At 41.2% G+C, this 144,179-nt stretch overlaps 2 protein-coding genes across 3 annotated transcripts in view; both read right to left on the reverse strand.

Moving 5' to 3' along the window:
- Nucleotides 1-36,079: 36,079 nt before the first annotated feature.
- Nucleotides 36,080-86,912, reverse strand: SLC30A10 (solute carrier family 30 member 10). 2 transcript variants are annotated; one of them, XM_047840570.1, is made up of 6 exons: nt 60,998-61,592; nt 60,233-60,310; nt 55,769-56,008; nt 51,907-52,440; nt 42,436-42,439; nt 36,080-36,089 (listed from the first exon to the last, which is right to left on the reverse strand). In XM_047840570.1, exons 1-4 carry the CDS (start codon nt 61,590-61,592, stop codon nt 51,941-51,943), a joined length of 1,413 nt encoding a protein of 470 aa, XP_047696526.1. In that variant the 3' UTR covers nt 36,080-36,089; nt 42,436-42,439; nt 51,907-51,940. The 2 variants fall into 2 exon arrangements, with proteins under 2 accessions (XP_047696526.1, XP_047696527.1); XM_047840571.1 differs by lacking the exons at nt 36,080-36,089; nt 42,436-42,439; nt 60,998-61,592 and adding an exon at nt 86,465-86,912 and having other exon boundaries at nt 49,481-52,440.
- An 8,691-nt stretch (nt 86,913-95,603) lies between these two features.
- The window catches only part of EPRS1 (glutamyl-prolyl-tRNA synthetase 1), a 71,611-nt gene continuing 23,035 nt past the window's right edge, over nt 95,604-144,179 (reverse strand). The window contains exons 13-32 of the mRNA XM_047840572.1: nt 138,993-139,103; nt 136,827-136,963; nt 135,884-136,091; nt 135,188-135,300; nt 131,033-131,150; nt 125,437-125,793; nt 117,808-118,041; nt 116,507-116,769; nt 114,383-114,434; nt 113,269-113,478; nt 112,768-112,840; nt 111,182-111,261; nt 110,851-110,952; nt 109,672-109,827; nt 109,003-109,200; nt 108,354-108,527; nt 103,579-103,739; nt 101,125-101,203; nt 96,065-96,129; nt 95,604-95,967 (exon numbers count right to left, since the gene is read on the reverse strand). Coding sequence (XP_047696528.1) covers nt 95,817-95,967; nt 96,065-96,129; nt 101,125-101,203; nt 103,579-103,739; nt 108,354-108,527; nt 109,003-109,200; nt 109,672-109,827; nt 110,851-110,952; nt 111,182-111,261; nt 112,768-112,840; nt 113,269-113,478; nt 114,383-114,434; nt 116,507-116,769; nt 117,808-118,041; nt 125,437-125,793; nt 131,033-131,150; nt 135,188-135,300; nt 135,884-136,091; nt 136,827-136,963; nt 138,993-139,103 — 3,042 coding nt within the window. The 3' untranslated portion in view covers nt 95,604-95,816. The remainder of the gene's footprint in view (nt 95,968-96,064; nt 96,130-101,124; nt 101,204-103,578; nt 103,740-108,353; nt 108,528-109,002; nt 109,201-109,671; nt 109,828-110,850; nt 110,953-111,181; nt 111,262-112,767; nt 112,841-113,268; nt 113,479-114,382; nt 114,435-116,506; nt 116,770-117,807; nt 118,042-125,436; nt 125,794-131,032; nt 131,151-135,187; nt 135,301-135,883; nt 136,092-136,826; nt 136,964-138,992; nt 139,104-144,179) is intronic.

Genomic DNA, 144,179 nt, shown 5'->3' on the forward strand with positions numbered 1-144,179 from the left:
ATTCTCGAGGGCATACTGCTAAGTGAAATACGTCAGAGAGAGAGACAAATACTATACGATCTCACTTACATGTGGAATCTAAAAAAGCAAGACAAAGCTTTCATAGAAAGCTTTCATAGAAAAAGAAATCAGACTTGTGGATACCAGAGGGAAGGGCTGCGGAGGGAGAATTGAAAGGAAGATCATCAAAAGTTACAAACTTTCAGTTAAAAGATAAATAAGCACTCGGGGCGCCTGGGTGGCTCAGTCAGTTGAGCGTCCGACTTCAGCTCAGGTCATGATCTCACACTCCGTGAGTTCGAGCCCCGCGTCGGGCTCTGTGCTGACAGCTCAGAGCCTGGAGCCTGTTTCAGATTCTGTGTCTCCCTCTCTCTGACCCTCCCCCGTTCATGCTCTGTCTTTCTCTGCCTCAAAAATAAATACAAATTTAAAAATAAATAAATAAATAAGCACTAGACACGGAATGTACAGCATGAAGACAAGAGCTAACGCTGCCGTATGGTACCTGGGAAGCTGTGAGGAGAGTAAATCCTAAGAGTTCTCATCACGAGGAGAATAATTATTTTTAATTTTATCTCCTTTCTTCTTTTTTATTATGCCCATATGAGATGATGGATGTTAATCAAACATCAAACCGGCTGCAACAATCATTTCACAATATATATAAATCAAACAATCACGCTGTATGCCTTAAACTTATACAGTGGTACACATCAATTATTTCTCCACAAAACTGAAAAAAAAATTGGGTCCTTAATAATCAGCACTATTAAAATTATATAAACCCCACATTTGTAAAAATCTGCTCAGCCGTTATACCTTATGATACTTTATGACTTGCTAAATACATTCTTCCTGAACTGAAATGCAGCCCTTCTGTAGCACTCTTTCCCTATTCAAATAATTGCACTGACATCCCATTAGCAGATGATGAAGTGCAAATGCTTTAGTGAGTATCAAAGCCCTTCATTTTCAAACAGGGACCCAAGGCACTGAACCCGATGGGCCCTTCCGCTTCCCTAAGCTGGAGTAGATTGTGGTGGACCAAAGCGCAGATCTAAGCAGTCTGCTCTATAATGGTTGGAGCTCAAGGATAGTTCCCTTCTGTCTACTGTTGGCATGTTAGGAATTTTACCATAATAAGAAGTATTGTTTTAAATTATAGTCTCATAGTACACTGTCTCCCAAACTTCATAATTTTGGCCTAATTGTATATGTATAATAATACATATAATATTACATATAGTCTTTTCCTTTATATTGACTTTAAACTGACCCACTGTTTTAACAAAACTTGTGCTAATAATAATATTCATGAAATCCTAGGTTTAATATGCTAGCGATATCATCTTCTAATATACATTAAAATCTAGATGTTGACTATCAAAATAAAAATACCTCTACATATGACATCAACAGTAATCATTCATACTAACAACTGTATACAAATCCTACTTCAGGAAATGCCAATAGGAGAAAACTATTGAACCTTGACCCTTCCTTATTAAGAACATCAAGTTCTTGGGGCACCTGTCTGGCTCTGTTGGTAGAGCATGTGACTCTTGATCTCAGGGTTGTGATTTCAAGCCCCATGTTGGGTGTAGAGATAATTTTAAAATAAAATCTTTAAAAAAAAAAAAAAGAACATCAAGCAGTTCAGTTACATTGAAACGAAAGGGGAGTTGTTGAGGAGAAAAGTAAATACTGCGTTTGTAAAGGCTGACTGGGGCCAAGCTGAGAAAGATCTTGAATGAAACTCCACTTTGGCAATTTCTCGGTTATTCTGTGTTTTTTCATGACCTCAATAGTTTTGAGAAGTACTGGTCAGGTAATTTTCAGAATATACTTCAATATGGGATCACTGGGTGTTTTAATCCTAATTAGACATGGGTTATGGGGTTTGGGGAATCCACAGAGATAAAGTCCCTTTGCCATTACATAGCTGGGTATGTGACAGCAACACGAAATCACCAGGGGTGTTCACCTTGATCATTTTGGTTAAGATTTATTTACTATAAAGTTACTGTTTTTTTCCTTTTCTATATTCTATGGCTTGTAGATGAGTCACTAAGTCCAGCCCACACTTGATTGGGGGTGAAAGGGGGCAGGAGAAATAGGTTCCATCTCCCAAGGGGTAGAATAGCTACATATATTTAGAATTCTTCTGCAAGGAAGGTTTCTCTCTTTTATATTTATTTATTTATTTATTTATTTATTTATCCAATTATTTCTAGCACTACGGGCTCACGCATATTCATTTCATACTTCAGATTACAATTGAGTACTCTATGTATTTTTTTTACTTATTCGAATTGTTCCAGCTCTGGCCATCAGGAGCTCTTTCAGGCCTGTGCTCTTGTCCCTTCGTCATGCCTCTATCCTTTTGTGGGTTTTTTTTTTTTTTTGAGCACTTCTTTGCCTGCCACTACAGGGTTCTCCAGGTAAATCTTGCATTTTCCCTGATCTATCCCTAGAATCAGCCATTTCTCCAAGGAAACCTGGTCCATTTTATTGGAAAACGGTACTTAGAAAACAAGATGGGGATGCTTGGTGTGCTCATGCTCGTGCAGTATCACTGCTTCTAGATCAAGACTCTTCCTTCTAAAATATAAATAAGAAAGAGTGATGGGGGTCGGGGAGGAGGAGATCAGACCAACGGTCTCTGGGTTTTTGTTGTGTTGATCCCAGTAACGAGAGCGGAGCAGTGATTTACATTCTGGCTTCTCTTGGAAAACAAAATAAATCCCCCAGTTTAGTTAGTTGGGAGGGACAATGAAGGTAGGTGACCCAGAGGATGCCAGAATTGGAGTGAAATAGAATATGGGGCAAGGGGGCAAGCCACGGATGACAGTTCACCCTTCACATGGAGGACAGGCCGGCTCTATGCCCATTGTTCCAGTATAATTATTAATAGCACCCTTTTCACTTACAAAAGTGTCCCAATTTGGACAATTACTAATCTGGTCACCCTAGAAACTGCCTTTGTGATGGCTAAATCGCTGACAGAAAATTGAGGGTGTTTTACCAAGTCAAACAACATAACCATTATTTTGTACCTCTTATAGAAATTTCCATGAAGATTTAAACCACTTTTTCAATATTCCTTGGATTTCAAACGTGCTTCTGTTAAACTTTCTGGCACCCAACTGGCCTCCCTGGGCAGTGGCCTCCAAAGAGGTGAAGAGTGACCATCCGAAAAGCCCATTGTTTTTCAAAGCACCTGGGTGGCTCAGTCGGTTAAGCGTCCGACTCTTGATTTCGACTCAGGTCATGATCTCACTATTTGTGAGTGAAAGTCCCACAATGGGCTCTGTGCTGTCAGATCCTCTGTCCCCTTCTCTCTCTGCCCCTTCCCTGCTGGTTCTCTCTCTATCTCAAAAATAATAAATAAATTAAAAAAATGAAAAGTCCATTGTTTTCTGAATTCATTAACCCCAGCAACTTTGCTAGATTTATAATCTCTGAGCTGCTTCCAATCAAAGGCCCATTTGGTGCCCTAAAGAGCAAATATGACAAATGGGAAGGAAACAATGTACTTTCTAATGATCTTTTCTTACTCTCGCTCTCCTTGTCAGCCAGCTGTGTGGATTACACGTTCACCTTCTGGCCACGCCTTCCTCCATGATGTGTCCTTGCCATCCTCCGAGGTGCCATCTTGAAGGACAGATAGAGTGGGGGGTAAGCTGAACTCCATCCTCTACGATTCAGATTTTCAGATTTGGAATTGACGTTTCTATAGCAAAAACTGTTTTCCTCTCACATAAAAAAAAAAAGGCAGAGAAAATCGTACAATGTAATCTGAACACTCTACTTGTCCACCCAACAAGTAAAAACTTCCGGTATTTCCTGGCAACGGCAGAATGCGGGGAAAATGCAACGTGCCAAATTTGGAATCTAGACGAACACTCACTTTTAAATAGGTTTTATAAAGCAATACTAGCTCCAGGAATTGTGGTCCCAGAAAATTTAATCAACTGCAAAAGAGCCATAATCATTTGGGCAAGTTTGAGAATTAAATGGTTTGAAATATTTGGACTAGAAGGGTCTCCTGGTTTCTTTCAAACTAAGTTGCTCCAGCCAGGGTTACCTAAGTGCAAGCTAGCCTAGGTGACATTTTTATATTTCCAGGAAGCTCTTGTGCCAAGATTCAGCCCACAGAGAATGATCAGGTCTTCATTAAAACTCCCAGAAGTAGGATTTGAGACCAGGAAATAAGACATTCTCACTGCACCAACGTGTTTAGCACCAGGGCTCAAATTATAAGAGCTGCTCAGGAACTAGGCCTCCGTCCTGGCAGAGGGTATGTTATAAAACCCGAAGCTCCTACCGCGGCTTCCCTACTTCCTGCAGTAAGAAGAGAGGGTCGGCCTGGAGGTCAGAAGGCAGGTGTGAAACAGCCTTGCTGGAGTGGCTCCCTCGGCCTGGCCTCCTGAGGAACTGAGAATGAATGCAGGCCAGAGCCAAACCTGGGAATATCTGGGGAGCCGACCTGAGGTTCCCAAGTGGTGACCCCTCCACCCCACTCCCACCCCCACCTCTTTCTTCCACCTCAAGGTCAGCCATCGCCCTGGGCTGATCTTGCTCAGGGTGGGTATCAGAATCACCTGCAAAGCCTTTCACACTTCACATGGCCGTGTTCACAACTCAGATCAGTAATTCCAGCAAGAGTTGCATCAGCCACACGCATCACTGATGCCGTCCTCGCTGGGTTTTGAGCAAAGCGAGAGAAGATAGGGTGTCAGTGCTGGGCTGTAGGTCTAGGCTGGCGCTCTTGTTCTGATATAGCTCTTAACCTACCACGTGATTTGAGATACATTGCTTAGCCTCATTGGGATCCAGTTTTCTCAAGTGCAGAATGAGAGTTTAGAGTAGGTAAGTATGGTGTAATGGGAAGTACACAGAACCAGGAGTCACAAGTCCTGATTTTAAAACCAGAGCACATAACTTAACCTCCCTGTGTCTCAGTCTCCTTTCCTTTGAAATGCGGGTGATGGGTGCCAATGTCTTTATCCCAAGGCTATTTTGAGGGTCAGATAAGATGATGGGAGAGGCCTTTAAAAACTATTGGGGCACCTGGGTGGCTCAGTCACTTACGCATCCGACTTCAGCTCAGGTCAAGATCTCGCAGTCTGTGAGTTCGAGCCCCGCATCGGGCTCTGTGCTGACATGTCAGAGCCTGGAGCCTGCTTCAGATTCTGTGTCTCCCTCTCTCTCTGCCTCTCTCCCTCTTTCTCTCTCTCTGTCTCCCTCTCTCAAAATAATAAACATTAAAAAAATTGTAAGTAAAAAATAAAAAAAGCTATTAAGAGATGCATAAACATACAGCTTGACTCCCTTGTCACTGCTATTATCATCTAAGCTCTCTGCGTTCTGAACTCATGATTCCAAAGATTTTCAAAAGGGAACAATAGTTACTGTCCATGACACTTCCATGGCTTGTCCACGGTCTTGTAGCTATTCTTCCTTGAGATGGGATCTTAGAATAAAAGAATGAACCAAAGACTAGTGCCAATAGCCACCCCTGCTTTGCTTTAAAAAAGTCCCACCTGGGCGCCTGGGTGGCGCAGTCATTTAAGCGTCCGACTTCAGCCAGGTCACGATCTCGCGGTCCGTGAGTTCGAGCCCCATGTCAGGCTCTGGGCTGATGGCTCGGAGCCTGGAGCCTGTTTCCGATTCTGTGTCTCCCTCTCTCTCTGCCCCTCCCCCGTTCATGCTCTGTCTCTCTCTGTCCCAAAAATAAATAAAAAACGTTGAAAAAAAAATTAAAAAAAAAAAAGTCCCACCTGTCCACCAGCGGCTGGGTATTTCAAAGCTATTTTTCTCATAGTAAACTTCACGGGATGCAGAGAGGACACAGAAAATACTTATGTACTCTGCATGTGTAAGGAATGGAATTTGGGGTTGGGAATATTCTGCACGTGTTTTTCTTTTAGTTTGGGGGTTTGTTTTTCCTTTGTTGTGTTTGTTTTTAAATATTTATTTGAGAGAGAGAGAGAGATTATGTGTGAGTGAGTCGGAAAGGGGCAGAGAAAGAGGGAAAGAGAGAATCCCAAGCAGGCTCCACACTGTCAGCGCAGAGCCCCACGTGGGGCTCCATCCCACAAGCTGTGAGATCGTGACCTGAGCGGAAATCAAGAGTCGGTCGCTTAATCGACTGAGCCCCCAGGCACCGCCCGCCCCACCCCGTGTTGTTCTTAACCCCACCAAAAGTGTCAGATGTTCCACCCTTGTAGAGCCAGAGGTTCCAAGTTGGTGTTCCTGCTTTTAAACTTTTGGGGATGGGAGATGGTTCGTGCGGCAAAGGTGTCACAGGTGTGGACATTTGTCAAAACCTATCAAATTGTGCATTTTAAATATGTGTTGTTTATTTTGTGCCAGTTTTATCTCAGTAAAGGTATTTTTGAAAGAGGATGTACGGTGTTCGACACAGACAAAACATCGTAAAAGATGCATTCCGACTGTTAACCGTGGCTGTGGGACTAGAGGGTCTGGCTGGGCACAAGGGGAGCAAAAAAGAAAGAAGCTTTGCTTTTCACTTTCAGACGCTTCTGTGTTGATTGATTCTGTTATGTTAATCGTGGATTCCAAATTCTATAAATTAATTTCAAACTTTGCCATTTAAAGTTGAGAACTTTTTTTTTCAAATTGCTTATTTTAACATCTTACTTTCCAACCGTATAGATTTCTAAAAGGGAACGAGGCATAGAGAAAGCCATGTTGCTACAGGGTATGGAACAGACAGGGAAATTGCACTGCAGAGAGCCAGGCGGTGAGGGGCGGGGCCAGGTGGAAGGCTCCAGAAGGAGGCTGTGAACACCCAGGAATAGCCTGAAGCACTGCTTCCGAGCAGCTTCAGGAAGAATGGAGAGGCCACACTTCCACATAGATTCTAAATGCTGATCTGATTCCCAGGTCGGCCCGGGGTAGGGCCCAGGAATCGCCATTATGGCCCTCAAAGTGATTCTGATGTGTGGCTGGGATGGGGAACCACGGCCTACCATGGTATCTAATGATGCTTTAAGTTCCCCAAATCTAGACTGGTGATGCTCAGTTTTATTTAGAGTAAAAATGGTCCAGTAGATGGTGCTGCTGTCTCTGAAACTGAACTCAGAAACCATCCAAAGTGCGTGCATCTTTCCCATACGATGAGAGCTTGGCACAAACACGAAGGCCAGGCTGTGAAGAGATCTGACTAGCAATCAAAGAGGTTTGAGTTCATTGTCTATTCACTGTGTGGTCAGTCCCTGCTGTGAGCAGGAGAAAGGGACAATGAAAAGCATCTATCAGAAAAGTTCATTTGAGGGACACCTGGGTGGCCCGGTTGGTTTCAACTTTGGCTCAGGTCATGATCTCAGGGTTCAAGAGTTTGAGTTCCACTTGGGGCTTGCTGCTGTCAGTGCTCAGCTCACTTCGGATCCTCTCTGCCCCTCCCCCACTCATGCTCGCTCTCTCTCTCTCTCTCTCAAAAATAAATAAAAACATTTAAAAAAAAAAAAAAGAAAAGTTGGAAATGCCAGCTGGTGCAGCCACTCTGAAAAACAGTATGGAGGTTCCCCAAAAAACTAAAAATAGATCTACCCTACAACCCAGCAATTGCACTACTAGGCATTTATCCAAGGGATACACGTGTGCTGTTTTGAAGGGACACATGCACCCCCATGTTTATAGCAGCACCATCAACAATAGCCAAAATATGGAAAGAGCCCAAATGTCCATCGATGGATGAATGGATAAAGAAGATGTGGTATATAAATACCATGAAATATTACTCAGCCATGAAAAAGAATGAAATCTTGCCATTTGCAACTACGTGGATGGAACTGGAGAGTATTATGCTAAGTAAAATTAGTCAGTCAGAGAAAGACAAAAATCGTATGACTTCACTCATATAAGGACTTTAAGAGACAAAACAGGGGCGCCTGGGTGGCGCAGTTGGTTAAGCGTCCGACTTCAGCCAGGTCACGATCTTGCGGTCCATGAGTTCGAGCCCCGCATCAGGCTCTGGGCTGATGGCTCAGAGCCTGGAGCCTGTTTCCGATTCTGTGTCTCCCTCTCTCTCTGCCCCTCCCCCGTTCATGCTCTGTCTCTCTCTGTCCCAAAAATAAATAAACGTTGAAAAAAAAAATTTAAAAAAAAAAAGAGACAAAACAGAGGAACATAAGGGAAGGGAAACAAAAATAATATAAAAACAGGGAGGGGGACAAAATATAAAAGACTCATAAATATGAAGAACAAACTGAGGGTTACGGGAGGGGTTGTGGGAGGGGGGATGGGCTAAATGGGTACGGGGCACTAAGGAATCTACTCCTGAAATCATTGTTGCACTATATGCTAATTTGGATGTAAATTTTAAAAAATAAAAAAGAAAAGAAAAATAAGTTAATTCGATAGAAAACTGAAGGATGGGTTGTAGAGGACAGTGATTTTTCAAGAGTGAAAACTCAGGACCTTTAGCTTGTAGAGTTTACAGACAAGTAATAAAACTAATAAATGTCGTGTCGAGTAACTATCATTGTATATCATCGTAGATAATAATCAGTAAATTATTCATATAATGTAGTATTACTTGTTTATTATTACTATAACTACAAGCACTCTGTGACGGGACTTTTTTCTTTTTTTAAGTAGGTTTCCCACCCAGTGCACAGCACAATGTGGGGCTTGAACTCACAACGCTGAGATCAAGACTTGAGCTGAGATCAAGAGTCCAATGTTTGATGGCTTCACGGACTGAGCCACCCAGGCATCCCCTGTGCCAGGACACTAAAGCACTCTACGTAATGTTAACTGTTTAGTCCCCACAACAAAGCTATGAAGTAGGACTTCTTAGCGTCCCAGTTTTGCAGATGAATAAACAGGTTGAGTAACTTGCCCGGAGTCACCGGCTGACATATACGTGGTGGAGCTGAGGCTCAACCCCACGTGGTCTGGGTCCACAGTGTGCTGTGATCGCCTCCGCCACATGGCTTTATGTTGTCCAGCCTCAGCGGTAAATAACAGCCACGACGACAATAATAATACCATGGCGCAACGAGAAGGAATTCACGTAATGAGTCGGGCCTTCCTTTCGTGGAATTGAAGGAGAGCACAGGGCACATGGCATTTGCACTCCCGAGGTCATGTGGGCCATTCTTATTCAACGCAGGACCCCCTTTTATAACTTTCGTGAATGGTTATTATAAGGTCTAATATGGGCAGTAGGATCACCTTCTCCAAAGATCCCATCTCTTCCTCATAAGCACGTCTTCCTTATTTGTCAGAATTTAAGACAGTGTAAAAGTTTCCTCTCTGTGTCCTCCAAGTAGGAGAAACAGAGTGTTCCTCCATCTCTGCCCTCCCACCTGCCCTCTTTCAACACGGCCACATCCTGACTTCCCACAGAGACAGGGACAAATCGGAGGTAGAGGAGCGTGGTATTTATTCTTTAGATAAGAATGCGTTTGTCATCGTTCATTTGTATTTGCATTTCATTGCGAAGTGTGCAAGTCACTTTTTCCTGAAGGCTAGACTCTCTAGCTGACCATCATTCGGTAAAGTACAAAGGTGTAGTGAATGGCAGAAATTTGACAGTAAGAGAAAAGAGAGAGAGGAACCACGCATGAACGGAACTGTCACTAAGCGGACCAAATAACAAGATACAAACGGGAAGTTTGTGGAACTTCCCAACTCCCAAGGGCTGTTCCTTCAGAACCATCATCAAACAACATGCTGATTAGTGGTAAGCTCCTAAATGAAGATCAAAGGGATCACTAGACTTCCCAATCTATTTAACTTGAGACTTTTCTGTTGAAAAGTTACACACACACACACACACACACACAAAACGCATTGTCATTTCGTTTAAGTCCTTGCTAGCTATACGACCTTGGGCAAGACACTTAAAGTTTCTTTGCCTTAGTTTCCTTATAAAGAGTATTGCCCACCTTGTAGGAGAGTTGACAACAATAAATGAACGAACACATGTAAAGTGGTTAGAACCATGTCTGATACATGATCAATGCTCCATACATCTTAGCTCTTACGTTTATGTTACTTATAACCTCATTTGAGTCACACAACAACCTCACAGGGAGGTGGGTACAGAGCAGTATTTCCACTAACAACTAGATTTCACAAAGGTTATGAGGCTTTCCCAGTCACGCAGCTAGCGATCTGCAAGAGAGGAAGAAAAGCAATCGATGTCTGGTAGACAGTAAGTCCATGTTCACAGCTGCTGTCGCTGTCATGGGACAGTTCTGGGTTCAGTCACAGATTTTCTGACTCGAATCCCAAGTTGTTGTTCCTGCTTTCTTTCCTTTGTGTTTTTTTTTTCCGCAGTCAAGTTTCTATGGTGCATAGGAACATAGTTTAAATCTAGAGTCCTAGCCAGATAGCATACGTGACTCCTTTATTTATAAAGGAATTTAAATGCCCAGATTATCCAAGTATTAATAAGGCAAAGTAAACTTAATGCCTCCAGTTAAAATGAAGGCTTAAAAATTCCGCTCACACCAAATTCATACTCACACCCTTGATCAGCTTCATTTTTAAAATTTTTTATTTAGAGGCAATGCGTTGTTGTCGGGTTTCTTTCTCTACGCTTTCAGAAGCAGACCCAAAATGTTCATACTGATAAATAATGCATTGTTACTTTTTCAATTAGATTCCTTTAGGATGTCCACAGGATGGAAAGAAATAAGATCGAGGGGTGTGGAAGAAAGAAGCAATGGAAACAAAGCCAAGTAAGTGAAAGTTGGGTTCAAGACATCATCACTCCTTTCCATAATTTTCAGAAGACACACTAGTCTCTACATCATGCTACACTCTGGGACTCTCATTTTAAAATTATGTATGTGTTTGAAAGCTGGATTCTCCGGGTTTCGGTAAGAATCAAAGGGGGATATGTATTTATATAAATCTTGATGTTTTAACTTCAAATCATTAGAAGCATAAAGAACTTCCTAAAATAATAATTACAATAAACACTTAAGTCCTCTGGTAGGCTTCTTAAAAATAAATGCAATAGTAAAAGATAAAGAATATCATCTGTATTAGGCGTTCCATGTAACAGGGATAAATATCATAATGTACTAGGTACTCAGGGAATACGATTTGACTCAGATCTCTGAGTTTCTTTGTATGAATACTTCAATGTATTTTTACGTCGGTGAAGAATTTGGTCCTTTAAAAAAAAGTACAAATTGAATTTAGGATGAATACTTTTTCCTCTGGTGACAATTGTTGTAGAAAAATAGATCTACATCCTCCATTTTCTATCATTTTTAAATGCTAGCTTATGCGTTTTAATCTATGCACAAGAATCCAGATGGAGGACAGGTGGGTGCTCTTGGGACAGACGTCCCAAGATCGATGGTATCTGAAGACTAGGATTATGGAGGGTTCAGAGAAATCCATCTTCTTTCGAGGTTGGTGATGAAGGTGGAGGAAATCAAGGCAAACAGCCCAAAGTATATGAGCTGGGAGAGTGGGTCCCAACCCCACCTCTGATGCGACAAAAACCTGACCACTGTGCCGTCTGCCACTTGGCTACAATTCTCCCCCATAAATCAGCCGTGCGTGCTCAACACTGACCTAAATGTCTCCAGATAGGAAAACACGGGCTCATTCCTTTCCCCTTTGTGGAGGGAAGAGGGATGTGTTTGTTTGTTCATTTGTTTGTTTGGAATTTTCACAATTCAGCCAAGAAATGAATCTAAACATGCCACTGTAATGAAGTAGCCACTATTTGTATTCTTGCATTCAGCAAAAATAAACGAGAGTATTCTTTCCCTTGTTTCTAGGTAACCTCGGAAGCCAGCCTTGGGAGCAGAGGAAGCCTCCCGTCCTATGGTGCCCGCATTCCCTTTCGCTGGCCACAGGAGGCCTTCAATCGAGAGCTTTCCTCTGCTGACAAGGGTCTCCAAGGGAAATGGCTGCAGAAACAACGAGTTGTGTGAAATCAACAAAGGCTGTGTGTAGACTGCGTTCCTCCAATTGCAAACAAAGATGAGAGAAAGCTTGGATGCTTAAAATGACCCTCTTCAAATAGGTTCAGCTGTGACACAGGTGTTTGTGTACGAGGCTGTCCGTTCATAGGCTTCTCGTTGAAAATATTTGAGAGTCACCAGACAAAAGGAAAAGCCTGAGAATTGTCCTACTTATCTGTCCCTTCTACCTGAGTATCCCAGGCTTACTCCTCCTTCCCCAGAGAATTGCTTTCAGAGAACACCCTTAAGCTGAGGAAACTGACCACCAGACTCTCTCTCCTGGGGAACTCCAATTCAGCAGCTTTTCTGGGGCTGTTATCACACTGGGGTCTCATACCTAAGGCCACCAAGGTTGTCTGTTATTACCCCAAGTGTTTGCTTTGGCAAACCTTGGTTGTGAGGTTAATTTAGCTACACATAATCACAGTATAAGGGGCCTGTGTGTGTGTGTGTGTGGCAAGCAAAGAGGAATTCACTCTTCACAGTTAAGGATCATAACCACGGTAATGGGGTGCCTGGGTGGCTCGGTCGGTTAAGTGTCCGACTTCGGCTCAGGTCATGATCTCACGGTCCGTGAGTTCGAGCCCCGCGTCGGGCTCTGTGCTGACAGCTCAGAGCCTGGAGCCTGTTTCAGATTCTGTGTCTCCCTCTCTCTCTGCCCCTCCCCTGTTCATGCTCTGTCTCTGTCTCAAAAATAAATAAACGTTAAAAAAAATTTTTAAAGGATCTTAACCACGGTAATATCCCAGAAGACAAGACCCAGGGCTCGTATGTCTTCACAACGCCCACACACCTCACCACCATCTCCAGCGTGCGACGGCATTTTTCACACAGGAGGCGCTCAACCCATATGCAGAGAAGGGTTGAAGAAGTGAGTCTGTTTTTATAATTAAAAGAAAGTACTCATTTTCTATTTCCATTTCATTTGGTTGCTATACAGATAAAACTGCCAAGGAAATCACGTTTTGTGGTGACTCACGCATAATCCTGCCCTACGATTTTTTCGAAACCTGTATCCATAGTTGTAGAGGAGGAGCTGTGGTTGAGTCGCAGTAGCACCAACGAACCAACCACTACCAGGAGGAAGCATGGGAACCAACGTTGAGTGAGGAGGAAGAAGAGCCCAAGATGTGTGGAAGGCAGAGAACACACTGCCTTTGGCATCAAAACAACCGAGAGCTGGATTCCAACTCGAGCTGTTCTTTGGACAGGGTGATCTCACTAAGCCTTAGTTTCGACATGTGTTAAATGGGGAGTCATGATGCCTGGTCTACAGACATGTCGTGAGGATTCAGTGAGCAAACTTGGGAAGGCATGTGACCTATTTCCTGCGAGCAAATCTTCGGAAAGTTTGGATTCCTTCATAGCGGAAAGCTTGTGTGAGGGGCAGAGTGCCACGTGAAAACATGAAGCTTCATTTGCTTTAAAAATAGGTTTCAATTGAATGCAGCACATTTCCCTTTGACCAAAAACATTCAGTTTTTGCTACTTTATGCACCCAGTCCCAGAATTCAAAGGCTCCTCCAATCTGCAGTCTTGGCCATCTCGTAATACACTCCCTTTCCTTTCTTCCAGCAGTAGACCCTCCACCCAGGAGACAAATCTTCTGCGGCCACAACCCATACAGTACCCCGAGGATTAAATTCAGTGTGTTCTGTGCATTTTGGCCCACCCAAAGCCAACCTTCCAGAGTTTTCCATCTACTGCAGCCATGCTCACTGCTCTGGGCGCCCCTTGGAGCCCTGCTAGGCTGTGCCATCCCAGGACTAGCTTCCCCAGCATGCTATGGAAGCCGTGTCTGAGTAACCAAAGCACCTTATGCATCCTCTACTTTTTCTTCCTGGTCCCTTTATTTCCAGCGACGCGGTCTATTGCCCGTCTTAGGTTGATGTGATATCAAAATCCCAAAAGTAACATCACTGGATCCTCACTAGAGCTCATAGAAATGTCGTCCCAGTTTATCGTGGCTCAGGAAACAGAGATGAGTGTCTTGCTATCTTTCTGGTTAGCGGTCCCCAACTTGAACTTTACAGTCTAACAAGAGCTATTGCTTTAGCCGTTCTCAAAATTAGGGGATTCGAGCCAAGTCCACATGTCAGTCCGGCAAGTGGAATCTCTGTTAATCTGGTTGACCGTAACATCAATTTATCCAGAAAGTACTTACTATCATGTATGAAATGGAACTGCCCATTTATCTCATTCTACAGTTTGTGTGAAGGAGATGTCTAAACACACAGGTTTCAGGCTGCCTGGTTTTGAATTCCGGTTCAGCAAGAACTGGGTGACCTCGGGGAAATTTCTTAACCTCTCTGCCTTAATCTCCTAATTTGAATTTAGCCCATGCCTCATGCATAATAAGTGCTCAATAAACATTAGCATCCGTATCATATTCATATCAATATTGCTTTCCTTCGTATTCTCCTTCCCCCGGTTAATGGGAATAATGGTTTGAAAACATCTTTAAATTCTCCCACTCTCCCTCTCTGCCTGTCTCTCTCTCTCCCTCTCTCTCAAAATAAATAAACTTTAAAAAAATCTCCTTTAAGTAAATATTGGTCTCTCTAGGGAAAACTGGCCAGTCACTTAGATTTCTTAGTCTTTCACGCCCTCACCCCCTCTCCTCTCCAAGGCAGCCTCATGAAGAGGTGTGGGTTGCAGAGCCTGTGACAGAAGGGTCCTAAGCCATGGGGTCCTTTACCTCCTCTGGCCTCCCAGGAGATTTGTCTTCCGTGCAGGGGCGAGAAGCCCTTACTGGGCGCATTGCTGCGTGTCCTACAATTTGCAACTGGTAAACTCAGAGTCATTTTGTCTTGGTTCAGAGACAGGCCCCGCTCCCCGGGAGCCAGGACCACCCTTCCTTCCTGACTCTAGCTCCTCTCCATGCCCCCTCACACGACAGACCCCCTCGAGGTCCAGGCGTGACTTCCATCTTCAGCTCCAGCCTGGATCACCTGCCCTGCAGGTGCTGCTACAGACCCACCTTGCGTCCCCCGCTCTCACTCCCTCTAGCCAAACCCCCAGCACGCCTTGGCACCATTTGGTCCTACCCTTGCCCTATATAGACCAAGAGAACCTCAGGAAAGCTAAGGCTAAGGATGTTCCTCTGCCTCTCAACACAGTGATAGTGAGCTGCTACCACATTTCATGTTGACGCCAGGGCAACCTGGAGACTTTCCTATTTCAGACGGTGAGGACAGCCCCCCGCGGTCATTGGTGTTCTCTTCGATTTAGCGAACACATCTCTTCTTTCCAAGGCGAAACCCAGAGAGGGCAAATAAAAACCACCCATCCACCACTGTCCTCACTCTCTCCCCTTCCGTCCCTGCTTAATCCTCTGAACTTTGATGTCGTCATTATGGCAAAGCAAGACCAGTGGCCACGGTGGGTAGTATCTCAGACCTGGCTGTTAATAATTTTTAAAGGGATAACAAAAGAATCTAGGAATCTCACTTGATGGCAGAAGCTGAATATTCTTTCTCCTACAGACAGAAAGAAGCCCCAGGCCAGTGAGGGAGGACAAGAATTCTGAACAACAAGGCAGAAAAATGCCTAAATATATGCCAAGATACGCTTTCATTTTCTGTGTAGGCACAATGTTGGAAGAAGGAGTCCACACGAAGATAGATAAAGAATGTTTCTTGCTAAGATTCTGATCACCAATTACAATTCTGGTCACCAATTTCAGTGCTGGAGTTGGGGGTCGGGGGGGAGCGTTTCCCACCACCAATAAGTAATTCCAGCCATGTCCTACAATTTAACTCAGTTCGGACACTATCTACCTGGAGCTGGCGTCAGATCCCACAGGTTAAGGGCTCAGTCCTACAAGACACCCCCTGCCCCTCCATTTCAGATGCCCCCAGGTTGTCACCTGTGCTTCTGACAGGCTGTAGATTGGAGTTTCCAGTGACTCCTTCCGTGGGTTCAATTTATCTGCTAAAGCAGCTCACAGAACTCAGAAACATTTTACTCACTAGATCACTGGTTTCTTATAAAAGGATATAACTCGGGTGCAGTCAGATGGAAGAGATGTGTGGGGAAATGGTGAAGAGGTTCCATGCTCTCAGAGAATGCCACTCTCCTGCACCCCCGCCAGTTGGCCAACGAGGAAGCTCTCCAACAGGCCCTTTTAGGTTTTGTGGAGGCTCCATCCCAGACACATAATTGATGAAATCGTTGCGCCTGTCTCCTCCCCAGATCAGGGGAATGGGAAAGAAAGTTCCAATCCTCCTCCGGAGCCTGGGTGACTCAGTCATTAAGCATCTGACTTCGGCTCAGGTCATGATCTCACCGTTCATGAGTTCAAGTCCCGCTTCAAGTAAAACATGAGCCCTGGGTGAGCCCCGCTTCTCTCTCTCTCTCTCTCTCTCTCTCTCTCTCAAAAAAAAAAAAAAAGTTCCAATCCTCTAATCTCCTGGTTGGTTTCCCTGGCAACCAGCCCCCCCCTTAGGTGAGAGCCAAAAGTCACCCCATTAACATAACAAAAAACACCTGCATCTCATCTCTCCAGAAATTCCAAGGGTTTTTAAAGCTCTGTGTCAGGACGGAGGAAAAAGACCAAACATCTATTTCTCCTTACAAGTCACAATATCACACTTGCCCTCAAAAGTCTCCCGATAGAGTCAAGTCACCTGGTCGACTCACAGCTGACCTTAGGTGTTTGAGCCCTGCCGAACCCACCTCGGGCAGCAGAACCAGCAGACCCACAGTGCTGGAAGCAAACAGAAATGTTCCTTGAAGTATGCCCTTGGGGTGGGGGATGGGATGGTGGTTTATTGGCAAAAGATCACCGGTTCGGAAAGTGATACCAGAGGGCAGAGCAGCCACGACAGAAACCTAAAATATGTGACATTGGCTTTGGAGCCCGGAGAAGAGCAGGAAGAAAATAGAAAGGCCAGTGGGGAAAGCGCAATGAACAGACCTCGAAAATAGAACCCCGTGCTGCGTGGTGCAAAAAGCAATGGGTAAAACGGTCACTTTTGGCAATTTGGAAAATAGGAAAAACCTCTGCATTTGAGCACGATGATTTCCAGGGCAAAATGCTCAGAGTGACCGCTGGTCACTCCCGGGTGCGTAAAGTATTGAAAGAAAGAGATGAGCCGAAGAAAAACTAGCCTGGTTGCAAGAACAATTAACAGGAACTATAGAGAGGTCAGAACTTGCTGACTTGGAAAGTAAGTTTCTCATCTCTGGCCTCCCCAGCTCGCTAAGACTCTCACAGTAAAGGAAGCCCTGATAACAAAGATCAAAATAAGGCCGAGACTCTAAGCTCCCTTATTAAAACCCACTGTAAGAGTTCAGACAGTGCCTAGGGAACCCTCTCATCCAGACAAAACGAGTTATACAAATCTTAAGACTGTTAGTCCCATAGATGCCGAATCCCTAAATAATAAAGAAGTATTCAGAGGCCCATCTCAAAAATAATAGTGAATATGGCCTTTATTCTATGGAGTGATCTTGAATCATATTCACAAGAAGGCTACACTATTTTTAAGGGAATTGTAACAGGTAAAGTGTCACCAGCCTGAGCTAAAAGTGAATGAATTTGCTCAAAACGCAAAAAGATCTCAGGGACCTCACATTCTTAGGTCGGGGTGAAAAACCTGCTGAAATGGCATTTTTTCCACTGCCCTCTTTAGAGGTGGCAAGTAGGATACAAAAGAAAGTATGTCTCAGAGGGCAGAGCTTAAGGGCCAAGAGACATACAGGACGGTGCTCCCTGCGGAGCCCCCAAAGAGCCCAAGCAGGGCCTATCAAGGCACGCTCCTCACTCTGAGAGGATCTGTAAGCATCTTCCCAAGGAGATTTCAGAACCGCCATGAACCATTGGCTGCCATGTGCCTCCGCTTTTTGAATGAGTGTTTATTGCCATTATCCCGTCCCCTATTTCACTGTTGAATTTGGGGGGGTGGGGCAGAAGGGACAGCGTTATCTTTTCATTCAAAGATCTTCAGATTGGGGCGCCTGGGTGGCTCAGTCGGTTGGGCGTCCGACTTCAGGTCAGGCCACCATCTCGCGGTCCGCGAGTTCAAGCCCCGCGTCGGGCTCTGGGCTGATGGCTCGGAGCCTGGAGCCTGCTTCCGATTCTGTGTCTCCCTCTCTCTCTGCCCCTCCCCCGTTCATGCTGTGTCTCTCTCTGTCTCAAAAATAAATAAATGTTAAAAAAAAAAATCAAAGATCTTCAGATCAAAAGGAGATACACCTAAGAAAACAATAAATAGCTATGATATAGACAATAAATGGCCCAAGTCCATTTCACAGTGGGTCCAGGGAAACCATGGCCTTACAGCTGGTAGAACCTTCACACTGGTTCCCCGATTTATGGAGCAAGGGCATTGTGGTGGGAAGAACAAAGCGAAAGCTTCTGGCAGTGAAGGACAATAAATCAGTAGAAATTCCTCAGGGCATCAGAGATTATCGCCACCATCAAAAACCTGAAGGGCACCTGGGCAGCTCAGTTGAGCATCCAACTCTTGATGTTGGCTCAGGTCATGATCCCAGGGTTGTGGGATCAAGCCCCACATCAGGCTCCGCACTGAGTGTGGATCCTGTGCGGGATTCTCTCTCTCTCTCCCTCTGCTCCTCTCCCCTGCTCACTCACGCTCTCTCTCTCTAAAAACAAAACAAACAAACCGACAACCTGAAGGATACGGGAGCATAGAGCCTCATCATATCCTCCACCAATTTGCCTGTCTGACCCCTGTAAAAATGAGATAGACAGTGGCAGATAATGATGAACTACCACACACTTACTGGATGATAGCCCAAACCACAGCTTCTAGGTTAATACTGTGTCTGAACAGGAGCAATCAGCAGCCTTCATCACTCAGTACGTGCCTAGTACTTTGGTGAATGCTTCTTATCTTTTTTTTTTAATTTTTTTTAATGTTTATTTATTTCTGAAAGAGAGAGACACAGAGTGTGAGCGGGAGAGGATCAGAGACAGAGGGAGACACAGAATCTGAAGCAGGCTCCGGGCTCTGAACGATCAGCACAGAGCCCGAGGCAGGGCTCGAACTCACGAACCGTGAGATCAGACCCGAGCCGAAGTCGGATGCTTAACCGACTGAGCCACCCAGGCACCCCAGTGAATGCTTCTTATCAACAGTAATCTGTAGCAAGAATCGAAAGCAGTTTGCCCTTACATAGAGCAAACACACTGTCTTGCATCAAGGTACAGATAATTCTCGTACTCTTCATCATGGCACGTTCTGTAGGAATCCCAATCATCTTGACATTTTACGGAACTTCATTCTACTCCAGTACATGTATAAAACCCTGGTAGGAAGTGTCTACCACACTAGATGCTTTCGTACGGATCCAACATTTCTGATGTCAGAGCTCTCTTTACACTCTTAAAAACAACTGTAGATGCCAAAGAGTTTATGTAGGTTATATCTTTCAACAGTCCCCATATTAGATATTAAAATTTAAGATATGTTTACAGTATTTATTAATTCCTTGAGAGATAATAAACTCAATACATATTAACATAAAAAACACATTTTTAAAATGTTTTTATTTATTTATTTTGAGAGAGAGAGAGAGAGCATGAGCAGGGGGAAGGGCAGAGAGAGAAGGAGAGAGAGAGACTCAAGCAGGCTCCGCTCTCTCAGCAAGGAACCCAACATGGGGCTCGATCTCACGATTTGTGACCTGAGCCGAAATCAAGAGTCAGATGCTCAGCTGACTGAGCCCCACCCAGGCGTCCCTAGAAGCCATATTTTTATTAACAATAACCGTGTTCTCCAAATAACAACAAAAAAGGGAGAAGAGGGGCATTTACAGTTTTGCAAATGTCTGGCTTGATAGAAAACAGCTGCTTCTTCATTCAATACATTGTTTGGGTTGAAGTCTAAAGTCTATGAAGAACTGTAGTTGGAAAAAGGAGTACTTTGATAGACATTTCAAATTATCATGTATATTCTTCTTTTTAAATTTTTTTTAAGTAATCCCTACACCCAATGTGAGGCTCGAACTCACGACTCCAAGATAAAGTATTGCATGCTACCAATGAAGCCAGTCAGGCACCCTGGATATTCATTCTTCTTTGATACTATACCAAAACACAAGAAATGACCATTTCTTTAAAGTTAGTTGCATTGAAGAATATGAAACCATATCAATGAGCTTTTACTCTGTAACATTAAAACTCATTGGTCTGTCTCACATTTTATTTTTTTTTTAATTTTTTTAACGTTTATTTATTTTTGAGACAGAGAGAGACAGAGCATGAATGGGGGAGGCTCAGAGAGAGGGAGACACAGAATCCGAAACAGGCTTCAGGCTCTGAGCTGGCAGCACAGAGCCCGACGTGGGGCTCGAACTCACGGACCGCGAGATCATGACCTGAGCCGAAGTCGGCCGCTTAACCGACTGAGCCACCCAGGCGCCCCATGTCTCACATCTTAAATTAGTCTTTTACTTACTGTGATTTTATGGTATCATTGATCATTTGGAAAATATTAATTCTTTGAGTTATTCAGGTATTCAAATATTGAATATTGTATTTTATTATACAATATCAACAAACTGAATTCATTAACATTACCACCACTCTAATCAGGAAAATATCGAAGTATTGGGAAACTTTCACCCCTGGGTAAAGTGGTCTTAAACTGAGCTCATTTTGATATCATGGGGCCCATGATTCTCTATAAGGCTAAATCACAAGAATCCTCTCATTTGAACATAAGCCAAAGGCTGTGGGCAGAGCCGGTAGCTGGGGCCGGGAATATGTAATAAAAAGAATAAAACATTGTTATTATGATACCAGCATTTAACTATACTGAGGAAGATAAATTCAATTCATAAATATTACCTATTCATCTTAAGTGTCAGTGTTGATTAATGGAAAGTTTTATTCCAGAAAAATAAGACAAATGGGGGGCTTTTGTAGAAATACTTTTGTTACCTTCTAGACACTTGCAATTACATTATTATTATGCACGTTAACTCTAAGAGTTTCACTTTGCTTTTCCTAGGTGGAGGTGTTGTCTAATGGAGATGTTTAAATGACACATTTTAATGATACATTCTGATCATTACTTATGGTTATTATGAGCCTGTTTGTGTGGCAGGCAGCTAAGACTCTTTAAACCAAACTGTTCTCTCAATTTTAAAACACTAATTCAGGGGCGCCTGGTGGCTTGGTCGGTTAAGCGTCTGACCTCAGCTCAGGGTTCAAGCCTCGCATCGGGTTCTGTGCTGACAGCTCAGAGCCTGGAGCCTGCTTTGGATTCTGGGTCTCCCTCTCTCTCTGCCCCTCCCCCGCTCATTCTCTCTCTCTTTCTCTCTCTCTCTCTCTCTCTCTCTCAAAAATAAATAAACATTAAAAAAAATCTAAACACTAATTCAAAAGTCTTGTTAAATAAAGTACAGAGATTTTTAGCCAAGTTCCTATCCAATTACAATATAGATGATTCAAGCTTAGAAAGATGAAATTAATTAAACCCGTATTTAAACCGTATGTATCCAAAAAGAACCCTTTAAAACACACAAATGTTTCCTGTGAAAAGGGTATAAAGAAGAGCAATATCTATTACAGGCTAGCCTCTCATATATGATAATGCTTTTTATAAAAATGACAGGAAGTTATTTCCTAATATAATGCTAAATTATTTTTTTTTCCTCTGGCTCCTGTGGAAGTAGAAAATAAGGAACATGCCTGAACTGCCAACGCTGGTGTTAATTAAGCCTGTGTCAACTATGAGACTGGTTGGGAAAAAAAAAAAAAAAAAAAAAAAGAACTATGACTGGTTTATTATTTATAGCCAGATCTCTTCCACCATGAGTTCAAGGCAGCTTTTAAATAAATTTATTAGGCCCTGACCCTCAAGATTTTAACTCCTGGTAAACACAGTGATGAAGATGTCCCAGTCATGTTGAAATGAACATCTATATTAGGTGGAGATCTATTTTCAGGTATAAACACAAAGACCTAGGTGAATTTAAAACTCTCGGTTTTTATCAAGATCATCCTCTCTCTAGCCCTGTCGTCTTGCCCAGCTGCAATTAAAAGCTTTCTGGATTCCTTATTTTGTTCACACCAGGAAAATTTGATCTGTGTAAAAAAAACAAACTCCACCAAAACGTATTATGTGTTCAACTCAAGAAAAGACCACCTCTGGATCCTAAGGGCTGCTGAACGCGGCTCAACCGTTCTTCCCTGTCATCAGCCTCCAAAGTGCTCAGAGTACATTTCAAAAGTTTCAGACGCTGACCTTGGAAGGCTGTGCTGAGCCTTGGCAACCACGGGAAGCCCTCCTTTGCGCTCTTGAGGAAGTTAATATTAAACCTTACGGTTTTAGGAGATGCCTTTGCTAATCTGGTTACATCTATTTAATCCTACGAGAAAATGCCAGGCATTTGAAATGTTAAGAATATGACTACTGAAAACTTGGCCACACAAAGCGAAAGATCGTTCCAGGACCTTAGATAACACCGTAATACGGCAGGTTCTTTGTTTTTTTATTAGAGTAGCACAAATGTCATATGACTTTATTATTTTATGATCCTTTGAACTCAAGGACCTGCTCCTCCCTTCTTGCATGAACCCATTAAACCCTTCTGATATCACTGGATTGGTGGCAAGGTTTTGATTCAATTTCCTTACACTGTACTTGTGATAGACACAGCGAATCTGCTCATTCACTGTGGTCAAGTTCAACGGGAAGGTGGAGTGCCTGGCAGGCCCCATAGATCACTCCCTACTGAGTGGTTCAGAACCAGGGTGAGGCAAATAAAGCACTGGGGTGGCGGGGAGCAGAACTGATGTAAAAAAACCTTAGTAGTCAAGATAAATTATATTTCTTGTGAAATATTTTTGAAAACAAAAATTGATGCAAAAAATCCATGAAGAGCAAACTGCCAAAATTTTAAATAAAGACAGAATTGGACACGTCCTTGCCTAATTTGGCCTCATTCACCTCATCCCAGTTCAGTCCCTTCTGTACCTTCTGGCCCTTTGATTCACTCAGTGATCCCCCAAATTCCACACTTCAGAACCCCCCTTTTTGTAATATTGTTTGCACTTAAAATGTAAATCTCCCAGAGGGAGCAACATATTAAATCTCAGCAAATTATGTCCTAGTGTCAATCAGTGTACCAAATGCCTTCCAAAAAACAGATTTGGGGAAGGCTGGAAAGAAAACAAGAGATTATTCGATCTGGGTATTTGGGGACAGCAAGTAGGACCCAGCAAGTTAAAACCATTTTTGCTGCTGCTAAGTCAAAAGATTGAAGCATCATTTGTTGTATATTCTAGATCCTGGACATAAGGGGGCGCTACCAGGCCATTGGTGAAGTTCTGCCTATAACTTCCAAAACTCACTAGAATCTGTTGTAACCCTGGGAAGAAAAAGCACAGAATTTTTCTCAGCAGTTACGCTCAGCACTTACCGGCTTTTTGCAGCTGCTGTGAATATATCTAACTACAGAGGCTTTGTAAAAACTCATACAATTCAAGAGGACCTATAGGAACTTTCTTTGGGCCACAGGGTGAATAATATGCAAAGCCAGTATAAAAATGCATAATAATAACAATAACAATAAGGCTACCAGTTTTCTTCCTTCATAGTCATCAGTTGCAAACAAGGTCATTTTTAAGATTGGTTGCAGTATTTTACATGAGTCTGAACTCCCTTAAAATTTCAAAGATGTTTATTTTTATTTATTTTTTAATGTTTTATTTATTTTTGAGACAGAGAGAGACAGAACATGAACAGGGGAGGGGCAGAGAGAGGGAGACACAGAATTGGAAGCAGGCTCCAGGCTCTGAGCCATCAGCCCAGAGCCCAACGCGGGGCTCAAACCCACGGACCCGTGAGATCATGACCTGAGCTGAAGTCGGACGCTCAACCGGCTGAGCCACCCAGACGCCCCTGAAGCTGTTTATTTTTAGTTAGGTGTTCAATAGGTTACTTTCTCAAGCAATGATAGACAGTATTTCAGACCACTGATGCTAAAAAAATATGCAACAAATAAGAATTTACTCAAAACATCCCTGTAGCTTCAGTAGGATTCCCCCTCTATCTGTAGGTACATATTCTCTGTCCTCCAAACAAAAAGTGATTGTTTCTTTTGCTTTTAACTAAATGCAGCAAGTACATCAAATTTACATGAAAAAAGTGCTTTTTTTTACCAAAAAAACAAATAGTCTCTTCATTGCATTTGTGGTGATTCTTCCCCTTTTCAAAGTGTCTGGTGATGGATGACCATGGTATTCATTCCTCAACCTTTCCTGTTTTCATTGTTCCTGGTCCTACCAAAAAAAAAAAAAAAATGCAAATGTACACAGAACACATAAAATACAGACTTTCTGAAATGAAAAGCTAATTTTCAGGGTCCCTTTCCTGGAAGACAGAAAAATGGTTAAATCAATGCCAGAAAACTCATAGACTATCTCCAAAGTAAGTGAAATAGGCAAACTCAGGTAGGGCCAATAGGAATACAACCACCAATGGCCATAAATCAAGGAAGCAGAGAACTCGGCAGATCAATCATCATCTTACAAAACTAAACTTTTAGAGACAATGTGATTGGTGTACAACATTAAGTTTCATAGCAGAAAGTTGCAAATAATAATATAATTCTCTCACTCTCCTGGAGTGAGAGAAATGAACTTAAATGTCTATATTTTATCTTTAGTCTTAAGGAAACTAGAGATAAAATATGAGCATAATATACATGTTTCTTACAATGTGAATTGGGTGAAATTCACAGGATGTTTCAAGTTGATGAAGATGAAAATAGGTATTTAACAGATATCAATAAGTGTAATATACAAAGAAGTAAACTTAAAACAATAGGTTAGCAAACCTCCAGAAAAATGATTTCTTAGAAAATAATTTAGTGGAGGTGGGGGAAGTCTTATTCAATTTAAAATCTGAGAAGATTTTGGGCAGTTTTTAATATTGATTTTCAAATCACCTCTGGTGTCTTCTCTTTATTCTAGAAACTTAGCTCGTTGTAAACTGCTGCATACTAAATTTATCCATATCAAAAAATTATTAAGCTAATTGCTAATTAGTTATTTTTCCAAATTTTCTCTTTCTTTGTTTTTACACGTAGGCATTGATAAACATGAATGGCTGTTTGGACAAATTAGAGCTCTATTTAGACATGCATTAAACACAGCCTATTCCTTTGAAAGGCGACTTTGGAAATCCTGATTTTGCTTGGGTAAAAGCATCTTGACACACCTGTAAAGGAGAAAGCAGGACCTTAGCTCACACACAGGACCTAATCCTAGGCTGGGTTTAATTAAAGAATAAGCTCTTCAAAATTGTCTGCTCAGCCAATTTGGGGGGTGGGGGGGGATTTTTCTTTGTAGCTCAAGGAATTACAAGTTTCTAAATATTTAGAATATTTAAAATACAGAAATATTTTATTTACTAAAGGCTAACATTTGAAAAGTTAGCATTTGATAATAAAGAGTCTTTTTTTCTTGACAATTTGAAAAGCATTAACTCTTCATTGGGTGGATAAATTAATATACTCAAGTATCATGTTACAAATATGTTTTCATTAAAGGTTACAAACAAAACTATAATCATATCAGAAAGATTATTTTTTTGTCAAATTACTAAATAGCTTTTCAGATGCGCTTTTTTCCAAGATCAAAAAATAGTCAAGAAATAAGAATATTTCATTGCACTCTAACCACCTAGGTAAGCTGGTGAGAGATGTTCACAGTTCAAAATGTTGAGCTGTTCAGCCATAACTGGAAGGTCATTTAATTTTGACTAAGCCATTTTCAGAATAAAAGCAAGTACAGCCCCATTACACAACTCAAAAACATTAAATGAAAAAAGTCAGAATGTGCTAAAAAAAATTTTAAAGGGTCCCATTCAAGTTTGTAGGGTATATAAATTTAATACCTCAGGAATAAATAAATAGAGAATTACCCTGAAGGAGAAATGGAGAGGTGTTGATACCTTTGTTTCACCAAGCTTATTACAACTGATCATTCCTGAATTAAGGGAGAGGTGATTTGAAGGATTAAATATTTTTAGCCTTTAAGATCATGCTAACTTCTTCTGGATGACATGAGATTCCTAACGGGAGGTAATAGATTCCCAAGAAAATAAACAGGATTTTAGAAGGTTTAGGAAAAAGACACTGAATTTTATATTCTTCAACTTGTTTCTATTCCATTTTATACATATAGGAAAAAGTACTGAACTCCTAAAGTTTATGTCATCTAAATGCTAGTTTGATGTAAAGTTATCGTGGTGCAGATATAATAATTGATATTGAGAAAATAAATAAACGCGCACAAGTTAAATAATATTTAACCTGTAATCTTATTGTGACCAAATGTGTTCTTGATTCTACAACAGAAAATTAAGTCACTAAGTACATTGTAAGTTTGGCAATCAAATGAATGTTTCATTTTAAAAACATTTCAGGTTGCACACTCATTAGTGAGTGTCATATTTATAACTACATATTGAAAACTGTCTTCTTAAAATCCTTAGCTTCCAGGCAACCCCTTATACACTAAAGGTTTTAAGAAATGTAACAAGATTATTGTCAGCAGTAAATTTGGAAGTAAAAAGTTCATCTGTTAAATGTAATTCTCCCACAAGCCGTTACTACTATCAGGGATTTCTTTTCCCTTAGCCGCTGTATCAAAATGTTTGGTTGATGTTCTTGGCCATTTTGCAAATCAAAAGTAAATATCTAGGGGCGCCTGGGGTGCCTCAGTCGGTTGAACATCCGGCCTTTGATTTCAGCTCAGATCATGATCTCACGGTTCATAGGACTGCGCCCCGTATGGGGTTCCGTGCTGAGTGTACAACCTGCTTGGGATTCTCTTTCCCTCTCTCTGTCTCTCTGTCTCTCTCTCAAAATAAACATTTTTTTTAAGTAAATATCTAAATAACATTGCATTGGTATCAGTTATCTTACTGTGTAACCAGTTACCATATACAATATATTCATTTTCTCTAATATTCTAAAATAATGAAATGTCTGCCTTATTTATAATATTTGTTATTTTGGGGTAACTTTTTAATGGCATCTGCATCCTTACTATTTTATGAGTGAATTAAATTATGTGATATAAAAAAAAATTAAATGTGTCCAGGAACTAGTTAAAGCTAAATGGAAATTGTCTGTATTCTGAAACATTAGGTAATCTAATAACCAAGACTTCCGTCTATCACTTGAAGCCTTTTTGTAGTCTTTTTGGAATAAAACTAACATTAAATTATTTGTATTGCATCTGATAATTCTTCATAGCCGTTACTCTAGCTGATCTTCGACAGAAAAAAAAAAAAATCAAACAGCATAGCCTAATTAATAATGTAGCAAAAAGTGCATGCCCATGAACTTTGTGCCCTTTGTGTGGGTTTTTTTGGTGGCAGAAGGGGTTTGGTTCTCTCTGTGTCTGATGCCGGTTTTTTATGGGACTTTTTACACGCCCCTTTCTGTGTGTATTTACAGTATAGACCAGCTGCTAAAACTCATCCATAATAATGGTCTCTCTGTGTTTAAACTATAACAAGCTAAAAGTATTTTACTGGCATTATCTCCTGAATCCTCTCTGCCTCTAGAAATAAGGATAATAAGAAAGACTCTTTCAGCAATGACAACAGTGTTGTAATTTTTTTTTTCAAAGCATGACTGTGAAAGCTGGGCTTCATTTGATATTTGAGGATAAACAGCATTTGATATCCTTGCTTGCCATCTCTGGAGAGGCACTGTAGCATCACGGTCAAGAGCAGGGGCCACCAATTGTTCTCATCTGTCAAACGAGAATGAATACGTGCTCATATTTTTTACATGATTACATGCTTTTCATGAATTTGCCTTTAATCTCATCGAAGTGGTAGTTTTATTCTCCCAATTTTGTTGATGCTGGGTATCCCAGCTCTCCTTCTGTGGTCATTTATCTTCAATACCTTATTGTGGCAGAAGGCAACAACTTGGAACTCCAACTTTTATTTCAAATCTCTCTTTTTTCCCTTTGCAACTGATTTGCCTGTTTAAGTCTTATCATGGCAAGCTGTCAAGTACTAACTCATCTGTATTTGTGTTTTCTATGTGACCAGCCACTGCAATGGAGATAGGATGACTCTTCACTTGTGATCAAAAATAAAGATGCCTGGTTCTAGCATCTTATTAACAAATTGTGCTTGTTGTTAAAGAATGTAAATTTTTCGTGTTATCTTATTCACCTGTTACGGGGAAAAAATCCAAATTAGGGTTTTTCAAGGCATGAGGTATCTGCCAATAAATGGTCAAAATGGAAAAGTATATTCCCCTGTCAAATAACAGGCTGAAATAATGTTTATTTGAAAAGTATCACATGAGAATAGAAGGTCGTTCATTAATTTATTTAAAAAATATGTAGTGATTATCTCTTATTTGCTGGAATAAACTAGAATTCAAAGCAGGTCCTATAATAGTGGTGAAAATTTATTATAGTATCCAGGAGCAATTTTATGAACCCAGATTAAGCCTTTTCTTCCTCACCAAGGAGTCATTCTAAAAGTCTATGAAAGTGACATTCAGTTTTTGTGCAACCCTTATAGAGTTGTCGTAGGGTCATAATAACAGCTAACTCCCTGCACCAAAAAGTCGGGGCCACACCCTTGCTAAGTAAACCAAGAATAGGAATGGATACATTAGGAGGCAATAAAAAGATCCCTGGCCAACTTCATGCAGTCTGTATCATTTGGTTGCCCTTGTTTTTAATGTCTCCTGCCATCTCGAGTGAAACAGATCACTGTGTCTACTCATCTTTTTTCCTCTAAGGAAATACACGTGGCAAAGAGACGGGTATCTTGTAAATCTGTAATCATGAATCGAAACTGCACCAAGTTTCTTTAAGAATCACAGTGCATTCCCGCTCTTCCTGAACTAAAAAAAGCCTGCCCTGGGAAGTGATTGAAAACGGAGATTCTGCTCCTGCATTTCTCAGTTACCCAGGCAGCTGGAGCTTTTTCAGCCAAGTCTCTGAGAGTCCCTCCAATGAAGTCTTTTTAGCCAGGGTGAGAATAATTCTTTTGAGTCATACTATTAACTGCTCTATACAAGCAGAAGACTGGTTAATGCTCAAGGGACTGAGGAGAGAGACAAAGATCCTCTTTCTTCCGGTAAAGAAAAAGAGGTTAAAAAAAAAAAAAAACTACACCCATATGTTTTATATTCGAGTAATAGATAATGAGAATATCTCAAGAGGAATTTTTGAAGACGAGAGGAAAAAGAAAAGGAAAAAAAGATTGTCTTCAAAAGAGTAGAACAACAGCTGATATTTCAACAGAAACAGCAAAAGACAAACGACAAAGGAATAATATATTGAAATCCTAAAAGAAACTGACTGCTGACCTAGAATTCTGTAGCTGATACAAAGACTTATTATAAAGCTATAGCAATTAAGACAGTGTGGCACCACTACACGGATAAAAGGAGAGACCAATATAAAAGGACAGAGTAATGAAACAGACCTACGTGTACATGAACACTTGATCTATGACAAAGGTGACCAGTGCAAGAGCACTGGGGTATCTGATGTCCAATAAATGGTACAGAGTCAATTGATTAGCCATGTTGGAAAATGAATAACACTTAACCCCAGACTCACCACATATACCTATACTAATTCCAGGAGAACTGCATACCTAAATGTGAATTGTAAAGCAGTCTTTTGAAAATACCATAAGAGAGTCTTTGAGATCTTGAGGTGGGAAAAGGCTACTTGAATAGCAACTGTATAAAAGAGGGAAAACTGACAAATTGAATAACATTGAAATTAAGAACATCTTTTTAGCAAAAGACCTCATTCAGAGAGTGAAAAGGTAAGCCCCAAGTGGGAAAAGAGGCTCTTAGCACATACAATTAGAATAGCTATTGTTTGTTGATTAGGGAACGGCCACATTTCTTTACCCCCTTCCTCTGTTCCACTGCATCGACATGCCAGCCAGCCAGAAGGAAGGGGGAAGGATTTGCACACCCTACTTCGATATACATTACATTTTCCAGACCCGTCACAAGGCCACGCCGAGTTGCGAAGAAGAATAGGAATGTAGACTTTATTCTGAGTATCTGTGTGGCCAGGTACCCCTCTGGGTTCTAGTAGTGAGGAGAGAGAGGAGAATGGATACTGAGAGGTAACTGGAAATCTCTGCCATGTTCTTGATTGGACAGATACTTTCTGGTGAAATTTAACAGTCTCAAATTCCAGGCAACTGACTTGAATTTCCTAAGACTTTGAAAACCTTAAATTCGTGTTTCCTTTCCTATTTTTTTACATGTTCCTTTACCAAATACAAGAGCTTTATGAACAATCTTAGGAAAAATCTATTTTCACAGCTGATAATTGGATCATCGATGTGGAAGATTATAAACCAATTGTTAGATAGTACCGAGTCGGACAAATTTTGATTTCTAGTTTGGGAAATGCCCCTAAAAGAAGGAAATTGGTGCTTAGATCATAATCTGCTTCAGCAGGCAGATTAGATTCTTGAATTGATTTATTTCATCTTTAGGTGCTAATTTCAAGAGCAAGGGAATGGAGCTGAATGTTGGATGTCCTGAGAACCTTCTGGGACTTTAGAAAAATCAGATATATGATATAAAAGATAAGCTGTGGAGTCTGCAGCAACACCACACGAGAAGAACTTTAGTCTCTGGGTATGTAGCCAAAACAAAACCTTTAGCCCCAAACACAAAATTCACAGAAATTTTTCTCAAAACAAATACAAGGCTTCCATTCAGGAGATTATAAGACCGGAGTTAAGACAAGTTCAAACATCTGATAAAATGCACAAAACCATGATTTGGCTGACTTAATCCCTGCTAAATTTCACCACGCAATTAAAATGACAAGAAATTGGGGCGCCTGGGTGGCTCAGTCGGTTGGGCGTCCGACTTTGGCTCAGGTCATGATCTCGCAGTCCGTGAGTTCAAGCCCCGCATCGGGCTCTGTGCTGACAGCTCAGAGCCTGGAGCCTATTTCAGATTCTGTGTCTCCGTCTCTCTCTGACTCTCCCCCCTTCATGCTCTATCTCTCTCTGTCTCAAAAATAAATTTAAAAAACGTAAAAAAAAATTTTTTTTAATAAAATGACAAGAAATTAAGGCCATCTAAATACCCACAAAGCAAGCAGAAAACATCCATTTTAAGAATGACATTGTTTTGATTTAGAAATATACATAATTTGTGTATATCTGTTATGTACCCGTTAATCCAGGTTATATACTTATGAGTAGGCTTTGGTGCCTGAATGCCTGGGTCTATTTCCTGCTCTGCCATTTAACACTTGTTTGGGGCAAATTACTTATGTCACTGGTTTTTAGTTTTCACAACTAAAGGTAAGAGTAAAGGGGATACGTAATAAGAATACCAGCTTCATGTGATCATTTGGAGGACTCAATGACAGTACTATTCTTGTAAATTGCTTGGAACAATAACCCTCGAGAAGTATTATGATTATTGTTATACATACAGAGAGCATACCCAGGCCCCACTGAAGACCAAAAAATACGAATCTTTAAGGATGAGGCCCAGACATAAAAGCTCCCCAAACGACTCCAATTGGTAGCCAGGCATTGAGGTGATATGACCGTGAACGGATCGTATTATAATGTAAGCCTTCAATTGGAAGCTCGCATATTAATATGTGAGCAGTCTTATCTCTCTAAATGCTATAATGACTAAGGATTTTTATTTCTTTTTTGTGTGTCTGTGTGAGAAGATGTGCTTTTCGGTGGTTTCCAAGTTTTCTACAATGAACACATTCATAAAAATGTTATTTGACAAATAAAGTATACACAGCTATCATATTGCCCAACGCCAACAAATGGCCTTGCACTCAAAAATGGTGCGCCATTGAGATCAGTTGCACGAAGCAGACATTGTAAAACAAGACACATGTCACAGAGGCCAGAGGGAGTTTGAAATAAGGCACTACAGGAGTCCAGGGAGAAATAGCACCTCCAGCTGGGGGATCCGTGTGTCAGCTTCGTACAGCATCTGGCGGAAAGGGAAGCCAAGTCATTCCAGTCGAGAGACAACGGGAGCAGATAAGTGCACAGAGGCAAGAAAGAGATGTAGACCATGGAAACAACGTGACGGGTGCTGAGGCAGAGAATGGCACGATCAGGTGTGTTCTTTGTAGAGACACCTCTGGATGCTTTGTGTGGGACAAACATCTGGGAGAATAGAGGTAGAACAGGCAGCAGAGCATCCTCATGCTTCAGTAATGCCACCTTTTCATCATCTCCCAGTCTCTGCCCTCACTGTTGTTTTTTTTTTAACTTTGCCACCTGTTCACCTTCTAATCTTGCCATCATCCCGGTAAATTCCACTATACAAGCGGATTACCCATCCGACAGGCTGTGCTCCAATTCTTTGACCCCAAAGACTTTCACCTGTGTTCCACAACAGCCATCCACTCTTGGGACCACTTTTCACCAGGAACTGTCCCACTTCTGCAATCGTAAACTTCCATTTCCCACTCCTAGACATTCATCCCTCATTCCCTGTGCACACTGGTCCTCCTCTTTGACCTCTTTGAGTCTTCCCTCTGGGATCACTCCCAGCCGTTTCGTCCTTCAGAGCAGCTGTGTAAATGTTCGCTACCTTCGTCTGGCCCCACCTTGAAGCTACACCTTCTCAAAAGCATCCCACTTCTGAGTGAAAGAGACCACTTTCAATGTACTTTCCCTCTGCTACCAATTCACCTGCTCTTTACTGCTTTCTGACCTCAAGATGTTTTTCCTCCTAAGCAAATGGATATTCTTATTCCCATTTTACACACCAGGAAAACTGAGATAAAGTCACCTTCCCAAGGTCCCCACAATTAATCGGTTGAGGAGCTGTTATTGGGAGCCAGGCCTGTTTGACACCAATCGTCAACTAGGAATGCAGAAAAGGAGGAGCAGTGAAATCAAACACCCTACTTTGCAGGTTCGGCTAAGATTATGGAAACAACATAAGTGAAGCAACCTGAAGTTCTCATGACATGGGACCTTGTGTTATTGTGGTGCCTAGGTGAGTTGGGGGTGGTGACGTTATCAACAGAGTTACGGAGATCGGGAAGAAGAGATGATTTGGCACAAGGGATAATGAGTTTGTTTTTAACATGTTGAGTTTGAGGTGCTGATAGGGTCTCCACATGGGAATGTTCAGCAGGCAGCTAAGAGCAGATCTCTTGAGCTTGGGAAAAGAGTGAAGTGTGTGGAGATAAGACTTGGAGCCATTCATGGAGTGAAAACCACTGCACAACCAAGTGAAAGCATAAACTGAAAAACAAGAAGTGGGTGTCTAGCTGGCTCAGTCGGAAAAGCATGTGACGCTTGGTCTTGGGGTCATGAGTTTGAGCCTCACAACCAGTGTAGAGACTGAGGAAAGAGTCTAACTCATCAATGACCTGCAGTCAGGTCATTGAATTTCTCTGTAACTTTTTGCATATCTACAAAAAGGTGAAGAGTGATTTCTGACCCTCTACTATAGGTCATACTTTGTCTTGTATACATGATAGCTTATGCCAATAATTTATACTTTGTTCAAGAGTATTTTGCACACTATAATGTTCTATTCAGATTTACTATTATCATCAAATTGTTAACCCCACAATGTGGTCTTTTTTTGAGTTTCTTTATTTTGAGAGAGAGAGAGAGAGAGTGGGTGAAGACGGGCAGAGAGAAAGGGAGAGAAAGAGGAAGAGAAAAAATCCCAAGCAGTCTCTGCACTGACAACACAGAGGGACAGCACAGCCCCTACTCAGGATTCAAACCCATGAACTCTGAGATCATGACCTGAGCCGAAATCAAGAGTCCGATGCTTAACCGACTGAGCCACCCAGGCCTCCCAAAATTGTCTTAAAAGATTTTGGTAATGGCTCAATGTCTTGCATAGATAATTCTCTAAATGGGAATATTTTCATTATGTTAATGTCTTTTTTTAAGAGAAAGGGGAAAAATCCATCACTGATTAATTAATACCAATTTAGAATGTATAATCATTTGACTTGGGCTAAGCTGGTGACCACCTCTGCATTAGCTTTGGAGAGTTCGTTTCACACACACTTTAAAAATGATAATACTCTCCAACTTTAGAAAATGAGATTACTCTATTTACCATGCCAGTCCTGCCCTATACTCAACACTTGGCTAAAGTCACCCCTCCAGGGAGACTCCACTCACTATTATAGCCTCAAACTATCCCCTGCCTCTAAAATGGCAGGAACATTTGAGTCACTTATTTGATAACAAGACATTCCCACTCTAGAAGCTGCAGACTCAGTAGACTTAGATTAATTGCCAATTAGACCAGCCAAAAATGAGATTAAATATTTTCAACAGGTGAAGGAAGAAACCAAATTCCCACTGTTTTCGGGAGGTGGGGGTTCTAAGTTTGATTAAGGGATTTCCCCAGTGTCTCCCAAGGACAAAGTTTCACAGGTGGGATTTGAACCCTGCATGGAGGGAGGGCTTCCTGACCTCTTTCCACTGCTCCCTTTGCCTCCTGATTCCCCAGTCAGATAAGTACGTGATGAGTGACAACTTTTAAATTCTATGCATGGAACCATCTACAGAATAGGGACTCAACAAACGTGTTTGCTGAGGCAGAAGTTGAGAACGTGGAATCCATAGAAAAAGACCTTAGTTAAACAGTGAATTGACAGAAAGGAGGAAAAGGGATCACGTGACCAAAGATTCCACTAACGCCATTTTCACATTTACTCCTTTTTTTTTTCCTTCCCCCTAATGATATAAGTTTGATTGTACTTCACATTTTCTTCAGGGAACTTTCAAAATGTATTGAAACTGAAGCCTGATTACTAGATCAAACAGTTAAATTAGGAGTTACGACTATTGTGATGTTCTAAAGCTTTCGCAACTAGTGAAGTACCAGATGTTAGAACTTTTTACTATAATGGTTTGCTATACTTAATACATTAATCTTATCTACCCATATGAGCAGACCCAGCAGAAACTTGTCTTAGCTTAGGGCCTGACGCAGTCATTCTTTTTCTTTTTTCTTTTTTTTAATGTTTATTTATTTATTTTTGAGAGAGAGAGAGCAAGTGAGCAAGGGAGTGGCAGAGAGAGAGGGACACAAAATACCAAGCAGGCTCCTGACTGTCAGCCCAGAGCCCGATGCAGGGCTCGAACCTATGAACCGTGAGATCGTGACCTGAGCCAAAACCAAGAGCCAGATCATGACCTGAGCCGAAACCGAGTCAGATGCTTAACCGACTGAGCCACCCAGGCACTCCTCAGTCATTTCTTTTGAAAAGTCTTTTCTAAGTTCACATAATGATCCACCTGCCATGAATCTTTATTTCAGTCTGACTATCTGCATTGTAGCTGTGTTCTCTGTCTCAGTTCAGAAGACTGATTGATTGAATGATTGATTGATTGATATCACACATCATTTGAAGCCCTAATGAAAGCTTTGGGCACTCACTACAGAAAGTTGACACATGCACACATGTCCAAAGCTTGACATGTGATTCCAAGGACCCTCTGACAACCCATCTGTAGACCTCTGAAGAAGCTGTGAACCCCCAGGTAAGAGTGCCTTTCCTTATGCATTTGGAGCATCACAAACCCAGACGCATGCTGAACTAAAGATCCATCAAAAGCTTCCTTCATATCTCATCCAATATCTAGGTGAGCACACACGGTAGGCACTTAAAATTCTTGCTTTCATGGAGAAACATAATAAAATAGTCTTGGTATTTTTAATTACTCCTTGTTTCCCACCCCCCCCCCTATTTTCACTAGCTTTCCCCCAAATGAATGAGATTTCATTTTGTGTTTGCAAAACAAAACAAAAACGAGCAAACAAATGACTGTTCTTCAGTGGCCATCAAGGCTTCAACTGGACAAGCAGGGTCTCACAGTGTCCCACTTTTGTACTGTTTTGGAGTTAAGCTTTAGGGAGGAGATAGGAAAGGCACGTGGAGCTTGGAAGGGGAAAATGATCCGGGGTCTGATTAGAAGACAGGGGATAATAGAACACCTTGCATTTTATGGCATTTCATAGTTTTCAAAACACTTTCACATCTATTATCCATCTATCGTCTTACACGACAACACCCACCGTAACCCCATAAGGCAAGTGGGGCAGGCATCGTTACCCTCCCCTCACTTTACTGATAAGAAACTCAGGTCCAGACGGTTTCATGAATTACCCAAGGTCTTAAATGAAAGAACAGGGATTTGAATGTAGAGTTTTAGACCCAGACTCTGCTTTTCCCTACAGTACAGAGGAAGGAAAGAAGAATGAGATATTATAATTTTTTTTTAAGTAGGGGCGCCTGGGTGGCTTAGTCGGTCAAGCCGACTTTGGCTCAGGTCATGATTTCATGGTCCGTGAGTTCGAGCCCACGTCAGGCTCTGTGCTGACAACTCAGAGCCTGGAGCCCACTTCGGTTTCTCTGTCTCCCTCTCTCTCTGCCCCTTCCCCGCTCGTGCTCTATCTCTGTCTCTCAAAAATAAATAAACGTTAAAAATTTTTAAATATATACATTCATGAAGGGAGAGGGAGGACTTAAAAAACCCTTTCAACCAAGAGGCATGAAACTTCATTTCCAGTTATGATATCAGGGCATCTATTTTCTAAATGCTTAGCAAATCAATATTTTTCCTTAAAATGCAATTGCCCTTGTATTAGTCACAGAGGTTTAATCATTTGTGAAGAATAAAGTGGCCCTATCTTTACCAAACGCCATTGTAATCACTTGGGTAAACAGTCTGGAGCCATTACAATTCCTTACGGGATAATGGGTTCAAAGTTGTAAAATCTGGAAATATTTTCCCACACAAATGCTGCTGCAGGCATTTCCCATTTTGAACCAAAGTTGACCCTCCCCGCGGCTACATCTTGCAGGTCAAGAACGTCACTTGATGAAACATACTGACTGAGTCACCCAGGTGCCCCAGGAAGACATGTAGATTTTTACAGACACCTACTGTACCTTGATAACCGTTAATTTTTCTAATACTCTCAATATTCCCTGGTCCTGATGTTTTGCAAATGAGAGAGCTGAGAATCACTGAGAGGGGAGAGAATTAATATGTGCTAAAACTTACAGTATGATGGACCTTTTACATTTCTCTATCATTTTGATAAGGGTTTAGTGATGTGTCCAGAAATATGTAAATGATCAATAACGAATCTTGCATTTGAGTTTTGTCTAACTCCAAACCCTTTATGTTTTCCATCACATGACTACCTCCTAAACTTCAGTCATTCAAACGCCATCTTCATGAGTTTTTGCCAAAATCTTATACTATATACTCTATTATTTCTTTAGAGGCAGTACAGTTCAGTGGTTAGGACACAGTCCTGAAGGCAGTGTACCTAAGTTTCAATCCTGGTGCTGCCTCTTACCAGCTTTGTGACTTTAGGTAACTGACATGACCTATGGATGTTTCCTCATATTTAAAATGGGGGGGTGAGTAATAGCACCCACCTCATAGGGCTGTTTTAAGGATTAAATGAACTAATACATGTTAAAGTACGAAAGCCAGTCCTTAATCAAAGTTAGCTAGTATTATTTCAGAATGTCCTTTATTTTTTAAAAAAAGTGTATTTATTTATTTTGAGAGGGAACACACACATGAGCAGGGGAGGGGCAGAGAGAGAGGGAGAGAGAGAATCCCAAGCAGGCTCCACGCTGTCAGTACAGAGCTCAGTCAACGTGGGGCTCAGTCCCACAACCATGAGATCATGACCTGAGCTGAAATCAAGAGTCGGACATTTAACCAACTGAGCCACCTAGGTGCCCCTCAGAATTTTCTTTAAATCGGGCTTTTGCTACCTAGGCAAATGTATTAAAGGAGAGATTTCATAGCACAACTGTGATATTATAAGTTTCATGTGATAGTTATACTTCAATAAACGTTAAAATAAATACATAATAGTCAAAGAAAAGGGGCGCCTGGGTGGCTCAGTCAGTTAAGCGTCCGACTTCAGCTCAGGTCACGATCTCGCGGTCTGTGAGTTCGAGCCCCGCGTCGGGCTCTGGGCTGATGGCTCAGAGCCTGGAGCCTGTTTCCGTTTCTGTGTCTCCCTCTCTCTCTGCCCCTCCCCCGTTCATGCTCTGTCTCTCTCTGTCTCAAAAATAAATAAACGTTAAAAAAAAAAATTAAAAAAAAACAACAACAAAGAAAAGATGTTTGTCCATGTATCACCTAAAATCATTTCCATACCTAGGTCCTACTTTAGGAATATGTTCCCACCCCACACTGTTTCCTATCTATAAAGAAAAGAAAAGAAAAGAAAAGAAGAGAAAAGAAAAAGAAAGAGAGTGAGAGAAGGAATGAGGGAAGAAGGGAGGGAGGGAGAGAAAGAAAGGAAGAAAGAAAGGGAAAGAGACAGAGAGAGAGGAGGAAGAGAGGAATAAGGGAAGGAAGAACATAGAACTATATGATAAAAGATGTGTTAAATAGATTAAATATGTGCATTTCTGTAGACCTACCCATCCACATTTCAAGGTATTTTACAAACCCCAGAAAAATAAGTCTAGAACTTCTAGGTCCTGTTAAGAACTTAAAAGATTAAGGAATGCTTGAGGGATCCTAATACAATGCAAAATTTCTACTATTCCCCAAAGTCTGATGCTGTGAAATTTTATGTAAGAGCTTTTACTATTTCAGTCCGTTTTTCCACCTATAAACTGGATAGAACTCCAGCCTCCCACCTTACATCAGAGTTTTAGGATGAAATGGGGATTTATACTAAGATTGTTTAGCCTCAAGTTTGTTTTGTTTTGTTTTGTTTTGTTTTGCTTTGCTTTGTTTTGTTTTTAACAAGAGAACTGAGATTGAGGGCCAAAGAACAAACAGAATGTAATTTAACATTTCTTCAAAAAATACTGGATGTTTGAGGTCCTTTACCAGATTGGGAAATGATATTTTCCAGAATAAATTCCATCTTCTTTGTATATGCTTTCATAGTCTGACCACCCATGCCACAAACCACTTTTATGACTGAACTACATTAAGTTCGGGGGAAAATGTTTATATTGTAATGTGATTGCGAAGTTATTTTTCTTTTTTCTTTTTTTTCCAAATTTTAATTTAAATCCTAGTTAGTTAACATATAGTGTAATATTGGTTTCAGGAGTAGAAACTTACATACAAGCCATTGCAATATCAATAACCAAGGCTCCATAGTAGTCATTTGTTCTGATCTACTGAGCTACACTCTCTGTCTTACAGCAGATGTTCTTGTTTCCAAAAGCCACTATACCCTTTCCCCAGTTGCCTCTTCGCCTTCCATGTCGTGATATCTCAAGTCTAACGTGCTGAAGAGAATTGAGTCGCTAATGCCGTAATGAGAGGAATTCTTAGTGGAGACGCATGTGGTCAGGTCCTGTTGTATAGACTTGGCCTTTGAGGAGACCATGGCGGCTGGGGTATATCTTTAGAGGAAGTATTGTCTTCCACATTTGTAAGCCAGCAAGTTGTAATTACGCACATATTGTGTGTCCATCCCTGCGCCAAATGCTGCAGTGGATTCTGAAGTAGGAGACAGCTCAAGATAGTGAAAACAGCCAGGCACTGGAGTCAAAGAGACCTTGGTTCGAAACCCACCCCCACCACAACTGAAATAAGTGTATCATTTCAACTCTCTGAGTTTGATTTTCCTCACTACTAAAAGAGTGAACTGACTTTGCAGGAGTTTTATGAAGATTACGTGAGACCATATATGGAAGTCAAGTACCTGGCACATAGAAATGTTGAGTCAATGTTGTTGTTAATAAGATGTAATCCAGAGGCACCTGGGTGGCTCAGTCGGTTGGGCGTCTGACTTCGGCTCAGGTCATGATCTCGAGGTTCCTGAGTTCGAGCCCTGCCTGGGGCTCTGTGCTGACAGCTCAGAGCCTGGAGCCAGCTTGGGATTCTGTGTCTCTGTCCCTCTCTGCCCCTCCCCACTCATGCTCTGTGTGTGTCTCTCTCTCAAACGTAAATAAACACTAAACAAAATTTTTTTTTAACTTTAAAAAAGATGTAATCCATGTACTCAAGGAACATACTATCTATTTGAAGAGATGAGACACGTAATCAAATATCAGATGGTGTAGCATTAACAATAGGTTCCACTGAAATTCAGAACTAAGCAAAATACTTTTGAAACAAATGACTACTTTAAATAACTTTTCTCTGATGTTATATAAGTATCACACACTCATTATAAAAAAAATTATCGGGGGTGAAAAAAGTAGAAACATTGTAGTGACATTAATTCCAAATTCACACACATGTAATACCCATACAGTGGTAGAGTAATGACAATGGAACTTAGGTTAAAGTCCGTATGATTTTCTAAAGGAAGTAAAATTCATCAATAAGAGAGTAGATATTTAAGTTGCTATGGTCTATGGTCATGATAGAATACTATCTAGCTATTAATAAACGTAGAGTGAATCTTGTATGTCTTGACTTGGAAAGACAGCCAGAATATACTGCTAATTTAAAAGAGCAAGTTGAAGAACAAAACATAGGGTGTGAAGACATATTTTATTAAGCATGCTTTCCTTGGAGGTTTGAAATTATCTTGAATACTTTACGTGTATCTGTATTTTTTGTTTGTTTGTTTTAGTACCATTCAGTAATTTTTCACAGTGTTCTAAAGCAAAAGGAATAAAGTCAGTCTTCACAATGGAGAACTCTTGGCCAAAAGTTTGGGGGAGGAGGGGGAAGAAGCTGGTTGTGGTCAAAGTTAACACTAGATGGTGCCCCTCATCAGTGTCTTTTTGAAAAACACCTACTGTGGTCTGATGGGATAGCAACTGTACAAAGTGGCTAAAATATATTTTAGAATCATACATTATGTATCTTGGTTCATTTCAAAATCAACTGATTTTCAAAACCAGTGGTTTTTAATCAGAGCTGGCCGTACAAGAGGAGTATAATGGATGCACGCTGTTTTAAACCGGTTAGCGTGTGTACGTGTTTTTGTCTGATTCAACCCGTTCATCATAAATCTAAATTCATTAGGATTGGTGTACCCGGGCAGAGTAGCTAAATGGTATGTAGATGTGATCTCCGTTGTAAATAGAAAAATCTGATTCCATAAACCCTGTATTACTCTTCAAAACAACACAAAACAAAAAAAGGGAGGCAAGGGATAAGGAGGAACAAGAGACATCAAGAACCTCAAAGTAGCAAAGGACCCTGTCTTATCAAATGAGCAATGGGTCTCAAAACATCTGTTTCAGCTGAAATGACCGGCAGAGGATGTGGGTGTGACAGCCCTACCCCCAGGCACTGGACACAGGAGATAAGAGATCTGCTCCCCCAAACCTGTTGACTCCTGGAAACCACAGATATCTCGCCAGTGCATTCTTTTCACGGAAGACTGGAGGGAGAATTCTAATCTGTACAACGGAGCCTCGTTTGAATGTTTGTGTCAAAGGACAGAAAATACCTGCGTGATAGACCATGAGGTGAAACGACATTTCACCGTTTATTTTCATTCATTCATTCATTCATTCATTCATTCAACAAATATCTATTGACGGTTGACAGACACCCAGGTATTTGGATAATAGTCTGGCCACTCACAAGTCATGTGACCTCACGCACATTAGCCAGACTCTCTCTAGTACTTATTATTTGAGACTGTCGTGGCGGTCATTTGTACCTTCTGACCCCTTTTACCTATTTTGTCCATCCTCAAACCTCTGCCTCTGGTGGCTATAGTGACATGAGAGTATTTCCTGTGAATGCCTACAAAGAAGAAATAAACGTAGGCATCTGCACGTCTCCTAATTATGATATTTAAAGGGTTTTTTTTAAATAGTCCCGTGATGCAAGCAAATAAAATGAAGCAAAATGAGAGAGTGAGTGCATTTGATTCATGTCCTCAGATGGACAGTCACGGAGGCAGACATACACAGAGGGACTCAACAAAAACAGACAATATTCTGAAATCACAAACTCTTTGCCAGGAACGTGCATGATCTCGTGTAATTTTCCCAACACCCCAACAGGAGGTATCATGCCTCCTGTAGAAGATATGAAGGATACTGATGTTCCAAGAGGAGGTAACTGGCTCAGGGTCACACAGCTTCAAAGTAGCCTTTTAATCAGGATTTAAATGCTCACAGCCTGCTTCATTAAAGCACACAAATACATTAAGTATCAAAAAGACAGGAGGCCCCTTGATATCTAGAAAACAGCGCCTAGAATTCAGCCGTGGTGTTGCCAAGGACTGCGTTGGAACTCAACGCAAAGCCAGAATGTTCTTCTGGTGAGCACAGTCTCTCAGAAAACCAGCACCAGATGCACTGGCTTTGCTGCGGTGGGCACCGAATAATGTGCAGACTCTCGAATCACCATGCGGTACCCCCGAAACCTCAGGACACGTATGCCAACTACACTACAGGAATGAAAAAAAATAAAGATGGGAAAACAAACAAACAGAGAAGAGTCCACTCTGTGCTCTTGTCTGAGCACAGATGAGAGGGAAAAAAGCACTCTGCTAAGCACAAAAATACCAGTCTTGGATACTATGAGTGACTGCTGCTTTTTTCGTTGTTGTTGTTGTTGTTGTTTTTTACCAATTAAAGCGTGAGCCTTGCTTTATTCCTGCCACCTTATAGGTAGGATTTATTAAAATACCCAGTCACACAGGGAACAGATCGGTGGTTGCCAGAGGCAGAGGTCTGGGGAGGGGCAAAACAGGTGAAAGGGGTCAGAAGGTACAAATGTCCGGTTGTAAAATACATGAGTCCTGGGGATGTCATGTACTGCAGGGTGACTGGGGTTAATAATGCTATAGTACATATTTGGAGGTTGTTGAGAGAGCAGATCTTAAAAGTTCTCATCGCAAGAGCAAAAGATTTTGTAACGATGTGGGGTGAGCGATGATACCTAGATTTGAGGTGATGGTTTTGCAACACACACAAATATTGAATTGTTACGTTGTACGCCTGAAACTAACATGTAGTTGTAGTACAATTATACTTCAATTAAAAAAAAAAAAAAGGACCCCGTCGCAGAATTATCCCCATTGGGATAATGCTGGCAGCCTCCTATCCCGGATGAAGCCCCATTTCCTTGAATCTTCCTCCAAATCACCTGACACAAGCCTAGATGTGATACTAAGTCCTGGGGGACACCCTCTTGCTGAAATGCTGCACGGTTTCCCCAGGGCATACAGTCCTCTCTGCATCGAGCATGGAGCCCACTGGTCCAACCACAGGTGAGTCCCTGGTGGCCTCGGGCTGGAAGTCAGGGACAGAAACGGACATTCAGCCAGATTCACACGAAGCCCCCACTGCCTCTGCCCAGAACCCTGGACCCAGTAAACCTGTAGCAGTAATATGCTGTTGAAGGTGCCACCCTGCCTGAGAGTTGAGGTCTTTTGGGACTGGACCCTGGTGTTAGGATGAAGTCCTTCAACACTGGGTCTATTTTATTTTCCTGGGAATAAGATGTCCCAGGATTTGGGGTCATGTGATCAGGTCTGTGTTGTTCTCTAGTGACGTCATAAAGTATGGCCTCTGCCCTCCAGGAATTTTTTTTAAGTGTTTTTATTTATTTTGAGAGAGAGAGAGAGAGCATGAGCAGGGGAGAGAGAGAGAAGGAGATTGAGAGAGAGAGAGAGAGAGAATCCCAAGCAGACTCTGCGGGGTCAGTGCAGAGCCCAATGTGGGGCTCGAACTCATGAAACTCTGAGATCGTGAGCTAAGCCAAAATTAAGGGTTGGAAGTTTAACAACAGAACCACCCAGGCAGGCCCTCAGGGAATTTTAAATCTGAGTACTGACACTCAGGTTGGCCTACCCTATACATTCTTGGCATTTCTTTTGTGAGTCGTGAGTTAAAATAAGAGTAAATCAACTTGAAATCTTACCTCTTAAAGTCGGCATTTTAAAGATCTATCATTCTTCCAGTATTTTATGGAGCTAGGCCCTGTGCTGAGCCCCACGTGGGCCACCTCCGTTGCCCTCACAACAATCTCAAGAGGCAGGAACTATCATTTTCTCCACTTCTATAGATGGCAAAACTGAGGCCTAGAGAACTTTTTCTTATTCACGGACAGCATTCTTCCTGAGGTCAAGCAGCTCATCGGTGATAGAGCCAGGGTTTAACAAGCAGGCCACTCCCGAAGCCACCATGCCCAAACGTTAAGCTACACTTCATAGTGTATGTTAATTTATATAATAAAATCTCTCTGTAAAGCACTTTTCTATGACGCAGGCTTAGCGGTACCATGGGCCAAAACATGTCTCCCCCCTTAGGAAGTGCCGTGCGGTCCAAGAGTCAACGGTAGAAAGCAAAAGCTATAAAGCAAGCATTAAGCATCACTCCTTCCAAAAGCGTCATAGTTGTTTTTCTCTGAATACCTTGGGACATCGGAATATGGCCACAAACTCACAGCAGGCAGAGGAAGTCAAGGAAAAGAATTAATCCAACATTTTTAAATGTCATTGAATTTTTCCATGACGTGTTGATTCTGCAGCGCAGAAACTGGAACTTCTTGAGCCCCCTAGTTCTTTTGAACTTGAGTGTTTCAATCTCTTTTGTTAATTGAAAACAAAAAATGCTTGCTTTTTTCCAGGGATGGGGGGGTGGGTGGTATAGATATTTCCTATGTCCTCTGTTGGAAGAGGGTAATAGTGAAATGTCCCAAAGAAGGACACATGAAAAGAAAAGCCCAAAACAACACAAAATTAGGCAAATTCAGTCATGAAGAAAGAAGGAACAGAGGTTCTTAATCTGGGACCCAGGGATGCAGGTCAGAATCCCTGCAGGTGTGGGCAGGGCGTATGCATGTATGCATCTGTGAGAAAAGAATCTGTAGCTTTTATGAGATCCCAAAGGGTCTGTGGCCCAATGAATAAAAATGAAAATCAATGAAATTATGAGACAAACAAAGTCATCTGTTTACACAACAAGTATCTTAAGACACCCATGACTGTCGTTAAGCCCAGTACAGCGGACAGGGTCCAGCTTCCTGGGGCAGATAGGAGACCTGGTTATCATCGTCCCCACTACAAGCCTGTATCAACACGGCCACTCTGAGAATTTGCTCCCCGCCCCCCGTCCCCTCCCTCCCCTGAAACAATGCAGGCAACAATACCACCAGCCAATTTCCTCCTGCATCTCCAAGCCTAAAAGAACCGGTGTGATGTGCCCGATATTTTTTTTTTAAGGTTTTCTTTATTTTTGAGATAGAGACAGAGCATGAGCAGGGGAGGGGCAGAGAGAAAGGAAGACACAGAATCTGAAGCAGGCCCCAGGCTCCGAGCTGTCAGCACAGAGCCCGACGCGGGGCTCAAACTCACTGACTGTGAGATCATGACCTGGGCTGAAGTCAGACGCCTAACCGACTGAGCCACCCAGGCGCCTCAATCAGGTATTTTTACTCTATATTGGAGCTCAGTGTTATGGCACAGCCGTATTTGTGACCATGTGGTTGGAACTATGAGGCGACAGAGAGTCTGTTCTCCTTTTGCTTCACAAAAAGGTGAGAAAATCACGGTTGTGCTTCCAGGCACAGGACACGTCCATTTCCGAGTGTGCTCCTGAATCAGGACCCCAGGCACAGAAGGGTTGTAGTCTGTCATCCACAGGAAATCACCCTGTGCGGCAAAGTGAGACACTAACACAGAAAAGGAAGAAACTGGCAATAAAACACAGAGAGAGAGAGAGAGAGACCAGAAAGGAAGTAACTTAGTGAATGCAAGTTAAAACTCGAAAAAGTAAAATGTCTTTTGAGCACGAAAGGAATAGGTATGATGATATTCACCCCCCGACTCCCACAACCCTCTATTTACTAGTCTACACAGCCACCGTCCTCACACCCTCTGCTCGTCTAACTTCCGTGGGTTTCCTTGTGCCGGAGAAGATAAGGTTTGAGGGCCAGGCGGGTGAAGGAGCTTCAGTGACAGGCTGAGTCTGTCCTTCGTCCCGGAGCAGAGGGAAGCAGGAGGGTTGACAAGAAGTTTGCAAGTGCGGAGGGGCTGGTGGAAAGGCCTCTGTTACAGCACAGACGTGAGGTGATCCAGCCGAACCCGAGAGATGGGGACAGGAACAGAGAAGCGGGGACTGACATCGAGTCCTTGAAGGAAACGTTCACTGAGCACGACGACTAGTTAGACCCAGGATGAGTGAGAGGAAGGCAGCATTAAACACGGCAGCAAGGTCCGAGCAGAAACGCAGCGAGGAAAGCTGAGTGGAGAAGTGGGAGAAACTCCCTGGGAACTGGGAGCATCTGCAGACCCGGAGGACGTGCACAGCTAGTGGAGCTCAGGACTCCCGGCAGGACAGGAGATGAGAAGGCAGAAGCTCCAAACACAGAACAACAAAGCAACACAAAGTTTGGGGGGGGAGGGCGTTTGGATAAAACCGGTCCCCGTGAATATTCTAATCCCGGTGTTCCCCAATCCCCCCCACCACCACCCCCCGCCACGCACACATACAAAAGCTTTGGGACCAACTGCCTAAAGAATGAAATCTAAGCTTTCAGGGCGGATTGTTCTTTCCCTCTTTCTCCACCCATGGCACTACTCCAAGGCCAATTTCAGTGCCAAGTCTCCTGTGAAGCCTTTCCTCTTCACCCTCACCCAGGTTGATTGTACCTAGTTAGCTTTAAGGCTAGTTAGCTTTAACCGGTGGCTCATTGACCAAATGGAATTACAGAGATGGGAGGAGGCAGGAGAAGAACAGGAAGAGTGTGAATGCCCGCTGGAAAGTGTAAGAGAACAAAATCAATTGACGTTTAGCTCGCTCTCCTGTTTCCTAAGGATTCCTACAACAAACCCCCAAGAAGGGGAACACAGACCATCATTTAAACAAAAAACAACCAAGTGCAATGGAGTTAAATGATCTGTCCAAATCCCGTAACTGGTAACACCAAGAGTTGAACCTCTTCGTTCATTCATGTGTGTATTCATTTATTCATTCATTCAATAAATATTTATTGGTGCCAGGTCCTGTGGCACTGTTTCAAGCACGGGATAGGGGCTGAAGAACACAGCTGTGGATCATCCATAGCCTTATTCTAGTGGGACAGACAGGAAATAAAGAAGTAAACGTATAATAGAATGTTACAAAGTGACAGTGCTACGGAGAAACAGGGAACAGCGGGAGACACCGAGGAGGCAGGGTTCCCCACTAGATGGAGTAGTCAGACATTCTGTACTCTGAGCCCTGAGCTCAGCCCTCTGTTCCTCTTCGTGCTGACAGAGTTGATGGTCACGAAATGTACACCTCCGTCTCATTTCAAATGCTGCCCAGGGCTTCGCATGTGCACCCCTGAGCACCAGAACCATTCAGCACAAGATCCGCCCCCACCCACAGCAGGCTGTAAGTAGGTCTCCTTAACCTCCCCCAAAGTTGTACTGCCTTACTTAGCTTCCAGTGTAGACTACACACTCCCTGGAGGCAAGAACCCCTCGCACAGTTTCCAATAAGGGTATGCTGGTTATCAGCTTATCAGATTAAATAAAAAGCAATTGGAAGAACTGGGAGACTGTTCCCCTCACTCAATATTCATAAAGGTGACAGTCAGCTCTTTGGAGAGCTCCCCACATCTATAGGACTTCTCCAAAACAAGCCCAGCCTCTCCACCATTCCCTAACCCCCAGGAGCTCCCCTCCTGCACAAGCCCTATTGGGTAGCCCCGCCCCCAGGAAGCCCCCCTAGAAAACCAGATCAGTCCAGGCTGCAGTAAGTAGGCAGCTGGGTCAGTTTGGGTCATTTTTGCCAACATGGGCCAGGTGACATTGCAGGTGGTGGACAGTGGCAGAGGGGTATGAAGAAACCACAAAATAAGGATGCAGAAGTAGTCCCACTTTACTAAAACCCATCTGAAGTGTTACTGAGTGATAAACCAACTAGACTCAGGGACAAAAACAAATGAGTTCAACCACTCTGAGCTTTCCATCTGATTTCCACAAACATCTCAGTCATGTGTTGTTGTTGTTTATTTATTTACAGCACCATTGAACATCTTTCGCTTTTACAGGTATGTGTATGTGCATACAGGGGGAGTTCACATGCAATTAGTAATGCGCTATTTAAACTTGACATCTTCAAGTCTGAATAGTTCCCACAAATGTGACAATTACACTTTGGCAAAATCGCCTGTGAGGACAGAAGGAAGACTCCAAGCAACAAAACTCCATAATACTGTAACATAACTTCGGACCTCCTGGAAGGGTCACTCTCCCTCGAAAACCATCATCCTTCCTGGATTATCCCCGCTAGACAGCAGGTTCATCGCCTCTGACCTGGCTTTGTACCAAGAGGAGACATCCAGCAATATCGATCCATTCAGCGATATTCAAAAACGTTCCATGTAAACAAAAAGGTCCAGAATAAAACACCTGAGAAGAGACGCTCCTGAACATGACACATAACGCATTAGCTAATCTCCAAATTCATAAGAACATTTAGATTACGGTGAGGATTAGGGTCTGATGCAATTTCCATTTGCGCCACGGTTTCCCGATTCAGTAATTTCATTCCTACCTGCGACGACTCACGTGCAAATACACTCAGAAGCACAAATAAGTAACAAACGATCAGGTGAACAGCAGAGTTATAAAACAGGCATAATCATTATTCAGTCTAAATTCAAAACCCAAATCAGGTCATGTTTCCTCATTATTTTTCTGGCACAGTCTTTTTTTGTAGTCTTTAACTGTAACGGTGTAAAGATACATTTAAAAGCAGGAAATATATTTTGTCCTCCTGGGAAAAAATGCGGTAGGATTTGGCAAAGGATTCAGTTAACCACAAATAATACAGATTTTTTTTTTAACATCTGAACTTGTCCTTAGCACCAAGATGAACTGCTTGTCCTAGAACCAATAAAAGACACATCATCAAGTTTAAAACTGATGGAGAATTAAACACCTTAGCCCCAAGAATCAATCATACCAGTATTTTCTGGTCTCCTTTTGTAGTTCCATCATCAAACTGAAGACATTCATGAGTTGAAGAGGTCATGACAGAATAGTGACAGCAAATGCTTTTTTCTTCATTTCCTTCACTGTTATATTGACTGATCTGTATAATCAGATTTGTAAGGCCTTTTTTCCCCCCAAACTATATCTTTTTAAATGTTCAAAATTCCTATGTAAAGATAACTGTAATTTTGTTTTTTTTTTTTTTTTATTTTTTTTTTCAACGTTTATTTATTTTTGGGACAGAGAGAGACAGAGCATGAACGGGGGAGGGGCAGAGAGAGAGGGAGACACAGAATCGGAAACAGGCTCCAGGCTCCGAGCCATCAGCCCAGAGCCCGACGTGGGGCTTGAACTCACAGACTGCGAGATCATGACCTGGCTGAAGTCGGACACTTAACTGACTGCGCCACCCAGGCGCCCCAAGATAACTGTAATTTTGATGAGCAGTTTGATCTCACCTTTAAAAATATTTTTTTAAGTTTATTTATTTTGAGAGAGAGATAGCATGAACAGGGGAGGGGCAGGGAGAGAGAGAGGGAGAGAGAATCCTAAGCAGGCCCCACACTGTCAGCACAGAGCCCAATGCAGGGCTCGAACTCAAGAACCATGAGATCATGACCTGAGCTGAAATCAAGAGTTGGATGCTTAAACAACTGAGACACCCAGCCTAAAATTCATTTTTTAAAGAATGAATTCTGCAGAACTGATACTATTAAAATGAATACAGGGCTCTCGAAGGACTTTTGTCAGCAATAACTCTCACCTACCCTTAGTTTAAGTCAGTAACTCAGAAATAGAGACAAATTTGCCTCCAGGGGATGTAGCAATGCCCTACATGTAGCAATGTCCTAGAGGACACCCTAGACTTTTAAAAAAATTATTTTCATTTCAAAAAAAAAAAAAAGAAGGAAAGATTTCTGGAATGAACCTAAGCACACAGGAACACTAGAAAGTGAAATGACAGCATCTTTCTAATCCCAGAGGAAAACAGTGTTGGGTAAAGCCACTGTTCAGCAGGCCCTAGAGCCACCAGGAAAACTGACCCAACGAGAAGAAAGTTCCTGCATTTCCTTGGGAGACTTGAAATGCAGGACAACTAAAGAGAGAGTAAAACTCAAGTAAAAATATCGTACTGCAGGCATCACGATGACAGAGGATGTCACGATGACTGCCTGAGATGACAGAGGAAACCACTTAACCCCATACAAAAATATTGCACTGAATGAGCTTGTTTGAACTCATTAAATGTACTCTTAGCTGTCTTAAAAGGGATTATTTCACAATGACTCCACTCCATAATGCGGTATGTGATTAAGTGGTCGTCAAGCTACCTCTGTGGTAAATTTGTTACATTTAAATTTAGTGCCTTTTCCTTGCCTAAAAAATACTTTAGAGAGTAGAGAACATTATCTGGATGTAAACTAGTCTGCATTTCTTTAGCCAGGGGCACAGAAACTAGAAAATTATAATCTTTTCCTTCTAATAAAAAGCCGAATGATGGGAACCAATTGGAAGTGAGGGACAGACTTCCTCTTTGGCTCCAGTCAAGGCATCTCAACCAACATCTGTCTAGATTTTGGTCCACTTATCACTGTGGTGAGTTTCAAAGAGAATCCCCTGGTTTTTTTTTTTTTGTGAGTGCATGCCATACTTTTAAGATTAAAGATAAAAATGTTGTCTTATATTTTACCCCTCTTTTGGCTATACACTATCTATAGACTAGTCCAACAAACTCCTAGGGACAAAAACGTATTCGACTAATTCATGGCCAATTTAAACTCAGATAATAAATTTTCAAGGAATGAAAAAAAATTCTTATCCTACTGATCACAGATGCTTACTTATTTCAGCCTAAGAACGGACACTAAGACATTTGTTTAAACGGCATTAATGCTGAAAAATGTGGGTGCTTTTTGCATCACCAACCCAGGATTTCTGTTTGAGTACCGCACAGATTTACAACAGGACTCTGTGTCTAGAGCCTAAGAGGTGATCGTTGTCAGTCAATTTTGCAACCCATCGGGGTCTCTCTACACATAGACTTTTCCATGAAGTTACTAGTTGGCAACTCTACTAAATACTTTAAAATATGTCTAATGGAAGAAAAGTCAATCCAGCTTATTTTTGGCAGGAAGGAATACTCAGTGTCATATATTATTCTCTCCCAGAAATATCCATTTTCTCCTGATAAATGCTACATATATCCACATGATCATATAAAAGAAGACTCAAAGGAAATTTGGACAAATAAGTCATTAAGCAATAAATGAAAACAATCCCAACTGGACTGATTCTACAAGACAGAATGTAAGTATTGTGTCATACTTCAGGAAGTAGAAATATTCCCACACTTCCAAGTGAAAAAAAAAAAGCATTTGTGTATTAAACATTTGAAGCACCCTATAGTTGTAGTTCAGTTCACAGCAGAAAGTAAACACTAGTTTTCTCTCCACCCTGCAAAATGAAGAGGTAGTCAGGAGGCATTTTCTTCCTGTCTTCCCCCAATAACCTCTCCTTCCTTTGATGTTCTGAGACTATTTTCTACTTTAATAGGTATTCATTTTGCATTTATTTGAAAACAAGTCAAAGAACAAAAATTCTGCAGTGACAGGACTACCCAACCTTCCTCTTTTATGATCTTATGATGGAATGAAAAAAACATTAGCTAACATGGTTCTTTAGTTTTTTCAATGTACTTGGCTATGAGCTCACCTGAGAGTCAGCCACAAAATCGAAATCACTTTAAAACAAAAACTACTTTGAATCCTGTGTCCACAGCCATTGAGTCCCAGCCTTCAATGTCCCTGATACGTATGCTGGCATGGTTTGCTTTTTGAAGTAAATGTTCAAACTAAAACAGTGAGTTTGTTGAAGAGCAGCATGAGATACCCAGGACGACGTAAAGGAGTTCACAGTCACATAAAAATTAACAGACACATGCAATTAACATCCCAAACAACCAGCCCGTTGATGAACACAGAGCGCGCACACCATGAATTGGACCAGTGCCTACAGCCCGCAGAGGTCCTTCCACAAGCCCGAACACCTCGTCTATACTGTCTGTGTACGTCAGGACAAGATTAAAAATGTGTGCTGTTGACATAATGTTGGTCCTCCTGAGTTTTGCTCAGAGCTTGTCCGTGGTCACTCAGACAGCTGTCCAAAGATACTTCAATAGCCACTTCTCTTGTTACTTGTCCACGGAGACCATCACTTGGGTACGTGTCCAGAGGGGGACAGCCATTGTGCTCTGCGCAGCCATTGACGTGGGCCAGAGGCAGGGCCCCGGGCGGGCAGCACAGCTGTTTCTCACAGCCCTTGGAGATGCAGGGTGAACTACAGAGCAACAGCAGATCCTTCTGCTCCATGGTCTCCTTCAAGTCCACGTGCTCAAACTGGATGGTCACATTGTGGATTCCCGCATTGTGGAAGATTTCTCGAATTTTCATACTGGCGTCCTGATAGCCCCTGTCCTTCCGATACTTGATGTGCAGGGTGGCAATGATCTTTCCACTTATAAGTTCCCAGATGTGCACTTCATGTACACTGCTAACCCCGGGCACGGCCGAGAGTTTACTCACTAGAACAGAGGAGAGCAGACAAACACTAAGGTGCGTGCTGTAGTGGAAACATGCATGGCACCCACCACAGGAGGGACGTGTGCCCTGGAAGCATTCTCACCACCCCGATGTATTTCAAAAACACAAAGAAAAATAGCTGGACCTGGACGGGTACGTTTTCTAGTAATCCTCTTTCTCCATTCAAAATCCGTGTACCATCCCTCATCAGCCCATAAGAGGTATTTCAAGAAAGGGTGTTTGAGCACTGGGTGTTATATGGAAACCAATTTGACAATAAATTTCATATATTTAAAAAAAAAAAAAGTAAGTTTAACAACAACCCCCCAAATCCCCAAGGTTGTTGAGTTTACCAGGGAATAGACACCCACATGGGCTGTGTTGGGAGCGTGAAGCAGGATGCCTTTCTGAAAGGGGAGAACTTGGCAATAGGGACCAAAAAACTTCTCCAGCATCCCTAGTGCCAGGAATTTAACCTAAAGGGAAATACCCAAATGTTCACGCACAAAAATGAGTTGACCGATGCTCTTTGCATTAATGAAGAAACGAAAACAAGGGAAGAGTTAAATCGATTATATAAAATATGATACAGCCATTAACAAGTAAGTTGCATATTTAAGGATATGAGAAAAGGCATATAAGCTATCTGTAAGTGAAAAAAACAAATAGTTTTACTGTGCATATGGCATGATATTTCTTCTTTCTTTCTTTCTTTCTTTCTTTCTTTCACAAACATCAGTGTATACACACACACACACACACACACACACACAAACACAATTTTTTTAAACAGGAAGTAAGCTTCACACCTAGCACAGAACCCAGTGCGGGGCTTGAACTAATGACCCAGAGATCAAGACCCAAGCTGAAATCAAGAATCGAAGGCTTAACTGAGCCACCCAGGCGACCCCACACACACAAAAATCTTATGCAGATAAAGGCTTGTTTTATTGAATGATTGATACAAGATATTAAAAGTGGTAATTTCTGGGTAGCAGGATTACAAGAGATTTCTAGTTTCATACTTAGGCTCTTCCATATTTTCCATACTTTCTCAAATGAGCACGTATATAGAGAAATGGTTTTGAAGACGGATTATGAGCAAAGACCCTGTAGCCAGCTAGGGTTTGAATCCCAGTGTAGTCATGACCTTGGGTAATTTACCTAGCCCCCAGTGCCTCAGTGTCCTTATCTATAAGTTAGGAATAATAATGATAGAATTGCATAGGTTTACTTTAAGAATTATAATGGGGGCGCCTGGGTGGCTCAGTCGGTTAAGTGCCCGACTTCGGCTCAGGTCATGATCTCACAGTCCGTGAGTTCGAGCCCCGCGTCCGGCTCTGTGGTGACAGCTCAGAGCCTGGAACCTGCTTCAGATTCTGTGTCTCCCTCTCTCTCTGACCCTTCCCCGTTCATGCTCTGTCTCTCTCTGTCTCAAAAATAAATAAACGTTAAAAAAAAAGAATTAAAATGAGTGAATATAAAGCACTTAGAACATTACTTAGCATGTAATAAGTGCCTTACAAGTGTGTTATTGTTATTACTATATTTTTTAATTTTTTTTTAAATATGTTATTTATTTTTGAGAGAGAGGGCATGAGCAGGGGAAGTGCCAAGAAGGGAAGAGACAGAGATCCGAAGCATGCCCTGTCCTGACAGCAGAGAGCCCAATGCAGGGGTCGAACTCACGAACTGTGAGATCATGACCTGAGCTGAAATCAGACGCTCAATTGACTGAGCCACCCAGGCATCCCATTACTATCTAATTTTTAAAAATGTGTTTAAAAAAAAAAAAATATATATATATATATATATATATCATCATATATCACTATATATCACAAATTGGTTTTGATATGTGTATCTTTTTCTTCAACTGGAAAATAAGCTTCTAGAAAGTAGAGACGATGCTGTGTATCTGTGCCTGGGTATCTCCTTCCCCATCTCCTACCACCTCTGCCTGCGGCATCGGGCAAATAGTAGGTTGCAGGAAATGAAGCCTGACTATTTTAATTCTGCAGTAAAGCAGCCAGAGAGTTGACCGCACCTACCAACTCTGAGACTCTAAACCAACAATGGTGCCAAAGAGGCCCCCAAAGGCAGAAAGAACATCCAGGAGAAAAGACTGCAGGAGAAGCTCCAGCTATTAGCAACGGCGCAACCAACTGGTCCCAACACACACTATTAAACATGGGTTTGGCAGGGCTATGGCCCTCATCAGACAGTCACACTGTAAATCACACCTTCCTTCATAGAGGAAAGCCTAGCCATGGCCATAAAATGTATTAAGACCCATTCAAACCTCATTTCAGGAGCTTCTCATGAAGTAAGGTCTTCTAAGAGGCCTGGGCTCTATCTCAAGTTTATGGGCTCACTGGTGGGGCAGTGAGTGTATAACACAAATATGCATGAAAAATGTTTTTTTACAAAAACATAATCCCGTTTAGAAACACTAGAGATGAAGTTGCAAATTCAGTTTCTCACCAACATCTGGATAGTTCCCATTTAGAAATTCTGCCAAGTCTTTAAAATACATATCCTCAGATACACATAACTAAGAGGAGAGTTTGACCTTCTGTTTGAGCAAAGCAAAGAAACAGATTTCATTACTGAACGAGGTCATGAATTCAGGTTAAAACATGAAATACGGTCCTTTTTACAGTGTTATAAGAGACCGGGTGACTTGCATGCCCATAAAAATCAATTAAATAGAATGCAAGATCTAGAATATAAAGGAATGATTTATGTTTTCAGAATAAGGAGAGTAAAAATCAAGTTCTTGGCAGGGTAGCCTTCTTTGCATTAAATCTTTGACATGAAGGTAAAAGCTGAGGAATAGGGGCGCCTGGGTGGCGCAGTCGGTTAAGCGTCCGACTTCAGCCAGGTCATGATCTCGCGGTCCCTGAGTTCGAGCCCCGCGTCAGGCTCAGGGCTGATGGCTCAGAGCCTGGAGCCTGTTTCGGATTCTGTGTCTCCCTCTCTCTCTGCCCCTCCCCTGTTCATGCTGTCTCTCGCTGTCCCAAAAATAAATAAACGTTGAAAAAAAAAAATTAAAAAAAAAAAAAAAGCTGAGGAATAGTTACTGCCCAAGCACCACATTCTCAAAAACTTGCAGCTGAGTCAGAGCGCCATGAGTCGTAAAGGACCTTTGGTTCTTGGAGCTGTGAGTCATCTTACTAGGCTACAAAACATATGATGGATGTCTCTATTGCTTGGTGATTTGAAGTGTTTCAGGACACATAAATCAAACACTACTCTGAAATAATGCTGGCCCTTTGGCCTGAAGAACATCAAATGGGCATGGTTCTAGATAAGAATCATCTGACTTACTCAGCTCCTCTGTGTTGACTCCTTTGGGGACCATCTGCAGCAGAATGGCAGCAGTCTCCTTGATGAGTGGGAAGGCAGATGACAAAATGATGGCGACCATGATGACGGTCAGGCTGGGGTCTATGTAGCACTGCCAGTTACATGGGTCCTCGCCTTTCAGGGGACGCACGTAGAATATGATGGCCGTGACCACCACAACCACTGACCCCAGGGCGTCGCCCATCACATGCAAAAGGACACCTGCCAGGAAGAAAGAAAGACCAATGAAGCACAGATCCAAATTTGGGGGCCATGTGACACTCAGGGACCTGGGTTCCCAAGTCTATGAATACCAGGTGCTATTTGCTTTCTTTTTGGTTAGAACAGCAGGATGAGTTTGAATGGAAAAAAAAAAGAAAGTAAGGGCAACTACTTCACAGGAAACAAAACCCTAGGCCACCATCCCAGGACCCAGAGAACCTGGAACAGCCTAGGAAGATTCTGAGCCGCACGCACATCTGGGGAGAGGGGGAGAGGGACTGTGCTTGTTCATAGTGCTACATCATGGCCATCTGTCACCCATCAGAAGGCACCGAGCTGGCAAATGGAGACTGTGCAAATGGTTTCTTGTTCTTTCAGACAAGTATCTGTGATTTAAATTGTTTTAAACATTTTTAAGAGGAAAGGGAACAAAGATATATCACGAAAATGGTTCCTTTTATTCCTTGTCTTGCCTCTCCCTTCATCCATTTTCTCCCTTCCCTACATGACTTTGCCTACTGCTCACTTAGCCAGGGTCATTCAAACTGGATCTGGCTCAGGAGATCCTTAGGAAGACCCTCCAGCAAGGGCACCTGGGTGGCTCAGTCGGTTAAGCACCAGACTCTTGGATTCACCTCAGGTCATGATCTCTTAGCTTCATGGGTTCAAGCCCTGCATCGGGCTCTGTGCTGACAGCATGGTTCCTGCTTGGGATTCTCTCCCTCCCTCTCTTTCTGCCCCTTCCCGACGCGTGCTGTCTCTGTCTCTCTCAAAATCAACTTTAAAAACACTTTTTTAAAAAGGGGCACCTAAAAAAATAAAAAATAAATAAAAATTAAAGTAAAAAATAAAAAAGGGGCACCTGGATGACTCAGTCAGTTGCGCATCTGACTTCAGCTCAAGTCAAGTTCTCGTGGTTCGTGGGTTCGAGCCCTAGAGGCATACCATGTACGCATTCAAGAAAACACTATTTTCTGGTTGGTCAGTCATAACTCCCATGACATAGAGTAACTTCTGTCTTTTACTTAATAATAATTGTAATGCTGGCTAACATGTATGCATCAGATGCTATTGTAAGTATATTACACATCTTTACATATTAAGTCCATTTAAGGACCCTCTTAAGTGGTTATTCTCTCCATTTTACAAATGAGGAAACTGAGGCATGGAGGAGCTACATAACTTATCCAAAATCACACAACTAGAAAGTGTTAGAGTGGGGATAGAAGTCTGGGTAGTCTGACGAGAGAACCAGTATGCATCCTGTCTCATATATCTCTCGCATTTCAATTCCGGGTTTTCCTTCTAAGAAATTTCACTATCGGCTCCTAAAAATTATACAAAATAGCGTTCAAACTTGTCTTTCCCATAATCCATGGTCGGATGCTTAACCGACAGCCACCCAGGAGCCCCCTCCTCTACCCCTGAGGTCTTTCTTACTGGAAAAAACAATTAGAAAGAAACATCTCATCAAAGGAGACTTATTTTCAAATGATGTTAGGATTGCTGTTCATCTATTCATATTTACAATGAAACACAAAAGCTAATAATCTTCCTGACAATCTGTTACAATATTTTTTAACGTATCACGTTTGATCCCATTAAATAAAATCAACCACTACAACTGATGAGAATTTTTAAAGGATCGTGCTTTCACTGTGCTTTGCAGAAGCTGGAGCATGATTCTCAGAAGGCATTTGTTTTACTCCATTTAAATAAGAGAAACAGTCATGAAAATCTAGAAATGATTTTTGTTCACAAGAATCCTCATCAGTTGGTGTTCCCCTGCAGATCTGGGGCGGGAGGGGTTTCTAAAGAAGTGGTTTAAAGGTCAAAAATGTGGGGAGCCTGCACGGCTCAGTGGGTTAGGTGTCCAACTTCAGCCCAGGTCATGATCTTGCAGTTTGTGAGTTCGAGCCCTGCGTCAGGCTCTGTGCTGACAGCTCAGAGCCTGGAGCCTGCTTCGGATTCTGTGTCTCCCTCGCTCTCTGCCCCTTCCCTATTCGTGTTCTGTCTCCCTTTTCTCTCTCAAAAATAAATAAGCATTAAAAAATCTTTTTAAATAAATAAATGTGAAAAATGTAACCACTCAGTGGACTGGCTACGGTGGTGAGGCAAGCCACTGGGCGTGGGGGTGTATAGGCAGTGTGGGGCACTTGGAAGGGGCAGAAATGTGAGGTAGGAGCCCAGGAAGCCAGGCTTGCCTCTGCTTCGAGCCTGGGTGACTTGGGAAGTCACCAGACTCTCTGGATCCTGTTTCCTTATCTATAAAGTGCGAGGGTAGAGTCCACTCCTACTGAGGCCTTTCCAGCTGTCACATTCTGTCTGCCTTCTCCGAGTCATGGCTCCAGACAGTTCAGACACAGGCCCGAGGGGAGGCCAGCCTTCCTCATGGCCTGAAGGATGGAAAGTCTCCCGCCAGCCACAGCACGGGCACTGACGGGCACTCACCCTCACCCAAGAGGTGCAGGGGTGAGCCTGGCAACTCCACCCACTGCCTGAACAACAACAGCTCCCACCTGGTGGGATTCTTACAAGTGCCAAGTGACTCCTTCAAGAACGGGGCCTGGCACAAAGCAGGCACTCCACAAACATGGTGGCTGCTGTTCCTCCCGCGTCGTCGCCCAAGCACTTCACAACAGCCTCATGAAGTAGATATTACCATCCTCATTTTAAAGATGAGGGAATTGGAGGCTTCGAGAAGTCCAAACACTTGCCTAATATAGGAGTCAAGACCCCAAACTGAGGCATCTTAAGCCCAAATCCCAATCCTTCAGCCACTGCATCATTCACCCCTGTCAGAGGCTAGAGGCTCACAGTCCTTGTGGACCACAGGGCTCAGCCACGTACAGCAAGGCACGTCACCTCTGACATCTTTGCACCCAGGATCTCCAACAGCTCTAGACCGAAGATCAGCCACATTATACAAGTTTCCCATACATTATGCTTCCCAAATAAGGTCACGATATCTATCAGTCCTGCTCGTAATTCTTCGGCATCTTTCCACCTACCTGTTCTCTTTCTCTGCAACATAAGCATGAATAATTAACACAATGTGCTTTGAAAAGTTAACGTGCTATGAAAAGCCTATGATATATAATATATAGTATATATTTGATGGATATTATGTATGTATGTATGTATATACACATACATATATATATATATATATATATTTTTTTTTAAACCGAACCTAAAGAAAGATAAAAGATAGTGATTTTTCATTACAGATTCTCTCTTTCCAAAAAGACTGACCACCAAGCACTTTAGAAATTCCCCTGTTGCGGTTCAATTTTTTAAAACTGACCCATTTAGAAATGTTTAGGAGCTCATGTGTGGTTGTTACTATTGTTTGGGGGTTTGGGGGCGCTTTTTTTCTGATTTTCCTTATAGATCCATTCTGGGTACCACTTTGTAAAAGAGAAGGGAGCCTCTCAAAAATGAAAGTGTCTCCTGGATGATTACTTTTTCTGTATATTATTTCCAACTAAGTCCCATCACAGGCTTCCCCAAATCATCTGAAAGTAAAGGGTTGCATAATCTTTGTGGAAATACTCAAAGTCAAGATCGGGGCTTCTCGAATCACTCTGGAGCCAATTCTCTGCCCAAGAAGGTGAAAGAAAGAAATGCTGGATACAGTGTTGGTGTCTGGGTGAGAAATGCACCCTTGAACTCCCTGACTAACCTTTGCCCAGCAGTACCTGTGACCTTGAGCACATGGTAGAGGGAAGACTAGTAACGTGCCTTCCACGTGCCTCACCAGAACCTCCACTTTGGGCCTGGAAGTAGGGATTCAACTGAGCCAACAAACCCATCCCAGACACAGATTTCTGGCAGAAATAAATGAGGTCCGAGGGTCACTCGGCAATGCCACCTTGGATGCAAGCCACCCACTCTCCTCTCACCGTTCTCAAAATATATTCAACTGAAATAGGTCGCATTTGACATTAGCAATAGCCGGGGGTGGGCAAAATCAAGCAAAGTAATAGCGTGCCGCTGATCTGCGAGGCTCTGGAGCAGGTGGCATTAGCATGGCTCTAAGTGGAGCAAAGATAAATCATTAGCGACCAGTGTGTCCCTCAGAATCAATGCAGTGATTAGGCAAGAGACGAGGGTCATAGTCTATTCATGCAACTGGCCTACTTTCTAACACACCTTCTTAAAAGGCAAACAGGAAAGAAGGGCACAGCACTGCACACTCCTTTGACCCAAAAGTAATCCTACCTCTGATATTCAGGGCTTCCGACTTTTTCTCCTTTTTCATAGTCTCTTCTGGCTCATTCTGGGTGTTCAGAGAATCACCTGCATTCAAAGAAGAAACCTTGTGTTGTGTATAAGTTCTACAAACAAAAAGAACCAATGGACTCAAAAAACAGTTTTTGTTATTTTAAACTCCCACTAGCTCATCAGACCCCTTACCTCTCCCCCCCCCCCCAAACACACACGCACACATATACCAGAATGGTACATTTTGGCCTTGACATCAGCCTTCATTCACACTCCTATTCAAGTTAAAAAAAAAAAAAAAGAGGCAAGTGGGAGCCCACCCCATCCCCAAACCCGGTAACCCCCAGGGGGACAGAAGGATGGGCAAAAGGGGAGGGAGAAAACAAAGTGCAGACAGCATCTAAGGAAGGGGCAGGGTTTGGGGAGTGTTATCTGTTGCCCAATGATAACGGATTTTCAAGACAATCAATACTCCAAAGCAGATAGGATAAGGGGAAGGGGAAAGAGGCCAAAAAAGAAAAAAAGAAAAAAGAAAAAGAAACTGGACAATACGATAAGTTAGAGGCAGAGAATTAAAGCCGGGCTGCAGAGGAAGGGAATTAAAAAAAAACAAAAAACAAAAAACAAAAAAAAAACAAAACAAAACCATGGAAGCAGCATCCGCAGCCAAGCCAGAAGAAGAGGGCGTGAATGCGGAGGAAGGGACGCGCGGGAGGAGGGAAAGGCAGAGAGAGAGGTGCGGAGGATGCAACCGAAAGGCACCTGCTACATTGGAGAACACCGTCGCCCCCCGCTCCTCCTTCCGGTCCGCCGAGGCCGCGCCGCGCGGGGACTGGCCGGGGCCGGGGGCGCCCCGCGGGGCCCCGATCGCGCGCGGGGTGCGGCCCTCGGCCGGAGGCGGCGGGCGGCGGCGGCGGCGGGGACCCCAGCAGGCGAGCCAGGCGGCGCAGTCCTGGAAGATGAGCAGCCCCAGCACGTTGACGGCCAGCCCCAGCGCGCCCACGATGAGCACCAGCTCGGGGTCGTCGATGCGCTCGGGCCGCGCCAGGCGCAGCACGGCCTCCACGGAGATGGTGAAGCAGAGCGCCGTGAGGAAGACGGCGTTGCTCAGCGCGCCCAGCACCTCGGCGCGCGCGTAGCCGTAGGTGGCCCCCAGGCCCCCGCGGGGTCGCCGCGCCACGTAGCCGGCGCCCAGCCCCACGCACAGCGAGATCAGGTCGGACAGCATGTTGAAGGAGTCGGACAGCAGCGCGATGGAGTTGCCCAGGTAGCCCGAGACCAGCTCGGCCACGAAGAAGGCGACGGTGAGCACCAGCATGAAGAGCAGCCGGCACGTCTTGCCCGAGTAGCGGCCCATGTCGCCGGGCCCGCCGCCGGTGGGGGCGCCCCTGCGCGGCCCAGCCCGGTGCCCGCCTCTGGCCTCGCTGTCCGCCCGGCGCCGGGCTTCTTATAAGGCGGAGGCAGAGCGCCCCCGGTCCCGGCACGTCCAGAGTCTAAGGGAGTGGCCGCGGCGGCAGTCTCTGAGGGCCCTCGGGCCGCCTGCGGGGCCCCTTCCCCCTTCCCGCGTCCCGGCCCCACTTGGCAGGTGGCCACGGGCCAATGTCTGGCCTTCTAGGACAGCGCGGGGCAGAGACGGAGCTGCTGGGGAGAGGGGGCGTGTCTGCAGCGCCCTCCTCCCCGACCCCCTGAGGCCTGGGTGGGATTCACCCACCGACCCCGCTTCCCCAGTCCCTCCCATCCCAGTGCGCCGACTGTTGACTCTGGGCGATAAGGACCTTGAGCTGCGGGGTGTGTGCTCTGCGGTGAACGTGGACACCTTCGCGTAGGTGCCCAGACGGGGCTGGCATTGTAGATTCCACATTAACCCAGGGAGGCCCCGGCCAACCCTGCCCAACCTTCAGGGCGCGTCCTGCTTTGCCTGTCGTAAAGCTGGAGCTGAGCCCTCACGTAGCATCCCCACTCCACTACAGCCCGTGGGCTATTTTATTCTCTCGCCTTGCGCATCGCCTTCGCGCCAAGAGCGGGTTATCGGTGCTGTCACCCCCTCACGGCACAGTGTCATCCCTGTCCCCCACCCACCCCCCCAGCACCTTCACTCACAAGGCCTCCCACCAGGTGAACTGCGGGTGGCCCTGGAAGAGAGCACGGATCATACTTTTGTACGTTTTGTTAAAAAAAAAAAAAAGTCTTGAGGATCCAGGAGAAAACAAAAGAAACTGGAGAATACGTTAAGTTAGAGGCAGAGAATTAAAGCCGGGCTGCAGAGGAAGGGAATTTAAAAAAACAAACAAACAAGCATGGCACCCTACAGCGCTCAGAAATGCGCTTTCCCCGTGGTGGGCACAAGTCCCTTGACCTCCGAAGAAGCAAGGCCAGGCCTCCTCTGTGTACTTGCCTCATTTTCCATTGCAGAGAATATTCTACTCACCCCCATGTGTCCCTCAGAGAATGACCTGGTACTCAAAGTTCAATCGCCTGCCCTCCATGAAGGTTTATTCCAAATAAAGCCTTTCCTGTTGACCACAGGCTCAGTTCCAAGTAAAAGTTATCCAGAAGAGAGCTGTCCCCAGGACTCTGGGAGAGGCCGAGCACCTGAATCCTTGACGAAGGGTGTTTGCTGTTGGGTGTTCAGGGAGGGGTGGTGGGAGAGCCCACGATTTACTTTCTTGGTTTGTTTTTGTTTTATGTTCTTTTCTCATTCCCAAAAGGATCTGAATGTGAAGTCTGGTGATCTCTATTCCCCTTCTCCTGTTCCTAACCCCTGAACTTTAACCATTCCTGAAACACATCTGGTTTGGGCTTGGAAAGAAATGTGTCCATTTAGCAGCACGCTCTGATTCTAGCCCCAGTCATTGCCTTAGCCTTATGAACCATGATCTTGTCTTTTAACATTCTCTAAGGGTCTCTAACAAGCATCCTTGATCCGAGGGTGCCACCTTACACAAGATGAGCACCCAAACTCAAGACGCCCATTAAGCATTCCCTCCCCGCCTCCAGGAAAATATCCCTACGCTGAGAACTTGAGGAAACTGATCATTTAAAGTATCTCTAAAAATTAGTATTAAAATGGTCAATAATTTAAAAGAAGCAAAGAGATACAGATAGGTTGATGAAAGTTTTGAAGCTGTCTGGCCTTGGACAAGATCCTTAATTGTTTGGGCTGGTTTTCACTACTGCAAAAAGGGAATAATAATAGGGTCTTCTCATATGTTTGCGAGGATTAAATGGGTTAATAAGTATAAAGTGATTATAACAGTGCCTGGCACAGAGTAAGCACTCCATAAATTGCTAGCTGCTTATTAAAAAGAAAAAAACAACAGGAAGAAAAAGAAGGTGTGGCATGAGGGGGAGGAGACTGGGCAGGAGGAGGACGGAAGGGCAAAGTGGTTCAGGGGGCCACGTTTCATCCTTAGCATGCTAGTATGGACATTAGCATCACGGCAGACGTGTAGCAGACTGTTGAGCTACAGATGTCTTACTCTGATACGAAGAAAGATATCCCAGTTTCTGGCTTATACTGTCTTCAAACTATGAAGCCTTTGACACCCGTAAGGCGGGACAGCAAGCAAAGCCGTCAGAACAAGACAGAAGCCTTGTGCAAATCCCTTGAGAGTTCTCCCACAGTCCCTGCTGATTGCATTTCTTTGTCATTCACAACTGAAAGAAAAACCCGAGGTCAGCAGAAATATATCACTTGTGCCTGTTACCCAGTCGTTCTCCTAACTGAAGGCAGATAAGAAGAATCATGTCGCTGCCCCAGGAGGTCAGTTGATGGAACTAGAAAGCCAACAGGCAACTGAGGAAGCCTTGGGCTTGGAAAGCTGTGTCTGAGGGCCCCTGCCCAGGGCTGGGCCTTCGAGACAGGCTGAGGGTGGCAATAAAATGCACTTAAGAAAAATGTTTTGACTAGCTAACTATGATTAGATGGATGGATAGGTAGGTAGGTAGGTAGGTAGGTAGATAGATAGATGGGTAGACAGATAGATATAGTTTATATACAGGGAGAATATATATAATCTAAGTCAATTGACAAAAATTTAGGCTGTGTCTTACACTTTCCTGTATATGATGAGGTTTCGAAAGGTTTGTTTAATGGGCTTTGACTGTCCGGCCCTGTGCTGAGCACTTTATAGGCATTACCTCACTTCATCCTCACAACTGACTCATCAAATAAGCACTTATTTTATTGGTGAAGAACCCAGAACCCAGAGATTTTAAGTCACTTGTCCAAGATCACACAATATGTAACTGATAGAATGGAGATCTGATCTAGGCATCACACTCTAGGGCTTACAGTCTTCACCCCCATATTATACTGATTTGATAATTTTCCACACTCCTTTTGTTCTTTTTAAGTTTTACTTTTATTGGCATAGAACTTGATGCACTACAATTTACAAAGTCAGAGATTATAACACTAAACGTTCTTCCTACACTGGTATTGACTCAGAAATTAACAAACTTTTCAGGAAATTGAAAAAGCAGCTGTTTTTGTTTTCATTTTTTTCTTTTTTCTTTGAATTTTTTTAATGTTTATTTATTTTTGACACAGAGAGAGGCAGAATATGAGCAGAGGAGGGGCAGAGAGAGGGAAACACAGAATACGAAGCACACTCCAGGCTCTGAGCTGTCAGCACAGAGCCCGATGTCAGCACAGAGCCCGATGCGGGGCTTAAACTCACAAACCTCGAGTTCACGCCCTGAGCCAAACTTGGACGCTTAACCGACTGAGCCACCCAGGAGCCCGTTTTCATTTTTTTTCTAGTTGACAAGAGATGATGCTAGTTTCGAGGAGGAGAACGGACATCTGGTCCGAGGCACCAAACTCCTACTCTTATAAAAGAGGTAACTCCTTTGTCCCCTAGCTCCTGCCTCCAGATTTTAAATACATCATCAGAAGCTGGATGCTCCTCACCCTTAGCCCAGCTCCAAACCCGCAGAGCATGATATATCATGATGACTTCCCAGAAGAAAATTGCCTCTGTCTCTCAAACAAAACAAAAAGGGGTGGGGAGGCACCTGGGTAGCTCAGTCCGTCGAGTGTCCGACTAGATTTTGATTTCGCCCCAGGTCATGACCCCAGGGTCATGAGATGGAGCCCTGGGCATGGAGCCTGCTTGAGATTCGTTCTCTCTCTCTCTCTCTCTCTCTCTCTCTCTCTCTCTCTCTCTCCCCCCCACTCGCACTCTCTCTCAAAAAAAAAAAAAAAAAAAAAAAAAGGAAATTACTTCTCCAGGCAGCTGAGAGATCTTGTGTACACATCAGCTCCTTGTTGGCAAATTTATATAACATGTATATTTGTAGCACTTCGTGACACAGATACTTTTATACCCCAAAATGCACATTTTGCATAATGCACATTATGTCTCTCGAAGTGTCTTAGAATACAATTCCATTTACGAGATTCTGTACTTGAGGTGACTACATTGTTTTTGATGATAGAGGCATGCGGTGTGAAAGAGGTTAACAAGTAGGTGAGTGGTCAGCTCCACTGTGCCCGGGGCCGTTCGGGGAGGGATTCTCGGCAGCACCGTGAGCTGTGGCCCACTCGGAAAGGGCAGCTCCAACGTGACTCTGGAGCGTGCCTGTCAGCCAGCCGTGGTCTCTCCAAAATGCCGCTTTCTTGCAGCAGAGTGATGTGTCTGCTCCTAGCACTGGGCCCGGAAGTGGTAAGAATGCAAGCGCCATCATAACATCAATGATACAACCTGCTTATTGAACGAACAAATAAGCTCTAGATAATTTTAAGTTTGTATTCACTTTAAGAAACCTTGAAAGAGAGAGTAGCATCGCAGTTACGACTTGACCTTTGGAGTCAGACTTGGAACCAAATCCCAGCTCTGATGCTCACTCGGGTGACCCGGGGCAAGTTCCTGATAACCTCCCCTTTCCTCGTGTGTGAACTAAGGGTAATAATAGTATGCATCTCACGGGGTTGCCATGAGGCTTAAGTGACCAAACATCTCAATCGCTTAGTGCAGTGCCTAGTTCATAAGAAAGGCTCACTCAATAAGTGTTAATAAAAAATAACTACCACTTTGATTTGTAAATCCACGTGTAGGGAGGGAGAAACATTTCCTTTCTCCAAAGGATCCACACAGAGTTACTTTTAGAGAAAAGTGTGTTTAAGGAATGGTTTGCAACTTAATCTAAGGAGCAGTGAAACTTATGCAGATATAAGATAAACTATTGTTGAGTTCCTACAGCTGGAAGGGGAATGCCATGGTCCAAATGTTTGTGCTCCCACCCCAAATTCTTATGTTGAAATCCTAAACCCCATAGATGATGGTATTAGGAGGTGGGGCATTTGAGAAATGATTAGGTTGTAAGGTGGAAACCTCAAGAATGGGATTTGTGCTCTTATAAAGGAGACCCGACAGAGCTTTCTAGTGCCTTCCGCCATATGCAGACACAGCAAAAATGCTCTAGCTATGAACCCAGGAAAGAGTCCACACCTGACAGTACTGGTATCCTAATTCCGGACTTTCATCCTCCACAAAGGTGAGAAATAAATTTCCTTTTGTTGTGAACTACCCAATCTGTGGTATTTTGGTAGCAGCCCAAATGGACTAAGACCTAGTGTAAGAACCCAAGTTACCAACTGTTGAGTGCACAGGTATAAACGAATGACTTTGATTTCTATATCCCAGGGATGATGGGGTTGAGCTGTTTGACACATTTGGCCAGAACAATGCCATGTTGGTTGGGGTCGGCTTGTCTTTGTGGGCACAGCGGCTCTGGTCTGTGTGCTTCCTACCATCTGCAGATCTCAAGGGCTCACCCGGGTACTCGTGGGGACGTGCTGTGCGTGAGGTTTGAAGAGGGAAGGGAAGGGAAGTGAGAACAATCACAAGAAAGGGGATCTGGCTATTGGGACGAAGGGGAAAAGGATCAGAGGCAGAACTGGGGATTCAAGAAACACATCATCCAAAACTCATCACTCACTGACAGTATTTGGGTGTGATTCCTTCTACTTGATGAACAGGAGGAAAAAAAAATTTTTTTCAATTCAAATGGAAGCAAAACCAAAAAAGCCCTCAAAGTTGCAAGAAACAGGGAGAAACTCTCCCTCGATGTTGATTCCAAACCCAGTAATAGTTTTAGCTCTAAGTTACGTCCGCTGTCACTTAATAATTTACGGAAAGCCTTTACATGTGTTATTTAATTCCATCTGAAATATTCTCACACACACAGACTTCTTCACTGCTAGATTCACCTTAACTTTTAGACCATAGTCGTTCCACTTTCTACAGACTTGGTCACCTGCGGTCAGCTGTGCTCTGGGACGTGATCCTCCTGACGTGAAGGTCAATGGCAGCCTGCCACTACGTCTTGATGCCTACGTCATTTACCTGCCTTCATCTCATCACCCAGGCATTTTATCATCTCACATCATCACAAGAAGAGAGAGTACAGTACAGTGAGATATTTTGAGAGAGAAAGAGACCACATTCACATAATTTTTATTACAGTTCATTTCTATAATCTATTTTATTATTAGTTATTATTGTTCATCTCTTACGGTGCCCAATTTATAAGTTAAACTTTACCACAGATACGTATGTAGAGGAAAAAACACAGTTGATATAGGATTCGGGACTATCTGTGGTTTCAGGTATCCACTGGGGGTCTGAGAACCATATCCCACATGACTACTGTACATGAAAATGAGAAAGTCCATTTGCCCGAGAAGTCATAGGAATAATTGTGGGGGGTTAAATAAAACCTATAAATAATACCTTCGTCTTTATCTGCCAAACGGGGTGGTCCAATATTCAGGGTTCTGTAGTGGAGAGGTGTGGGTTTTGGAGCCACTCAAACCTGGGATACAATCTTGGCTCCATCAGTTGTTGGCAACTGGGCAAGTCACCTAACTTTTCTGAGGTCTATGTTCTCCTCTATAATCTGGAGGTAGAGATATCCTCTCACACAGTGTCTGTGAGAATTAAAAGGAGATAGCATAGAGGAGACGCTGCATGATGCTCTCATGGTAGACAGCTGACAAAGAGTGGATCCTTTCCTTACCTTCTGGCTGTCATCATTCCCAGGACTACTGTTGACTTCTGACGGGTGCCAATGTGGAACCCCCTTCCCAGTTATTTATAAGATCGTCTATTTCCCTTTGGTTCCAATAATCCATTTAGCTTACAACTAATTAGCTATTGATTAATAAAAGGTATGATGAATGTAAAATTGATTAAATATGATTAAATATTTTAAGACTATAAACATATTCAAAACAAAATGTTTCATAAACCTAAAATTCCAAACTTCGCAGCTATCATTATTACTACACTTCTTTGTCCATCATGGTTCTATCATCTCTTATCATGTGGCAGAAGGTCAGAGATAATCAGCATGATGGAGAGACATAACTTTATGACTATCAAAAAATCAGAAGCTATGTTAAATATTACAATGAGGTCTGGAGGAGAACTAAGATTCTTGACCTCTGACACTAAATTACCGTACAACTTAGTCAGCCACTAAACTCCTGAGCCTTAGTTTCCTAATCTGCCAAATGCAAATAAGAACCTCATACTACTTAGGGCATGTAGATGTTTTGAACATCAAATAAGACAATGAAGATACAAACATGAAGACAAAGAGTAGGCATAGCTGTTGTTACAATTGTGGAGCCACTATCACCATGAGTTCTAGAAAGCGAGCACTGTTATCTGTAACCACCAGTAATGTACAAGGGTCAGCCAAGGTTTTAGGTTGCTTGACCCCCCCCCCCCCCGCCCCCACCGCTTCCTTCTGGTAAGAAGTTCTGTCCTCTTGGACACAGACATAGGCATATAACCGAGGCTGAGCCAAACATAGTTCCTCATTCCCTGGCCACCATGCGTGATTCAAAGGATGGGCGCTTGATTCAAGGTGGACGGACCACAGTTCTTCTCTTGAGGTTTTCAAAATATATCAGAGACAAAGAGAGAGAGAGAGAGAGAGAGAGAGAGAGAGAGAGAGAGGTTCCTTTTCTTGACTGGTTACTAAGCAGTGAGGAGGTGACTCAGAGCCCCTAATAATCATGTCTCCCCCATGCTGGGCTCTGCGCTGACAGAGCTTGGGATTCTCTCTCCCTCTCCTTCTGCCCCCCCCCCCACTCGTTCTCTCTCTCCTTCTCTCTCTCTCTCTAAGTAAGTAAACATGTTTAAACAAATAAATAAGTGGCAGACTAAATAGGATTTCTCCCCAATGTTAGAAATTATTCCCACTCCATTTTTCTGTTCCCTCCAAAGGAAAAACTCCTGAAAACACTGTCACAGTCTTTTCTTCCTCAAATTCCATTCTCTCTGTCACCCATGCAATGCCACCTCCATCTCCATGACACCACTGGAAAGGCTTTGTGAAAGCCTGACTCACGACTTTCTCATGCCTGAATCCACTGGTTTTCTGTGCTCCTCTCTTGGAATTCTCTGCACCAATTGTTACTGAAGACCTTGCTTTCCTTTTTGAAGACTTTCTCCATTTGATGGCTCAACAATGCAGCCTCCTGGTTTCCCTTCTATCTCATGGGTAGTTCCTCCTCCTCCTCTAAGTCTCTAAATGTTGATGTGTCCCAGGATTCAGTCTTAGGCTCACTAATCCTGTCTGTCTATGCTCATCCCTTTGGTTATCTCGCCCAGTCCATTCTCCAGGACTTGGCTCATGCTATTCCCACCTCCTGGAACAGTCTCTGCCCTTCTCCTCCTCATGCCTTAAGCCTCAAAAGCCACTTCTTCAGGGGGTCTCCCCTGGTATCCACTCCGTCTGTGGCCCACAGGATGACAGGAAATAAAATAAAGAATAGATTAAATAATAAAAGAAAAAGGGAGGGAGGGAGGAAGGAAGAGCACGAATGAAGGAACATGGTTCACACTGGAGCTCACAGCTTCTTGTGTTAAGGAGACTCTCCATTCCCCAAGCTTTGCATCTCCACAGAGGCACCTCTACAGGAGTAACACTCCTGGTCTCCTTCTGTCGCTTACCCAGCTTTTCTTGGAAGCAGGGTAACTACTCCGGATTACTAAGTGTGGGAGAAAGACTGGAGCATGCTTGGCTGACCTTTTCTGGCCTTTCTTTTTCAGATCCGCCTTCCCGCAGAGACCTGCAATCCTGGTCTGCAGGTCCAGGAAGGAAACTGCCTGGGACAGGCTCTGCCCCGTGGAGGGTGGTCTGGGACGGGGTGGGTGAGTTTAGTTCTGGGATGAACTATTAAGCCTTTTGCTGCTATACATCAAAGCCATAGTCAAAGCCAAAGCTATACCTCTAATAAAGTTGGTATTATGCTCAATTGTCACCTATATCTTACGTAACAATGGTCTCCAAACCTAGGAGAATAAGAAAGGGGTATTATTTATTACTCCCTAAAGCCTTAACATACTGGTGAGTGGGCAGGAGCCTGGAGAAGGATTAAGCTAAGAATGTACAGGCCGAAGTAACACAGGGTGACTGAAGCGTCTGGAGGGACAGAGCGGGCGCTGTAAGGTTTTAAGGCTCCAATAAGTGTGAGCCTGGCAGCATTTGACCGTGGCAATCACAGGAGCCTATTGCCAACAGAAAAAAAATGGCTGTTGTTATAGCTGCGGGGCTGTTTTAACAGGTCCTCGTGAGCATGAGTTTTCAAGACTGGTTTTACTCTATGCACAGTGAGTGAGAGGGAGAGCATAGTTTGCTCTCACAAACAATAAGGCTGCACCAGAGGAAGGGAGTTTTCCTGAAGTGAGACAGATGCAAAAAAGAAAGGGAAATGCACACATATATAAATATTCTTAAAGAGGGGATTAGATCAGATCAGACTGGGGTTCTTTAAATATTCTTAAAGAGGGGATTAGATCAGATCAGGTTCTTTGGTTCCCAAAGAAATCCTTCAGTTCAGAAGCAGAAAGGCAAGCTTTCAGACAGCTGACTGGGCTCTGGAATGCTTCCATCACCACCAGAGAGAACCAGATCCAGGGAACTACTCTAAGTCCTCCTCTTAAAGCTGTCAATACCGTCTGAAATAAAAGCAACTGGGGAATATAGGATCTATGTGATGTTCCTCGCCCACCCCCATTGTGTGCTGGGTGTGCGGAGACAGGTCTTTTGTATCTCTAGTTCACAGATTTTCAGATGGACGGGAAGACACTCAAGGAACTTCATCCGAGGAACCCCATTCACTCGGGCCTTGAGTAAGATGGAAGGAGCCAGGGCCTGAAGCTGATGCCCCATGAGATGAGACTTCAGGGGTCCTGGGGAGTGGATTTTGTACATGGGAAGTGATATGAACTGTTGACCTGAGGGCAGTCTGTGCAGGTTGCTCCTTCCAAAGATGGGCACAACCATATCTTCTATTCGACATGTTTTCCCACAGGGTGACCTTGATGCTCCTTCCATCAGAAGTGGGTCCACGGGCTTGACCTCCTTCTATGTTATCACTGGCACGTAACCTATAGAATCTGAGGTTGGACCAGAAAAGGCATTGAAGCGTCTACCTTGTTTGATGGGACACTCGCGTTTGAGACCCTGAGATGCCACATACAATGTCCTGAGGCCACCCCAGCGTGAGGAAGCCAAGACATTGAGACCTTCCAGCCCACGAGGCAGACAGATGATGGTGCCATCACCTGCCACCAAGTCACTACCTCACTTCGTAGTCTTCCCAGCTGAGGCCCCAGACATCATGAGGCAGAAAGGCTGTTCCCACTGGCTCCTTTCCAAGTGCCAGGCCACAGAATCCCAAACATCATAAAATGATTGTTATTGTATGCCACTAAATTTGTGGTGGTTCATTACACAGCAACAAGAACAAGGAACCACTGGGTAAAGATTGGCACAGACTTACAAAGCTTCCACAAAATTCGGAACTATTTGAGAGGAGAAGCCTAGGAAGATTAGAATAGAATATTTAAGGCATTGTTAGATGAGCTTCAAATCAAAACGGTTACTGTGGATGCAAGGGTTTGCTTGCGTCCTGTGGGAACGGGTCAAGAGATAGACAGTTAGGACTCCAGGACAGGCACACGGAGGATGAGACACACTGAAGGGGACTGAAGGAAGATATGATAGTTTGACCCAGGTCTGGGTTACATTTTTTGTTTAAGTGGAAAATGCTTTTCAAATGAGGTGATCCAACTCAGAGAGGTGAGAGTTGACAAGATTTATTTGGACAACAGTTGCTTTTGGCAGACCCAGAAAACAGTGACTTCACTTTCTCACTGTGCTAAGAAGAAAAAAAAAAATCTATGTGGGAAAAACAAATGCCTGACCCCAAAAACAATGGCAAAGTAAAAAGAAAAAAGGTCAACAAAAATGCCAGCCTCACATGTGGTAGAGAAGGAAAGGGAACAATTTTAAGCAATTGATTAAACCATTTCATCACTGACAACTCAACTGAGCCTTTCTGAGGAAAGAACACAAAAAGGAAGCAAAACCCCAGAAGCACCTCCCAAACTTCAGAACAGAAGATTCAGCGGGATGATATGCCACTCAAGGCCTGAAACATCCCACAGCTGTGGAAAGACAGTATCTGCAAGAGCATGAAGTAGGAGCTGGAGCAATGGGTCGATCTTCAAACCTTCAAAATAGCTTCAGCTCAGAGACCCGCTAAGACTGACACTCAGGCTGAATCACATGTGGAATGTGGGAGAAGCTTCCTCAGGGAGCAGGATTCGCAGGTCTAAGTGGTTCTGAAGCTACAGGCAGCGGCAATGGTCCCTGAGGTATGGGATGGGAAAAAGCCCACTCACAGGAGACTGAGTGTAAACAGAGCCAGAAACCGGAGGTCAAGATGGAAATAGAATTCAAAATCTTCTTCCCACCCTTCCTTCTCCCCTTTCTTTCTTTCTTTTTCTTTCTTTCTTTTTCTTTCTTTCTTTCTTTCTTTCTTTCTTTCTTTCTTTCTTTCTTTCTTTCTTTCTCTTTCTTCCTTCCTTCCTTCCTCCCTTCCTCCATTCCTCTCTTCCTCTCTCCCCTCTCTGTCTGTCTCTCTCTCTTACACACACACACACACGCACGCACACACACACACACACACACACACACGGATTAGGAAGAAAAAGTGCCACAAATAAAATATGGAGCCTAGGATGTCATTGCTGCAAATTTCTAAACTCTGTGAGTAGGCAGTAATATTTTAAATGTCACTCTCTGGGAAAGGATGCAGTGTGTTTACCAGATATGGAAATTTTAGTACATAATTAACCTCTTGTTGTGAGGTCTCTATTAGTGGAGTTAAGTATGCAGGTCTGGGCCGTGGCCAGTCTGGCACCATCTCTTTGGCATCGTGGAGGCATAGAAAACAGGAGGGCGCCCTCTGTCTGCCGTCCTTTCATCTGACAGCCTTGAGTCTCTGCTATGGTCCTTACGTGGTAATAAGGGCCTGGTTTATCCTAAGTGTTGAGTTCTGAGAACCTGAATCTATCTATATTAAGGGCTCTAGGTTTGGGTTCTGTAGTTCTGTAGTTCCATTATGCAGTTCTGTCAGACTTCTTTGAACTCTTCAAAAAGTGTGGCAGGAAATTAAGAAAATACTCAGAGGCCAAAAATGTAGTAAAAACCAAAATCCAACCAGAAGAGTTGAAGCCAGAATCTGACTTAAAGATATCTTTCTGATAAGAACAAGTGATTTTAATAGCCATATAGACACAGATGGCATAAGAGACAGAACTTACATCCATGCAAATGGGAGAGTTGGATCAGAGATTCCCCTCAAAGATCAATCACTTGGTGAAAGGTTGAAGTGAAACAAAACCATCAGACAAACAAAAACTCACCCCTTGCAAAGAAGACAACAAAGAAAGGGCATGTTTCAGACTTGGTTATGGGTGAAGAGGAAAAGTGGAAACCACACCGTGGCCTTCATGTGAGAATGCAGTCTGAGTTTACATTACCTATGTTGATAACAATACCTCAAGCAAAGAATTTTTTATGTTCTCTCAAGTTGGTAATACCCTCAGGCACCCGATAGAAACAAATGCATATTTGTGTGGAAGAATGTACATCATCTATTCCTCAAAGAACTCCCTCAGAGAAAGTTCCATTGAACATGAGTGAGTTCACACTAAAAAATAATGAAACACTTAAAACACAAGAAAGGAAGCCACCTTGAGAGAAGCAGCAAAAATAATAAACAGGAAAATGAGACATGTAAAAGTTGCCAATGTTGAAATATCAGATACAGAATATAAACCAAGTATATTTAGTACACAGGAATAAAGGAAGATATGGAAAATGCAAGTAAAGATAAAAGCACTATAAATGAAAAATAGCTAAAATTAAGAACTCAGTAGAAGGTGCCCTTCTCCTCCCAGCCAGAGTGTTATCAGTCAAAGTCTAATGGTGATCCTGGACTCTCACCCCTGCCCAGTGTCAACAGAGGCCAGGTGGGAATGTGGATTTCTATTCCCATCTTATAATGACAAACCCCTTCTTCTACCAGCACAGTGTCAGAGGACTGCTCAAACAGAAATTTTATTTATGTTTTTACTGTTTGCTTTTGAGACAGAGAGAAACAGAGCATGAGCTGAGGAGAGGCAGAGAGAGACACACACAGAATCCGAAGCAGGCTCCAGGCTCTGAGCTGTCAGCACAGAGCCCAACACAGGGCTCAAACTCGTCAACCACAAGATCACAACCTGAGCCGAAGTCAGACAGCTCAACCGACTCAGCCACCCAGGCGCCCCACAAACAGAAATTTTAAATAAGATCCACAGTCTCCTACTACCCCAATGTTCAGGAAGGACTCAACTGAGAATATTTCATTATACCAACACCAGGGAAATTTGTGCTTGAATGAAAAATAATACCAATGCTTGGATAACACAGATGTTAGTATGAGCTGACAAGGATTTTAAAGCAGCCATCATAAAAATACTTCAACAAGCAATTACAAATATACTTGAAATAAATGGGGGGAAAAAAAGGAGTCTCAACAAATAAAGAACTAAAAGGAAATTTTAAAACTGAAAAATACAATAACCAGGGGCGCCTAGGTGGCTCAGTCAGTTAAGCATCCAACTCTTGATTTCAACTCCAGTCATGATCTCATGGCTCAAGCGATTGAGCCCCACGTCAGGATCTGTGCTGACAGCGTGGAGCTTGCTTTGGATCCTCTCTCTCCCTCTCTCTCTGCCTCCCCCCTGCTCATGCACTCTCTCTCTCTCTCTCTCCCTCTCTCTCCCTCTCTCTCTCTCTCTCTCTCTCTCTCTCTCAAAATAAATAAGTAAACATAAAAAAAAGAAAAAGAAAAATACAATAACCAAAAGTAAAAATTCAGTGGATGGGCTTGACAGCAGAGTGGAAAATACAAAGGAAAAACTCAGCAAACTTGAAGATAGAATAACAGCAATTATCCTACAACAGAGAGAAAGTAGGGGGAAACTGAACAGGAGCTTCTGGGTTGGTGAACACATCAAGATGCTAGCAACATGGTGCACCCCAAGAGGGCATGGAGGTTCTGCACACCTTCCCCCATACCTTGCCCTGGGCATTTCTTCTCTTTGGCTGTTCCTACATTGTATCCTTTATAATGAATGGGTAATAGACCAAAAAAACAAAAGACAAATCTCAATGACTCCTGTCTGTTTGCATCTGCTGAAGAGTTTGGCCACCTACTGGATGAAAATGTGGAATCAAAGTGTGATGACAATGGTGTGAATGCCATGGCTAACAAAAATAATGCAAGTCTCAAACAGCTCAGAAGAGAAGCTGAATGTAAATACTGGCCACACAACAGAGATGGGGGGGGGGGCGGGGGAGAAAGACACTTCAAAAAGAGGAGACTGAAAACCACTCAAAAAACTAAAAAGCAAAGAAAATAAGTGTTTTCAAAATAAGTCATGGATTAAAATTCTATTCACTCCTAAAAAAAAAGAGTGAACAAGGTCTCAGGAACTAGAGTAACTATATCAATTATAAATGGGGGGTGATAAAGAGAGGTTAGGTTTGTACACTTCACTCAAACTGGTAAAATGCTGACACCAGTACTGACACACTGTGATTAATTAGGTATGTGTAATGTAATGACGACTATTAGGTATGTATAATGCAACCACATTAGGTATGTGTAATGCAACCACGAAGAAGCTATGCCAAGATGCCCTCAAAAACTCAAAACAATAGGAAAATCAAAATTGAGTTCTAAAAAATGTTTAAGGAAGATAGGAAAAGGAAAACAGAAATGAAAGACAGAAAGAACAAACAGAAAATAAAGATGAAATGGTTAAGCCCTAACCTCTAATAATTGCATTGAACATAAATGGTATAGATATAACAATTATAAGGCATAAAATTGGCAGAATGGCTTAAAAAATATCCAACTACATCCATGCCATGGAATACTACTCAGCAATACAAAGAAACCAACTACTGATATGCACAACTTGGATGATCTTAAGGGCATTATCCTGAAAGAAAAAGGCCATTTTTAAAGGTCACGTATGTATGATTCTATTTACATAACATTTTTGAAATTATAATATTATGAAAATGGAAAACAGATTAGTGGTTTTGAGGGCCTAGATAGGGGCTCAGAGTAGGAATAAAAAATAAAATAAAATAAAATAAAATAAAATAAAATAAAATAAAAGGCAAGAAGGGTATCTTCATGGTGATGTAATCATTCTGTATCTTGACTTTGGCGGTCACACAAATCTACACATGTGGCAAAATGGCAAAGAAGCACACACACATGTTGTACCAGTATCAGTTTCAGAAAAAGTGAAGACAAATCTTAAGAATTACCTAGAATCTAAGAATGCAGCAGAGAACAAGAAGAAGTGGGAAATATGACAAAGCGTATACAAAATAATGGAGGACAGAGTAAGAAGATCTGATATTACGTAATTAGTGTCGCAGAAGGAGAAAATAGAAGGAACAGGGGAGGGACAAAACTAGAAGAGATGGTATCTGAATGTATAAGAGATTAAAATGCTTAGATTTGGGAAGCATAGTGATTCTCAGGTGGGATAAATAAAAAGAAATTCACGTAGGGAAATATTGTAGCAAACCTGAAGAAAACCAACAATGGAGACCTTTAAAAGGCGGAGCACATGGAAGTCTTGGTGCCAAACTTACCCAACTTGGATGTCCTGAAGGAATGACATCCACCCCAGTGGAAAACAATTTAGGCTAAAACTACTGGAGGAGCCCTGTGTCTACCAGGCAGGACTACACTCAAACAGAGACTGAGCTCAAAGTGAAGAAGATTCGGGGTTTTATGGTTTCATTTTTAAAAAAATTTTTTTAATGTTTATTTTTGAGAGAGAGAGAGAGAGAGAGAGAGAGAGAAAGCATGAACGGGGGAGCGGCAGCGAGAGAGGGAGACACAGAATCCGAAGCAGGCTCCAGGCTCTGAGCTGTCAGCACAGAGCCTGACACAGGGCTCAAACCCACGAACCATGTGATCATGACCTGAGCCGAAGTCGGACGCTTAACTGACTGAGCCACCCAAGCGCCCCAATTATGGCTGCATTTTGACTTGCCTTTGGTCTGTCCTTTAAAAAATAATCACAAGCTTTGATTTCTCTGAATAGTAACTCAGAAGGTCAAACATACCTAATATGGAATTTTTATTTTTCTCTCATAATTTGATATTGTGAGGAGAATCATGTTTAAATTGGGGGCATTTTTACATTGTTGACATTGAATTCTTAAAATATCTCAATGCTATAATTTCATGTCACAATGTAATTTCTGAACACCTGTGGAGGCTCAGAGTTGATTTCACTAATATGCTTATTCTTCTAATCCGCTTCAGTCATTGGGGGCGGGTGGGATCAAAATTGCCAAGCCTTTGTCCCAAGAAGAATACCCAAAGAAAACATGGTTGGTATTGGGAGCACACAGCTTAAGAAAGTGGGCCACACAGACCTGTTCATCTAGTCCTTCAAGGAGAGTCATGAGTGAAGAGAACACATAGCAGCTGAGAGTAGGGGGAGACGTCCATTCCTCTTGTCTCATGTTTCCATGAGAGACACTCTCAGGTGGTCTCTGACCCCCTTCATTCCCTCTCCAACTTTCAGGTAAGAAGTCACTCCTGGAGTGGGAAGTTCTTCTCTCAGGGGTAGGTTTAGTTGAAAGAATGGAAGAAGCCTGGCCCAGCCCCTCCTGGGCTTTACCCTTCCAACTGTTTGCCTTCAGAGAATGTACATTCTCTGTGTGTAGGGGCCCACCTCTGCTCCCCAAGTTGTTGAGCTCTGCTTGTAAGAGGAAGGGTATGTTTACTACTGAGACGAGTGCTAGGAAGTCTATTACGATACTGAAAGTACCTTCTCCCATCCGGCTTTTATCAAGAACTGGACGACTCTTTTTATTGCTATCTGACCATCTTTGATTCCTTCATCCTCATCTAGCTCAAGCCTCAAGGTGGAAGTTATTTATTGGCTCTATAAGGCTCTATAATGTCCAATCTCCTCAATTGACTCTAGTCACCAGCTATAGAGCTGGATGTTGGTTCCGTTCTCACTCTGTCCTACAAAATCTCAAGGCAGTTTCTTCAGGTAAAGAACCCTACAGAAAACAAGTGGACCCTCCAGACAGTACTTCCTTCAAACCTGACTTCTCTGCCGCTCCCCCATAAGGAACAAATCTCTAGTTCTCATTGGTCTGAGTTAGGATCATCTTTTTCCTATTGTCTTTTGGGTTGATACATTTTTAGTGTTGTCACTGCAGATAAAGAGCAAGTGCATAGATAGGCTTCATCAAAAATTACTTCCGGGGCGCCTGGGTGGCTCAGTCAGCTAGGCGTCCGACTTCAGCTCAGGTCATGATCCCACGGCTGGTGGGTTCAAGCCCAGCATCGGGCTCTGTGCTGACAGCTCAGAGCCTGGAGCCTGCTTCGGATCCTGTGTCTCCCTCTCTCTCTTTGCCCGTGCCCTGCTCATGCTCTCTCTCTCTCTCATCCTCTCCCTTTGTCTCTCTCTCTCTCTCTCTCTCTCTCAAAAATAAGTATTATTAAAAATTAAAAAAAAATTACTTTCCTCAAAATTCTCTCAAGACACCTTCTCAAAGTTAACAATAAATATCAGGATGTGGACTTTGGAAAACATTCTAAGAAAAAGGAGTCACTAGATTTACGGCCACTTATAAAAAATGATGGCACATCATAGTCATCAGAGACAGTTACACATAATGTTTTCTAAAAACTGTGTTGACTACTGTCTCTGTCAAAAGCCTAAGACAAAGGAGAAAAATAACAAATATGTCCTTTACATCCTGTAAGCATCTGGCAAAAGAAAACCAAAAGAGTAAGTTTACTCTCACCCCACCTTCTTGGAAAATTAGGCCTATGAGCAAGGTGAATGGGTATGTCATTACTCACTAGTCAGAACTGTAGGGAAATGTTTAAAAGGCAAATCACCTTATGGCAGGATAAGGTATGGAAATGCAAAGTCCTGGTTCCAGCATCAACTGTGAGCTAACATTAAAACATTTGGTGCCTCGGCTTCTTCATTTGCAACTTGGAAATATGAACTACACTTGCATTATTTTCATGAATGTGATAGTCTGATGTTAATACCATTACAAAGGTTTAAAATATATAATTTTTTGGAGCACCTGGGTGGCTCAGTCGGTTAAGCATCTGGCTTTGGCTCAGGTCACAAGTTTGTGAGTTCGAGTCCTGCCTTGGGCTCTGTGCTGACAGCTCAGAGCCTGGAGCCCATTTCAGATTCTGTGTCTCCTTCTCTCTCTGTCCCTCCCCAGCTCATGCTTGCTCTCTCCCTCTCTCTCTCTCTCAAAAATAAACATATTAAAAATATATTTAAAAATAATATAATTTTTAACAGTTGAAAAATATAACCAATGTCCTTCTACAAAGTGTCATCTTGAACACTGAAAACGAAGAAAGTAACATTTACAAGAACCCTTTGAAAAATCATGCATCATGAAGGTATTACTTAACAAGAGAAAAGCATATTGATTCTTTAAAATCGGTGTAATGATACATGAGATGAAGCTCAAAATGGTTAAGTATCTTCTCCATTATCAGACCCAGTACATGAGGGAAGAAGTGCTAGAACACGTGTTTTCCAGTGACTGGTCCATGTTCCCTTTGGTTCATCCTAGTAAGGACGCTACTAACTTGTCATCAGTACGACACATGTTTTGTGTGGTTTTCCAGGAGTAGTGATGGGTCTGTATTGGTCAAATGCATAACTAACAGCAAACAGTTATGAGTGTTGGTCCAGGATAAGGTGGGCTCTGTGTCATGGCTGTGAAGTAAAGCAAGGGACTTGTTCCCAGAGGGGTGTTACTAATACTTCATTCATTCTTTGCCCTTCAATCCTTGGATAATCAGTACCATCCACTACCACCAAGCACTATGTTGACAAGTTCACACACACAATATAATTTCATCCTTGCAACATCTTAAAAGATAGACACTACCCACTTTACAGATAGAGAAACTGAGGTTTAGAAAGTTTGAGTATCTTTCTAGAGGTCAGTCAGCTACTGGGATTCGATTTTTAGTGTATTAATTGGCACTTTTTGACATGTTATTTTGTGATTATTGCTGAGCAAATTTTCAGTGTTTTGTTTTGTTTTTGTTTTTGTTTTGTTTTTGTTTTGTTTGTTTGTTTTGGTGAAGCAGAGTAGGTCTTTAATTAAGGGCCTAGGCTCAACCTTGTAATTTCTTTGTGCCCTACCATGAACTACCTGTATGACCATGGACCGGACTCAACCTCTGTTTTCTTGTCTGTAAAATGGAAATAGCAAATATTCTGTCACAATACATACAATTCTGCAAATCAATGCAATACGTTCTAATTATTTCATAAGACATGCAGCTCTCCAAATGTATGCCACACAGTGCCGTGACTATTGTCTGTACACTTCCCGAGTGCCCGACAATCCATGGATGTCAATAAACACTTGGTTTTCATTAACATTTAACTCAGATATCAGAATAGGCTCTGCATGTTAGAAGAAAATGGCTGAGAACAAGGAACTGGTTTATCCTTCTTTTTTTTTTTCCCCTTCAGTTGAATTTGACTTCACAAATGTGTAATAGCACCTATTTTTCAATCTTTTGTTAATCTTTCTTATTCACTCCCTAGAACTGACCCAGAATGCTGTAATTGGGCAAAAAGAGAGAGGAGGGGCTCACCACGCTGTCATGAATACATGGAAAGAGATGTAAGGGAATATAAGGAGCATCTAGCATGGGAGAGACACTGTAATCTACGATAGGGGTGTGTGTGTGTGTGTGTGTGTGTGTGTGTGTGTGTGTGGGTGTACACTTACCACTGAACCCTCACGTGGAAGTTAATTGTTCAAAATCCAACACAGTGCTTGGAAAACAACAGTGTCAGATATGGACAAGTGGCAAAGTAACAGGTTCGGGAATTAAGCATGATTCTTAAAATGATGTAATAATATTGTAAACTCCCAATCATTCCTGTGAACTAGACAGAGAACTCAGGGAAGCTCTGCCCAGAAAACTTTCCCTTTCCAGTTTGAAAAGCTGTGTTCCATGGTGCAGTTTCTGACCTCTTATTCACTCCCCAGTATTTGCTACTGGGAGATAGGAAGCCGATTCCCTCTTGCCTCTCCTAAAACTCTCGGAGCCTTGCTTATTTTGCTGGTTTCTGGATCAAATTTGCTCTACACGGAAAGGAAACCAGATTTGCTTTCAGGGTCTACAGGACTGTCCATGTGAAAGGCTCCCATCAGGCTATGGTATTGAGTCTTAACTAGTACTGAGTCTAAATTAGAAGCTTGTGAGAACAACCAATCAGCAGTGTGTTACAACCTTCCACAACAGCGTGTCTGGTTGATTACTGTGCTGTCACTGCCTCCAGCGATTTGGTTGGAGAAACATAATGCCAGAAAGGTGGCTAAAGGGACAGGGACAGGGAGGGTGGGAGGAGGAGGCTGGGGGGTGGGGGGGAGAGGAGAGAGACAGAGAGAGAGAGAATGAGCACAATTTGGACTCAAAACGAAAACAATTTAAATAAATTCAAAGGAAAGGCATTTTGTAAAAAATAAAATAAAATAAAATAAAAGTAATAAGCAGATATTTCAGATATAAATTGTTCCCCTATAAATTATATAAATGGCAAGGCTAATATATCCCAGACAGATCTACACAAAATTGTCTTTGGTTTAAAATAAGGCCAATGTAGGGGCGCCTGGGTGGCGCAGTCGGTTAAGCGTCCGACTTCAGCCAGGTCACGATCTCGCGGTCCGCGAGTTTGAGCCCCGCGTCGGGCTCTGGGCTGATGGCTCAGAGCCTGGAGCCTGTTTCCGATTCTGTGTCTCCCTCTCTCTCTGCCCCTCCCCCGTTCATGCTCTGTCTCTCTCTGTCCCAAAAATAAAATAAAACGTTGAAAAAAAAAAAATTTTTAAAATAAGGCCAATGTATATAAAGGTATCTGTTCAATATAGGGCGAGTGCATTGAGAGTTACAGTAGTTATATTTTAAAGAAAACTCAATTTTTAAAAACAAAACAAAACATAAAAGACAATGTGAAAGTCAAGGAAAATCAAGGAAACAAGGAGTAGGAAAAACTGTAAGCACAGCAGATTTAGTCCTTAAGTCTAGAGAAAGAAAGCTGGTGTCACATATTTCTTGGGATCTGAACCTACATGTTGTTTTAACCCCTTGCTCTTTCCCCAAACACACACGTAACCATCTACATTTCAGACGTTCCCCCTTGTTTGTTTTTTCTTCCATGCTTGTGATTTTTACTTTTTTCATTTTTGCCTTTTACTTTAGCCAAAAATACCTGCTCCCCTATCACTTTTCATGTCAGGGATGGACTCATGCCAGAGAGGGATTGACCCAGGGTTTCCGGGGTCCTTCAGCTGAATGTTCTACATTCTTTTCTCCCAGGGTTTTTTGTTTTGTTTTGTTTGTTTGTTTTGTTTTATTGTTTAATTTCTGGCTCCATCTGTCTGATTTTCCAAACTTTCTTATTCCTTGAAACTCACGGATTTTTTTTTTTTTAATTTTTTTTTTTCAACGTTTATTTATTTTTGGGACAGAGAGAGACAGAGCATGAACGGGGGAGGGGCAGAGAGAGAGGGAGACACAGAATCAGAAACAGGCTCCAGGCTCTGAGCCATCAGCCCAGAGCCCGACGCGGGGCTCGAACTCAGGGACCGCGAGATCGTGACCTGGCTGAAGTCGGACGCTTAACCGACTGCGCCACCCAGGCGCCCCGAAACTCACGGATATTTTAAAGTCTTAACAGTTTAGACAGTCTATTCTATTAATATTTAGAGTTAGTGATCTTATGTTTTACTTTCCTATGACCTCAGACAGCACATGTAACTGATACAATTCCCACATCAGACGGATCCAGCAGAACCAGTTAAAGATCCACAGAACCAAAAGAGACTGAAGACTTGCTAAGTAAAAACCTTTCTGGCCACAGATCCCACAGAAGCAGTGATAGATTATCCTGACTCTGATCACTAACCCAGGAAGGACCACAGCACTGCAAGCTAGAGTTCTAGGCATACAGAAATTCTTTATCCTAAATGGACGTCAAATCTTCTGAAGTCAAGAGTCATTGTTCTCTCATATTGTATACCTCCTGGTATCAATTAATGTGTATGGATTAATCAATTTCTCCTTGAAATGGAAGACAATTAAAATGGGGTAATGTCAGTTTCTGAGATTCATCCAAATGTTTACTTTAAACTTATTTAGGTAATGGGAAAGATACCAAAATGTATGTTTTACTTAAAGTGCTAAGTACATAACTCAATAAATGCAAAACAAAGTAGCTATCCTAAAATTACTTGGAGGGTTTACACATTCTAAAATTTCTACCAGAAGAATGCAATACCAAAAGCTATCAAAAGAAAGTGAACACAGAATGTGGATCTTAAATCATTAGTTCTATGTGTATACCTATCACTGTACTTAGTTATATAAAGTAGAATATTGTATAGCATCCAACCCTTCAAAAGAAGATAGATATTCTGGAATTTAGGCAATAGAAACTGATATTATCAGGATGAAATATTTGTCTTAAGCCTCTTTTTGTTGTCTTAGCATGGACATAAACATTAAAAAGCAGCACTTCCCAAACAAGAGCTAATTTAAGACCTATATGACAATAATTCAATTTATAAAAATAAAATTACACTTGTGTATCAATTCTCACGTTGTTCAGAGTCAAACCTTTTGCCTAAAATTTTTTTATTGTATGTATATTTTTGCCTAAAATATATATGTCTGAAACACAATGGTAAGTTTAGTGATGATGACACTTCCAAAGCTGAAACTAACCATTTGTTTGAAATCTACTTCCTTGTCTTAAAATTATACTTGGCAATAAGAAATATATTTTTCTTACATCAGATATGTGAATTTTATAATCTAGAGTCTCAAGTAATAATTTCTACATGATGACTGATGTAAACAAGGCTTAGGGTCTCAAATGAACTGTCTTTTTTTAAATTTTTTTTTAATGTTTATTTTTATTTTTGAGACAGAGAGAGACAGAGCATGAATGGGGGAGGGGCAGAGAGAGAGGGAGACGCAGAATCCGAAGCAGGCTCCAGGCTCTGAGTGGTCAGCACAGAGCCCAACGCGGGGCTCGAACTCACGGACCGTGAGATCATGACCTGAGCTGAAGTCAGACGCTTAACCGACTGAGCCACCCAGGGGCCTCAACTAATTGTCTTTTTAAAAGGATAAGGTTTTAACTGATTCATTAAACTGAATAAAGATATAGGTTCTATTTTCTTCTTTGTTCCCTTTTATCCTTAATACATACTATAGGTGCTTTCATAACATACATTCTACTAATCGGGAAATTTAGACAGAGATAGCATAAAAGACTGGACCTAGCGGACATAATTTACACTGGGAGCAAAGGCAGAAGGAATAAAATGAAAAATGCAAACCCAGAGAAAATTGATCAGCATCAAATAAGGAAAATCTTAAAATTTCTTCAAATCCAGATAAGCAATTAGAATTCAATAATACTGGATTATTACATAATTCAAAGGCTTGCATTGTGATTTTTTTCTAAGTTTATTTATCTTGAGTGAGAGAGAGTGGGAGAAGGGCAGAGAGAGAGAGAGAGAGAGTGGGGGGGGGGGGGAGAGAGAGAGAGAGAGAGAGAGAGAGAGAGAGAGAGAGAGAGAGATTCCCAAGCAGGTTCCACACTGTCTGCACGGAGCCCAACACAGGGCTTGATCTCACAAACCATGAGATCATGACCTGAGCCAAAACTGAGAATTTAACCGACTGAGCCGCCCAGGCGTCCCATGCATTGTGATTTTTAAAAAAAACAAGTTACTCTTTACCAAGTGCCTGTTAAGTGCTAAACACTCAGGATCTCACTTGGTGCTTCCTACTTTCATATTACCTGTGGGCAGACAGGCTAGCTGAGCTAACTCGAATACTGCCCTGGGGTAAAGCCATGATTTAAACCTGGTCTGTTCATGCTATGGGACTCTTTTAAAAAGCACTGGAAATTTCTCTCTTCTGCAAGAAGCTCTTTATATATATGTTTAATTCCTACTGTAGGAATAAAGAAACATTTTCATCTAATGATTTATCATTTGGATTCATTGCTTTAGAGTCAACTGCTCTCTCCCAAGATTTAACTCCATTTTTTGACAGATGGCCCAATGAGTGGTACCCACTCTTAAGCTCTTCCAAAAGTTTCATGTGTAAATAGTTTTTCTTTTTGTCAAATAGAATGGATACATACAATAAGTACAAATATTTCCATCTTGAAAAGAACTAAGTTCACTAGATCATCTCCTTTATTTTTTCTCTCCCCATTTTCTGTAAATTCTTCCAGTATATAGTCCTATGAATTTGTCAGCCAAGACACTTGTTTGACCCTTTGCTTGATATCAGCTGGTTAGAGGGCCCAGTATTTTCTTAAACATATCTTATGGGGACTCTAAAATATTATTTTTAAATTCAAACACAGCCGTGTCGCATCTGGCCACTAATTAAAGGAGACTGTTTTCAATGCCACATCCACTTTCTTTCAAATTGCTCCCTTCATGGCCCTGCTCAGTATCTTTACTCCCTGTCTACCTCTCTGAACACTTTTCATTCCTGGTGACTAAAAATTAAAGCCCCCAAGATGAAAGCGGCTTGTGGCCACCCAGCTCACCAGCAAATTTGGCCTGGAAGCAACTCCTTTGAGAAAGATCTTTTGTGAAGTCATGGACACGAGGCCGACCAAACGAGCTGGGCCTGTCGCAAAAGCACCATCAGAGGCCCCCGAAGACAGCACCAGCCACAAGGCCGACCACATCTGCTATAACATCTAAGGAGCTATTTACCTGTTTCAGTGTCTCCCTGGGGCCTGTGTGCCGAGCAGTAACAGCAGTCCAAGGTGACATAGTTAAGGACACTGAATAAGAGGCCAATAACTCCAGCACTGAGAACCAGCAGTGGCTCCTCTGTCTTCTGGGGATCGATATACCTTTTGACAGCTTCCACCAGGATGCTGAACATCAGAGCCACGGCAAAAATGGAGTTGCCAAACGCTCCCACCACATCTGCCCGGAGAAAGCCGAAAGTGCTCTTCCTGTGCCGTTTTATCCTGCTGGCCCTCACGCCAAGCCAGGCGATGATCATGGAAACAAAGTGGGAGAGGACGGCGAAGGCATCGGAGGCCAGGGAGAGGGAGTTGCCTATGTGGGCGATCACCAGCTCCATCACGAACAGGAGGACGCTCACCGCGCACAGGAGGACTAACCGGAAGCTTCTTCCCGAGTATCGCCCCATGGCGCCCCGCTCTCGGGCAGCTCCTCACCCCTCTCTTGGGAAGGGTAACTCTCCCCTTCAGCCTTGCAGCACTTGTCATATTTGGAAATCACCTTTTATAGGCTGCTATAAAGCCATAAAACAGTTTAAAGGGCAATTAAGCAAGAAATGTCACGTGAGCTGGGACTTACGGAAAGTGAAGGCACGGGCGTCCGATGCAGACTTGAGGGGCTTCTTTCATTCATTGTGTGTTTATGCACAAAAGCCAGGAGCCTCCGGATCTTTGAATCGGGCAGAAGTTCATCTGTGGCTTTGGCCTTTCCAGCCTCGGTGTGTGCAATAGCTACTGTGGTGGGTCAAGCCGTTTGTCAAAAACAATCGGGTCTTGTCTGCCTGGTGGGTAAAAAATATGAATTCTGTTAACCACATGGAACAGGGAACATTCTAGGGGGCTCTAATCCACAGATCAGAGCTACAAGAAGTCAAAGCCAAAGAGGCTAGGGTGATTTTTCTACTGTCGTGTCCCCTAATCCGGAATAACAAGCACCCTACTTCCAAGCATTCTCCACAAATAAGACAAGAAAAACATTCCTCATGTTCAGAAAAGATAAAACACCGTTAAGCCGAAGGAGCTAAAGCCATGATCCCAGTTAGCTTCAGGAAGAAAGCTAAATTAGAATAACTCAATTTAGCTGATGCAAGCAAATTTTTTTGTTTTTAATCTTATCAATGTGTCACTTATAAATCATAACGATTTTCCAGGTCCCGAATATCTAAAACAGTAGCGGCCTCTATTGTTTTGAGTAGACTCCCTACAGTCAATCCTATAGAGGAACGCAGATTAAAATTACTATACCCAATCTTTTCTGAATTAAAAAAGTCTGACTGCGATGGTTAATTTTATGTGTCCGTTTGACTGGGCCACCAGGTGCTCAGACATTTGGTCAAACATCATTCTGGCATGAGATTGGTATTCCAATTGGTAGACTGAGTGCCACAGATTGCCCTTCTCTGATGTAGAAGAGCCTCATGCGTTCAGTGGAAGGAATCAACAGAACTTCCCCCTTACAAGTAAGAGAGAATTGGTCCCGCGACTGCCTTCAAGTGGGAACACTTGGCTTTCTCCTGCCTTCAGGCTTAAACCCCTACATCAGCTCATCCTCAGTCTCGAGCCTGTGGTCTTTCACTGGACCTGCTCCAGTGAGTCCGCTGGTCCTCGGGCTTGCCGACTCACCTTGCAGATCTTGGGACTTCTCAGCCTCCGCCATCGCATGAGCCAATTCCTTTTAATGCATCTTTCTATTTATATGCACACCATATTGGTTTTTTTTCATCTGGAAAACACTGACAACTTAGATGCAGCCCTAGTAATTTCCTCAGCATCTCAGAAATAATCTCCTGGTCAGCTGATACTCTACCGTTGGGACTTTGAATGAGATTATGAAAATTACTGCACTAAGACTACCTCACTCGTCCATTCATGCAACAGATACTAAGTTCCTACATGTCACACATGGTTCTAGACTCTGGGGAGATGGCACTGAATAAAACAGAGGAAAGTCTCTGCCCTCATGAAGCTTACATTCTAGTGGGGGGGGGAGATTAATTAACAAATTAATCATAAAACCTACTGAATGTCAGATGGTAATAAGAATGATGGAGACAAATGAAGCAGAGAAGAGGGATACAGTGTTGATATAGAGGTGGGGATGTTATTTTAAATAAAGTGGTCAGGGAAGAATTGACTGAGATGTTCTCGAGTAAGATCTGAACGGGGGACGTGGGTGGGCTGTAAAAAATAAATAAATAAATAAATAAATAAATAAATAAATAAATAAATAAAGGAAGAGACTGAGCCATGAAGATGCCTGAAAGCAGTTCTTTCTTAGGCAGAGGAAGCAGAGAGCATGGGAAGTTCAAGGAGCAGGGAAGGAGCTCAGTGTGGTTGGAGAGGAGTGACTGAGGGAGACAAACGGGATGCGGGGTCTGAGAAGCCATGGTGGGGGGTGGGGGGGAGGATCATGTAGTATCCTGAGACGGGAGAGCTGAACAATGACAAGACCGAATTCACGTTTTAAAAGAATCTTTGGATCCTGGGTTGAGATGACATGAAAGCCGAGGAAGCTGTTAGGAGACTGTGGCAATAATCTAAACAAAAGGCCAGTGACCTGGACCACGTGGGAAGTGGGAAGACCCAGGCAGAACCGGCCACGTAATCCACGGGCTTGGGTACCAAATGAAAGCGCAAGGCCCTTTGTTGAAAAATTACTAGGAAATTTTAAACGGTGTGGTCACTATGAGAAATAGTATGCCAGTTCCTCAAAAAATGAAAAATAGAATTGCTGTTTGATCCAGTAAGTCTACTTCCTGGTTATAAAACCGAAGGAATTGAAAGCAGGGTCTGTGCATCATAACAGCACTACTCCCAGCAGCCAAGAGACAGAAGCAGGCTACGTGTCCATTGACAGATGAAAGGATAAAATGTGGTGTGGGTGTGTGTGTGTGCACATATGTATACATACAATGGAATATTATTCCACCTTAAAAATGAAGGGAATTCTAACACGTTACTTTATAGACGGGCCTTGCGGACACCAAGCTACGTGAAATAAGTCAGGCACAAAAAGACAAATATTGAAGGAGTCCACTTTCATGAGCTATCGAAGGCAGTCAAATTCATAGACACAAAAAGTTAGAATGGTGGTTGCAGGGGCTGGGGGGAGGGGGACATGAGGGAGTTGTTTAATGAATATAGCTTCAATTCTGTGAGATGGAAAAGTTCTGCTAATTGGCTACCCCAAAATGCAAATGTACTTAACACTGAAACATACACTTAAAAATGGTTAGGATGGGGGCGCCTGGGTGGTTCAAGTCTATTAAGGATCCGACTCTCGATCTCGGCTCAGGTCTCCATCTCAGGGTCGTTAGAGCCAATAGCATTTGCTGGGCAATTAGATGTGCGGTATGAAAGAGAACAGTCAAGGTGACATTAGGGCTGTGGCCTGATGTTGCAAGTGAGATGGAAGTAGGACAAAGGTGACAGCTGTAGGATTGGGGGTGTAGAGGAGCAAGGAGCAGAAATGACACTGTTTGGTGTATCTATTAGACAGCCGGGCTGAAATGCTACATAGGGTGTCGAGTAAGAAAGTTTGGAGTTCAGGGGAGATGAATAGGCTGGGAATATATGAACTTGAATGCTGACAATATACTGCAGGAGGTCACCAGGGAAATGAGAGAAAGTTGTAAAGAGAAGACAATGCTAAGAGATGAGAGAGAAGGACCAGAGAGGCGGAAGGGAAAATGGGAGGGTGTAGTATTCTCAAGGCCAAGGAAAAATGTGTTTCAAAGAAGAGGAGGAATCAGCCGGGCCAAATGCTGAGAGTAAACGGGAGGACTGGAAGGGATGGCTCGTATTTCACATTACGGACGCCACTGGTGGCCTGAACAAGAGGGCAAATGAAGTGGGTTCAGAACAGACAAGGGAAACAGGAGCTGGCAAGTACAGACAGCTTTATTTTCGGGCTAAAGGGATAAGGGAATCGACAAGTTGGGGAAGATGACAGCATGTACCCACACAAGAGGGTAGATGCAGTGGTGGGAGGTCCTGGTGGGTCCATTTTTTTTTTTATTAAAAAATTTTTTTAACATTTATTTTTAAGACAGAGCATGAGTGGGGGAGGAACAGAGAGAGAGGGAGACACAGAATCCAAAGGAGGCTCTAGGCTCTGAGCTGTCAGCACATAGCCCAATGCGGGGCTCAAACCCACAAACTGTGAGATCATGACCTGAGCCAAAGTCTAACACTTATCCAACTGAGCCCCCCAGGCGCCCCTGGTGGGTCTATTCTTATTGTCTCTATCTTCTTGATGAAATCGAAATCGAGATGACCAACTCGAAGTCAGAAAGGGGAAATCTGGAAAAATTGAGGGGAAAAATGTAGGAAATAATTGTCCAGGAGAGTGAGAGAATGAATAAATGAGGGAAATACAGTATAATGACATTTTTACCACATAATTCTGTTGTTAGCACCGTCACCAGCCTGTATATCCCCCAAGCTCCTTGCTCATTCAACACATTCTTCCCAGTCACAAAGTTTGCTTTCGGGAACATAACTGAAATATATTGTGAGATATCCCCATTACATGAGACTCCTTTAAAACAGTTTTATAGCATTTCAGCACTACGGATGTTTCCAAATCTTGAATCCTCCAGTAAAGTGAAACGGAGGCACCGTTTTCACATCGTCTGCTGAGCCAGGGGAATGTGTTTGTCTCTGTGATTTCAAGCCTGAGGTGTGGCAGGATCGGGTGGACCTCATTCTCCAGCTATTATCATCTTGAGTACAGGGGTTGTTGTCAGCACGCTGCTGTGGGCAGGGATGATCCTGCCATGTCTCCGTGAGGGTCACCGAGGCAATGCCCCCCTCTTCACAGTGCTCAGCCCCAGTTCCCTGCTCCACCTCCCTGTCCACTCGATTGCCTGCTTTTGCAGCTGAACTAGAAAACTTCAAGGAGATAGAGCCAAGAAGAGGAAAACTCATGTTTGGCTCTACTCGCTGCTGTCTGCTTAGGCACTTTGCACAAAGCAGGCGCTCAAATTTATTAAATAAATGGCTGGAGTTTTCTAGATGCGGCAAAAGTAACAAGCAAAAGGCCGAAGATTTGGTAGCGGTAGCTGCCTCCCCAAACTTCTGATGCTCCTGACACCCCCTGAAAACCACAGCTTTATGACAGATGACTAATATTTATAACTACAATCAGATACCAAATAGGGGGACAGGCACAGACTCTCCAGTCAAAATGCCTTCTCTCTGCTTGTTGCTGATCTCAAGCCTCAAAGCCTCCCCAGCAGGAAGCCAGAGAAGTTGCTGTTACTAATTTTCATGAAGGTGTCAAATGATTTACTGGCATTAGGAACTATTTTGAACAGCCATGGATGAACCTAGAAATTGCTATCCAGCAATAATATACCTTGACCTATTTGTTTTCTTCTTGTTGGAACAAACACAAGGCACACGATCACTTTTGTGACTGTTGGTCATGTATCTAATTAATGGCTGTCATCTGCAAGTAAAATACTAATCATTTCTTAAAGGATATCACTTAGATTCAGGTTTAGCACCCTCTTGAAAAGCACCACCACTCTTCAGATGTTTGAAAAAGTTTTGGTATTTTAGTTGAACCTCAGTTTGAGAAAGAAAGCAATTTATCACAAGCAGATTTTGGAGGAAGGATTCCTTCCTCAACATAATTATTTGGAGGTTCCTTTAAATAGTGAATACCTTTAAAGCAGCAAACTTCAAGCTTTTCTGTGATAAGTTCTACTCATCTGAAGCTTCAAAAAATAGCCTGGGGTTTGTCTTTGCTTCGATGATTGCCACTTCCTCCAAAATGGCCTTGGGCTATGGGACAAAATGTGGTTATTAGTTTCTGATCTACTTTTCAGGCTTTTGTCATGGATCCACTAAAAAAACCTTGTGTTTTAAAGCATTTATGTTTGCAGGACAAAAAATCAGAGGCTAAAGTAATTATTGTTAATTAAAGCCAGAAATTAGGAGCAACTTCTGGTTGACTCTGTAAGGTCATTAACTAACATTAGCTATTATTTTTTAGTGTGTGTTAGGCATTGTGCTAAGTACTTTATAAGGTAGAGTAACTCTGGTGAAGCTATCAGACGTCTCTCCATTTTATAAATGAATAGGGGGTTTACACAGCTACTAAAGGTAGAAAAACAAGATAAAGCCTTCTGTATTGCAATAGCTTAATAAGAAATTGATTCTGACAGAAATGTGGCTTATGTATTTATCTCATTAATTTTTATGAATACATACTCAAAACATCAGTCTTGAAGATATGCTATATTTAATCTGCTTTGATAATTTCCTACCAACTTAATAACAGTTTTGCTGTGTTCTCACACATAGCATATACCAAAACCATGAGGTTTTGCATATGCTGTTCCCTCTGCCTGGAATGTCCTTCCTTTTCTATGTATTAAAATTCTACTTATCCTTGGCACAAGAACAGACACTCAGATCAATGGAACAGAATAGAGAACCCAGAAGTGGACTCACAAACGTATGGCCAACTAATCTTTGACAAAGCAGGAAAGAATATCCAATAAAGCAAAGACAGTCTCTTCAGCAAGTGGTGCCGGGAAAACTGGAGAGAGACATGCAGAAAGATGAAACCGGATCACTTTCTTACATCATACACAAAAATAAACTCAAAATGGATTTAAGACCTGAATGTAAGACAGGAAGCCATCAAGATACTCGAGGAGAAAGCAGGCAAAAACCTCTTTGATCTTGGCCACAGCAACTTCTAACTCAACACGTCTCTGGAGGTACGAGAAACAAAAATGAACTACTGGGACCTCATCAAAATAAAAAGCTTCTGCACAGCGAAGGAAACAATCAACAAACTAAAAGGCAACCGACAGAATGGGAGAAGATATTGGCAAATGACATATTAAAAATAGAACCTACGACCCAGCAATTGCACTACTAGGTATTTATCCAAGGGATACAGGTGTGCTGTTTCGAAGGGGCACAAGCACCCCAATGTTTACAGCAGCACTATCAACAATAGCCAAAGTATGGAAAGAGCCCAAATGTCCATCGATGGATGAATGGATAAAGATGTGGTATATATATACAATGGAGTATTACTCGACAATCAAAAAGAATGAAATCTTGCCATTTGCAACTACATGGATGGAACTAGAGGGTATTATGTTAAGCAAAATTAGTCAGAGAAAGACAAGTATCATAGGACTTCACTCATATGAGGACTTCAAGGTACAAAACAGATGAATGTAAGGGAAGGGAAGCAAAAATAATACAAAAACAGGGAGGGGGACAAAAATGTAAGAGACTCTTAAATGGAGAACAGAGGGTTAATGGAGGGGTTGAGGGAGGGGGGATGGGCTAAATGGGTAAGGGGCACTAAGGCATCTACTCCTGAAATCATTGTTGCACTATATGCTAACTTGGATGTGAATTTAAAAAATAAAATTAGAATTAAAAAAACATTATAAATGGTATGCCTAGTAACCTTAGACATGTAAATATGCAATACTCAAATAGTAATTTATCTGGGTTTTAGAATTACCAATTGACTTTTATGGTCTTATTTTAATTTATATTTTCTTTTTTAGCAATGAGTATGTATGACTTTTCAATAAGCAAAATTATTTATTTGAAAAAATAAAACAAGTTCACCCAGAAAAAAAAATAATAAAATTCTACTTATCCTTCAAAACATGATTCAAAATTCAAGTCCTTTTGAAGCTTATACCTTTTATTGGTGTATTTATTACTACAAAGTGGGAAAGTGTTTTGGAATGGAGCCCCAGAGAGATTTACCTAGTTGACTAGAAATGAGTAAAAGGCATTCCAGGCAAAGGGACAGAGACAGAGATGGGAAATGGCGCATTGTTCACAAGAAACCCCAAATGGTTAGGTTGCATAGGACTTTGCTGGATTGGTTGAAGAGGAGAGACTGGTCAGATAGGCTGAACCAGACTTGGCTATAGCATTAATATTTTATTCTGTTACTGATGGTGAGCCATGAAAAGCCTTTTAAGGGGAAGAGAGACATCTTGGTACATTGTACATTAAGGAAGAAAACACCTGTGGCAATGTGGGGCCCGCCTGAGACAAAACTCCGGAGGCCAGTGTAAGTAACTGATGTCAGAAGTTAACAGGCATGAGGCAGTAGAGGCATCTGCGAAAGGGGAGACCCAGGAGACACGAGTGGGAATGGCGGGATGTTGTGCTGGCCAAATGAACACAGCAGACGGTGTGTTGGAGAGGCTAAGATGACTCCGGTTCTGGTTTAGGTTACCAGGTACATTTTGGAAATGTGAAGCCCTTTAGCAGGAAATACTGTAGGGAGAGCAGGTCTGGGAGTGGACGGTGAAACGAGGGTTTGGGACAAATAGCCTGAAAATATGATGGGAACATTCGAGAGGCCTGAGGATGCAGCTGGAATAAGGTCTAGAGCTCAGACCTAGAGAAAGACTGTTGGCTGGAGTCATCCTATTCGTGTTCTCTCAAACCATGGGATTAGAGGAGGTAGACTAGGCAGCACCAGAACAGGGCCAGGTACAGAAGTTTAGCCTAGGAATGCCTAGGGAAGAACTAAGAAAAAGAATCAGAGTGGGAGGGCCAGTCATAGGAGTAATTTTAGTAAAAAAAAGAAATGTTTTATAGCAGCAGAAACGCAGCAGAGTGATACGGGAAGACAAGAGACTGAGACGTTAGCTTGGGTCAGAAGTGGCATTAGGGGTCGCAGGGAAAATGGCGGTGGGGCGGAGGCAGGGCGGGCGCAGACAAGTGCAAAACAAGAAGCGGAAGTGAGGGGGTTATGCCTCCTTCAGAAACCATGGCCTGTTGGTGAAGACCCCACAGGAACTAGCAGTAACGAGAGGGAGGAAGAGGCTCACGGGAAAGGTATGGGGTTTCTTTGTTTTTCGGTCCATTTGTGGTTTTGTTTTGTCTTCTAAACAGAAAGATTTAGGACAATTTTAGATTCAGGAGAAGGAGTGTAGGAAGAGAAGGACTTCAACATACAAGAAACGAGAGGACTGCTCGTTCGAGGTCTGAAACGTGAGGGAGACTGGGTTCCCAATTTTCTTCATCTCTTTGTAAGGACGTCCTGTGGTACATAAATCACGTATTTCAGAAATAAATGAATACATAAAACAGTATTAATTCATGATATTTATTACTGGGGTTGTTTACAGAAAAGCCTTTTTCCCACTGTTAATTTAGGCCTAAGAAGAAGGGGTCTGTGTCTCATGTGACCTCCTATTAGAACTTTTATTTTAAAAAATCATAAAACTGTCTATATCTGGGAAGATATTAATATCAATTTTTTTAAAAAGTGGGGAGGGTTGGAGATAGGAGTTTTGCTTTATCCCTTAGTAACTACGACCAAACAAGGTATAGAACTTGGCAGGGTTCTTGCCACAGACGCATCTGGCTCCCGGCTGCAGCTCACAGAGCGGTGTGAAGGGGATGCAAAGACTTTTAGCTCCCATGGATGGAGCCCCAGGTTCAAGATCTTGATCTCTGAAATTAAAAACAAATTAAGAATTCCACTCATTTATGCTCTAAATTCCCATTCTTTTTCACTGCAATACTCACAAGTTCTGTTAACTACATTTACCTAGCAGTGGTCTTTTTGATCCAGTCTTCACAGTCAATTTCCCCACAGAATGGAATCTGAGCAATCTAATAGAAAAGAAAAAATATTCTGGGTTTAGAATTCCATTCCGTAAAAGGAATACCTGAGTTGAAGCAAAAAGGACACGTCTCCCATGGTACCTGTTTCAGGCCACGGTACCTTTCCAAACCTGCAAGAAACTCTGCTCAGAGGCGTAAGGGATGGGAAAATGTTTTTGTCCCTCTATCCAAAACCCATACACTGTAAAGCAACACGACAAAACATCTTCGCCATACACGTCAATGTCCAAATAAACTGGCTACAACACAGTGCCCGAAGAGAGGAAAGAAAGGATCGGTAGACCTGAGTCCAGCCTCTCACTGTACTGCTCTCATTTCAGATCCGGACACTACCTGCTCTGCCTAGGTGACCAGTTACAAGTAGGACAGAGGAAAGATGACGAATAATAAACTGATTTTTAAACTGCCGTTAACGGTAACAATGAACAATCAGGTAAACCTCGCTTTATGCCATAATGCGATAGGCAAGTGAATCACTTTTAAAGTCCAAGGGTACTCAAAGTCAAAAATAATTTGTATCAGAAAAAAATAACTTCTCAAATTTTCTTTTATAGATCATACAGAATAACGGGCAGAATCAAGAGAGTTGGGATTTTACCCTAATTTTGAAATTCATTGCATATTTGAAACTCTCTAGCTCTGAATCTTCTTTTGTAAAATGCGTGTTGGACTAGACAAGAATTAAGAGTTCTCTCAGCTGTAAACCCTAAACTTTTCATAGCATGTCTACTTCAAAGTGAGGTTTGTATGCAAGAACAATTATGTAACAATCCTACAGAAAGTTCCTGGAGATCAAGATTAGCAGTGGGGAGATCAAAGATGGGGACAATCCCCAGACATTAGTTTAAAAACAGAAGTTATTCAGCTCCCTCATCAATTTTTTTTAATGTTTATTTTAGAGGCAGAGAGAGAGAGAGAGAGAGAGAGAGAGACAGAGAGAGAGGGAGTGTGTGTGTGTGTGTGTGTGACCAGGGGAGGGGCAGAGAGAGAGTGGGGGACAGAGGATCTGAAGAGGGCTCTGCAATAACAGCAATGAGCCCAAGCTCAACACAGGGCTTGAACTCATGAACCGCAAGATTATGACCTGAGCCGAAGTCGGACGCTCAACCAACTGAGCCACCGAGGCGCACCCCCTCATCAATTTCTGATCAACTACTTTGAGCCACACATTCCATACTCAAATCATGACCCTCTTGCGAACCCCTTATAAGGCACTGGGAATTTAGTTAAACATACTTTAAAAGGTTTCTCTAAGAAGTAAAGTGAAAGTAACAGTAGAAAATTATAAAAAGAACAAGTAATTCATCAGGTGAACATTCTGCAGGATAAGGAATAGTTAGTTATCTGTCTCTTATTCAACAAAATGTGTTAGCCTAATTCCAAAAATTGATCAACTGTTATTTTGATAATCTGCCTTAAGACAATAAAGAAGTGATAACTTGCTAGGAAAATCCCGGCAGGGTAGTGGGGGGTTGGGAGGGAATGAGTGGGTGAAGAGAAGGTGTAAGGAATGGTATTAGTAAGAATTTTGAAACATTTTAATAAAAATTGTTTATGCGATGTAAGTGGAAGCAAAATAAACTTAGATATACAAGGGCTGAAATAACCCAAAGTTACCCCCCGTATTGAAATTTGGTAAATCATTAGCATTTGTACAAACAAAAAGCATGAAAAGAATGTACATTCATAAAAGTATTGTTTAAAATTCATTACAAAAAACAGGAGGAAAACTTGGAACCACTGTCACTGTGCAATGATAAAAATATTAAGACTTAATTACAAAGAGGGTCTTTGGATTATAAATTTAAATTTGGTCTCTTAGAAAATTTTGCTTTTATTTTTAACCCACAACACTATATTTTCATTACTTTAAAAAATTCTACAGTAAGTGGTCTTATTTTCTTTTTCCCTAAGAAAAAATTACTGAGCATTGAGAAGGGATTTCTAAAATAATTTTTAAAATTTAAAAATGCCATAGTATGGAAAAATTCAACTGAAGTTAAACTCATAAATGATAATTTTTAAAAATGCATGTTTTAATTCTTTGTAGCTTCAAAGTAAAGTGTAGGTGATAAGACGTGAAATTTCTATTTATGCATATAATTCATTAATATAAAAGGAAAATATATATTTTTAGCCTATTTATTCAACCACAGAAAAGTTTTTAACTTTTATTTTTTATTATTTCTATATGCTTTAAAAAGATACAATTTTCCACAATGTATAATATCTTGAATTCTGAAGCAGAAAATGTTAATGATGAGAAATAGCAATACTCAAAAATCATAGTGATCAACAGATGAGTAACATACATCAAGACTAAAAAAACTATATATAACTAACATTTGTTTTTCATTTAATTATACTTTTGAAAAAATTTACTGAAGTTCTATAAATCAGATCTAATTTTTTTTTCATTTATACCAACAAAGAGTAGAAAATCAAACTTTCACCTACATGCAAGTTCCAAAGATCCCTTTCTCCTTCTCCCCACCTAGTAAATACAGTTTTATTTACAAGAGCCTCAAAGGTTGCTTGACGGTCAGTCAACACACAGAAGGTGACCAACATGAGGGGAGGTGGGGGATAGAACTGGCTACTGACACAAGAAACAAAATCTAATCTCTACGTGCTCTTTGGACATACAACTAACATCCCACTTTGTGCTTTAGAATAGATGTTGAAATCTCTAATCTGATATTAGAATAAAAGATATGACTCTACTGATATCTGCTGAGATTCCTTTCTTTGAAAGCAATGGATTAACTGATAGTTACTCTATTGATTTATTAACTCTTACATAATGTCTTTACCAGACTGGACTGCAAAAGTGACTACTATATTTCCATAATAAATGAAACATTATTTTATTTTATTTTATTTTATTTTATTTTATTTTATTTTATTTTATTTTATTTTATTTTATTTTATTTAAAAAAAAAATTTTTTTTTAACGTTTATTTATTTTTGAGACAGAGAGAGAGCACGAACAGGGGAGGGTCAGAGAGAGAGGGAGACACAGAATCTGAAACAGGCTCCAGGCTCTGAGCTGTCAGCACAGAGCCCGACGCGGGGCTTGAACTCACAGACTGTGAGATCATGACCTGAGCTGAAGTCGGACGCTTAACCGACTGAGCCACCCAGGCGCCCCTATTTTATTTTATTTTTTTAACTTTATTTTAAGAGAAACAGAGAGAGAGAGAAAGCAAGCAGGACAGAGAGAATCCCAAGCAGGTCCTGTACTCTCAGAGCAGAGCCCGACGCTGGGCTCGATCTCACAAACTGTAAGATCATGACCTGAGCTGAAACCAAGAGTCAGATGCTTAACCAACCGAGCCACCCACCCATGCACCCAATAAAGGGGAAATTTTAAAAATTCAGTAATTAATGGAATAAAAATAAAATCATAAATAAATTACAGTGAAAGAAAAAATAAACATTGAATCTTTAGCCTTCTATCGGAAGTATGTAGTCTGAGGGGCTCCTGGGTGGCTCAGTTGGTTAAGCGTCCGACTATGCTCAGGTCATGATCTCACAGCTTATGAGTTCGAGCCCTGCGTCGGGCTCTGTGCTGGCAGCTCAGAGCCTAGAGCCTGCTTTGATTCTGTGTTTCCCTCTCTCTGCCCCTTCCCCAGCTTTCTCTCTCTCAAAAATAAATATTAAAAAAAAAAAATTTTTTTTTAATTAAAAAAAAGTACGTAATCTGAATCAAGTGACAACTTCCAGAAACCAGAAAGGTGGAAGATCACAAAGGCAATAAACCAAGAATAATAGAAACCTACTGAAGAATCATGGATCTGAAGGGGATTTTAAGATTATCTATCTTGTACTCATTTACAGATTAGTAAACTGAGAGCCAGAGAGATTAACACATTGTCCCAGCTCATGCAATAAAAGACATATTAAGAGGTTATGACCTGGGGCGCCTGGGTGACTCAGTTGGTTAAATGTCCCACTCGATTTTGGCTCAGGGCATGACCTCACCATTTGTGAGTTCAAGCCCTGCATCAGGGTCTGCGCTGACAGCACAAAGACTGCTTGGGTTTCTCTCTCACCCTGTCTCTCTGTCCCTCCCCTGCTCTTGCTCTCTCTAAAAATAAATAAACTTAAAAAAAATAATACATAAGAACAAAAATACACAGAAGTGCATTAAACTTAGTCAAAATGACATCTAAATTTTAGGACCAAGTTTGCCTCTGTAGAGCTCGGGGTAATTCATTTAGACTCTGGCCCATGGTTTTCTCATTTATAACCTGAGAACACAGGATTGGTTGTAAAATCAAGCATGAATACCAGAATATTGAAGTTCACAAGTGATTCATTGCAATAATTAATAATTGTGCAAATCAGGACACCTCTTTTCTTTGAAAATTAGAGAAGTTTCAGCTAGGAACATCTGCATACTCACAACACATAAAACTGATAAAATTCGAAAGAACCACTATGTACCCACCTGATCAGAAAGACCTATGTTTTTTAAAGGAGCGTGAAGTACCCATTCATTTTGAAAAACAGGCTTAGACATGAGCAGTATTTTCCCCCTTATTATTCAGAAAAGCTCAATCAATTAAGATCAGGGAACTGAAAATTTTGACGTGGATTTTTAATCTTATTTTAGGAATATGCACATTATATTTCAATATTACATTATGTTAATGCTTACTTCAGGAACTTAATTCAAGATGAAAAACACCTTCCGTAATTAAAACATTAAGGGTCATACAGAATGAATGCTGTTTAGCCAGTATTTAAAAGTGAGAGAAAAAGTTTTTACATAATCAGTTCACAGTGTTATCCAGAAATGATATAATGCTGTAATGCTTTAGGAAAGCCAATGGAAAACAGGATAAAATGTGGAGTAATATATAATCCTGTTGCATGACTGGCCTTATAAAAGGGATTAATATCACGCATAAATTCAGTGAGTCTTAAAATACCATTACTGAAATATTTTATATTCAAAACTTTCCAGAAGTCTCTTACCTTCCCAGAATCTAGCATCTTCTGAAAGTCTTCCATTGTATTAGCCACGACCATATGAGTCTTAAGATCTTCAGAAGCCCTATCAAAACATAATTGAAAAAGAATATATTTTTTCTTACAAATATGACAAAGTTTTCTTTAAAAAATAAGCATAATCTAACAAAAGAGCAATTACCTGGAAGTGAGAACTTACCAATTTGAACCTCAACTTTGTCACTAACAGCAACACACAGTAAGTCTCAGTCAACTCATCATTGTATTACTATTAACAGTAAATGAAAGGGGAATTTCCCAAGCATACAATAGGTAATACTTTTTTTTTTCTTTAAGTTTGATTTATTTAAGTCACTTCAACATGGGGCTTGAACTCATGACCCTGAGATCAAGTCACAGGCTCTCCCACTGAGCCAGCCAGGTGCTCTAATTACTTTTGTTACTGCCATTAAATCTCTACTCACCAACATTCTATTCCTGTCTATACCACTACCATCTATGAGAGTCTGTATCATTTTTTAAACCTCTTTGGTCTTAGTTTTCCCTTCCACAAAACTGGAAAAATACTCAAGTAATCTAACTACCATATAGGATTATTGTAAGCATCAAACACAAAGGCATGAGCATGTTTTAAAAAAGGAAAAACAATAAACACACAATATTCGAGCGGTTATCGTATACTACGTAACTCCCTTATAAGAACTTCTAAACTACATTTAGAAATGGAAATAAGTATTTATTCTCTTCCACATTCAAAGCCACACAATACATGAGGACCACTCATGGGTGGTGACAAAGAAAGAGAAAGCATACACTTCTTTTCTGACTCTCAGGTCTAAGACCATGTGAATTCTGTGCCAGTACCTGCTAGCTCTCCACCAAATCCCCTCCTGTGGGCTTCTTCATATTGAGATAAGCTTATGTGAGTAAGTTATAGCCAATGAGATCGAGAAAAACGAATACACGCTTCCCAGGCTTAAGACTTAGGTGGGAAAAAAATGCACCTTTATGCAACCTACATTGTTAACAAATTTACTGAATAAAAATGCCAATGAAAAAAACTGCTTTTTAGCCACTAAAGCAGTTTTCCAAACCGGCGTGTGCATCTGAAATCACACAGAGAACACTTTAATACTACAGATAACCAGAATCTATCTTAAAACCTGTGAGGCTCAGGTATCTTTCTGTTCCCAAAGTTCCCAGGTGACTCTGAAGAGAATCCCTAGAAAAGAACCACTGTCCTAAATACATTACTTACTTACTTACTTTTTAATGTTTTATTTATTTTTGAGTGAGAGAGTACGTGCGCTGAAGTGGACGGGCAGAGAGAGACTGGGACAGAGGATCTGAGGCGGGCTCTGCACCGACATCAGAGAGTCCTATGCGGGGCTCGAACTCACAAACCGTGAGATCATAACCCAAGTCAAAGTCAGACACTTAACCAACTGAGTCCCCCAGGCACCCCCAAATGCACAGCAACATTAAATGGCAGCAACAGAGACAGGCAGCTTTCTGATCTTTCACCTCTGACAGTATTATCTGTTCTGAGTTCAGATGGACTTCAAATGCACTATTCATTAGCTGGTTAAGTAAATCCTTGAAGTCAAGAGACTCATTATCATTCCATTTTAGGGCAAGCAAGCCCAGAGAAATGAAACCACTTGCCCAAAAACGTAAGCAAGCACCAATGCCACAGCTAAAATTAGTTCTTTCCTTAAATGCATGATTTATGGGAGCCTAATGAGTCCGGCACAAGGCATCAGAAGATATAGGAATAAACAAGATGCAGGACTACCTTCCCCCAAACTGAACCTCCATCCCCAGGGGCAGTGGGCCTTTCTCTCTGCCTCGGGTGGGTCGGAGAGAAAATAAGGCGCCACACACACACACACCAATCTTCTAGTGCCTCTGACTTGAAACCCCTGATTCTAGAAGACCCCTCTCCACAGGTCAGGGCAGCCCTGAAGCTTCCTCTCATCCCAGACCTACAATCTCAATCGAAAGGTTCTCAGCCTTGGCTACAGGTCATCATCACGTGGGGAGCTTTTAATACTACAGCTGCCAGGCTCACTCTAGACCTACTAAATTAATATTTCTAGGGAGGGTTCTAGGCACTGGTATTTTTTAAAGCTCCCTGGCTGCTGCTAATGTCTACCCACACAGGTGACAATCAGTGCCTTAATCCCCCAAATTCATATGTCATAAAAGCCTGCATCTAAAGTTAACCCTAATTAGTCCATGGGACAGAGAGGTCACTGCTGCAAACCTATTAAGCAGAAAGCTCTTGGAAAAATCGTCATGCTACCAGTCAAAAACACAAAGAGAAACGTAAATGAAGAACCATGGGAGCTCAGAGGGAAAGATGGCTTCCAGTTGGGGCGCTCAAAAAATCCCTCAGTAAGTTCTCAAAAGCTGAACAGGATTTCAAGATCAGAGACAAAAGCAATTCTAAGGACTAACTTTGTAAAAAGGTTCACATGGATGTCTTCCAAAACAGCTTGAAGTTTAGTCTCAGCCTCATTATCAGCAAATGTCAGCTTTTCTCCAGTATCTCGTCTGACAGCTACAAACTGACGGCTCTTCATATCACGTGGCCCAACTTCAAGTCTGATCGGAACTCCCTAGAAAACAAAAAAGACAGTTAAAATGATACACGCATGTCTCCACTCGAAGATAAAGAATTATTTCATGGCTTTATCTACCATAAATCATAAAAACCCCAAAATCAAAGGCATTAACAAATAAAGGCAGCAGGCAATATTCCTAAGATACTAAGGTGATCTCCAATAAGAACGTATGAACCTAAGAAAAGATGTAGTGCCCAAGTGGTTTTGAGCTAATAAAGTGTTTAATGGAAAAACAGGAGGGTAGTGCTGTCTAGATCAGTATTCTTGACTCTTCTCAAATGACAGCACGCACAGAAAGTTACATTTGTGTGGCACGAGCTGGTAAACAGAGAAGGCTTCTTGAACCTAAGGCCACCAAACCATTGATTAGCATACCTTGGCACATCTGGGACTCTTATGGGGCACAATGATATACTCTGGTTGGTCTCAGGTCTGGACACTCTACTGTGCAGCAGAATCTCTGAAGGCTTGTTAAAGCAGAGACTGCAAATTCTCTGCCCCCCAGAATTTCTTATTACACTAGGCCCAGGAATGGGGCCTAAAGATTCATATTTCTCACAAGTTCTCAAGTGATGCTGGCACTGCTGGTCCTGGGGCTACACTCTGGGAACTACTCCCCTATTCAATACCTTTGGATTTTACAAAGACGCTTAAGGACTAAATGCAACTTTAAGCCTGTGAATGTTCAACCCTCATGAATGCTCCAGGAGGGGATTAAGGCTCAGGGAAACCTTATTTTTAGGGTAGAGTACCTTACCTGATAAACAGTAGGGTTTTTTTTCAAACTTTTTTTTTTTTTTTTGAGTAAATGAACTCTAAAACTAATTTGGGGTTTTCAAATTTAAGTTAGGCAACCTCTACATATACGGTTTTGCTGATAGTAGTCCTCCAAATCAAAGCCACAGGAAAATTTTAAATGTTATTCTGGAAAAAATGATTTACCTTTAGAGAACATTTGTTTTACAAAATGATGAACACCATCAAATTGTTGTATACTAAGTATGACATTATTTCATTGTTTTCCTTTATTTACCCAATGTACATGCATGTGTAACAGTGTTGAGTGTAATGAGATTTACAAGAGGGATAAAAAACAGATCCTGTCCTCCAGGAGCTTCCCATTTGCCAGGCAAATAAGGTACGCATACAAACAGTAAGTACAGAAAATCAGAAGTGGGAGACCACCCTCAGCTGGAAGAGAGAAGAACGTTACTACAGAAGGCAAAAATTAATGAGGGATTTCATCAAAACTGAGGAACATTCTATGAAATAACTGACCTATATTTACAAAAATGTCCATTTCATGAATGGCAAAGAAAGGCTGATGAACTACTCCTGATGAAAGGAAACTAAAATCACACTGACAACTAACAGCAATAGATGGATCCTATACTGGACAAGGAGAGCCGTGGCAGCCCAGGGCAGGGCGTCAGAGCCTGAGTGGGGCAAGAGGGCCTGAGAAGAGCCTGGCATGGAGTGACGCCACCCTTGTGGGATGGGAAGGGCATTCACGTGGGGAGTCGGTGAAAAAGGCAGAGAGAGACTGGTTGCATACAGAGGGGCTGATCAAATAAATCAAGGTATTAAGGATAACTGGAGCTAGGTATTTCACTGTCAGAAGGGAGTGAAAACCTGGCATGGGAGAAAACTAGAATGAGTCCTGTTTTTTTACTGGAATTGAAAGTATTAATGTGAACTCCCGGTTATCAAATTACATAGATATAGAACCACAGACGTAAATTTGTGTGTGTGTGTGTGTGTGTGTGTGCGTGCGTGTGTGCGTGCACATCCCCAGTCTGCAGCCCCGTCTACTGAGAAGGTTTGGAAAGAGGGACAGCTCAAAAGTGATGAGTGCATCCAGCATGAAATACCATCTCTGCTCAGAGAACCAGGGCTTCTGTGAGATACGACTAATTCTAGTACCACACAGCAAGGAAATGCTCAAAAGTCAGCTTTTAAGGGATTTTATGAGTCGTATCAAAGATACTTTGAGCCTCAAAATAATGATTGTAATAGATTATAATCCACTGAATGACATGAGAAACCATGGCTCTACAAAAATATTTTTTTTTAAAACAAAAATATGTATTATTTAATTGATTAAAAGGTGAATGTGGAATGTGCTGTGTCAAGATCGTGATAATCAAAGAAAAGCCTAAGGAATTATTCCAGAGTAAAAAAGACTAACAAGATGTGATAACTACATGTAGCTCAGTTTTGAGCCAGATCATTCTGCTATGAAAGACACTAGGGGACAACTCAGAAAATTCAATGGGGTTCAAAAACTCACTGGTAATGGATCAATGTTAACTCTCCAATTTTATGTTCATAGAGTGAAGAGGCATCAGGCTAGAATCTTACTGTCAACTGGTTCAGGAAGGAAAAATTAATTTTTTGTACTATACATGCTTGTCACAAAATTGAGACTGTCTGGGGTGCCTGGGTGGCTCAGTTGGTTAAGCGTCTGACTTCGGCTCAGGGCATGATCTCACGGTTCGTAGGTTCGAGCCCCCGCGGCGTCGAGCTCTGTGCTGACAGCTCAGAACCTAGAGCCTGCTTCGGATGCTGTGTCTCCCTCTCTCTCTGGCCCTCCCCTGCCCGTGCTCTGTTGTTCTCTCTCTCTCTCTCAAAAATAAATTAAAACATTACAAAACACATTAAAAAAAATTATGATTGTTTCACGATAGCAAATTTTACAACCGAGGTGGAAGAAATAGCACAAAGACAGAGGTGGAAAAGAGACTGTCTGAGAACAGAGACAAGGATGTATGAAAGGAGGTTAACAAAAAATAACAGCTATAAAGATAACCTGAGGCCAAACCATAGCAGAGGCATAGATTTTGTTAATAGTTTTTTCTAAGTAACAAGTTACGAATTTACTCATAAAAGGCTGTTTGCTTGTTTTTCTTTTCAATAGCAACACAACATGATCCAACACAGTAAAAGGAAAAGTACTTAATTCACTCATATTATTTTCCCCCTTTCTATTTTCCTACTACAGGAAGAGGTATTAAGGAAGTTGTGGGGGGTCGCAGGGTCTGGTCTCACCACCAAACCGTATCCCCAGTTATTCAACTGAGTCTCACAGTACATATCCCGCACCACCCCCACTGCCTCTCTATATAAAATTAATTACTACCAAGTAAGTATGAATCTAGATCTTTCAAAATACTTTCTTTTCTCAGGAATTCTAGGACTAAACAGAGATTAAAATGGCATTAAAAAGTGCCATCAATACTTTTCACTAACTGGAAAACTCTCTTGGTGTTCCTTAGTTTTCGGAATCATGTTTGGAACACAGGGGCTTTGTTTTCTTTCCTGAGAACTGTAGACAAAGGAAGCTGTGGGGGAGCCAACTCCTACTAAGAGGTCCCCTTCACGGTACAGGTTCAGCAGGATACGAAAAAGAAGAGTGACGGGGACAAAGTCAAGTGGGTTCTAAGAGAAGAAGGGAGACGAAAGGGGAACAACACAGAAGGGAGAAGTGAATACGGATGCCTTTTTTTCCCCTTTCAATCCAGCCAGCAGCAAAGAGTAAGTTTCTCCTCTAAGTACTCATGGGCTCAGACGAGCTGCCACCAGAATCACACAACAGTTACTTCTAAGTAAGCAAAAAACACTGCAGGTAAAGGCAAGTTATGCAGAGAAAACATTTATCTTTAAAGTCTTCATTAAACGTAGGAGAGTAAGTAAAGGAAAAAGCATTTTACACAGAAGGGAAGCAGAATGAATATAACTACTAATTTTTAGCACAGAAGATTTACCTTAGGGGCCAGTTAAAATAAACTGGGCCATTAATAGCAATTTGGGGAACCCTATGTGTGTTCACACCGAATAATCCCCATACTGCTGAGCTTCCACACTTGGGACCAGCTTGCAGCTGCAGTGTCACTACATCTTCTCGCATGTTTCCTGGATTGTAAGTTTATAAATTCTCGACTCCTCACTGCTAAATCTAATATGATTCCCTTGTTAAATAAAGCATATAAAATCAAGTTAAATCCCAGAAGTTTACGAAATGGAATTAACAATATAGATTATTCTACTAATGACAATGTGCAATAAATGAAATTCGTATTAAAACATTAAGCCAGAATTTAGCCTTGAATATACAAAATAAAAACCAACAAATTGGTGTTGAAAAACAATGTGGTGTGAAAAACCAAATACGATAATAATCTCTGATGTTTTACAATGTCAGCTAGGTGATAACCATGCACCATTATTCTGACAATCTTACTGTTTAAATAGCTTAAATATTTAAATAGCTTATTATTATATGAATTCTTGGTGTAAACATTTTTGTATAACAGTCTTAAGTTTATTAATCATATAGAAGGTCTTTCAGATCATTTTTATTCTAACATAATAAAAATAAGCTTCCACAGAAAAGATTTTAAATTTAGAAAATATGTAAGCTTTAGGTATCCCTTGCTGTAACAAAGATCTGGACTTTGTCTAAGTGAAGTTTAAGTGAAGAAAAAAAAAACAACTATCCAAACAGAGAAATGTAATGAGAAGCCTTATGTCTCACAAAAGCATACGCATAAAGCAGCTCTAACTCCAAACTGGGAGTGTGGAAGGGAAAGATACAACTGAAGAATTTACCTTGAGCTCCCAGTGGTTGAACTTCCAACCTGGAGAATAGTTATCTCGCAAATCAACTCTAACTCGAATATTAACACTCAGTAACCGCCTTCGATAATCATTGCATTTCGCAATCAGAGCATCTCGGTCTTCTTCAGAAAGTGCATTTGTAATGCCACAAGGAATAACCACCACCTAGAACCAGCACAATGTCACAAATTTTTACAAAGAAACAGTGTACAAAGGTAATGAAGTCTTACCGCTGCGGGACACCCAGATGTCAAAACCAACTAGGGACTATCAATTTTAACACGGATCAACTTATGTGATTTCTCATCTCCACTGAACGTGTAGCACTCAGCTGCATGACTTTTCTATGCTAAATGCATTTTTACCTGACCTACTATATTTCATTAAACCTATTATAAGTCATTTCAAAAAATGATTTCTAAAAGAGTTTTACCTAAAAAGCAGCTAAAAATTAAGAGCAAAGAAAACAATAACAGAAATGATACACATAGTTACACAATACTAACAGATCATACTCTATGTTGTTTCTAGTAGCAAAATCTACCTGAATGATACTCAGAAAATCACCCTTTCAAATTTCCTTTAGTAAACAGGGCTTGTATTTTATAAAAGGAATGATAAGCAGAAATATTTTCCTTACCTGAACACAAGCTACACGGGGTGGTAATACTAAGCCCATGTTGTCCCCATGAACCATGGTCATAACACCAATAGTGCGAGTTGTCAGGCCCCAGGAGTTCTGATAGGCAAACTGCTTCTCTCCTGGTGTCTTTGGATCTTCAAAAATAATTTCAAACATTTTGGAAAAATTCTGCCCTAAATGATGTGATGTTGCTCCCTAAAAATAGAAATATAAGCTTTAATTTTAATAACCCCAATCACGCCTCTGAAAATGATTTCTGTAAGATCACACACCCAAAATGACACTAGATATATAAACTTAGCTTCCTTGATTTTTTTCTATTAAGTAAATTCTTAAAGCATAAATGATACAACAAAGAGACTAGGATTAGTCAAAAAACCACTACAGAAGTGTATTTGCTGGGAGCAGTCCCTTTCATAGGATTAATTTCAACTACAAAGGCTAATAAAAAATCCGTGCTTTGGTAATTCAGGATACAAGCCTTTGCTTAACTAAGTGACCTCAGAGATTTAGAGAAGAATGGGACAGAGAAGCCTGAAATTATATGGTCTAGGAAGCACATGAAATGTACACTGATTTGTTTGAAAATGGTCTACTTCTCTGACGACTTGCAGTCTGAGGCTATGCTCATAGTCCCTATGAACCGCTTGTGCACTTTGTTGATACCTGGATGGCTCTTCCACTAGCAGATATAAATGCTTCTACGGTAGTTGTATAGTCTCCTCCCGCAAATTTTTCTTTTTCAGTCTTTCTGCCTTTTACAACAGGAATTGCCAGGAGCTCTTCGTACACCTGAGCATATAAGTCAAGTATCTGCAAGACCTGTAACATTTTAAATGTGAAAGCGATCAAAATTCATGGTGCATTTATTTCTTAAAGGTCTATAAAACTGTACTGTTTAAAACTAAATGTGGTGGAACAAGCATCTCAAACAGTAAATACCTTTTTTTTATGGGAAGGCTAAAGCAGCTAGTGTGTATTTATTATGGAAAAACATTCAACCAAGTAGTGTAAAAGAAACTGAATAATTTTTTTAAATGTTCATAAGTTTAGAATACAAGAAAAATAGGGGCACCGGGTGGCGTAAGCTTCCAACTTCAGCTCAGGTCATGATCTCACAGTTCGTGGGTTCGAGCCCCACATCGGGCTCTGTGCTGACAGCTCAGACCCTAGAGCCTGCTTCAGATTTGGGTCTCCATCTCTCTCTCTGACCCTCTCCTGTTCATGCTCTGTCTGTCTCTCTCTCAAAAATAAACATAAATTTTTAAAAATTAAAAAAAAATAAACATTTATGAAAGATATAAAAATATATAGTAACCAGGGTGAAAATCTTCTGAAGAATAATTAATTTCACCCCTGGGATTATAATTTCCTCTATACATGGAAGTCCAAAAATACTTTCATTTGAAAATATAAGGGTTGCCTGAGTGGCTAGCTGGTCAAGCATCTGACTCTTGATTTCCACTGAGGTCATGATCTTGCAGATCGTGAGATCAAGCCCCACGTTGGGCTCCATGTGACAGCACTGACGCTCCTTGGGATTCTCTCTCTCTCCCTCTCTCTTTGGCCCTCCCCCACTCGTGTTCTCTAAATAAATAAGTAAATAACTTGCTTTTTTTTTTCTTTTAACAAGTAATACATAAATTTTAAGTAACAAAACAATTATACCAGGAAATTATCTTTTAAAGTTATTTTGAGATCAGATTATATTTCAACTTATATTTATTTGTTGAATGATTTCTATACAAATAGACAGCACTGTATTACTTACAGCTGGGGGAAAACAAAAGCACAGCCTGGACAAAGAAATGGAACATAATTAATATGGAAGATAACTTTTTATACCTCTTCTGCTGCTTCTTCAAATGTAGCAAATGCACTGTGCCCTTCCTGCCAAAGGAATTCACGAGTACGTAGGAAAGGTTGAGGATGTTTGAACTCCCAACGCTGGAAGAGGCAGGAATATAATTTCATCATTATGGAGAGCATTTCAATTTTTATTAACAATTTCATGTGGTAAGTAATCAGAAATCATAATTGTAATCCATAACTGTAATAAAAAAATACTTCCATTCTCCCAATCCCTTGAATATAAAAATCAGGAGAAACAAAATGTGCTTTAAAAAAAATGAGTAAGAAGAAGAATGAAAGAATAGAAGAAAGAGTGTGTACCTACCACGACATTACACCACTGATTGAGCCTGATGGGCAGGTCTCTGTGTGACTGCACCCATTTTGCATACGCAGGATACATTACTAAAAAGATACAGGCAAATACAGGCAGAGTTAATCACTGAAGATTTTGTTTCTCTTTGAAGGCTGCTAACAGTTACACCAACAACATAATTACCAGAAATTAAAATGATGTTTGTGTAAATGTGTATCTGACGTAAGTAATGGTAAGTAAAAGGTATTGTTATATTTTGCATAAAGCAGATTAGTCAAGAAAATCTATCTAAACTTGACCTTATTTTATGTTCTTTTTACATTGGGATTCACATTTGACATTAAATTTGACTGCTTTTCAGCTGTTTTATTTTCAAAAACACTAAGTGAAGATCTTAGAGTATATATCATGTTCTATGTCATGTTCTTTGCATCATTATACTGTTCAATTCTCATTCAATCCACAAAGTAGATACTTGAATCTCATCATTCAAGATGCAGAATCTGAGCATAGAGAAGTTAAATAACTTGCTGAATCCAGCAAGTTAGATTTTATCTATTTAGAGTAAACCTATTCAATGCATCTATCCAAAGTGTGGAAGCTCTTATCATGAACTGCTAATTTAAGGGAAGGTGTTGGTCTTATTATAGGTACTCACGACTACCTATAATTACGAAAATAAAACTCTGCCTATCTGAAAACAGTTGGGGTCATAATTTCAATAATGCATCCTTATACTACACAAGAGTTATCCCTAGAAATATGAAATAAGGAGCAAACAATCCCTCATTCTAAAGATGGATAATCACTTCGCAAAACACTGACAAGCCCCAAAACTCAAAACCTCCAAGTGGCACTCCTACTCACTGCATGTAACTTTAGAAAAACCACTCAACATCAGAGACCTCTTTTTACCTCCACAACTGAGACAACAGCTGCCTCCACCTCTCCCACTGACTACTTTAAGAATAACACACCATGGAAATGAAGTCACTTAGGAACCTATAAAAACCTATACAAATACGAATGTCGTGTTAAAATGACTAAAACTTCCTAAGAAAATATGGCATAAAACATTAGTGCTTGCAAATGTATTATCAATTCCAAGAGAGGCGCATGGGTGGCTCGGTCGGTTAAGTGTCGGACTCTTGATTTTGGCTCAGGTCATGACCTCATGGTTCGTGGGTTCAGGTCCCATGTCGGGCTCCGGACTGACAGTGAGGACCCTGCTTGGGATTCTCTCTCTCCCTCTCTCTCTGCCCCTCCCCTGCTCGTACTCTCTCTCAAAATAAATAAATAAACATTAAAAAAATATTCCAAGAATCAAATTCTTGGCAAGTTCTGAAAAGTTACAGCATCAAATAAAAAATGATTAGTGTTCTTTATTTTTAAAAAACCACCTTCGTCCTAATGACTACTGCACACAGAATAAAATTCTACGTAACCTCAGTATACATTCACCTTTATCAACATTCGTTCAACTCTGTACCGTCAACAAGAATTATAAATATCACAGAACAGACACTGAGACTCGACTCTAGAAGCCACCTCTAGTGTCCCAGTGAGTGCCCTCCTGCTCCAAGGCCCGTCCTCACCTGTTTCACTAGTAGGACGAACGGCAATTGGTTCTGCCAACTCTGTTTTGCCAGATCGTGTAACCCAAGCAACCTAGGAAGAGAAAATCATATTCCACACATTTTTTAAACAGCAGTTTAGAAAAACAGCACTAATGCAGGCAAATCTCTACTTCAATTTTTGCTAGAGAAATTAAGGCAAGTTAAAATAATTGCCGCTGTTCATGGTAAGAAAAGTAGACACTTACTGTCCTTATAAATGTTTAGCAAAAAGTAAGAGCCAGTTAATGTAACAAACAGAACTGTAACTTGCCCTGAAGGCAGAAATATATATACATACTTTTAAATATATATATATACTTATATATATATACTTATATATATACTTTTAAAAATGGCTGTATATTTATCTAAACTGGTTGTTGTAACTTGCCATTTAAATTACCATTCAAGTGTGAACTGAAAATACACTTTCGAGTTGATGAGAAAACTGTAAAAAATAAATAAAGCAAGCTGACCTACCTCAGGGGCAAAGTCAGCTACATGAGTCTTCTCTTTCTCTAATGCACCTTGAGACACAAACATGGGGAAATAGCAGTTTTCAACACCAAGTTTCTTGATCTCAGCATCAAAAAAGTCCTTGATGGATTCCCAAATGGAATATGCCCAGGGACGGAGAATATAGCAGCCACTTACATCATAGTATTCAATCATTTCTGACTTTGTGATGACCTTTTTAAAAGAAAAATATAGTCTGTGAAGCCTAAATTAAACCAAAATTACACTACAAGTGCCAAGTGAATGATAACCAAGCTTCAAATCTGCAGGCTTCCACTGTTACTGTACCCGTAAAATGGACTTTCCTCGGCTGAGAAACACAAAGCCCTAAACTCTTAAGATCTGAATTCCAACCTTGCTTCTCCTGTTTACTATCTTTGTGACTTTGGATTAATCCCTTTACCTCACCATTAAAAAATAACAACAGGGGTGCCTGGGTGGCTCCGTCGGTTAGGCATCCCACTTCGGTTCGGGTCATAATCTCGCGGTTCGTGAGTTCGAGCCCCACGTCGGGTCCTATGCTGATGGATCGGAGCCTGGAGCCTGCTTTTGCTTCTGTGTCTCCCTCTCTCTCTGCCCCTAACCCACTCGCATTCTGTCTCTGTCTCTCTCAAAAATAAATAACATTAAAAAAAAAATTTTTTTAAAGCCTAAGTGCCCCATGGGGCACCTGGGTGGCTCAGTCAGTTAAGCATCCAACCTCAGCTTAGGTCATGATCTCACGGTTTGTGAGTTCAAGCCCTGCCTCGGGCTCTGTGCTGACAGCTCAGAGTCTAGAGCCTGCTTCAGAATCTGTGTCTCCCTCTCTCTCTGCTCCTCCCCCACTCACACTCTGTCTCTCAAAAATGAATAAACGTTAAAAAAAAAAAAAAACCTTGAATAATGACTATCTCATAGGGCTATTTCTCAATTCAATGTTTTATGTGAACATGCTTTGAAAACTGGGACACGTTAAAGGACTACACTATATATTACTAACGACATTACACATTATTACTTTGTCTGAACGTCAGAACCTAAATACAACGTAGTCTTTGAGAAATTTAAAACATAAAAATCAACTGAATAAAATACTCACTTGAGAATACCAATCAGCAAGATTTTCTTCTTTTTTTGCCTCAAGGCCCAACCTGCAGGCATGAAAAATAAAATATGAATCCCTTCGTTCATCAATTGCTTATAGGTTGAATGAAAATAAGCCTCAAAACAGATTAGTTTCTCCTCAGTATGAGTTATGTCCATATGTATCTCTCTTGTATATTCATTCCCAGAATAAAGTTTTTAACCTAGAAAACAATTTCACCATCTCTTAAAGGTGGTAAGGTACTGTCCACAAAGAACTAGGAAAGTCAAGCCCAAGAACAGCTATGATTTTAATGCAGACATCTCTTTTACAAAGTCCTTTATAATTTATAAGGCAATGTATCTGTAATAAAGAATCAACTTACATGGGATTCTCTCACTAAAAAGAAGAATCTCTGACCAACCTCAATCCAGAAAAAAATTATAATTAGCAAGATCAGTGTCCCACTGAAAGTAACATACAAAAAGTATAAAAACCAATAGCTGTCTGGGTATAAATAAGCTTTACATGGTCTACAATTTTTTTTTTTTTTTTTTTTTAAGAGAGCACATGAGTGGGGGAGAGGGGCAGAGGGAGACAGACTCTTAAGCAGGCTCCCAGCTCAGCACGGAGCCTGACACGAGGCTCAATCCCAAGGCCCTGGGATCATGACGTAGCAGAAATCAAAGAGTCGGACACTCAAGGGGCTGAGCCACCCAGGTGTCCCTACAAATTTTTCTTTTAATTGCAGTAAATAAAAGTTGCAGGGGTGCCTGGGTGGCTCAGTTGGTTAAGCATCTGACTTCAGCTCAGGTCATGATCTCGCAGTTTATGGGTTTGAGCCCCGAGTCAGGGTCTGTGCTGACAGCTCAGAGCCTGGAGCCTGCTTTGGATTCTGTGTCTGCCTCTCTCTCTACCCCTCCCCTGCTCATGCTGTCTCTGTCTCTCAAAAATAAATCAATGTTTAAAAAAAAAAAGTTGCACAGACAGATGCTTCTAAAATAAGTTAGATCTGCGATTAAAAAAAAAAAAACAAAAAAAAACTATTCCAGATGAGAATCCTTTTCTTGGAACATCAGTAATTATTCAAGCACTGTGGCTTATGATCCACATAGGAAAATTCACCCATTAGTTACATTTTAGAGTTACCAACAAAGCTTACTGGCTTAAAATCTTAATGTATTTATATCTGACTTCTCTGCTGTTTCACTTTTGACACAGCTCAACAAGATGCCTACATGAAACTTGACCCTTTCACAAAGAGGTAAAAGGTGAGAGATTCTGTTCTCTCTTCTGTTATTTTATAATCTATAAATCTGACTACCCAGTCAAAAGGCAAGAAAAACCACCGTTATATTCTGTTTAAGGAGATACTGCATGCATGATGTGAGAGCTAAGAGGCAGAATTTTAAAATCAGCTAAACAAATCTAAAGCCAAAAGATCTCACAATAGCAGTTGCTAATGGCAGCTTTCTCCTTTTATTAAGCCATGAAAGGAAGCTGGCACAAAGTTCACTCTAATTTTGCCATGGGGATCACAGACAGGGGCATCACATTATTCCTACGAACTGGAACATACTGAGACACCATCTATGCCACTGTTTTGTCTTTAAAACACCTTCGTTTTGTATTTAACCAACCAAATTTAAAATCCTATTGAGAATGATGTTGTCATTCCATAAAAGATTTTCATTCAAAAAATTTGCTTAAGGTAAAAAGCAATGACTACTGTCAGGCTACCAATTGTGTTAAAAGGGAGGAAAAAAGGATGGTTTATATATACTTGTTTTTACTGTGTGACCAAATGAACACCTGTCAGTGGTTACAGAAGAGACTAGCTGTGGTTACCAACTCGTTATGGCGGTAGGAGAAACTGGGAAGAAAGGACAAAAAGTGTAAGAGCGAGACTTCACTGAGCTTTCTATATTCTGAGATTCCTGAACCAAGCAAACGAATCTGTTACCTATTTGAATAAACAGAAGATCGACAATAGCTATCTGCTGGCACTATACTTCTAGCGTTCTCCAACCTCATGTGACAGTTAAACTAAGCAAAATTTGTTTTTTAAAAAAGCCATTTAAGAGCTGAATTCATTCAAAGCTTTGCTTCACTCCTACTGAAGCTTCCACGCTTTATTACCTGGTCTGTTTCTTAGGCCCTTGCCCTTCCCCTGCTCCACTTGATGACAGTCCACTTCCTTGGTTTTTTAAGGAGTCTTTCTTTGGGCCATCACTTTGTTTCTGAGGTTTATTCTGCTTTTCAGATTTATTTTCTTTTTCTTTCTTTCTCTTATCTTTGTCCTCAGCCCCAGTGGCAGAGACAGGCTTATACTCCACTCCTGTCAGAGATCTGTACTGTGCCTTCAGCTGAAGGAGTTCTTGGACGGCCGTATCTACCTGCTCCTTCAGTTTAACAAAAGAGGAAAAGAGAAGATAATATTTAATTCAAATCACTGACTAAGCACCCATCTCCGAAGCTTCATAAGCAGATTTGAAAACACAAGTAAAGGTAGAGGGAAATAGGGTAGGGGTGGCGAACACTAAATATGCTAACTACGGAGAACAAAAAAATATGATAAACAGGAACAGAATTATGCAAAAGAGGGACTGAAAAACAGTATTATAACTGCACTATCCGAACGGCAGTCACCAGCCACACACGGCTATTTAAATGTGAAGTAAATAAAATTTGAAACTCAGTTCTTCAGTCACAACAGCCGTATTTCAAGTCTTCAATGGCGACACACGGCTAGTGACTACAGTACTGGACAGAGCTGCTACACAACACGCCCGCCATCAGAGAAAGTTCTGTAAGAAAGCACTAGTATGTAACAAGCACTCCACTGCAATTTAAGTTAGGAGCCATTAAACTATACATGTTGAGCATTTCACAATCAGAAAAAGAACAGTAATCAAGTTTCTGTACTACTGGTTAAACTTCAAAACCTGTAATGACTTACTGTTTCCCACTCACAAATCTGTACCAAAAAAAATCCTACTCCTAGGAAGTGAATATAATTAGCACAAACTACACCAGAGCTCAAAATAAATAAAACCTGCCATCTGAGACTGATTCAGCTTTAGGAGAATGAGTAAAACAAAGAGCAGACATCAAGGGCCTACAATGGGCCAGGCACTGCTAGAGTCCAGGGCCCTATTCTCCAGGATCTCACAACCTAGAGAGAAACGGACAATTGAACCAACAGCTAAAATACACAGGGTTTAAGTACTATGCCAGAGAAAGGCAGAGTCTTATATAAGAGACTGTCCAGTCAAATCTAGTTGGGGAGAGAAATGGTCAGCGAAGGCTTCTCTACTACACAGAATTGAGAACTGAAATACATGAGCAGAACTTAGATTTGATGGGCCAGAAAGTGTTCTGGGCAAAGAAAATAGGCTGTAATGTAAAAAACAAAAATACAAACTAAGTATCCCACGAACCTTAGAAGCTTTTTCAGCTTTAAGTTTTCGAACTACTTCTCCTTGAGAAGCTACTTTGTCAAAAAGAACTTTGGCTTCTGGTGTTTCTGGACCCCTAGGCTCGGAGCTGTTGGTTGCACTTGAGTCTGAACTTTGAGATAATGGGGGCTGACCAGGAATGTACTCCTTCCCAGTTTTTTCCTTGTACTGAGCTTTCAGGGAGAGTAAGCATTCTACAGCTTCATTTACTTTAGCCTGAAATGAAAGACAAAAAACAATTACTTGAAACTTTGTGAAATTTCTGAAAATTTCAATGATTATTAAAAATCATTTGTTCTATCAAAGTATTCCTATAAATAATCATGGAGAAACCCAAGCAACAAAGGAGCTCAATCATAAAGTAACAGATCAAAGCTAAAAAAAAAACGTTGAAAACATAAATCAAATTATAATCCTCTATACAAGTCATAAAAGTAAACACACACACATATAGTACCATAATTTCTCATTTTACATATGTAAACAGACAAATAAATAATAGAATATCCAAGCAAACTGGCAGTGTCCAAGCCCTGGGTCTATAAATAGTGGAGTCAGCATTTACAAAATCAGAACAAAGATCAGCTCAACGGCTTTGCTACACAAACCTTATTTTCATTAGCCTAGTAAACAAACACTAAATACAGCATTAAAACAAACAAACCAGTTTGGGCCCAAGTAAAGAACAGTTACATTATTCTTTTAAAAATTTATAATACAATGGGAAGGTGTGCTGAGGTTTTAATTAGACATTAACCTATATACATCATCCTCTGATACTTCAACATAATCAGAACGAAAAAGAATGAAACACTCAGCCCAACTGAGACACTTGTGATGCCAGCAGAGGACAACACAGGCAAAGGGCCCAAGCTGGACGCCTTACCTGAATGGTAGTACTGTCTAAACACAGACCAAGATACCACTGAAAAGGCAAAGCATCTATCAATCAGAGAGAAAAAGGGCCTCTATATTACCCTAGCCAAGCTTCACGGCTACATTATGACAACGCTCCAGACAGCTAAAAGCAACACAACAGAAACCAGGAAACTACCACAACTGGGGTCAAAGGCGTACAGGAAGCACTGGGATACCTTTAAAGAATTTGCATCTATGAATCAACAAGTGACATTTCCTCGTCACTTATGATGCAACGTTTTGGTACTGAAGTAGAGTCTGTCACACCCGGTACCACACAGAAGGAGTAAACAGAAGAGGAGAAATCACACAAAGAGAAGCCAGCAGCTTGCCTGATTTGTACCCCTGACCTGTCTCTTGCTTACATTCTGTCTTTAGAATTAAAAGCATCTTGGGGGCACCTGGGTGGCTCGGTCAGTTAAGCGTCTGACTTTTGCTTTGGGCTCAGGTCATGATCTGACAGTTCACGAGTTTGTGCCCCATGTTGGGCTCCACACTGGTGATGCAGAGCCCGCTTGGGATTCTCCTTCTGTCCCTCTCTCTCTGCTCATGATCTCTCTCAAAATAAATAAATACACTTAAAACTAAAAAAAAAAAAAAAAAAAAAAAAAAAAAAAGAGTTAAAAGCATTTTCACAGCAGAATCTACCTGTCCATAAGAAATAAGACACACTTAGTGATACATAAAAGAAGCAAGAAAAAGAAACTTCCATCAGCTAAAAGAAAGAAAATGGGAAAAAAGTTAAGGGACTTTCCTGCAACCACTTCTACAAAAAGAGGCCTTTGAAAGAAGTTCCAATCTACACCATAAGCAAGTATTGACCAGAGTCTGAAGTCAAATGGCACACACTTCATGAAGAAAAACAAAAACCTTGTTGGGCAAGATTACAATTCAAAATATTATAAAGAAGAAAATTCTAACGTGTCCATCACTTCATTATTATATGATATTCTAAAAATAGACTAAATTATATATACTTATATCCCCTCCAACTGAGAAATGGAATACTGTGAGTAACTAAGTTTTCTATTCAGGTTATTTTTCAAAACAATGAAATTATACTACTCCCTATGCAGTTTTATCTGGTGACTTAGAAGGTATCTAAAGATTCTTGAATTAGAATTATCAATATAAAAAAATTAGCACTATCATTTGATGGCCTATTTATTTACTGCGCACTAGACATTATGCTTAGTGCTTTACGTGGATCATTTTATTTCTCAAAACAACCCTGACTCATTTTATACAAGAAGTAAAGCTTAGAAAGACTAAGCACCTTACCCAAAGTTACACACTAAGTGGCAGTGGAGCCGGGATTTCATCTAGGGTTTATTCTAGAGTCTGTGATCTTGACCCTCACAGTTTGCCAAGCATCACAGAAGGTATGAAACAATGATTTAAGTGTTCCGTTCACTCCTGCCATGCCACGAAAACGGCATTTTCAAAAGATATCTTTGATTCTTACTTGATGATGACTCCTACAATGAGGAAAAAATGTCTTTTAATATTCTAGTTTTCTGGAATAAGAGGCATTTACAAAGGGAAATTGGATGGTACTACTCCATACAAGAGTAAACAACAGAACCCTACAAAGCGTATGCTGATAAATTTTAAGTTCTTAGTAGACAAAGATCATTTTAAACTTATCTAACGTGTGCCAAATCAAACACGAGAAGTTTTCAGTAAATAATTGTTGATGCAGATGAATGAAAAAGGAACAGCCTACACACGAACACTTCTGTGAAAAGTTTAAGATGGGACTTGGAGGAAGTAAACATGATCTGCAGGTGAGAGCTGACTGCAGATTGAGAAGTACCCAAACAGCCATGTAGGCAGCAGCCACTAGATGGAACCTTTCTCCATGGGGAACGAAAGAACTTTAATAAGAAAAACCTAGAACTTTACCAATTTAAAATTCTAAGAACAGAACCTTTCGAAAGGGCCTGAGCACTTTAATTATCAGCGAAAACAGTTTTTTAAAAAAACACTTTTTTCCAACTCTATAATAAACGTTTTCCCACTTTTTGTTCCTTTCTAACATAATTCGAGAGAACTACACCTGCACACATCAGTGATAATGACTCCGGAAGCAGATTCTCACTTGGTGGGGGAGGACGGATGACAATCCAAAGCAGGAATCCTCCCAAGTTGAGGAGAGAAAGAAATGAAGCCGGTCTCATACAAAAAGGTCTGCTAGGAGAATTAGTGAACTAAAAGTTCACAGGTTTTCAAAGAAGGGTCTTTTTTTCCTCAGTCAACTAATTAGAAACCTGTATTTAGCTTAAATAAATTTTATTTAAATCTACTTAAATTTACTTAAATCCCAACCAGCCCAATTATGGAACCCCAATCCCAGAAGCCAATCCAGCACAACAGAGGACCCAGACTAGAGTCGGGTTGGAACACATGTTCTGCTCTTTCTCAGCTAATAGTTCATTTACCTAAATCACAATGTATCTGCTACTTTTCTCTGACACAAATCAATCAATACAAACTCCTCAGATTTTCCTAGACGATCCCTAAGCTGTAGTCAGTCTTGTGAAGTGTCGGGTCTCACAGACAAGATGGATGGTTTTATACTTGTTTAGAGCAAAAGCAAGTTTGCATCAAGTACCAAATAGAGATATAGCAGAAACCCACCACATACAAATCCTAAACAAGAAGCTCAAAATCTGTCAAGAAAAAGGACGGGTTTGTTTCTTCTTATATTCTCCCCCTTTAATCTTTATTTTTTGGCCTTAGAATTCTTAAGGCTATTTGGGGTAGAGGTGAGGGGCAGTGGTTTCCTAGAATAGCCTGTTTACCAGACAAAGGGGTAGAACGACGGGGTTTCCTTTCCTTAAGCTAAATACAGATAAGCTATGATTTGGGTTTTAAAACCACAAACGCTGGTGTAAAATATAAAAGAGCACAGATGGGTGGGATATTGAAGATGAATTACTGGGGGCATAAAAAACATGCCATGAACTGAAATGCTGTAAGTGCAGAAGTAAAAGACGATCAACATCTGTCCACTGGGACGGGATTGGACAAAAAGAGGCTGTCAATGACAAGATGAAACAACTGTGAATTGTTTTTGTTTTTTTAAGTTTTTCTTTTATTTTTGAGAGAGAGAGCATGGGCAGGGGAGGGGTAGAGAGAGAGGAGGACAAAGGCTCCCAGACAGGTCTGTGCTGACAGCAGCCAGCCCAATGAGGGCTTGAACCCACAAACTGTGAGATCATAACCTGAGATAAAGTCGGACATTCAACCAACTGAGCCACCCAGGTGCCCCTAAATTGTTTTTATTTAACATGATGATCATTTGATTTTGCTGCCATTTATTACTTCAATTTAAAAAGTCATTACCATAAAGCTTCTCAAAACTCTGTCCTCTAAGAGATGGGTCAGCTGACTTTCCAATAAAGGGCCAGGTCAATAAAAAATACTGTAGGTTTTTGAGAGTCTGTTATAACCACTCAACTCTGCAATTATAGCCCATAAACAGCCTTAGACAATATGTAAACTAAAACGCATGGTTGCGTCCCAGTAAAATTTCACTTACAAAACACAGGTGCAGACTACAGTTTGCCAAACCCGGTCCCAGAGTTTAAAGTGTTGTTAAGTATTCCATAAAGCCCTTAATTTTCTGACTCTCATTTCAAGCAACACTGTAATTTCATGTTCAAACTGCATTCATTTAGATTTCAAATTAGAGAAATGTGTTTTATTATTTATCAAAGTTTCATTTTTTGAAGCTATAACTTTAGAGCTTTAAAAGTTAGTATTTCAAATCTGAAAAGTGACTTCCATTTTTAAATAACTCAGCATGCAGAATTATTTTATCTTTGGTGTATTCTCAGACATGCAACTCGCACTGTATCTGCCTGATCCACTGTTTTGTAACAACCTACTGAGCAGGAGAGAAAGGAAAAGAGGAGCAGAAGGTGGACTTGAAGGAGAAACTGAAGGTAGGTTCTTCCAGGTTTTCATTCCTTGCCTACCTGTTGCTTATACTCTGCCTTTATGCTTACAAGTTCCTACACAGAATCACGTATCAGATCCTCAAGTGGGGGGAGGGAGGCGGGGGAGGAGAACAGATGGATGGACAAACAGAAAAAGAAAAGTCTAATTGAAGCTTGTAACTATCGCTTACTTAGCCACTGAACATGACTTAACAGAAGAACTACTTTTGTAGGAAATGGAATTAAGAGGCTTAGACAAGTTATTCATGTAAAATGTGTACGGACTTGCTTAATAAATTAATAAACTGGTAAAACCAGAACTCTCTAGTGTTCCTAATGCTATACACCACTCCCATCACCTCTAAAGGGAAGTAACTTGGAATTTGCCAAATTAGAATCCAGGCTTTGTAAACTTCAAGAAGTTCCTTTCAGATCCAGTTTCTTACTGGTTACTAAAACGAGCCAATAAAAAAGGGAGCATCATCTGGACACTCTTGAACAAAGCTGTGGGGAGGAGTCAATGCAAGAACAGCACCAGTGTGTAGTCCATAGTGCCAGATGTGGTCTAAAAAACACCGTCCGTTCCTAGCAACTGGGCTGATTCTCTGGAACAGGAAAGAGCACTATGTGCCACTGTTAGCATTTAGAGAAGAAAAAACACAAGCAGTATTTTAAAACACTGCTATGGTGCATTTTAAGCATTCAATTAACACAAGGTTAAACTAAAGTCAGCTTAATTTCAGTATCACAGTCACCATGATCAAAAAGCACCTAGTAAAAGTATCTGACTAATTACCAAAGACACGGATTTTTTTACCCATAGGCGGACTTTTCATAAGCTTGACAATGCTGTGTCAGGAAAGTATGCCATAATCCATTACTCAACGAGATGGGAGGTGTAGCTGGCTGTTGCCCTACATATAACGGTTACTGCTGTTACTACCCCACACATAATTAGCTGTCCAAGAATCAGCACAGAATCTCAATATACTCTGCTCAGAATGAAGGAATTTAATTTTTTTTTTTAATGTTTATTTATTATTGAGAGACAGAGCATGAGCAGGGGAGGGGCACAGAGGGGGGAGACACAGAATCGGAAGCAGGCTCCAGGCTCTGAGCTGTCAGCACAGAGCCCGATGCGGGCCCTGAACTCACAAACCGCGAGATCATGACCTGAGCCGAAGTCAGACACTTAACCGACTGAGCCGCCCAGGAGCCCCTCAGAATGAAGGAGTTTAAAGATCAACGCTCTTCCCCTCAAATGACATCTAGAGAGGGGTCCACAGCTTGTGTCTGATCTATAGAGTGGATCATGTACAGAGTGGAAATACTCCTAACCTTGCCAGAGGGTGGGAGATATCAAGGATTTATGTCCTAAGCTCCAGGATTTATTCCTAGGAGCAGAGCTATTTTAAGATCGTCATGGCTCTGCAGGACTTCCAACAGGCTCACTAAAGAGAAAAAAGAGATTTATCACACTTCACAATAGAGAGAAAAACATTAACTTCTGGACCAAAGCCCTAAGACTTCCCTAAAGCATTTTCTCTCTTCAGCAGAGGTCAAATGTCCATGAAAGAAAGAAACTTAGGGGGACAGTTTCCAGTCAGAGGCCTAGCAACTGTTAATGAGGGGAGGAACCTCCTATTCCATTCTTCTCCAACCAAAGCCCAGGACACTGATGGGACAACAAATCCCCTCCAGCACCAGAAGTCAAGTCCAAGGGTTCCCCATACCTCTCTGTGTTCTTGTCACAGCCCAGAGCCTGTAATTTTGGAAGTTTAAGAGGGACTGAATTATATCCAGTTACAGCACTACTCATTCGGTCATGTTTTAGAACTACACTACTGTTTGAACAGAACTGTACATCTTGATTATTAAATATGGCCCTTTTCTACCACAGATGCCATTCCTTTCAGCTCTCACAGCAAACAATCCTGTTCCATACTCAGTGCTACCATCCATTTGGCTAAATGTTTTGCCTAAAGATATCATTAAAACAAGAACAATATGTATACTTTAGTCAAAACTCAGTATCACTTTAGGGTTCCCCTGAGAAGAATGAGAAATAGTCACTGGTCCAAAACCTCTTGACAACCCATTACTCCCTGAATACACCTTGAACCTTCGTACCTCTCTGCCTCTGCCAGTGTGTGTCTTCCACACCCGGCCCCAGGCCAGCAGCACGAGCATCCCCTGGACAACTGTTTACAAGTGCACATTCTCTGCATACCGTGAACTTCCTGAGGCAGAAGTTCAAGAGGTGGGACCCTGCAATCGGTGTTTTAGCAAGCTCTCTAGTAATTCTGATGTACAGTGAAGCTTGAGAAGCACGGATCTACACTTAAAGAGTACCTTCCCTGAACTTTGTTCATCCATAAAGGGCTTCCTCTACCTCAGGACTATTTTAAATATCCTTTATGAACTGCTTCCTCGTTCCCTGCCACTTAACAACCACAAACACTTGGGAGAACGGTTCACACGTCATACAGGACTACAGTCGCGTCACATGAGATACAGCGTGTATGTTTCTTCCCTGACACCTCTCCCAACTAGATGGTGAGCTGCTGCTTGTTAGTTATCTCGAGCTTGGCGCACAGCAGGCATCAGTAGGTGTTAACTGTTCCGCCAAAATATTCAAGCAGACAGTCTATACACAGTACGCCTTCAAAGATGAGACGCGACCATCCTAGACCATCTGAATTCATGAGCTTCCTCACAATGCTGTCTCGACTCATTCCAGCATACTGACCTTGGGGGCTTTTTCAGCTTTCAGTTTACGAACCACCTCTCCTTGGGCAGCAACTTCATCATACAGAGATTTACTCTCCAGAGGACGTGCTACTGATACAGAAGAAACATTCTGTACCACTGTGGCAGGATTTCCAGGCTTGTACTCCTGGCCAGTTTTCTCCTTATATTCAGCTTTCAAGGCCAAAAGTTGTTTTACAGCCGCATCTATATCTTCCTTGGCTGCTTTCTTGGCTTTTAATTCACGAACCACATCCCCTTGAGCAGCCACTCTGTTGTAAAGGACCAAGGAATCCTCAAATGTAGCACAAGTGTTATCCAAAGAAGGACCTGGTCTTTCCTTAAAAGGTATAGTTGGCTACAGAGACAGAAAACCAAAAGTGAAATAGTTCATTCATGTTAAATGTCTTCCCACAAAATTATACACATTGTCTTATAACATTCCATGCTAAAAAATTTTTAAGTTTTAATCCCTTAAAAAGTTTAAGTAAATAACCTCACTCCTAACAATTTATCTTAATGAAAAATGACAGAAGTAAAAACAGAGGTAGGTAGATATTTCACTGGAGCATTTTTATCACAGTAAAAAACTGAAAATAACCTAAATCTTAACCATTAGAGGATTAAAGAAATTATGACACATCCAATATATCTGAGAATAAATCATTGTTCCACCACATACTGTGACCCTGAATTACTTACAAAAGCTGTTTCTGGTTTTAACTAAAAGACAGGAATAATTGTACTGAACCCAACAGTGTGATGGGAAAATAAAGGTAATAAATATGTGTAAAGCTTTTAGTTACAAAGCCTGAGAAAAAGTATCACGAAGTTTTAGGTATTATTAATTTTTTAAAAGAGGAGACAATATCTCGATTACTGACAAGGAAGACTTCCACGAAACACTGATACAAATTTAACTCAGTACTGTGGAACAACTCCATTTGTATAAAATTACATACTTATGGGCAAATGGTTATATAAAGGTGTATGCAATAAACCTAGAGATATGTTCTGGATAGTGAATAACTATGCTATTTTTATTCTCTATGTCATACTTTCCTTCTGCCTAGGATGCTTTCTACCCTACTGAAACCCTTCCAAATTTAACTTTTTTTTTTTTTTTCTACGTTTATTTATTTTTGGGACAGAGAGAGACAGAGCATGAACGGGGGAGGGGCAGAGAGAGAGGGAGACACAGAATCGGAAACAGGCTCCAGGCTCTGAGCCATCAGCGCAGAGCCCGACGCGGGGCTCGAACTCCCGGACCGCGAGATCGTGACCTGGCTGAAGTCGGACGCTTAACCGACTGCGCCACCCAGGCGCCCCAGAAACCCTTCCAAATTTAAAACCCAGCTCACATCATACCTTCCCCATGACTTTTTTCTTTAATGGTCTTCCACTTAACTTTTCAGAATCTCATCCATATTCATGAGTCACATGCATTACCTCTAAAATGTTTCATCTCTAGGCCAGGACTCTGTCCTGACCCCAGACCCAGCATTCTGAATGGTCTTTAAGACATCTTTACCTGGATAGCTAAGAAGCACCTTAAGCTACATCAGAGTTGCATTTTACATGGGGGCTAAGTTCTGAAGTTAGCATGTAAGTCAAAAACCACGTACACGTGGAGCACCTGGCTGGCTCAATGGGTATAGCATGTGACTCTTAATCTCGGGGTCACACATTGGGTGCAGAGGTTACTTAAAAAAAAATAATAAAATCTTAAAAAAAAACCCTACATACACTCAAAACTACCCCTTCAAAACACACAACCATGAATGTTAATATACACATATAAATGCCTATTATACAGTAAAGGAAAATACACAAAGGGAGCCACTCTGTGCCAAAAATACATACATTCTGTTCTGTTATACTTATTTTTGATAACATGAACTGAATCATGCCTGGTAAACAAGGAAAAAGTATTAGGGTAACACTGAAAAATCACACCACCTGGTGGTCATTTCTCCCAGTGTGTTCGTTCATGTACATGAGACAAAGAAGCATTCAGGGAAAAGCTTTCTCACTATTAAAAGAGGAAGCTTTAGAAGTGGCTTGAGTGCAGGTGGTACTTTAAAAACACTGTTTACCATAACATTAAGCCATCAAATGAAGGTGCAAGTGTAAATGAAGAAATTTCAAAAAACTTTCCTCCTGGGCTTTAAAAAAAAAAAAAGAAAAGAAAAGAAAAGATGAAGCAGGGTCCATGTTGAGTCAGACTTTATTTTTGATGACACTGATCTCTACTAGAGGCAAATACCCTCAAACCTACATATCAAAGGACAGGGCATCAGCTTTAAGATTTAAGGCTGCAAACAATGGCTGACTGAAGTGTTGGACACCAATGCCAGTCAACTGTTCTTGAGTTTCTATGAGGGTCTGTGCAGGTTCCAAAGCATATCCACAAACGTTCTGACACTCCTTCCATCAAGAGGTGGAGTCTATGTCCCCTCCCCTCGAAATGTGGGCAAGCTTATGAGTGCTCGGTACAACAGACAACAGCAGAAATGACACTGTGTGAGATTTTCAAAGTTAAATCATAAAAGGCAATGGTGTTTCCACCGTGTCTACTGGACATTCACTTCTGAAGCCGCAAGCTGTCATATACAAAGTCTCACTACCCGGACACTACCAGACTAAAGAGGTTTCTTGCAGCTGTTCCATTCGATACTTTCTGAGTGAGCCACTGTGATGTCCAGGCCTAGCTGAGCCTTCCATGACTGCTAACCAGCCACCACTTGACTGAAACTACATGAGATGTACAGGTTCTTATTCTTAGTGTTTTGCCCCAACTCTATTTTCCCTAATAAAGCAGCCCTGTTATTTTTAGTATGCCATTTTGCAAAACATAAAGTTTTTCAGGAATACACAAATTTCTGAAACCAATATTACACTATATGCTAGTTAACTAAAATGTATATAAAATTTTGAAAATAAAAAAGGAATACATAAACTTATAGCATAACACTAGCATCGTTATAGGATATGTAAAAGGTGAGAGGTACAGGTGGAAACTGGAACCAATGAGGGAACGGGTAGCCACATTTCCCAGTTCATGTTTATTTCATTACAGATACTAGTGGTTCTCAAAGTGTAGTCTACGGAACCCAGAGGACGTCTTCCTTTTTTTTTTTTTTTTTAATGTTTACTTTTGAGAGATTGAGCACGAGCTGGGAAGGAGCAGAGAGAGAAGGAGAGATAGAATCCCAAACAGGTTCCACACTGTCAGTGTGGAGCATCGCGGGGCTTGAACCCACAAACCATGAGATCATGGCCCGAGCCAAAGTTGAAGACTTAATTGACTGAGCCACCCAGGCACCCTGAACCCCAAAGAGTTCTGAGATCCTTTTGAAGGAGGGCTGCGAGCCCACAGTTATTTAATAATAATACTAACACGTAGTCTGTCATTTTGAGTCAGTCCTTCATGAGGGTACAATGCAATGTCTTGGAGGCTGTTAAGTCAGACACTAAAGAGAAATTTAAAAGTGCCGGAGCGCCTGGGTGGTTCAGTGGGTTAAGCACCTGACACTTGACTTTTAGCTCAGGTCATGATCTCACGGTCATGGGACTGAGCCCTGCATCAGGCTCTGTGCTGACAGTGTGGAGCCTGCTTAAGATTCTCCCTCTCCCTCTATCTCTGCCCCTCCCCCGCATGTGCGCACTCTCTCTCAAAAATAAATAAACATTTAAAAACAAGTAAGTAAAATAAAAGTGCAAAAACCACACCATTCTAATTCACAATTTTGTTTTGGAAAACAGTTATTTTTCATAAAAAGTGTTATTTATACAAACATATAATTGGGTTTATAATTGTCATTTTAAAATGAATATGTTCTTTAAAAACTTGTCAATTTTATTTTTAGTGTAGCCAATACTAATAAACATAACTCACATAAAACAAAAGGGGTCCAGTTTTAAGAATGTAAGGGTCTTGTGACTAAATAGTTTGAGAGCTGCTGGTATATACTTATAAAAAGCAGAACGCAGATACTGCCCCATTAAAATTCTTATTTTTTGGGGTGCCTGGGTGGCTCAGTCCATTAAGTGCCTGACTTCGGCTCAGGTCATGATCTCAGGTTCCTGAGTTCGGGCCCCGCGTCAGGCTCTGTGCTGACAGCTCAGAGCCTGGAGCCTGCTTTGGATTCTCTGTCTCCCTCTCTCTGCCCCTCCCCCGCTTGCACTCTGTCTCTCTTTCTCAAAAATAAATAAACGTTAAAAAATTTTTTTTAAGAACCTCTTGTTTTTCTTCCTTTAATTTTCTTTTGGCTGAGATCCCACAATATTTGTGTAAATTAAAAGCTCAAGCCACGACATCATCACTGTAAACAGTTCCAAACTCACATCTAATAAACTTTCATATTTCTGTCTTCCTTAGCTCAGGTTATTTATCTTTATGTACCTAGTCAACCCAACAGAATTAGAAATTACTGTCTCAACAATTCTACTTCCCAAATTCATGTCTTCCTTTACATCCTCCATGCTCTCACCCTCTGGCTTCCTTACCACTCATAACATCTTCTAATCCTACTTCCAGTGCACCCTCCAAAGTATCTTCTACGCTGATACCAAATCATCAGTGTTTACCCAACTGCCAACATCTATGGATCCCAAACCAGGTATCAAGGTGCTCCAGGGTGCCACAAAATATTTTATGTATTTGAGGTAAACAGAGTAATGTACCCAACATCTCCCAAACATTACATGTTCGTAGTTTGCATGTACTACAAGCTCAAAGTGGTTCAGTCTTTACAGTATGCTACATTTCTTTCAATGATGTCATATCTTTGCAAAACTAAATTTTCCACAACTGCTGTGTGAAAATCAAGTACTACAGGAAAATCACTGTGGAACAGTAAATTAGCATGGCAGTGTCCAATCTGAGTCCAAGATTCAAGAAAGAAACCTATCGCCCACAACATGGCAACTCCTATCCATGTTCTCTTTTCTGAATCTTGGTCTATCAGGAGCTCTTCTCTCAGAAGCACTGGAGTCTGACAGAAAAGTACAGATAGGGAACCAAAAAACCGCTTCAATGTCCTAACTCTGTCAATAACAACTTTTGTTATCTTGGGCAAGGGATTTTTCCTTTTCTTTCCATGTGTAAATGAGTAGCTAAGAACAGGTGGTCCTCTAAGTACTCTTTAGCTCTACACAACGATCCTAAAGTAGACAGGTTATTAAAAAAAAACAAAAAACAAAGGGGGGCGCCTGGGTGGCTCAGCTGGTTGAGTGTCCAACTCTTGATTTCAGCTCAGGTTGTGATCTCATGGTTCTGAGATAGAGCCCCATGTCAGGCTCCACGCTGGGGGTGGGGCCTACTTGATTCTCTTTCTGCCCCTTCCCAACTGGTGTGTGGGTATGTGAGCTCTCTCCAAAAAAGAAGAAGAAGAAGAAGAAGAAGAAGAAGAAGAAGAAAAGAAAAGGATTTGGGGCACCTGGCTGGCTCAATTGGTGGAGCATGTTCTTGATCTTGGGGTTGTGAGTTCAAGCCCCACATTGAATGTAGAGATTACTTAAGGTAAAGAAAGAGTGTAAACCCTGGGGCAAAAATATCATCGACTAGAGCCATATCCATAAAAGTCAATATTTACCTCACTTTTTGTTGTTTCTACCTTGGTCTTTTCCTTTGACCCAGATGTTGGCATTTCCTTAGTATGTCCATCTGGAATGTATATCAAAACACATGGGGCTTCTTTGCAGCTATAGGGGCTAAAGAGAAAATAGAGGGTCAAATAAAGTTTATTTGAACAAAATTATCTGACATCAATTAAAACTGAATTCCTAGATTAATTCAATGGTACCATCTACGTTAATGTTTTTCAAAGTATAAACAGTCCATTCTCTTATTATTCAAATCAGAAGCTCTTCAGAGTAGTTTAAAACCGATAAATACACAATAAAAATTTGCAGTTCTAAGTGCATGCTTCCAATTTAAGAACTTTTTATAGATATAAACATGCTAACTCCTGGACAAAAGCTACTCTGTCACCAGAAATGGCACTAGTGGCTGCTAATGGTCTCATTCTTGATTTAGAGCAAGTGCGTCTACATACCACACCTAATCTGCTTATAAACAAGAATTTCTGTAAAACATTCATAAGAATTTCTCAATTCTAAAAGTACAGTAATTAGCAAGATCCACTGTCCCCGAGACTATTCATAAGCAAATGATTTCTTCAAATTTCATAGGAAAAACAAAAAGAATTCAGTAACAATAGGGTCCTGTATCTCTGCAATGTTTTTAAATAGTCCTATTGAGATATTATTATAAATCAGCCTTCGAAAGTACACAATTCAATGATTATATGAAACTGTGCAACATCACCACCCTCTAACTTTAAAACATCTACATCACCCCAAAAAGAAATCCCGTGCCCTTTATCTACCACTTCCTGGTCCCCCATGTCTCTAGCATCTGGCAGCGACTAATTTCTTCCTATGGATTTGTCTATTCTGGTATTTTGTTTAAATGGAGTCACACAATACGTGGTCGGCTGTGACCAGCTTCTTTCACTTAGCGTATGTTTAAAGGCTCGTGCACGCTACTGCATGAAGGGTACCTCATTATTGTTTAGGACTGAATAATGCTCCCTTGTATGAACATACCACATTTTGTTTATCCATTCATCAGCTGAGGAACATCTGGGTTATTTGTAACTTTTAGCTATTACAAATGAGGCTACTCTGAGCGTTCCTGTCAAAGTTTTTTATGAACACGTTATTATTTTTCTGGAGTACACAGGCAGGAGGAAATTGCTGGCTCAAATGCTAACTCTATGTTTAACTTTTTGAGGAATTGCCACAGTTTCCAAAGTGACCAGATCATCTTAAAATTCATAATCCTATCAGCAGTGTATGAGGGTTCCAATTTTTCCACATCCTCCACCACTTGTTATTATCGGTCTTTTTGACTATAGTCATCCCAGTGGGTGTGGAGTGACGCCTCATTATGGTATTGATTTGCATTTACCTAATGACTAATGATACTGAGCATCTTTTTGTATGCTGACTGACCATTTGTATATCCACTTTGGAGAAATATCTATTCAAATCCTTTGCCCATTTTTAATCTGTTTTTATGAGTTGTAAGAATTCTTCATTTATTCTGTACACAAGTCCCTTATCAGATACACATATAAACATTTTTCTCCCATTCTGTGGGTTTTTTTCAGTTCCTTGGTGGTATCCTTCGAAGCACAAAATTTTTTAATTTTGATGTAGTCCAATTTATGTATATTTTCTTCGGTTGCTTGTGCTTTGTTTAAGAAAGCAATGCTAAGGTACAAAGACTTACACTTAATGTTTCTCCTAAGTGGTTTATAGTTTTAGCTCTGATATTTAGTTCTTTGATTCATACTTAATTTTTGTAGATGGAGTGAGGTCCATCTTCACTCTTTTGCATGTGACCATCCAACTGATCCGGCACATTTGTTTAGACTTGGCAATTTTTTTTAGACTAAGTTAAATGTTCGGGGCATTACTCTAATTGTGGTACCGTCACCACCCACACCACTACCACCATCATCACTAAATGTGTGACAAGGGTTAGTAGGTACCAGGCACTGTACCACACTGTTTACATGTATGATGTTATATGACTGAACGCAATGTGGCATCAAGGAAAAAAAAAAAAAAGTATCTGTCCCTGATGAATGAATTCCAGTAGTGGAAACAAGACAGATTCAATAGCATGTGATAAACACTCTAAAGAGGAAAAGTGCTAGATACTATGGAGATACATAGGTTGGGTGCCTATCCAGACCAGAGCTCTGGGAGAAGTAACATCTGAAACGTTACCCAGATGAAGAAAAAGCAGGGCCGTTCCAGCAAAAGGCAGGACAGGAGGCTTAAAAGCATCTGATGCCTTTGGAAAGCTCCAAGCTATCCAGTATCTTGAACAGAATGGATACATGACAGGGTAATTACAAGAGATATGGCTCAGGGGGGGGTGGAGAGGCCACAACATAAAAAAATCCTACAAGTCACACTAAGAAGTTTAGATTTTACCCTGAAATCGAGAAGAGTTTTTAAGCAGGGGGGAAATGTGATAAAATTGTTATTTTGAAATTTTTAGAGTTGGGCCCATGTGAAAAGTGGATTAGAAATGGACAGAACCGGAGGCAGGGGACGCTACTTTAGAAGCTGTTTTGGTAATCAAGAAGAAATGCCCGGGAGGGGCGGGCAGGAGCGGAGGGGCTAACACAGCAGAGCAGGGGCCACACAGAGATAGCCTAGCCTAGACTGGCAGTGCAAGCACTAGTGTTTACCAACTGGAGTGAGGGGATGAAGGAGCAGAGCAGAGATGGTACTAAGGATCTCGGGATTCTGAAGATATGGAGTTTGACATATCTATTCAAGGATGTCTAAAAGGCATCAGATTCCCAAGTGTAGCGCTCAAGAGAAAGGTCTGATCACACAAGAGATGACAATGAAAAAACAGCAGAGACCAAAAAGAAAACCAAAAGGAACATGGACAAAAATTTAGAAACTAAAAGTTTTCCTAATAATCCCATTAGTTCACAGTTTAAAAAGCAACACAGGGAGGGGCACCTGGGTGACTCAGTGGGTTGAGCATCATACTTCCGTGCTCACTGCTCAGAGCCTGGAGCCTGCTTCAGATTCTGTATCTCTCTCTCTCTGCCCTTCCCCCACTTGCGCTCTGTGTCTCTCTCAAAAATAAATAAACATCAAAAAAAATTTTTTTAATAAAAAAATAAAATAAAGAGAAACACAGGGGCACCTGGGTGGCTCAGTCGGTTAAGCATCTGACTCTTGATTTCAGCTCAGGTCATGATCTCATATTTTGTGAGTTCGAGCCTGGATGGGGATTCACTCTAACAGCACAGAGCCTGCTTGGGCCTCTCTCTTTCTCTCCTCTCTCTCTGCCCCTTCCTCAGTTCATGCTTTTTCTCTCAAAATAAGTATTTTTTTACAAAATTAAAAAAAAGAAAATACACTATGAAAAAAGAGGTAAGAGTGATAATTTTCACCCAAAGGTAAGATATGATGAAACTTTTTTGTTTATACTTGGACTCCATGAAGATGAATTATAAGATGGTTTAATTTTAGAAATGAATAATTTGTTATTAGTAATTAGTTTCAAAGTTACCCCTTATTACTATAAAGCCTGAAATACTAAATATAAAAAAAACAAATCGGACCGAATAGAGAATTATCAGGGATGGTACTTAAGTAGAAACTTGATTTTTAAAATATTATTTACTGTAAGAACTTTAAGCATTTTCTTTTTTTTTTTTTTTTTTTTTTCCAACGTTTATTTATTTTTGGGACAGAGAGAGACAGAGCATGAATGGGGGAGGGACAGAGAGAGAAGGAGACACAGAATCGGAAACAGGCTCCAGGCTCTGAGCCATCAGCCCAGAGCCTGACGCGGGGCTCGAACTCACAGACCGCGAGATCGTGACCTGGCTGAAGTCGGACGCTTAACCGACTGCGCCACCCAGGCGCCCCAGGCATTTTCATTTAAACGCTCAAAGACAGGCGTGCCTAGGTAGCTCAGTCAGTTGGGCATCTGACTCTTGATTTTGGCTCAGGTCATGATCCCAGGGTTGTGGGATTGAGCCCACCATTGGGCTCCATGCTGAGCAGGTAGCCTGCTTAAGATTCTCTTTCTCTCTGCCTCTACCCCTTTTTCCTGCTCACATGCTCTAAAATAAAAAAATTTATAAAAAAATTTTTTAATTAAAAATTAAAAAATAAATAAACGCTTAACTACATTTACTTACCTAACAGGTTCATATGGTTGATCACAAATAAAGAACCCTCTTCTCTGGAGTTGTATAATGTCTCCTTTTTTCAAATCCTTCAGGCAGGGATCCCCCAGCATTAGTTCCTCATGCTGTAAAGAGGACAGAAGACGAAAATACACCTTCTCAGAAATCAGAGCACTCAAAAGAACTCTACAGTACAAGCTGTTTTTCCAGAGGCTATTTTCAACAAATACGTTAAAAGCTTTACTACTTAAGCAGACACCGTGAAACAGTGAAGAATTAAACAATTACATTTATTGTATTTTCAAAAGTCAAAATCTATAAATTGACGAATTTCAGAAAACCTCTCAACTAACTTGATTGGTGTCCCTGAAGATATATAAGTAAGTTTCCCACCATAGGTAGGAGCCACAGTGCAAAAAGCACACTCAGACCTGGCTGAAACTCACGGCAGCCCTCAGCACTTAGGCACAAGGGCTCTGCCTGTCCTCAGGCAACTTACTCACCTTCAGTGTGCTTCAGCTTCTATCTTCCGTAAAATGGAAACATCACCCTTTTACATCTTTTCATTTTAATAAAATTTTACAGACCTTTTCTCCATTTTGTTTGAAAACCAAGTACTTAAAAGTAATTTTTAAGAATTCTTAAAAAAAAAAAAAAAAAGCTTATATGACAGGGAAAAAAGAAATACGATTTCTTTCAGGGGTCTACCTTACTGTTCTTGTTGACATACTGCTTAAAGTCTTCATCTTTTCCTAGCACGGGCTTTGTGATCAAGTGCTCATAAGTGACACAGACTGCCGGGACGGGAAGAGCTTGTGTGGTCTCTGCAAGCCAAGTGATCTTAGTGGTTTTCTTATAGTCTTTGTTCTCCAAATTCAATTTTGCATCAAGAGACACAATTTTTCCATCTGCATTTCTAGATGTAAGATTGAAAAGTGTTTAGAGAAAACAAACCATAATTGCCATGAATGCATTATTTTGTTCTGTGATCTGTAATAAATGGCTAGAAATTTTCTTTGGAAGAGTGTCAAACATGTATTTGAATGTCTAATATTTGATGAAAAACAAGAATATATTTACAAATTTTAAGGTCACTAGCACCAAGTATTAAAAAAATGTAAAGAATTTTAAAACATGTAACAATTACTTGAAATCATATGCAATGACTGGACAATTAAGATTTCTGAATTCACATAAACTAATTTTACTAGCATGCTATGTTCCATTTACATAATCTTAAGAACTGACAAGTGTAGCACACTATAACTGGACAGTAGCATACTCATCACAAAATAATTTTAAAGCAGATTTTAGGATAAAGATTATGTTACATATACAAATTCTGTCCAAAGGGTCCCTCCCGCAGGCAAACTGTATAATGAGAATTAATGACAAAAAGGGACCCTGTAAGCATTAGAACTGTTTTTTATATTCAGATGTAGTAATTTTCAACATCACAAGCAAAACATATCCCAATATCCAATTAATTAATTGGAACACATATGGAAAAGAAATTCGTTATGTGTCCAGAATTGGCAGTTTCTACAACCAGTCAGGAAAATGAATGAGTTGAAATTAGGTAATTTTTAATAATGAAGAAACTTAAGAATTTCCTTTCACATTTATTTGAAAGTAGATGAAAAGTTCTTACTTGTTTATTTTAATAATGTTGATGTTGCCCCAATTTATGAAGGTAACCATCTCACCCTCTGATAATGTCTCTGCATCAGCACCTTCAATGAAAACTTTAGGACTGTACCACACTGGCTTTAAGCCAACATCAGGATTCTGATTAAAAAAAAAAAAAAAGAGTGTTGATTGAAACAACTTATTGAACCCAGCATGCAGATTTATATATTCATTCATTTTATTCTTTAACCAAATGTATTACCTATGCTAGTCCGAATCCCAGCTCTATGACAATGAGTAAGCCATCTGACCAATAATGCTAAGGGGAGTCAGAGGAAGTGACCTGTCCCTCTAAACTTACTTCCAGCCTAAAATTCTTTGTTTTTCAGAGCTAAGCCCATATTATTTGTCCTTGGTGTCCCTCCAAACAGAATCTGCTTTGCTATCCTCAGAATGTCACTAAAGCTTTTTCGGCAAAGGAGAAAATAAAGTCAGTCCTGATCAGTGACTACAGAGTATTACAGGACAACAGATGTCCCCACAGCAGGAAACTGTGGACCTTTCATATTTTAAAAAACAAATTTTAACAAGTATTATATTTGCATACAGATAAATTTTCTGCCTTGTCAGAGAATGTGTTATGTAAAGAAGAAAAAAGACCTAAGGAATAAAAAGAATGCTGTGTTAACTTTCAGTTGTTTCACTTCAAGAGAAAAAAGTATAAGAAGATCCTTTGAAATAAATCTTACACAGCATGTGTTTAATAACTGTTCAATGAAAGTACCAATATATCTGAGAAAAATTAGTATATTGTATCAAGCTATATTCTGCTGGGCTCAGAACAGGATGCTAACAGGCTAAATCTATAACACTTTGTGAGAGTAATAATAATGAAAATTCCACATATCAAACTGAGTAATCCAGTCATCATTTAAAGTGTATTTCCAAATCAATTAGTTCCTAACTTATTACTTTCCTTTATCACTTACTCTATTAACTAAGCTATCTGAATACATTTAACCATCATTTTAAAAGCAGCAGCACCCTTAAAAAGTTTTATCCTCACCATTCAAATTTCAAAACATTCAGTTAGCTTCACAATTAAGCTAACAGTAGTAGGTGATATATCAGATACTACCACTCACCAGGCTGAACCAATCAGATGTAAGATAAAGGCAAAGCCAAATCAATAACAGACACACACACTTTCCACATCTTATCAGGAATCTCCTTAAAATAACTCAAATCTTTAAAGTCAAAAATAGCCAATGTCATAGAAAGGCAATCATATTAAGGCTGCATCTTAGAAAATCCATAGCTCTTCGTGATGCATATTGTTATACGTGAGTTAGTCTGTGAATGTAATGTAATTATGAGTAAGGCTATGAGGGTAGTGAATGGGTCTATGAATCTCCATCACACAATGAAGGTATTTATAGACAACCCCCAAAGCTGGAATACATGGACCTATTTTTGCTTCATGACTGTCAACCAAGCAGTCATAACTATCTAAGACAACAACCATGCTTTAACTTAAGAGGAATTCCCCATTATCTACATTTAAGATTTATATTCTCTCTTTGCTGATACTTTCTACAACAGAGTAAATGATACTGTGATAGATCCTGGACTAAAATCGTGATTCAAAGGGCGCTTGGCTGACTCAGTTGGTAAAGCATGTGACTCTTCATCTCAGGGTCATGAGTTGAAGCCCCTTGTTGGGTGTGGAGTCACTGGGTGTACAGACTACTTTAAAAAAAAAAATGTGATTAATATTACTAGGTCTAATGTTTGGCTTCAGGACAAAGAAAGGTAATGATGAATAACCTCGTTAACAGCAAATGCACCTCATCTTCCCTATAAAGATAAGAGCATGAATTGTAATACCTCATCTTTCAAAATGACTCCAGAAAGATAAATCTTATTTATATACTTCCATACTATCTCTACAGAATAAGAAAAAGAGGCACAGAGGGTAGTAGTTCTCTGAGAGGTGTTGTGGATTATTACTAGGAAAATTTTCTTCAGCAGGAAACCCACAAAAATATTGACTTCAATTAGTATCAACCCCTAACAAATAAGGTTGAATAGAAAATGATCCCCAAACCACACTATTACCACTAAGCCACATTGTCCCCTCTTTAATCCTGCTCCTTCTGAGAATAACATTGGTGGAAGTGAAGGTGACCTTTGGGTGTTTGGCTACTTCCTTCATCTCCTCCTGAGCCTCAGGGACATTCACCGGAATCACTTCTTTCTTCAGTAATGCAACATATCGCGGAGCCACCGGGTCAATAACCTGCAACAAATGCACCCTCGTTTTAAAACATTCAGACATTTTAAAAACTTCATAAATAAATAATAGCACAGGAATACTAACTGGCTTTCTTTGTTACTGCATTTACTAATTTTTTGGTTTACCTGCTAAGTCTTCTAATATTTAACTGTCAAGTAGAAAGAAAGAAAAAAAACAATCATGAAATTTAGAGTTCCTTTCCAAGAATTAACTACTAACAGGTAAAAAAGAAACCAATTAGTTAAAGCAAAATACTTCTTTTGAAAGTCATGTTTTACTCTAGTATAAGAAGGTGAGGAAAAATTATCCTGTGGGGTTATGTATCAATCCTACAGGTAAATGTGTTACGTAATTTTGTATTGTTGGAAAAGTCCATTTTGAAAGAATATAGATATATGTGTTTTAGTACCGTTTTTAGCGTTTGGCAACACAACACCATCAAAAGCAAAATAGCATTAGGTCACTATAATAAGGCAATTCTATAAATCTTAGTATAAACAAGACATTTCTACTGGTCTGCAAGCCATATATACAGGGAACGCTGTGTTCCCAGTACTCAGCAAGGGCCTGGCACACACAGGTAATGAACAAGCATTTGCGGGCTAACTGAACAAATGGTCGTGCTCCCGAGGCTCTAAACTAACTCCACCTCCAAAACGTGAGTAGCCTGCCCTTCTAGGTCTGATGTCTTTTCTTCACTTCACTGTTCAAAATTTAAAATGATCCATGATGACCACATATAACAGCAGTGTTTAGACACTAAAAAAAGCGTATGGAAGAAAATGTAGATAGAGGCATGTGTAGAGTCAAACAGCTAAGTAGAAGGATGCAGGAAATAGTGGTATGGCTAATTAAACTTGGCTGTTTGGTTTCTTTTGTATTAACTTTGTCGTTGCCACTGTTGGGTTGGTTTTTGTTTGTTTGCTTTGAGACTATTTTTCGGCTTCTGAAAATTATGAGTGACTCGAAACATCCTTAGAGAGTCCCTCAAAGAAACTAGAAAAGCTACTGAACTTCCCCTTGTCTGCTACTCCTAATGGCTTATATTCCATGTCGGTAGTGGATCAACACCAGCCTCTCAATTATTTCATTCTTTGCTTCCCTGAGTCAGCTTACAGGACATTCTTACTCGTTTGGGATTTCTTCATTCAGCTACAACTGGGCTAGAATGATCCAAGATTTAATTAGTGACTACTCAGTTCAGTATTTAAGCCAGGAAGACAGATGAAATTTCTTTAAAGTTACCACCAGACAAGCCAACCTGACAAGTCAGTTTCCTCAACTGATGAAAGGAGTAGAAGACGGCCTCCTATAGCTGACTACCTGAGACGCTCACTCAGGGCACTGGCCGGCACTGTACTTGCTTGGGCCACTCGACACTAAAAGATTATCAAGGTAATGGTCTGAAGTAAAGTCTAGGAATCTACATATTTTTTAAGTTTATTTATTTTGAGAGAGAGCATGAGCAGGGGAGGGACAGAGAGAATCCCAAGCAGGCTCTGCACATCAGCACAGAGCCTGACACGGGGCTCGAATTCACAAGCCGTGAGACCGTGACCTGAGCCGAAGTCAAGAGTCAGACACTCGACCAACTGAGCCACCCAGGCACCTCTAGAAATCTATTTTTAATAAGCATTCCATAGATGGTCAGGATCAGACAAGTTTGGGAAATCTTGGATTAAAAGATTTAAGTCTTTTACAGCTCTAAAATTATAGTTTTATTTATCTAAAGGTTTGCAATTCTAAAACTTTCTGGATCAAATTACTCTAAAGGGTCCCAGGAATTTCAAGGAGTTGCTCTAGCAGACACCACCGAGTGGGGGAAGGACAGGCCTCGGACTGGGCAGAAGAGGACTCCAGAACCCTCGACACACTTCAACCAGGACACCCTTTCACTGACTGGGGTTTACTTGAAAGTTGTTCATTTCAAGGAAGACTCTGCTTGTTTCGGGTTGAAGAGGGAAGTCTTTACATAAATTTTCTAGCTAGGAGCACATGAGGGTAAAGATGAGATTTGGGGAAAAAACTATTATATTATCATACCACTGAAATACTAACACAGATTTTAAAATTAAAGCACTAGATAAAATTTGATGGAAGTAAATACTATTCTGAAATGAACACCTTAATAAAGCTTGTGACTCTTCTGCTTTGACTGAAGACTTCAAACCTTAACATGTAAAACCAAGAAGGAAGTTAGAGAGGAGCTGGTGAAATGTCTATCAGTAATAAGGTAGATCATTTAATGGAAATGGATTCTATTTAGTTATTCTGTATTAGTTTCCTTCTGAGATGAAAAGTCAGGCTAAGAAAATACAGATTATAGTAGTTGCAGAGGGATACTAAGATTATTACCACCCCACATGTCACTGTCTCCTTCATCCATTTCTCCTCTCTTCTCTTTACTATATATACCACACTCTGTAAATAAAGCTCTCTCCCCAAAGGAGAATGTATTTAAAGAGTTCCAGCTAATCCAGAGTTAATCCACTTGTCTTTTAGCAGGAGATGCTTTAACAGAAATGCTAAGTTACTAAGAGTGGGAGAGTGTCCAAAGAATGACATTTTCTTTGTCCTTAATAACTGCTTCACAATGCCAGAGCATTAAATTTAGTTCACTGATGCTTCACTTACATTTTATTTGCAGAACTTGGAAAAAAAGAACAAGCCACAAAAAAACAAAGCAGTGATCAGACTGAATGTGACATGAGCCCTAAACAAGAGATCTGTACCGCAAGGGTCAGAGAGAATGGCAAAGTGAAGGACATGTGGGAAGATGTCAGGAAGGCCAGCAGTAGAAACAAAAAGGAAAAGAAATCCTCTGGAAAAACTGCCTAATCCAAGAAGTGAGATATAAAGTTACTGACACAGAGGCTGTCCAACTAACTGACTCAGCCAGGTCATCCTACAGTGAGTCTCAGCTGAAGGTCCAACTCTTCCCTTCAGGGCTTCTAACTGCTCCCTTAGTCCTCCATGTTACACGTGCAGATGACCAAGACTAACCAGACATCAGAGATGCCTCTGATATGCCTTTAACAGGAAAGAATAAGCCTAAAGAAACAATCTGCAGGAAAGAGATGTCAGGAGAAAAATACTCCTAGTGATGTTAGCATTCTAAGCAGGAACAGAACAAGAAGCAGAGAATAAAAAAGGAATCTTAGAAATATGATACATAAATGAAAACCTCAATGGAAAGGTAGGAAGACAGAGTCAAGCAGATCTAGCGGAAAGCAAAGGCAAAAGAGAGAAAATAAAATTAGAGGCCCAGTCCAGGAGGCCCAACATCTGCTCAAGAAGAGTTCCAGAGAGAAGAAAACATAGTAGAGAAAAAAATAAAGCATTCAAGAAAATTTCCCAGAACTGAAGGAATGAGTTTCCAAACTAGAAGCCACATGTTCTTCTGATGGATAGGGATGAAAACAGATCCCCAGCACAGCACATAATCATGAAATTTTTTAAGTGAAAAAAAAGTCAGGCGCCTGGATGGTTCAGTGGGTTAAGCATCCAACTTCAGCTCCGCTGATGATCTCACAGTTCATGGGTTCAAGCCCTACACCGGGGCTAAGAACACAGAGCCTGCTTCAGATACTCTTTCTCCCTCTCTCTTTGCCCTCTCTCTCTCTCTCTCAAAAATAAACATTCTCCCTCTCTCTCTGCCCTCTCTCTCTCTCAAAAATAAACATTAAAAAAATAATAATTAAAAAAAAAAAGGCCATATACAAGGTCTCAAAAATCTTCATCCCTTGCCCCCTTCTCAGGGAGCTACCAAAGGACGGAGTACAGCAAAGCAAGAGAGTAATAAAAAGAGAAGGGAGATCCAAGAACCAGAGGATCCATCACAGCACAAACACAAAGGGGATTCCGGGACGATGATGACTGACCTCAGAAGACTGCTTGCTATGCTTCAGAAGCTAACGGGCCCTAATCTAGATCAGAAGGGAGTAGCACAGAAGGCTCTGGAAGAGATGTCTCCACAATGAAACTGAAAGTATACTGAGGCATAAGAACATCTTGTTAGGAAATTTAGATAACTTGCAGAAAGCTGCAGACAGAATTAGAAAACTAAACAAATGAGGGGGAAAACAAAACAATCAGCTACAAGAAAGCCAACAAGATATAAGAAAAAGAGACCCACATCCCTGCTTTCCACTGTAGGAAGTCAAATAAGGATGCCTGAAATTAAAAAAAAAAAAAAAATCAAGTACGAACACACATCTTATTTAGAGATACAGGCAAGAAAAATACCAAAAGAATTACCCAAAAGAGCTGAAAGTGATTTCTCTAGAGGAAGAAAATGTAAGAAGAGAAGACAGGAAAATCTGCTATTCACTTTAACAGACCCTACAGAACTCTCTAACCATAATGAAATATATATATAGTTCATACAATTGAACTAAGTGCACATGTATGATTTTATTAGAACTGAAAACCTGTAAAATTTGGTTTATTAATGAAAAGTACTCCAAATTAACTTTACCTATAAATTCTACTTGTACTTATTATTAGTAACTGCAGCAACAGAAAGAACCAATTAGTTCCGTTATGTATCAAAAAACACACAAGACTAAATAAAACAAATTCAAGACACATGCGAGACAAGCAAGTACTTCTTGAGGCAAGGCATCAGCACAATCAAGCAGCAATAAGAAAAAAAAAAATTACAGAACACAATCACAGAGACTATAGTTTAAAACATGGCATTTTAATGATTTGCCTTATTATAGTGTCTAAGCATCTGCTTCCAATTAGTAATTAATAATGTCCATATGCAGTATTCCTTGACTTTAAGAAATAGTTAAAAAAATAAAAGCTAGATTCAGTTAAGACACAGTGAACCTTCAATACAACTCAATGAGACATACAACTTTAAAACTCTGTCCTCTCAGTACACAAGGGAACAAGAGAATGGAGTTAGCCCAATCTTCCCTTTGCCACTAAGAAAACTAGAGGACATGTTTTTTTGAAACTAGGAATAATGCATTTTCAATGGATTTGTATAAGCAAGTCTTTTATATAAATGTGATTGTGCTTCAAGGCTGTATAACATCTCAGGTTATAACATGTATGCTAAAAGCTATG

Source organism: Prionailurus viverrinus, chromosome F1 (assembly GCF_022837055.1).
Source record: "Prionailurus viverrinus isolate Anna chromosome F1, UM_Priviv_1.0, whole genome shotgun sequence".
Lineage (NCBI taxonomy): Eukaryota > Metazoa > Chordata > Mammalia > Carnivora > Felidae > Prionailurus > Prionailurus viverrinus.

What these genes read in the sequence shown, in the direction of transcription:
- SLC30A10 (XM_047840570.1), bottom strand. Translation starts at nt 61,592, where the DNA reads ATGGGCCGCTACTCGGGCAAGACGTGCCGGCTGCTCTTCATGCTGGTG. An exon ending in GGTGTTCTCCAATGTAGCAG is followed by an intron (nt 60,311 to 60,997) that starts GTGCCTTTCGGT and finishes CTTTGAATGCAG; the next exon opens with GTGATTCTCTGAACACCCAG. An exon ending in AGTCAACACAGAGGAGCTGA is followed by an intron (nt 52,441 to 55,768) that starts GTAAGTCAGATG and finishes CCTCTGTTCTAG; the next exon opens with TGAGTAAACTCTCGGCCGTG.